Source organism: Astatotilapia calliptera, chromosome 18 (assembly GCF_900246225.1).
Source record: "Astatotilapia calliptera chromosome 18, fAstCal1.2, whole genome shotgun sequence".
NCBI classification, from domain to species: Eukaryota; Metazoa; Chordata; class Actinopteri; order Cichliformes; family Cichlidae; genus Astatotilapia; species Astatotilapia calliptera.
In genome coordinates this window covers 20,550,308-20,662,774 of record NC_039319.1, presented here as the reverse complement: position 1 = coordinate 20,662,774, position 112,467 = coordinate 20,550,308, and the positions used below count along the sequence as shown (strand labels likewise).

The 112,467-nt window shown below is 41.1% G+C and overlaps 14 protein-coding genes across 21 annotated transcripts; 5 read left to right on the top strand and 9 right to left on the bottom strand.

The window, feature by feature from the left end:
- Positions 1 to 12,609: 12,609 nt before the first annotated feature.
- On the bottom strand, positions 12,610 to 14,089 carry LOC113010950 (C-C motif chemokine 20-like). Its single transcript, XM_026150251.1, has 4 exons — positions 13,902 to 14,089; positions 13,677 to 13,785; positions 13,481 to 13,555; positions 12,610 to 13,392 (listed from the first exon to the last, which is right to left on the bottom strand). Exons 1-4 carry the CDS (start codon positions 13,966 to 13,968, stop codon positions 13,353 to 13,355), a joined length of 291 nt encoding a protein of 96 aa, XP_026006036.1. The 5' UTR covers positions 13,969 to 14,089; the 3' UTR covers positions 12,610 to 13,352.
- Positions 14,090 to 17,470: 3,381 nt separating this feature from the next.
- LOC113010968 (C-C motif chemokine 20-like) lies at positions 17,471 to 18,199 on the bottom strand. The gene is made up of 4 exons (XM_026150280.1): positions 18,065 to 18,199; positions 17,834 to 17,942; positions 17,662 to 17,736; positions 17,471 to 17,573 (listed from the first exon to the last, which is right to left on the bottom strand). The coding sequence occupies exons 1-4, from the start codon at positions 18,129 to 18,131 to the stop codon at positions 17,525 to 17,527; spliced, it is 300 nt and encodes a 99-aa protein (XP_026006065.1). The 5' UTR covers positions 18,132 to 18,199; the 3' UTR covers positions 17,471 to 17,524.
- Positions 18,200 to 20,859: 2,660 nt separating this feature from the next.
- On the bottom strand, positions 20,860 to 21,745 carry LOC113010967 (C-C motif chemokine 20-like). Its single transcript, XM_026150279.1, has 4 exons — positions 21,606 to 21,745; positions 21,410 to 21,518; positions 21,238 to 21,312; positions 20,860 to 21,149 (listed from the first exon to the last, which is right to left on the bottom strand). Exons 1-4 carry the CDS (start codon positions 21,670 to 21,672, stop codon positions 21,101 to 21,103), a joined length of 300 nt encoding a protein of 99 aa, XP_026006064.1. The 5' UTR covers positions 21,673 to 21,745; the 3' UTR covers positions 20,860 to 21,100.
- A 5,380-nt stretch (positions 21,746 to 27,125) lies between these two features.
- LOC113011061 (C-C motif chemokine 20-like) lies at positions 27,126 to 27,766 on the bottom strand. Its single transcript, XM_026150427.1, has 4 exons — positions 27,700 to 27,766; positions 27,467 to 27,575; positions 27,275 to 27,349; positions 27,126 to 27,186 (listed from the first exon to the last, which is right to left on the bottom strand). The coding sequence occupies exons 1-4, from the start codon at positions 27,764 to 27,766 to the stop codon at positions 27,126 to 27,128; spliced, it is 312 nt and encodes a 103-aa protein (XP_026006212.1).
- Positions 27,767 to 29,459: 1,693 nt separating this feature from the next.
- LOC113011060 (C-C motif chemokine 20-like) lies at positions 29,460 to 30,344 on the bottom strand. Its single transcript, XM_026150426.1, has 4 exons — positions 30,230 to 30,344; positions 30,029 to 30,137; positions 29,860 to 29,934; positions 29,460 to 29,772 (listed from the first exon to the last, which is right to left on the bottom strand). The coding sequence occupies exons 1-4, from the start codon at positions 30,297 to 30,299 to the stop codon at positions 29,733 to 29,735; spliced, it is 294 nt and encodes a 97-aa protein (XP_026006211.1). The 5' UTR covers positions 30,300 to 30,344; the 3' UTR covers positions 29,460 to 29,732.
- Positions 30,345 to 36,134: 5,790 nt separating this feature from the next.
- ccl20a.4 (chemokine (C-C motif) ligand 20a, duplicate 4) lies at positions 36,135 to 36,773 on the top strand. The gene is made up of 4 exons (XM_026149450.1): positions 36,135 to 36,240; positions 36,350 to 36,455; positions 36,556 to 36,636; positions 36,764 to 36,773. Exons 1-4 carry the CDS (start codon positions 36,174 to 36,176, stop codon positions 36,771 to 36,773), a joined length of 264 nt encoding a protein of 87 aa, XP_026005235.1. The 5' UTR covers positions 36,135 to 36,173.
- A 1,674-nt stretch (positions 36,774 to 38,447) lies between these two features.
- Positions 38,448 to 44,907, top strand: capn10 (calpain 10). 4 transcript variants are annotated; one of them, XM_026149445.1, is made up of 13 exons: positions 38,448 to 38,831; positions 39,088 to 39,258; positions 39,555 to 39,692; positions 39,819 to 40,015; positions 40,116 to 40,345; positions 40,423 to 40,564; positions 41,641 to 41,774; positions 41,901 to 42,157; positions 42,233 to 42,435; positions 42,518 to 42,773; positions 42,957 to 43,150; positions 43,237 to 43,282; positions 43,824 to 44,907. In XM_026149445.1, exons 2-13 carry the CDS (start codon positions 39,115 to 39,117, stop codon positions 43,851 to 43,853), a joined length of 1,971 nt encoding a protein of 656 aa, XP_026005230.1. In that variant the 5' UTR covers positions 38,448 to 38,831; positions 39,088 to 39,114; the 3' UTR covers positions 43,854 to 44,907. The 4 variants fall into 4 exon arrangements, with proteins under 4 accessions (XP_026005230.1, XP_026005226.1, XP_026005228.1 ...); XM_026149441.1 differs by having other exon boundaries at positions 38,450 to 38,831; positions 41,641 to 41,807; positions 43,824 to 44,901; XM_026149443.1 differs by having other exon boundaries at positions 38,450 to 38,831; positions 39,085 to 39,258; positions 41,641 to 41,807; positions 43,824 to 44,901.
- A 58-nt stretch (positions 44,908 to 44,965) lies between these two features.
- eif4e2 (eukaryotic translation initiation factor 4E family member 2) lies at positions 44,966 to 49,654 on the top strand. Of its 2 annotated transcripts, none has more exons than XM_026149448.1 (8): positions 44,966 to 45,160; positions 45,976 to 46,087; positions 46,407 to 46,541; positions 46,682 to 46,786; positions 46,871 to 47,023; positions 47,119 to 47,255; positions 48,419 to 48,496; positions 48,593 to 49,654. In XM_026149448.1, exons 1-7 carry the CDS (start codon positions 45,036 to 45,038, stop codon positions 48,465 to 48,467), a joined length of 816 nt encoding a protein of 271 aa, XP_026005233.1. In that variant the 5' UTR covers positions 44,966 to 45,035; the 3' UTR covers positions 48,468 to 48,496; positions 48,593 to 49,654. The 2 variants fall into 2 exon arrangements, with proteins under 2 accessions (XP_026005233.1, XP_026005234.1); XM_026149449.1 differs by having other exon boundaries at positions 47,119 to 47,259.
- Positions 49,655 to 49,713: 59 nt separating this feature from the next.
- Positions 49,714 to 57,617, bottom strand: LOC113010422 (phospholipid scramblase 1). 2 transcript variants are annotated; one of them, XM_026149446.1, is made up of 8 exons: positions 57,567 to 57,617; positions 56,192 to 56,510; positions 56,026 to 56,103; positions 55,740 to 55,932; positions 53,899 to 54,010; positions 53,707 to 53,806; positions 51,522 to 51,580; positions 49,714 to 49,831 (listed from the first exon to the last, which is right to left on the bottom strand). In XM_026149446.1, the coding sequence occupies exons 1-8, from the start codon at positions 57,567 to 57,569 to the stop codon at positions 49,805 to 49,807; spliced, it is 891 nt and encodes a 296-aa protein (XP_026005231.1). In that variant the 5' UTR covers positions 57,570 to 57,617; the 3' UTR covers positions 49,714 to 49,804. The 2 variants fall into 2 exon arrangements, with proteins under 2 accessions (XP_026005231.1, XP_026005232.1); XM_026149447.1 differs by lacking the exon at positions 51,522 to 51,580.
- A 330-nt stretch (positions 57,618 to 57,947) lies between these two features.
- On the bottom strand, positions 57,948 to 65,139 carry chrng (cholinergic receptor, nicotinic, gamma). Of its 2 annotated transcripts, XM_026149630.1 has the most exons (12): positions 64,945 to 65,139; positions 63,428 to 63,564; positions 63,111 to 63,155; positions 62,894 to 63,018; positions 61,928 to 62,083; positions 61,441 to 61,538; positions 61,115 to 61,315; positions 59,493 to 59,607; positions 59,303 to 59,417; positions 58,935 to 59,199; positions 58,681 to 58,814; positions 57,948 to 58,573 (listed from the first exon to the last, which is right to left on the bottom strand). In XM_026149630.1, the coding sequence occupies exons 1-12, from the start codon at positions 65,006 to 65,008 to the stop codon at positions 58,358 to 58,360; spliced, it is 1,671 nt and encodes a 556-aa protein (XP_026005415.1). In that variant the 5' UTR covers positions 65,009 to 65,139; the 3' UTR covers positions 57,948 to 58,357. The 2 variants fall into 2 exon arrangements, with proteins under 2 accessions (XP_026005415.1, XP_026005414.1); XM_026149629.1 differs by lacking the exon at positions 61,928 to 62,083 and having other exon boundaries at positions 64,945 to 65,079.
- A 1,094-nt stretch (positions 65,140 to 66,233) lies between these two features.
- Positions 66,234 to 72,522, bottom strand: prss56 (serine protease 56). Its single transcript, XM_026149860.1, has 14 exons — positions 71,730 to 72,522; positions 70,351 to 70,509; positions 69,976 to 70,230; positions 69,692 to 69,881; positions 69,481 to 69,589; positions 69,228 to 69,384; positions 68,991 to 69,133; positions 68,728 to 68,887; positions 68,375 to 68,563; positions 68,077 to 68,268; positions 67,808 to 68,004; positions 66,998 to 67,529; positions 66,805 to 66,911; positions 66,234 to 66,733 (listed from the first exon to the last, which is right to left on the bottom strand). Exons 1-14 carry the CDS (start codon positions 71,827 to 71,829, stop codon positions 66,560 to 66,562), a joined length of 2,664 nt encoding a protein of 887 aa, XP_026005645.1. The 5' UTR covers positions 71,830 to 72,522; the 3' UTR covers positions 66,234 to 66,559.
- Positions 72,523 to 79,763: 7,241 nt separating this feature from the next.
- vwa5b2 (von Willebrand factor A domain containing 5B2) lies at positions 79,764 to 93,968 on the top strand. Its single transcript, XM_026150062.1, has 23 exons — positions 79,764 to 79,873; positions 80,169 to 80,369; positions 81,793 to 81,960; positions 83,313 to 83,519; positions 84,253 to 84,478; positions 84,580 to 84,737; positions 84,986 to 85,117; positions 85,205 to 85,329; positions 85,421 to 85,597; positions 85,708 to 85,818; positions 86,436 to 86,638; positions 87,558 to 87,672; positions 88,036 to 88,221; positions 88,947 to 89,157; positions 89,240 to 89,565; positions 89,894 to 90,131; positions 90,218 to 90,559; positions 90,659 to 90,793; positions 91,256 to 91,384; positions 91,463 to 91,513; positions 91,857 to 91,965; positions 92,774 to 92,897; positions 93,187 to 93,968. The coding sequence occupies exons 3-23, from the start codon at positions 81,822 to 81,824 to the stop codon at positions 93,946 to 93,948; spliced, it is 4,206 nt and encodes a 1,401-aa protein (XP_026005847.1). The 5' UTR covers positions 79,764 to 79,873; positions 80,169 to 80,369; positions 81,793 to 81,821; the 3' UTR covers positions 93,949 to 93,968.
- A 371-nt stretch (positions 93,969 to 94,339) lies between these two features.
- On the bottom strand, positions 94,340 to 98,690 carry alg3 (ALG3 alpha-1,3- mannosyltransferase). Its single transcript, XM_026150059.1, has 9 exons — positions 98,386 to 98,690; positions 97,819 to 97,918; positions 97,587 to 97,734; positions 97,072 to 97,232; positions 96,780 to 96,900; positions 96,460 to 96,665; positions 96,029 to 96,105; positions 95,416 to 95,560; positions 94,340 to 95,326 (listed from the first exon to the last, which is right to left on the bottom strand). Exons 1-9 carry the CDS (start codon positions 98,615 to 98,617, stop codon positions 95,146 to 95,148), a joined length of 1,371 nt encoding a protein of 456 aa, XP_026005844.1. The 5' UTR covers positions 98,618 to 98,690; the 3' UTR covers positions 94,340 to 95,145.
- On the top strand, positions 98,656 to 104,615 carry mul2 (mitochondrial E3 ubiquitin protein ligase 2). Of its 2 annotated transcripts, none has more exons than XM_026150060.1 (6): positions 98,656 to 98,711; positions 100,049 to 100,200; positions 102,805 to 102,892; positions 103,018 to 103,138; positions 103,235 to 103,466; positions 103,582 to 104,615. In XM_026150060.1, exons 2-6 carry the CDS (start codon positions 100,084 to 100,086, stop codon positions 104,056 to 104,058), a joined length of 1,035 nt encoding a protein of 344 aa, XP_026005845.1. In that variant the 5' UTR covers positions 98,656 to 98,711; positions 100,049 to 100,083; the 3' UTR covers positions 104,059 to 104,615. The 2 variants fall into 2 exon arrangements, with proteins under 2 accessions (XP_026005845.1, XP_026005846.1); XM_026150061.1 differs by lacking the exon at positions 98,656 to 98,711 and adding an exon at positions 99,319 to 99,781.
- Positions 104,616 to 112,467: the final 7,852 nt, after the last annotated feature.

Genomic DNA, 112,467 nt, shown 5'->3' with positions numbered 1-112,467 from the left:
CTCAGCCGCAGATCACTGTTGTTCCTCCATTACACGGCATCTATTTCTCAACAGAGTCCGCAGAACAGTTCCAATTAAACATTATTGTTGCTTTAGTTCGTCTCTGTCGGTGGAAATGCAGCGATGGCACAGGGGATCATCATCAGCAACAGCAGCTGGGGTTCGCCGATTCGTTCATTCTGGCTCAAATTCAACTCCTGGATGACGAAAGTGTTGAGGATAGCACAGCTCAGTTCAGCTGCACTCATTCAGCACGACTGCCTTTTTTTAAATAGCAAAAAACTAGTTACATCTTGTATATTTTTATAAATCCGTCTCTGTCTAAGGATCCAAAACAGCCAATACAATACAATCTCACAACTCCTGTGAAGAAACCTTGCGGTATGTCCATGCATCTCAGCTAAATGGAAGTTTAGGCCTGAATGCGTTCATATCAACAGGATCCTGTGTGTGTTTGTTCTTCCCCTGTGTGTGTGTCTGATTGGGTAATGGGTAAATGGAAAGGCTAGGTAATGGAGACCCCTGCACCCTGCCTTAGGCATTGTGACATACTGCGTGTCTAGATGAGTGTATGACCTCTAACCTCTTGTCTAGCCAACGGCTCAGGTCCGCTTGGGTCAAGCCAGGTGGCTTTCAAAAGCCTACTGGCCCGTTCACAAGCAGATGACATTTAAACTCTTTGCACGTCGGCTGATCAGCAGCAACATTAAAGCCACTTGCCATAACATTGTGAACGCCCACCTTGTCTTGCACCAATATTGCACCTCTTGATGGGTGGGCCTCCAGGATTGTTGGACCTTTGTCGTGTTTCTCAAGCTGTTCCTGAGGAGTTTTTGCCGCATTGTGGTGGACGCCGCTGCTATCAGGGAATACCCTCGCTGTGGTAGGTACACTTGATCTACGACCATATTCGGAGGGGTTTGATATGCAGATCAACGCACATCTCAGAGGAACGAAACAGTCCAAAATAAGATCTACTTAATTCAGCCTTTTCCTTACTTCTTAAATTCAGCTCCCGAGAAATGGCCTTTCTCTCGCAGCAGCTCAAAATCCCAAATTAAGATCTTAAAATGCTCTTTTTCTTCTCTCTGCGCTGGCCGTTTGTTTATTTGAAATGACTAACCCAAGAAAAGAGTAAGAATCAATCACATATATATGATTGGACTGCACAATATCAGAAATCAGTCTCAGTGATCGAAATCGAGCCTTTGAGTCTCTGTGCATTTTATCTCCTGCTTTTCTTGTGTTTCTCCTGCTATTATCCAACTGGGCAGAATAATTGGTCTTAGCTTGATTTATTATTTTGCTCTTCTTATGGTTCTGAGAGGAGACAAAGACGAGAGGAGACAAAGAAAATGGTTGTCTGGCTTTGTGTTACAGGTAAATTTATAGAGTAGTAGTCGTGGGAAATGCTGATTATGGTGCTAAGAAAACAAGTTAAACATCTCTGGAATAATCAGATTTTACCCGTCCCATGCCTACATATTTTTTTTCCCCCAAACAGCCTGATTCTTCTTCTGCTTTTATCTTAAAGGGTCAAAGTGTAGTTGACCAATAAAGATATGAGAAACAACAGATTTAAAAATCCAGACGCAGATCGGCTAATCTGCTCGTTTTTCCCACGTCGTGGTTGCGGTGTTTAATCTCAAACTACCGTAAGACACAAACTAGCCTTGAACCTGTCGCTGCTGAGAGAAACAGCCCGTCTCCATTCTGTCACTACATGCTCTCTATTGTATCTCTGCACAAGAAACTCCCCATTGGAAATTTTGGAATCTTTCCCATTGTTCCTAAAGGAAAGGGGGGCTTTCATATGGAAGTGGGGAACGCCAGGAAATGACTGGCATTCTTTGTGGACAATTTGAAAATAAACTTGTGGGTCCTCACTTCTCTCTCAACAGCCAAGCACAAAACTAGAAATTAGAAGTGAGGGTCATGGTGTTAACAATTCCCTCTTTCTTGTGTTTGCTGCTGTAATTTGTCCCCAAATCTATATTTTCTTCTACTGGAGACGCGCCACCGCAGTTTCCGCTTTTTGTCGAGAGCTTTGCACCCTCTTCTTGACAGTTTCTTGAATGGACGCATTCTCTCTGTCTTTTTTTACTTTTCCTTTTCCTTCAGTATTTGTCCTTATTTTGCCTTATCTTCCCCCCGCCTGTCTTTAAACACAACCCCGCTGCTTGGGCTCTGCTTTATGAGGTGTGACAGTTGAAGTCTGGTTGCCGAGGCAGGCTGCGTGGACTGGAACGTAAAGCTTTGCATTCAGCCGGCTGCAGCCGGGTTTGTGGAGGACTTAAACTCACTTCACCCCTATACAGTACCTCGTATACAGGAACTGCCTTCATTATGCTGAGCTGGCATGAAAGTGCAGAACTGGAAGGAGGGGAGAGCGGGGAGAGGGAAAAAATAACACTTTAACCTCGGAGCTCGTAGTTGAACACATGCAGTTGCTACCTTTGAAGGGAAAAACTGAAAGAAGATTAAAAGCAGATGTTAATTGAATTAATTCATCACTTCAGCTGCACAAAGTTTAGCCTCTTTTTTTTCTTGTGTATTTTGGCTAAAAGTGTTCATAGCTCTCTCTCACTGCTTTGATTTAATACTAAACAGGCTTTCTCAGACGATCAGCCTCTCCACCCCACAGATTGACACTCACACCTTACCCTCCTCCTCAAACTCCTCTTGTTGTTTTTCCCACCGGGCCAGGGGTAGTTCCCAGGTATTTGACCAGTCTAGCGTAGCAGGGAGGCTGGTTGTTGTGTCCTCTGTGAGACAAAGGCAGCGTGCCTCAAGTATAGGGATGAAAGGAAACGGGGCTGTGCAGCCACTCATTTTTACAATGGGAAACCTCCTTAGCGAGGCTGTAGGGCAAATGACCACCTTCTCTCTTCCTTTTCTTTAACAAGCACCGAGGCTGAGAGCGTGTCTCTATCTTTTTTCTTTTTGTAGTAGGAGGAGCAGCGCCGCGTATATACCTATAGATGTGAGTTTGTGTGCGCGTGTAAAGGAGGAAGGGATATCCTTTGTCTCTGCGCAGAGTGCTTTTTGAGCTTTCGCTTCCTTACACCTGCTCAGCTGACAGATGGTGCTTCGCTGTTAAAAGATGAACCAGCAACCGAGGTTGAAATTGTTAAAAGATGGGTGGGGGAAATTTAAGGGAGATATCAGAAAAATAAATACGTATGCCATTTAAAAATGTTGCTGGATCCTCTCTTCAGTAAAAGGGGACACAGACATTGGGTGTTTTGCTTTCTTCAAAATTGAAGGAATTACCTTCAATTACCAGTAAGAAAAAAAAGAAAGAAATAAAAGCCACTTTTAAGATATTAAAAGCAACAAAATCTGTTCAACTTCACAGTGTTACATTTAAGGCTCGATAAGGGCTGTAGGACATTTTGGCGTCGGTGAGTCTAAAAACCTAAAAACATACAATATGATGTGAAAATGCCTTTAATTTTATGAGCAAATGATATATTTTTTCATTAAATCTTCTATATTGGTCCTCAGTGTAGTGTTGTCAGGAGGGGCGGGGGGTGGGAGCGGAAGCCGCAGGAGTCTTTTATGGCTCCAGGTCCAGAGACAACCTGTTCTCAGGCACTTCTCTCCTGGCACTTTTTTATGACATCATAAATTCCTCCATTTCCTCTGACCAGCCCTAGGTGGGTATAAAGGACGTACCTGGCCAGTAATTGTCTGTCTGGCCCTCTCATCTGTTGGATTCCTAATGCTGCTGGTGACCTCCTCCAGAGCCAGACTCTCAGACTGCCTCAGGATACAGAGATCTCTTAGATCTGCACCGTGGACCAATAAAAACTGTAGTTTATTTGTTGAGTGATCGAAAAAAAAGAGTGAGAGAGAAGAAGAAACAAAAAAGCTTGTTTCTAGTTCATTTAGATTAGCAACGAGAGTCAGCCTGGCACCCACATTATGGAGGCCTCTCTGCGTGCATGTGCTCTTCAGACCGTCAACATCAACCCACTCCCACTCTCAGACCTGTTGATACCTTTTGTTTGTTGAAATATGAGGACGAACAGCAGAAAAGAAGGGATTAGGGGAAGAAAGACAACGTTTTTTTTTTCTTTTTTTTGGAGGGAAGGGGGCCCAGAAACACTCAGCGCTCACATTAATCTGACGCTCAGCTCGGCTGGCCTCAGGGAGGCTCGAACAATACACACACCAGCATGACAACATTCCTGGAGGTTAAAAAGGTCAGGGGTCACCCAGTGACCCCACCCTGCCAATCAGTTCCAGGGCACTAACTCGGGGCCTTTGTTTTTGCTTTATGTCTTCGCACTTGTTGAACAGACTCTGAGCCTTATGTTACAATGTGCCCTTTGCTCTCTAATAGACTGGATTGGCACGGAGCACTTTTACGTTTGTTAAGTCAGTTTTGGCTTAGATAATAATCGTTTTTTTAAAAACAGGGAGGGGGCTGCGAAGAAGGAGAGCGTAGCAGTGTTTCATTGCTGCAGCTTCGGGGTTCAGAGGCTTAAATGCAAAACAGAACATGGAGAAAGAAAACACATTAGCCCGAGGCTGCAAAATGTGCACATTGACTTTAAAAAGCTTTGGCCAGGTTTGCTTGGCAGTATACTTTTTAATATTATGTCTGTAGCCTATGGCGCATACTATAACCCAGCCAGATGTTTGGCAAGCCCACATCTATATATGGGAGCAAAAGGAACCACGGCAAAGCAGCCAAGCTGTAATTATTGTCCATATTTTCAATTGATTTATGCCCATTTTATATAATCAGCCCTCCCGGGTCACTTATTAGTCCAACATAGGCAACGTCGATGCTCAAAGTTGTATTTTTCCTTCCTCATGGAAAATCCAGCTTCGTTTTTTTTCTTCTTCTTCTTCTTCTTCTTTTTTTTTTTTTTTGCAAACAGCACAGCAGACTTCAAATAAAGTCTGCGAGCCGTCATTAAAGTGGAGCGTATGCATGTGTAGGCATGGAGTGGCATGTGAGGCCCCTACGGGGAGACTGCAGGTCTGTTAGTCATTATGACTGAATGTACAGTATACACTGGAGTGGACACGCAGCTACATTAAAGCCTCACCCACGGCCACATTGGACCACCCCAGAGACACACCGCTGGCACTTCCTCTGCCCGCTTCCATCGCTCAGCCTCAAGGGAAGTGCGTTTAGGGATTTCCTGAGCAAACTCGGGGCAATTAATCGTGGGTTGATTAGGAAACTTTCTAGTGAAAATCCAATTAATTGTAAGAAAACATTGTACTCTTTTCCTTCTTTTTTGTGTTTGTTGTTCTGTGCATTGAAATAAACACCCTCCTGCGTTTTCTTGTCTTCTAGGTTTTCCCACCCGGCTCCGTGAAGATGATTTCAGTCAGGTATACTTCACCACAGCACTCACTTTCTTGCAAAAATATTCACAGTGCGTCACAGAAAGATGGCTATAAACCTCTTGAATTTTATCCTGCATGCCAAATCCGCTTATACAGTGGAGGAAGGAGACACCGCTCTCTATTAGTCTGCAGTTAGAAATGAAAGCCTATCTTGGCTGCAGCTGTGGAGGAGCTCCAAAGATGGGGACGTTTATTGTCAGGAACAAATAGAGGCCTTTTTATTTTGTCTAGCAGCTGACGCCTCTCCCCACCCACTCCTCCATAACCGCTTTTGTCAGTAATGTAGAGTGGCCTGCTCGGGCAAGAGCGAGAGACCATGAGAGTTTCAGAGTGGAAAGGGAAAAAAAAGAAAAAGAAGTGGAGTTAGCTGTTGATAGGCTCGGGGAGGAAAGGCACGGCTGTTTGCCATATGGCGCAATTATCAGCTATTTGAAATGATTATCACTCTCCATCAATACAGTGTTTAAATGTATATATCTGAGTGTGTGTGTGTGTGTGTGTGATTTGATCTCTGGTTTGTGCCCCCGGTGTAATGTTGAGATTCTGTGACCTGCAGCCTGGCCCCCCATTTAAACTGGGATAGCTATGATCTACCCACCTCTAACCCCAATCCCTCCTCCCTCTGTCACCCCCTCCTTCCCTAACACACACACACACACACACGCAAAGTCTACCAGCACAAAAGAAATATTCAGCTGTAGAGAGGGGGTCTCTCAGAGGGCGCGACATTGAACTGGGGGGGGGGGATTAAGTAGAAATGGCTGGCTGACACTGGGGTTGCCATGGCAAAGCCCCCTTTTTCTCCTCTCCCTTCGACCCTCCGCCTATTTTTCATTTTAGGTCTTATTGTGGGGGCGAGGTGTAAGTGTGTGTGTGTGTGTGTGTGTGACTGTGATGGAGTAGGGACAATCTAATTCGACATATGAATTTAGGCTCTTATCAGAAGCTGCCCTGCTTCACCCCGGGAGAAAAAGAGACCTCTGCTTCAGTCAGAAAGAAGAGAAACATCCGAACACGTGATGTTACAGACCTGCTATCTGCTGAGTATCATTAAATATTATGGTGCATTTTATTTAGCAGTTAATGTATTCCTGTCATTTAAAAAAAATAAAAAATGACTTGAACATCTTTGCATGTACACAGAGGAAAGCATCCCACGGCAGAATTCAGAGGCAGTAATTCAAAGACGCGGCGTACGCACGGGACAAAGAACCAAAAAACAAATTGTCTGTTTTATGACTGAATTACAGCGGCAGTAATATGGCGCATTACTCATCCGCTGCAGCCGGGGCGTTATCACGCTAGCCTCATGCTGGCCTCCCAGCAGCCCCAGCAGAGTAATGGATGCAGGTCGAGCTCGCGCGATGACATCAGCACCCTAAGCCGATGAAATGGGGCGATGAATGACCATAGATCAGCGTTTACCAACCTGACGTCAGCCCCTGCTCTGTGCAGCAGTGCACTGACACCGCCGGCAGTTGTTCCCTCAGATACTGGTCCGCTTCGGACAAAGGGAGCTCACAGCAGGACGTCAGTATTGTTCTCCGGACTCGGTGTCCATAAGACCTGTGCCAGGATTGAAGATGGTTAAGCAGAACTGCTCACAGGGTCTTTAAAGAGTAGAAATACAAGCATATGCTTATTATATTTTAGTAGAATTCAGCCTAATTACAGAAATCCATTTTCTCCCCAGTGCCCAGATATTTGTCTCTGAGATTTTATTTTATGCTTCCACCACAAAAAGACTGAAGATGAATGGAAGCACTACTTTGTAGTGAAGAAATGGCTCTAATGAACACCGCTGACAGAATGATATGTGGGTTATTTATAGAAGCTGGGACTTTGTTTCTGGAAAGATGGTTTCGGTATGTAACGTTTTGAATGTTTTTTTTCTCAATGCTGTGATCAAGAAAAACAAAAAAAGAAAACGGCATAAATCAAAGAGCTCAGACAGATCTCACAAAATCTATGCAAAAGAAGCCAAATTTATCCTCATGGCTACACACCACAGGAGGAAATGGAGAAAATGTTTGTCTGCGTGTGTGTTTTTCTTCTTCTTTTTTCATGTGTGTGAAATCAGTCTTTAAAGAGAAGACAGTGGGATATCAGCGCTAACAACTTTTTCTTCATCTGTGTTTCAGATGCTGTTACGAGCAATTTTCATCTGAAGATGAAAGACTTCGTGTTCCTCTGATTAATGAGGTGGTAGTAAAGCTCTAAAGCAGAGCCTCTCAGCTTATGCTCGAGCTTAAGTATGCTTCGTGATGCTTTTGTGTGTGTGTGTGTGTGTGTGTGTGTGTGTGTGTGTGTGTGTGTGTGTGTGTGTGTGTGTGTGTGTGCGGGGAACATAACCAGAACTGTCATTGCCCTGAGGACAGCGGACTCATTCTGCCACTGTCTTGTGTCGTTATGTCCTCTCGTTACGCAACCTGACCTCTGTGGTTCTGAGCATCGTCCCCGTCCCCCTGTCCCATGCCTGTCTGACTGGCTCTCCTCCCTCCTCTTCCTCCACACCCTGCCTCCCGTGTCAGCTCGGCTCACGGTCACAGCTGCCGTCCTTCCTCGCCTTGCTTGCCTCGGTGAACATTCAACGCTGTCGGTGAGTTTGGTATGGACACAAAAAACCATCGACCGTTGACTGTGCCCCGTGGTTCGCTCCGACGGCGTCAGGAACGAGCGAAGGAAGAAAAAAAAATGAACAAAGGGGCAAAGTGGCTGCATGAAAATCCGGTGACGAGAACAGACGCACACAGCCGCGCCGCACACAAAAGTGACACTCTGTTTCCACTGTACCCGAAGACCTAAGGTCACAATCAACATTCATTGCTGTCGCTGGGTTGGACTGTGTAGAAAAGCTCACTGAACAATGAGTGCAACTGTGGCCCAGATCTGCCTGACTCGCGTCTCAGCCAATCAGTCGGCCGGATGTGAGGCACTCTGATTATTTTATTTATATACTTCTTGTTTTTCACTTCTATTTTCTCCCTCCTTCCTCCCTCCCCGGTGCTGGGAGTCTTAAGGGGAAAGAGAAGGAGAGATAGAGACACAAATAGACTCCTGGCTGCTTGCTTGTCCTCATCCTCCTCTCCTCTAATTGATGGTTATGTGTGCAGCAAGGGGGAAGGAAGCGGAGTGAATGTGTAATCATTTGGAGTCTCTTCTCCTTTAGATGTTTCATCCCTCTCTTTTTTGTTTGTCTAATTATACACTGAGCTGAGTTAACTCTGCGTTAACTGTGCGCCTGTGCTGGCAAGAGAGACGGGCTGATGGAGAGGGAGGACAGGGAGAACAAAAACTCCAGAAAGCTTACAGCAGTAGATAAACGATTATCTAGTTTTCACTAGATTTTGCTCGATGTTCCCCCTCATGCAAACGTGCTGGGAGAAGGAAGGAAATTCCGGCTGTATAAAGTCGATTGTTTCCACCTTTCTCACCGAGGATGCCTCATTATCTGTGTTTGAGTTTCATGAGAGGTTTCCTGCCTGCCCCTGTTTGTTTGTGTGTGTGTGCGCTGGCTAAGATAGAGGACCTGTCTGGTGATCTCACGGTGCAATATGTCATTTTCCTTCTATGCTAAAGCCTGCTGTCTCATGGGGAGGGGGAAAAAAGCAGTCTATAACCTTGTCTTCCTTCGCAGTCTGGGACCGGCCACACCGCTGCCATTTCTCATTGTAGCCGCCTGCAACGACTTCTGTAATTCAAGTAAGGTGAACCCAAAGCTCACACATGTGATGTATGGGTGTAAGAATGTTTGTGTCACTGATTTGTCAATTAAACTAATAAAGTTGAATCAGTTCATTAGGCTGATGTGATTATTTACTGTTCGGATTAACTCGTGTTTCACGTAAGAACGATCTTTGTCATCTGTGTCATTTAGTCACCAAGTCCCATGTCCGTGTACCCCCGCCTCCCAAGTCTCTCTGTATTATTCATAGAAAAGCACTCTGTGCAGTGGTGCAGAAGAGTGGAGGTGATGTAATAGTGGCCGTGAGCGTGGCTTCGGACTGTCATTTGGGATGGATTCATGCGACAGGAGAAAACGCTCGGTTTGTTCAGCCTTGTTGGTGTCGCCAAAAGGCGCAGCTGATGGCAAGAGACGATAAATAAAAGTGTCATCACAGTTTTGTTGAAATTAAACTCGGAAAGTTATCCAAACCATAAAATGTATAAAGGGAACAGTGTGAAAGCCCACATCGTGTGAACCAGTGTGTAAGAAGCTGGGATGCTGAGAGACACGAGAAGAAACCTCGGGAACAGACTTGAGCTGGAAACAAATCCAAGTGTTATTGAAACGTTGTTTCACAGCACCTCAAAGTGACACTACCCCCATCTAGTGCTGAGCTGTACACACAGCCTCCCTCTAACGATGTGGAAATCATGTATCATTTATTTAGCATAGAGTAGCTGAGGGAAACTGACCAACCACAGCCGAGTATTTTGGTTAGCTTTAATTTTTAATTGATCTTGGGTTTTTTTTTTTGTTTGTTTTTTACAGAAGTGCATTCCTTGTCATTAATCTTTAAAATTTTAAATTGCTTTGGAGCATTACAGAAAAAAACAACAACATTAGAGTGTTACAGTTAAATCATTTCCAACCCTGGCTTTGGTTTGGTGTAATTAAAAGTGCTACATAAATTGGGAATTATCAATTTGTTGAGATAAATAATTTCTACATCACATTAGTATTGAGAAATTAATGTGCTCAAAAGCAGACAGCATATGTGTAATTTCAGTGGGCTAAACAAGCATACTTTGGATTGATTGTCAGGTAAATATGTTGTTATTTTCATTCTTCTTCTTATTATTATTATTGTCATTATTATAGTACTGTATAAAAGCCTTGAGCCAGCCGTCATGTTTTTACAGTTCTCTTTCATGGAACTAGACTAAAGTGGTCTCGCACTGTAGTTTTTTTCTTTGGACATCGGTTGCTTTTTCACTTCTGACCTTGTTCTATGAAGGATTCAAGCATAAAAAGGGCAACGAACTCCAGGGATGAACCAGTGTTGTGTCGGACAACTTGTTAAAGAACAAATGTTAAAAACGATCTTTACCCACTTTGTTATAAGATGCTTTCTTTAAAAGACTCTATGATAATGATGATAGTAAGTAGGGACGGGTACCGGTTCTGACATAAACGGTAGTAACCAGACCGAAAAGCAGCGCACATTTCGGTGCTTTTTTTTCCTGAGATGTCACTTTGGATTCTATAGCCAATCATTTTAGGTTTCCGAGGATAGTAGGCGGGCCCAGGTACGTACGTTCTTTTAGAGCAGAGCTACAGATTAAAAACGCCCAAGGCGAAGCGGTCAAAGTCTGGCTGTACTTCACAGCAAAAGATGCAAACTCAGCAGCCTGCAACAAGTGCTTTAAGGTGATACTGTGCAAAGGAGGTAACTCCTCGAATCTGTTGAAACACCTGGTGACGTATAGCATTTTGTTATACGCCGAGAAATGCTGCGAGACCTCACACCGGGCACATCTACTGCGGGTGTGGTGCCTGTTATTGGACCCAGAGTTAGCAACATCCCCCAAAAACACGAAGAGGAGAGTCCTGGCCCCTAGCCCTGCCAGTGTAGCAGAAATGATGACGGATGATGACGGCAGCAGCAGCCGTTCTTCTCTGCATGAGTAGCTTCATGTTGTTCGTGTGTAATTTACGTTGAGTACACTAACCAGTTATTACATTAATGCACGTAAGGTGAACTAGCAAACACCTTTGTAGTTACATGCAGCTGTGGTCTTGTTTGATGTCAGATACTCCCTGCACCCTGGCCAAAAAGGCTAAAATGACCAAAGAAAAAGTGGAAAACAGTTAAACATGAGAGGTTTTAGACAAAGTGTGTTTTTTCCATTGTTTAAGCACTGCTTCCAGCCAAGAGTGATGCCATAAATCCCCCATAGCTGCAGAAAAGGCTAACATTGTTATCTTTTTACAAAAAAAAACAGCTGAACATGAGAGGTTTGTGGACCAATTTTGTGTTCTCCATTCTTTAAGCACCGGTTTGAGCACCGTTTAAGCACCGGCACCGTTTCAAAAGTACCGGTTTGGTACTGGTATCGGATAAAACCTAAACGATACCCATCCCTAATAGTAAGTGGTGTTGGGAATTATGATCACAGATAAGTACTGTCAGATTTTGGCCTCCTCAGAGCCCAGACCAACAGAATAAAAGACGGCCAACATCCAAAGAAGAGCTTTGAATGTCCTTCAAGCCTGGAGAATTATTCCTGCAGACTACTTAGAGATTAAGAGAAAGCTCCATGAAGAGAGTTCAGCCAGTGTTGAAGAATAATGCCGGTCACACCAAATACTGACTTTCAAGCTCTTTAGAATTGTACATGTTGTAAAGACCCACCTTTTAGCACATCCCAGCACACCCACTCACTTCACCAGATACACCTTGTTTAGTTCTCTCACCTTTGATTGGGTGTGGTGCTTGTCCTTAATTGCACTCACCTGTCACACATAATATAAGGACTGCATTCACTTTTGGCTCACTCCTTCTTCACTCCCACACGGGGCGGCAGCAGAGGTGAGGTTCTGTTTGGGGTTTTTATTTTATGTATTGTTTAAGGTAATGAGTAACTTAAATCTCTGTTTTCTTTCAGCATTGGCAGTCCATGTGTGTCTTTCCTTCCTTCTTTGCTTTATTGATTTGAGAATAAAAGGAGAACCCTGTGAATGATTAGATGACTGCTTTATTCTTATTCTAATCGGATGAGCCCATGATGCTGATTACTTAAACCCTGAGCCTTCCTTCCTTCATAACAGTACATACTCTGTTTTTGATTTATATACTTTATATAGACTCTATTTCTATTTATGTCTGTACATGTTTCAATAAATCGTTGCATACATCTCTCACTTTTCTAGCTAATTTTAAAGAAATTAGGGTTTGCTCAAGACCTTTGCAGAATATTGAAAATGTGCTCCTGACAGCACTTTGCAGCTGTACAGTCCTTTTGTATTTCTTATTTTGTCTACTTAAAAATCTTTCCCTCATTGCCATATTACATTATTACCATTAAAAAGATAAATTGCTGTTCTTTAATATTTACTCCATGTCTTACCCACAGACGCTTACCACTGCAGCCAAGTTTATCGTAGTGAGTAAAACTTAACACTAAAACCAATCAAATTTTTAAAAAAAATCTAATTTTGATAACTCTGCTGCCTACAGGCTGTTTCTGAAGGAGCCTCGGTTCCTTGCATGCACAGAATCTAGCAAAATATAATTAAGATAAGACGAGAAATACTTTATTTATGCCAACAGCTGGGAAATGACTGTGTTTAAGCAGAAAATTAAATGGAAAATACAAAAAATGAAGATCTTCATAAATCAGAATATAATACAATAAGATTAAACACAAAATGAATGCAGGTAATGTGTAACGAGGTATTATACTAAGTCAAAGGTCAAACTAGCTTAACCACAGAAAAGCTACAGATTAAAATCAGGGCAGATTTCTCATCTAACTGTCAACAAAGAAATACCTGCTCTGCAACGTTCTTTAAAGAAACAGATCCCACATTGTCTTTCTGCTTATGTTACTGGAAATTCACCTATTAATGTTTAACGACTTCCTGGGTTTTTTATCACGTGGCACAGAACTTCCAGAAAACTTCTCACAGTGAGAACTTTCAGAGCTGGAATCTTTCAGCGTGAGAAGATAAACAAAGAACTAAGATAAAAGGAGGCATGCAGTGTCACGTGTTAATGTGGACAAATTCAACAGCACACAAGCAGAAGTGGTTTTAGACCTGAACAGGTACTCAATGTTTCCCTGAAACCACACAACCACTCATGGAACTGGTTACTCTTTCTCACCACAGCTTAATTCATGGACAACTCTTATATTTACAATGAATACAAACATTTAATATTACACAAGCTCTTAAAACTGAGTTGATATCTGCAGCATATTTGTCATTTGCAGCAGGCTCCATAAGACGCCGTTCACTATAAAACAGTGAGGAATCACAGGCTGCTGAGCTGGTGGATCCTCTGCGCTCTATTCCTAAAATGATGATAGATGGAGTTACTTCTCCTGCTGTTTATTAGAAAATCACAGTGTTTGCTCTTTATTCTGTTTCTAAAAATCTCACCTTATGCGATCGACACAGTTCATCACCCATCTCAGAGCTGGATTGGCGCATGCTTTCCCCTTCTTTGTGTAGAAACTACATTAAAACAAAGCAATATGTTAATATTTATACACCCACAGTAAACACTAATGTTGTGTCAAGTTTTTTTTTTTTAATTTTTAAAGCAGTTTGTTAAAGTAATTGTAATGATGCTCACATGATGGCATTGATGGGACACATCTCTGTGACAGTCTGGACTGAGTACCCCTCGATGGCTGAACATGGTAATCTGCCTGTCATGTACCTTCGACAGCAGTAACGATAAGCTGTGAAAGAAGGAAAGAAAACGTGTTAAATTAAAATATGTGTATGCTTATGTGTAAATGTGATTAAACAGACAAAAAATCAAAGAAAATAAGGCAAGAAGGAAACAAATACAAACCTGCTGATGTGTTTGCAGTCAGACAAACGGTAAGTGCGATCACCACCACAGCTCGGATTGGCAGCATGTCTTCTTCGTTTGTGTTGGCAGCAGTGACTCTGATGATGAAACTGTCTCGCCTTTTCAGGTGGAGTCAGAGAGGTTGTGCTGGTAAACCTGCTAATCACAGCAGCCTCATGTATACCTCAGCTCTAAACGCATCAACACATGTGACATCATCACAAAAAGTCCCAGCATTTTCCCGAGTTAAAGATAAAAAAAGAGGAAGCGGTGGAACAGGTGGAGCAGGTGGGAGTGGCTATAAATACAAACTACACTGTGTTAGTGTCTGCATACCTTTGTTTTGACTTTAGTAAGTATGCAAATATGTGTGCACATGTTTATTTCACAGATGATATCAGTAAAAAACAAACATTCATGATGACATATTTCCAAGCAGGTGAGGAAAAGATGGTGTTCTTGTTCCAGCAAAATTATTAAATGTTAAAAATTTAATATCAGTGCAAAAAAAGTGTTCTGTCTAACGGTTCTATATGCATGTATATCTACGATCATTTTTAGTTTTTTTCATTTCTATGTTTCAAACGTCTGTCCAGAAAAAGAATCCAAACTTTAAAATGATGAATGAATAAACAAAGCAACATATTATAAAGCTTAACACGCAGTATTTGGGAGGATGATGACTGGCATACCACTGGGACCACCATCACCTTCACCCTCCACATCTTCTCGAGCTCTTCTCTGAGCCCTTGGTATTTCTCGAGCTTCTCGTGTTCCTTCTTCCTGATATTGCTGTCATTTGGAACCACTACATCGATCACTACGGCCGTCTTCTTCTGTTAGCCACCACCATTTTGTCCGTCTGTATCTGGAAGTCCCACAGGATCTTAGCTCGGTCGTTGTCCATCACCCTTGGGGGCATCTCCCATTTTGACCTCGGGACTTCCAGGTTCTATCTATCTATCTATACATACACACAATTATAAATTTATATAAATGTTAAAGATATATATATATGCATACAAATATTGGGTCACATGTTAGGTTAACACTCCCTGACAAGACAAAAACTCCTGCAAAGCCAGCTCCTGCAACATGGGAAGTTTTATAAGGAGTGTCTTTGTGACTCACCAGGCAGTTAAAACAATTAAAACATAAAAGAGGCAAAAATAAAAACTAATACAGTGTGAGACATTCAGAAGCACATGGGGATTAAGTGTTTAAAGAGGATAAATTATCAACTAATGCAAAATTACAAATAAAAATGAAAATCTGTGGAGTTGGAGAGCTGGAAAAGGTCACGATGAACATGTAGCCGGTGTATCAGAGAAACTCAGGAGAGTTTTCGCCAAGCACAACATCCCAGTGTATTTCAGACCCAGCAACACACTCAGACAGAAACTGGTTCACCCGAAAGACAAAACACCAAAACACAAACTTAACAATGTGGTGTATGCTGTACAGTGCAGCGAGAAATGCCCAGACCTCTACATTGGACAGACCAAACAGCCACTTCACAAGCGCATGGCACAACACAGAAGAGCCACCTCCACGGGACAAGACTCCGCAGTCCATCTGCATCTTAAGGATAAAGGACACTCTTTCGAGGATGCCAATGTTCACATTTTGGACAGAGAGGGCAGATGGTTTGAAAGAGGAGTGAAAGAAGCCATCTATGTCCACTGTGAGCGACCATCTTTGAACAGAGGCGGGGGTTTACGACACCAACTCTCTGCCATCTATAATCCAGTTTTGAGATCCCTTCCCAGACGCCTTAACGCCCACTCACATCCTGGGCCATCTGACCTCAGGAAATCACATGATAGGGTGGGGTTAGGTTTCACAATGAGCTCACCCAAAACCAGGCTGATTGTGACCCACACCCATTTTCACACCTTGGCTCATGTGATTAGTTAGAGGATAATCAGGGGGTCCCTTTGTCCCTGTTTGGGGGGAAACTCCCACTGGGTTTAAATCTGGGACTCTCCACCATTTGACCTTAGAACTGAAGAAGCTTCTCGGATGAGAGATGAAACGTCTTCAAGCAACTCAAAGAAGTCCAGACGCTTTTCTTTGCAAGCTCCTTAGACTAGAGGTAGTAAACTATATTGCAGTTAATATATCTGATCAAACAAATACATAAATACATACAATGAAAAACTACTAGGAAAAAAAAGATAAGCATTTAAAACTATTACAAAGAAGTATAAAGCTAGAAGGCAACAAACAAAATGTCAAAACAGTTAAAGGAATAAAGAGACAGAAAAATCAAGGAGCCAAAGATTCAGGGACCACAATGAGATTTAAAAATAAAATTAATTAAATCAATTATACACAAAATGACCAGAAAAGACAACAAACTGCCATAAGAAACCATAAATTGGGTGATAAGAAGCCAGAAAATTGGAATAATAATATAGAAACATTTCCCAATAAAGCGATTATGAAACTGTAAATAATGATCAAGCAAAATGTGAAGTGACCATAAGAGCATAAGACATGCTGAACAGCCACGGTGTGTAGTGCAGAGTACCCGCAGTGGGTGGCAGTGCACAGCAGCACATGAAGGACTCGCCACATGACCGCTGTGCATCCATGCCATCTAAAAATCACTTTCACTCGCGTACCGATGTGGCCTAAAGCTACATTTGATTATCAAAGTGTTGTATAGCTGCTCAGAAAGTATCGCAGATGTTTCCAGGTAACAGGCCACATATAATAATGTTTCCGCTGCAGATGTAAGGTAAGATTCATATTAGCATCATAATATGGTAATACTATCCTAATACATTAAAACATTAACCCATATTACCTTATTGTTATGAGGTTACAACCACTTTAAAGTCAGTAAATAAAAATTCAAATGCACAGTTCTTACAATTTTATTGCTAGCAGTTTATCATATTGTCCTCGATATACTGCTGTACTAACTGGCATTGTTTTATTGGCATATGTTGTTTCTACATTTCCCACTATTCCCATTTTCTGGCCTCTTATCACCCAATTAGTCTAATATTGGTTTTTGTCAAACAATTGTGATTCATGATATGACCTTGATATTACTTTAGTAATTAGTAATAACGTCCTCTTTCTGTGTTATTACTGGGCTCCTTCCACCTCATTACCCCCACTATTGCATCATTATTACCAGCCTGTAGTAAAAAGTGCAACTAAACACCATCATCAGAGCTGATGACATCTTGTCTGCACAGAAATACCTGTTCTGATACATGCTTTAAATAAACAGCCTGTGACTTCCTCCTGCTGATGTCACAGGACTTTCATCTGCTATTGTTTAACAATTAGATTGCAGCACAGAACTTCCAAGCTGGAATTTTTCACTGTTACAAACTAGGAAACAAAATAAAAGGAGGAATGCAGCGCCACGTGTTAAATGTGAAAAAAACTCAACAGCACATAACGGGTAATAGTTTAGACTCATTTTATTTAAATGTATGTATAAAATCACAAAAACATATTCATAAATTACGCTTTTTTGCCACAACACTAGATGCAAAAACCAAAATCTGATATTTACAATGTATAAATTAATATTATACAAGCTCTTAGTTTGTTTTCTGTAGCTGGCGTCAGTGGTCTGTTTAAAAACCTCAGATGATCTTCTACATCTGCAGCTGTGAGCTGCGCTGGTGGATCCTCTGCGCTTTTTTCCTAAAATGATGATAGATGGAGTTACTTCTCTTGCTGTTTATTAGAAAATCAGAACACTTGCTCTTTATTCTGTTTCTAAAAATCTCACCTTATACGATTGATAGCGTCAATCACCCACTTCAGAGCTGGATTGGCGCATGCTTTCCCCTTCTTTGTGTGGAAACTACATTAAAATAAAGCAATATGTTGATATTTGCACACCCACAGTAAACACAAATTTCTTTCAAGCAGTTTGTTAAAGTAATTGTAATGATGCTCACATGATGGCATTGATGGGACACATCTCTGTGTCAGTCTGGACTGAGTACCCCTTGATGGCTGAATATGGTAATTTGCCTGTAATGTACCCTCGACAGCAGTGAGGATAAGCTGTGAAAGAAGGAAAGACCATTTGTTCATATAACAGAGGACAAAAAATAGTGCTTATGTGTAAATGTGATTAAACAGAAAAAAATTAAAGAAAATAAGACAAGAAGGAAAGAAATACGAACCTGCTGATGTGTTTGCAGTCAGACAAACGGTAAGTGTGATCACCACCACAGCTCGGATTGGCAGCATGTCTTCTTCGTTTGTGTTGGCAGCAGTGACTCTGATGATGAAACTGTCTCGCCTTTTCAGGTGGAGTCAGAGAGGTTGTGCTGGTGATGTGCTGATCACAGCAGCCTCATTTATACCTCAGCTCTTAGCGAACTAGAAAAATCTCAGCATTGAAAGTTAAAAATAAAAACAAAACAAAACAGGTGGAACATGTGGGAGGGACCTATAAATACACATGGATCCATGGATCTGCAGGCTTCTGAAATTGCACTGATTATGGAATGTTGTGATATTTATAGACCAAATATGTGCAGATGCTTACTATTTCACTGATAATATTAGTTTGAAAAAATTCCAGGTATGATTAAATGTCTGTTTCAAAACTATTTAAAGATTAAGTAGGCGAGATCACATTTTCCTTCTTATTCCAGGAAAATGACCGCAGATCCAGCAGCAACAAGCCATACAGCACCTGATGTAAAGTACTCAAAAAAAGACAAGCTTATGAAAAGCTCAAGTATGCCTGGGTAAATATACACTAATTTAAAGTTTTTGACTTAAAAGTAAGAAACTATATTAAACTCAATATATCTGATTTCATTTTTAGTCTTGCTGAAAACTTTTTAGTTGCATTTTTAAGAACAACACTAAACTACTGAGTTTTACATCAGCAAAGACAAAATTCTGATAAGTAAATGAGACTAAAGGACACAGTTTCTTAATAGTAAAAGTAATACTGACCCTCCAACCATCCAACCCATCATCAAACCAAACAGCTAACAATCCAGCCAGCCAAGCATGTGATAATTCATTCATAGAATGATTGGGATGCATTTCCAGTTCACTTTTTACCTGCAAAGATTATGGCTTTAACCAAACTAGTGTGGTTTACCTATTCAGAAGAAACAGTGTTTCAGCTAACCTTCTGCTGTGTCCTCTTCATTTTATTTATTCTACATTAAATAAATGTAGTTTTATCAGCTAAATGTTTGTAAAGGAAGGCTCCATGTGTTGCCACGGTGCAGTGGTTAGTACAGCAGCCAAACAGATGAAAAGTCCCAGGTCGCCAGCTGGGAGCAATACAAGCCAAGCCTCTGAGAATGGGGGAATACATACCACTGAAGCTACAAGTTTATTTTCAACCACACAGGAATATTGGAATTAGATGAACAAGAAAGTCCAGGTTGCTAGAATTCTTGACTAAATGAGGAGCTCTTTTTAAAGTCAGCAACAAAAGTCAAAAGCTGAGAATTTTCAGAAAGGCATTGCATCATGTTGTTCTGATATATCTTAAGGTTTGCCAATGTTTTCTTTTTTAGAGTGAAAAGCAAATCTTTTAATTTTGTGCATAAAGTTGACCTAGTAAATCTTTAGAAAAATGTTTGCACTGCCACAGTTTTTTCATTACTTTATTTTTGAGCCGGGTGTGTGTAATAGTGAACTTATAATGCATAGAATCCCTGCAGTGTGTCCCCTCAGTGTACCAGCAGCCCCACTTGATCATATCCACGTCACTGTGTTGTGATAAAGTGAGTAATTGTTAAAAAGTCAAACAGGATATCAGATGAAGCATGATTACCTTCTAAAAATGAATGTTATTCACATAATTTTGTGGTGCAATGTTAAATAATATTATTAAAGTGTAAAGCAACAATGTTAAAGTACTTGAGGGAGGAAATTTGCCCAAATTGAAACCGAGCTCCCTCGGCACACAGCTGCAGCAGCTTTCCTTTCTCCAAGTTTCATGAGTACATAATGTAGCTAGTCTGTGTTTTTAAATATAATGCAAAAGTGAAATGTACAGGAATGCAGCAAAGATGGTCACAGGAAGCTGAACCAGCCAAGCAGAGTGTGTAGGTGCAGCTCTGTCTGAGGACCTGGACTTCCCCTATTGTAGACTCCTCCCTGTTCTCTGGCAGCTCTGTGGTTCTGGCAAGGCCGCCGGAAAATTTCACCTGTCTTTGCCCGCAGGTAGGACTGTGGAAATGTCTCAGCAACTTCCTTGTTGGTTATCTGCCATTAATCAGGTGTTGTTGTCAAGGTCATGTGAATTAACATTTTCTGTTCGAAAGTACAGACAAGTTTTTTTTATGGTTTTTAATTGTAGAAAATTGACAGTCAATAAATCAGTGCATTCTTGAATGAGTGAGCAAAGAGTCTGTTACCATCAGCTCAACTGCCACCTGCTACCTGGCTAGACTTCCTTGGCTTCACTCCAGAATCATGTGACTGACAAAGACAAACTGAGGCGGATTATCACACCAGTTAATCATCACATTACTTCAAGTTTAAAGTTGAATGGGGTAAAGTTGAATGGCTTATATTGTTAAGCACTTTGTGCTATATAAATAAATTTGACCTTGACCTTGACCTATTAACACTAAAGTGGACAGAAAACAGGCAGTTATGCATTTTGCAGCTCTTATTTAAGCCTTCTAAGCCTTCCACTTCATCATAGCTGATGAAATACCTGCTCTACTACATGCTTTACATAAGCAGCTCCCACAACTTCCTCCTTTGAGAAGTTTCGTCAGTTATTGTTTAGCTGTTTTCTAGGTTTCATGTTATGACACAAATGTTTAGAGCTGGAACTCTGGAAAGATTAAAGGAGGAATGCAGTGTCACGTGTTTAGTGTGAAAAAATTCAACAGCGCATACGTGCTAATAGTTTTAGACCCACAAGAGGTACTCATTTTATTTCAATGTATGTATAAAACCACAAAAACAATTGCATAAATTACTCTTATTTAACACAACAGTACATGCACAAAACCAAAATGTTACAATTACAAAGTATAAATTAATATTATAGACCTCTTAAAACTGAGCTAATATGTCCATTGTATGACAACATCTTTCTTATTTACAGCAGGCTCCACATGATGGAGTTCACTGGACTATAAAACAGTTGCTGGATGCAAAGATCTCATAAAAAACTTGGTTTTCTGTAGCTGGCATCAGTGGTCTCTTTAAAAAGCTCCAATGATCTTCTATTTCTGCAGCTGTGAGCTGCGCTGGTGGATCTTCTGTGCTTTTTTCCTAAAATGATGATAGATGGAGTTACTTCTCTTGCTGTTTATTAGAAAATCAAAACATTTGCTCTTTATTCTGTTTCTAAAGATCTCACCTTATGCGATCAATAGCGTCAATCACCCACTTCAGAGCTGGATTGGCGCATGCTTTCCCCTTCTTTGTGTGGAAACTACATTAAAATAAAGCAATATGTTGATATTTGCACACCCACAGTGAACACTAGTTTCTTTAAAGCAGTTTGTTAAAGTAATTGTAATGATGCTCACATGATGGCATTGATGGGACACATCTCTGTGACAGTCTGGACTGAGTACCCCTTGATGGCTGAATATGGTAATTTGCCTCTCATGTACCTTCGACAGCAGTCAGGATAAGCTGTGAAAGAAGGAAAGACAATTTGTGACTAAACAAGAAACAAATCATAGAAAGGCAAGAAAGGACAAGAAAGCAACAAATACGAACCTGCTGATGTGTTTGCAGTCAGACAAACAGTAAGTGCGATCACCACCACAGCTCGGATTGGCAGCATGTCTTCTTCGTTTGTGTTGGCAGCAGTGACTCTGATGATGAAACTGTCTCGCCTTTTCAGGTGGAGTCAGAGAGGTTGTGCTGGTAAAACTGTTAATCTCAGCAGCCTCATTTATACCTCAGCTCTAAACGCATCAAGACATGTGACATCATCACAAAAAGTCCCAGCAGAGGCACAAGTAGGAGGGGCGTATGAATCCACATGGATCCACACAACGGCAGTGTTTGGAAACATTTGTTTTGATTATGGAAATTTATGGAACAACTTTTATTTAACACTTTTCCAGTCTTACAGTGTTTATGCACATACACACACCTGTCACAAAAAGGTAGTGTGATTACTTATTAACTGTGTAAAAACGTGTAACTTTTGGGAGGAATTGATTTCAAACCAGCTCAGTAGGAAGCAAGGAATTATAATTATGGGCAATTTAAAAGAAAAACATTGCATCATACATGTTAATTGTTGCATTAACACACCCTGACCGGACAAAGACTCCTGTAGAGGCAGCAGTGCAATGTGGGAAATTTTATAAGGCGTTGCTCCTTTTTGTGACTCTCAGCATTGACATCACAAAAGCGTCATTCTTAAATTAGGGAAATGTCACTGGTTTAAACATAGCTACAACCATTGATTTTTACTGGTCATAATCCAAAAGGCTGAGACAAAAATTCAATTATAAACCTGTCACTATTTTATTACCCAAGTGTGATATTTTATATATGGTATTTGTATTCAAATATCAGAATCAGAATCAGAATCAGAATACTTTATTGATCCCTGGGGGAAATTATTTTTTGTTACAGTGCTCCATTTTAAACCAACATTAAGACAAGACAGACAATACACTAACTAAGAATAGTACAATATATACATATATATACATACATACATACATAAGTCACTCAAGGACATACATACAAGGACACATTAGTGTCTGTTTTAATAAAACAAACAATGTGGTGTAAGATGTATCAGTGTTTCGCATATTTGTTCATAAAAAGAACATCTTTGTTTCTCCTTTGTGGTGTTTCCATCTTTATCTTTTGTTAGGAAAAAGAAGAAGGAACACGCTTGGGTTGCTCAGCCTCTGCTAAATACAACTGGAGAGCAAACAGAAGTATAGCCGAACTGTTTCATTCAAAGACACTGGAAGTATAAACTATTACACTTCCCACTGTTGCATATGTATTTTATTTATTCCCACTTAGATGGGAATGTGATTTGTGAGCCTTAACTGTGTTTAATGTTAAATTAAACAGTTACATTGTGTGGGAGTATGTGCTTAAGTTTCCTTTCAGCATATTTTTGAGCATTCAGTACCTTTGAGGTTTTACTGAAGAATATTCTGGACTTGACATTGTATTTTTCGCTGTTTTGGATTGTTGCAAAAAAAAAAAATGTACATTGATCAAGTAAAAGGATGTAACTCATCATTAGTAACTCATCAGTAACTCACCCCCGACCCAGAGTGGTAATTCCACCCTTTTCTGGCTGATGACTATGACCTCAGACTTGGAGGTGCTGATGAACCACATCATCTGCAAAAAGCAGATACGAGATTCTGAGAACAAAGTGGAAGCCTTTTGCCACTTGACTACTGCTATAAATTCTGTCCATAAAATTTATGATCAGAATCAGCCCTGATGGAGTCCAACACCCACCAGCAAACTTATTTGCCGGCTATGCAGACCAAGGTCTTGCAATAGAAGTATAAGGACTGATCGGCTCTTAGATGCCCCATACTCCCAGAGCAACTCCCACAGGACACTCTGTGGACACGGTCAAATGTGCTTTTGAGACTGAGATCACTACAATCACTCTAGATCTCTAATATTTATTCTATTCTTTATCATTGTATCATCATAAATACAAAAGATAATAAAAACTAAACTGAAACTAGCAAACCCACTCTGTCTGTGTGAGTGGGTTTGCTTCAGGCTTATCTTTTCCTGTGTTATGACAGATTTTTCTTACCATTGTGTAATTAACTGTTATTTCATATCTGCTACAGGTAGATTTTCTGAATGAGCCTTGCTTTCAAGCAAGGAAAGAGTTTTCATTGGTGGAGATTTGATAGACCAGTGTCCATAAAATTTTATGCTTTTTCCACATCAATGATGTCATCCTGGGCTATGGAACATATGTGTTTTCTATGTGCAGCCAAAAAGAAGAAGAAGAAGAAATAACTGTCTTATAGCAGCCGATTAAACAGAAAATACAAAAAGGTTTACACCGTAGTAATTCAAAATCTGGCACAACTAGGGGATTAAGTATAAAATGAATGCCGGTATTGTAACCCACACGGGAACAAAAGTATAGATGCACGCCTATTAAATGTTTTGGTAGCCTACACCAGGGGTGTCCAACTCCAGGCCTCAAGAGCCGGTGTCCTGCAGGTTTCAGATGTGTCCTTGATCCAACACGGTAGATTTAAATGGCTAAATTACCTCCTCAACATGTCTTGAAGTTCTCCAGGGGCCTGGTAATGAACTAATCATTTGATTCTGGTGTGTTGACCCAGGGTAGTATCTAAAACCTGCAGGACACCAGCCCTTGAGGCCTGGAGTTGGACACCAATGGCCTACACTTTTGATAGTAATCAAAAAATTTGTGGCCGAGTCAGTGCCAAGAAATTTCCAGCCAGAATGCCCGAAGCTCGTTAAAGGTGACCAAAAATGTTTGGTTAAGCTGCAGCTTACAGCAAGACTTATGCAAAGGCCGTATTTTTGATCCTGCATTGATTAGAAAAAATCCAAAATAATTTCAAACTGGGGAACCCAAGTCTTGTTTTTTAAAGTTAACAAAAATGTGTGCTGTACAATCCTTCCAGTAGAATTCAAATTGTGACTGTAATACCTGTTAAATAGAGAATTAAGAGTAAAGGAGGAAGGATACATCATTCAAACAGCACAACACAAAATGCATTTATAAAGATTTTCTCTTACACGCGCGCTGATACTGCATTGTTTACACCAGCAAACCAAAAGAGTCGCTGGCTGCTGGCGGCAAAGCTCACACAGAAAACAACATGACCCACAACACGATAACCAATATGTGTGCAACAGGTTGTATAAAAATGTAAGCGCACGTGTCAGCTGACATTCTAGAAACTAAACGATCATCTACAATTATCCCAACTCACTTGTCTTCATGGTGGGACTGTTTAACCTTTAAGAAAACATCATATCATGTTAACTGTAAACACAGAGAAAAATTTGCAAAGTAGAAAGTAATTTACGCTGTCACAATAAAAAGTGTGGTTTAAAAAACCACAACGAAACCTCCACAGCGAAAACCCAGCAAAAAAAGCATTTCCTTCTGAATTATAATGGACTAAACTGCAGTAAAATACAGGAACTTTAAATGTGTACATGAGCTTATATTTGGGTATTTTTTTGAAAGAACTTTAAAAAGACACATGTTAGCACAAGGTTTTTAAGGTGTTGTTCCTCTTTGTGAATCTCAACATGCACTTAAAATGTAAGATACCTAAAAATAACTAATACAGTGTGTGACATTTAGAAGCATATGGGGATAAGTGTTTGAAGAGGATCAGGTATTTCACCGAAGACCTTCGTGCTCTTGCTGAATGTGGGCGCTACACGTGGGTTGCTTTGAGGTTATACGAAGGTTTTAGGTCAAAGGGGCTTATTTTATACCGAAGACCGATGCAACAAAGGAAAAGCTGTGCATTTGAACCACTGAAATAGGTCACGATCCACGGACTATAAATGCAATTGCTTACTATAAACTTTCCACCAAAACCATCTCATGTCTTGGTTACATATTTCTCATTTCTGGTTATTACACATAAACTACCACAAGTGGCAAGCGGCTCTAGCTTGATACAGAAGAGGAAGTCCACACAAGTGTATTAGGTGTTGACTGACAAAAGACAAAGGTCAGTAAATCAGTGCATTTCTGCGTGAGTGAGCAAAGAGTCTGTATCCATCAGGTCAGGCGTCTACCCATTATAACAGCCAAGGCTGTCATGGTCCTCCCGTGCATCGCTGCCATTCTCTCTCTCCTTCTTTATCACTATGAGTGTGTGGATGTGTTTGTGCGTGTGTGCCTAACCATGCTTTGTCTTGCAAGGGTTTGATCCTTCCAGAATTCCCACCTTCCACTCGGGGACACCTGACACAATCAAGCTCACCTGTTTGTCATGTGCTGATCAACCTGCCACTACTTATACTGGGAGAGATCCTTTAGTCTGCGTCTGAGTGTTGAATTAACCATGTTATTGAAACCTGCTCCAGTCTGCAACTCTGCCGCTTGTGTTCCTCTACGATTATTCACCTGTCCCTCTCTTCTGTGGAGAAGTTATCCTGCTGAGAGAAATCTGTGCGAGAGCGAGGGGTGGAGAAAAATTTGTTCCTCTTCACGTGCGATTGGAGCTCAGACCTCATTAATGGATTTTCCTCTACAAAGGACCTTGTAAATCGAGACTGTATGATTCGCATTCATGAGCACTGCAAATAAACTCATTCAATTATGACAAAGTAACGTGATGGTTACACAAAGTAACACATTATTTGAGTTTGCTTTCATAGGTTATTAACATGGAGAGAAAACAGGGAGTTATGCATTCTGCAGCCCGGATTCCTGGTTATTGCATAGAAACTATCTCAGGTGTGTTTTTAAAAGACAGCAATTGACAGAATATTTACACAGTTACCTTCAAACACATGCTGGGGATGTAAGGTAAGTTTAATTTCATCGTCATAATATAATAAAACTTTTCTAATATATTAAAGCATCAACCAGTATTACCTTATTATTATGAGGTTACTACCACTTTAAATTTAGTATATAAAAATGTACATGCATAGTTATCACTATTTGATTCCTAGCAGTTATATATTCTTATTAATATATTACACTATATATTATAATATTTCTGATTTGCATTGCTTCACAGACATTATTACATCCAGTTTATGACCCCATATAACCCAATTAAATAAACTGCAATTTAATGTTATGCAGTTCAAACCATTATTGCTGTATTACTTAATTATTACATGAATGTTACTTTAATAATTAAGTGGTAGCTAATGACACCATGTCAACAGAAATACCGGTTCCTTCTTCAGCTCCCATGACTTCCTCCTGCTCATGTCACAGGACTCTCACCTGTCATTGTTTAACTATTAGCAGCACAGAACTTCCAAAGCTGGATGTTTTCACCACAGAAAACAACAGCACACAAGCAGATCGGGCACATGTGCTCGTTTTATTTCAGCATTTATATGAAACTATAAAATCCTATCTTACATTTACAAAGAATATAAAATTAAAATATTACACAAGCTTTTAAAACTGAGCTGATATTGCTGTTGTTTAACAACATATTTGTCATTTGCAGCAGGTTCCACGAGACGGACGTCAGTGGAAGATAAAAGAGTGAAGTGTTTCTTTAGCTGGCATCCACCGTGTGCGTAAAAAGCTCAGATGGTCTTCTTTTTCCGCCCCTGTGAGCTGTGCTGGTGGATTTTCAGTGCTTTATTCCTAAAACGATGATAGACGGAGTTACTTCTCTTGCTGTTTATTAGAAAATCAGAACACTTGCTCTTTATTCTGCTTCAAAAAATCTCACCTTATATGATCGACAGCATCAATCACCCACTTCAGAGCTGGATTGGCGCATGCTTTCCCCTTCTTTGTGTGGAAACTACATTAAAATAAAGCAATATGTAAATATTTTTACACCCACAGTAAACACTAATTTCGTCTCAAGTATTTTTTGATCTTTAAAGCAGTTTGTTAAAATAATTTTAAAGATGCTCACATGATGGCATTGATGGGACACATCTCTGTGTCAGTCTGGACTGAGTACCCCTTGATGATGGAGTCCTGTAACCTGCCTATCATGTACCTTCGACAGCAGTGACGATAAGCTGGGAAGAGTAAAATATAATATCTGTATCTGCCAGATCCCAGTAGTGGCAATGCTGATGTGTAAGCGTATGTGATTAAGGGAGAAAAGACAAAGAAACAAAAGAAACAAAGACAAGTACATACCAGCAAATGTGCTTGCAGGCAGACAAACAGTAAGTGCGATCACCACCACAGCTTTAATTGGCAGCATGTCTTCTGTGTTTGTGGTGGCAGCAGTGATGATGAAGCTATCTCACTGTATCTGGTGGCTCTTCAGGTTGAGTCAGTGAGGCTGTGCTGGTAATGTGCTGATCAAGCAGCTTCATAAATACTTCAGCTCAGCCCAGAGCAGAAGAAGCTACATCATGAAAAAATCCTGCCACTTTCCCCAGTGAAACAAAGAGGAACTGCTTGGATCATTGTTGGATCAAAACAATGGTAGCGTTTGCAATCATTGGTATGATTATGGAATGACAGCATTGTTCAAATTTTACAGTAAAGTTCAGAAAATCTCCTGTGTAACTGTTTTTAACTGTTTTTCTATTTCTGTGTTCTGTATATCATCATATTGGTGTGTTTGTACTGTACAGCACTGATGTTATTATGTTTGAGCAATTCAGTTTAAGTGAATAGTCCATTTTTTTCAAGGCTATTTCTACTCAACGTTCATCCTATGAAGCGTTCCTCATGTTCTAAAAGATCAAATCCAGAGTACTTGTTGGTCTGACCCGAGTCAAACTTAAGTTGGCATAAAAAAATCCTCTGTTTATGGCCTCTCTCGACATAAACAGATGTGTCCAAATTTTAATTATGGCTTCAAAACATGCCTTGTTTCTGTGATAACAGGCCATCAGGAGACATAAAATGATAAAAAGAATGTGGGATTATAGATGTGAGCAGATTCTTCAGTGGAGAGAAAAGCAAAGCGGAGAAAATGAGAGATACCGATTTAATTGTACCGCTTCCTCTGACTGATAGGGGACTGCGGCAGGTGTTTTTAACGGGTCTTTTTGTTTTGATCTGTGATACTAACGACATTAACGGTGTCTGCTTTCGACTCAGTCTGCTCTTTTACTTGTTGGATGAATGTGTAAAACGCTTGACTATGGCATCATAAGACTTTAAAAAATACAGAAATAACAGAAATAACATTGTCTGCATATCAATAAGAGAGAGTTTGGGGTTTTGTTTGTTTGGGGATTTTTTGGCACTTTGTTTCCATTTTTTGAGACTGTGTGACTGTCAGTCCATGTATTTCTTATTATATCTATCTTATTTTATCATGATAAATGGAGAGCATAATAAAATATATCATCTGTAATATGCCCTTATCTCATATCTGCTACATGTAGATTGCTTTTTTCTGAGTGAACCTTGCTTCCAAGCAAGGAAAGTTTGTTTTTTTTATTTGGCGGAGACGTGATGGATGAATGCCCATCGAATTCTGTGCTTTTATATCGACTTAGACTATGGGAAATTTGTGTAAATTACTTTAAAAATGTCCATTTGTGGTGCCGTGTGGCCAAAAAAATGTGGATGCCTTGTTTAAACATTTAAATCACCGCATTTACAATAAGTTAGAATTCTGCATTCTCAGTTTGTGATAATGTAATTAGAATATGATGAGAAATACTTTCTTTATCACAAAAGTTGGGAAGCTACTGTGTTACAGCAGCTGATTAAATAGAAAAAATACAAAAAAGTGATGCAATCAAAGTGTGATGGAAAAAGGAGATAAATATATATACATATAGTCAAAGTTAAAATTATTTCTGGTGTACACAGCCTAACGATAAAAAATTAAACAGCACACAAGAACAAGTTGTTTTAGACTTGGAACAGGTACTCATTTTATTTGAATGATTAGATGAAACTACAAAACCATTAATAAAACAAATGACTCTTTTTATAAATTATTTTATAAACATATAAAAGCAAAAAATAAGATTTACAAAGACGATAAAGACATAATATGATACAAGCTCTTACAACTGAGCTGAGATATGCATTGCTGAACACCACATTCGCCATTTACAGCAGGCTCTTCAAGCTGGAGTTAACTGGATTTAAAAACAGTGATGCATTGCTGGTTGCTGGCTGCAGGCTGCAGAGCTCACATAGAAAACAGTCTGCTGTAGCTGGCATCCTTAAAAAGCTCAGACGATCCTCTATTTCTGCTACAGTGAGTTGTTCTGGTGGATCTTCTGCGCTTTATTCCTAAAATGATGATAGATGGAGTTACTTCTCTTGCTGTTTGTTTCAAATCAGAACATTTGTTCATTATTTTCTTTCTAAAAATCTCACCTTAAACGATCAACAGCGTCCATCACCCACTTCAGAGCTGGATTGGCGCATGCTTTCCCCTTCTTTGTGTGGAAACTGCATTAAAACAAAGCAATATGTAAATATTTATACACCCACGGTAATCATTGAAGCTGTCTTTAACCTTTAAAATGATTTTAGTGACGCTCACATGATGGCATCAATGGGACACATCTCCTTAATAGTCTGGACTGAGTACCCCTTAATTTCAAGATCTCGTAATCGGCCTGTCATATATCTTCGACAGCAGTAACGATAGCCTGTGAAAAAGGAAAGAAAATACATAATAATAAATAATAGTAATAAATAATTAAAATTAAAGATGAAAAACAGAAAGGCAGCAAGTACATACCGTCAGAACTGTTCGCAGTCAGACAAATAGTGAGTGCGATCACCATCGCCATGGCTTTGATTGTCACCATGTCTTTGTTTCAGTTGACAACAGTGATTCTGATGATAAAGTTGTCTCGCCTATCTTCAAGTGGAGTGAAAGGGGGTGCACTGTTGAGGAGCTTCATTTATACCTCAGCTCTGACCACATCAGTGGTGCTAGACTGTCACGAAAACCCCCCTAATTTTTTTTATTTATAGAACCCAAAATTCTGTCCAACCAAGAGTGGAAACGTTTAAATGGTAAAACCTTACATAAAACCACTACAAGGAAAAAAAAACCCCTTCTAATTAAAAAGTACTTTCTATAAAATAAGCGATCAATTAAACTTGTTACAACTTTGCTTGTATTTAGGGTAGGGCACAATAATTATGCATCATATTATATATTGTATTTATACAAAGAAATTTGTAAAGTACAAAATTATTAAAACTGTCACGTAAAAAAGAGTGTGGTTAAAAAGTATTGCTCGCTGAACTGAATTGAAATAAAAGCAAAATACAGAAGCTTTTTGAAAAAGCTCTTTATATTATTCAGTGCTCATTGTGTCATATGTTGGCCAAATATAAACTAGAAGTTGTAATTATAGGAAAACTGAAAAGAGACATATTAGGTCACACATGTTAGACATGTGACCAGTGTGACCTGCATCAACACACCCTGATAAGACAGAGCCAGCCGTGCAACATGGGACGTTTTATAAAGCGTCATTCCTCTTTGTGACTCTTGACATAAACTTAAAAGAGACATAAAAATAATTATATATATATATTTATAGATAGATATAAAGTATGTGACATTTAGATACAAGTGGAGATAAGAGTTTAAAGAGGATGAAAGCTTCACTGAAGACCTCCGTGCTCTGACTTCACGTGGGCCGCTACAAGTGGGTTGCTTTGAGGTTGGATGTTCTTTTCTAGGTCAGAGGAACTTATTTTATACCCAAGACCCATGCAACAACGGTAAAGCTTTGCATCTGGAGCACTGAAATAGGTCATGATGCACTTATTGTAAGTGTAATTGCTTATCATGAAGTTTCCAACAAAACCACATCACCGAGTTCCTGCAGTTCGCAATCTCATAGTCAAACATCATTGAAAACTATATATCTATCTTTCTAATGCTTTTACTTTACTTATAATATTCTCAATAATGATATCGTTAGATAAGATATATTCATCACCCCCAAAAGAGGAGATTACTGCGTTACTTACAGAAGCCAAAACATTAAAAATAATATTATTAAAATTCAATAAAATAAATGTGATATCACAATAGAAAATGGATGGGGAAACTGAAATAAAAATCAATAAAACAAACTCATTTAAACAGAAAATACAGAAAAGTAAATATATTTTTGATTTTTCAAGACCATCTTAATTCAACAAAATTCGGTGAGAGAGTTTGCTGTCAGTGTAAATGTCCCTCCTGTTCCCCAGATGAAAGAGTCCCTCGAATAAGATAAGATGAGCTGAGATGAGACAACATAAGATAAGAAGAGATGAGACTGAGATGAGAAGAGAAGAGATAACATAACATAACATTACATAAGATGAGATGAGATAAGATAAACTGTTTAATTAAACAGAAAATACAGAAATGTGACAGCCATACAGAATTATACAGAATGGGACTTTGCTTTATTATTAAACTGTACAGCTAGCACTGTATCTTGTTGAATCCATTCCATGACAAATTAACGCACTTCTGAATGCAAAAGTGGATCCAAACCGGTACTACAAAAGAGAACAGTGCGATGTCTGTCACAGCAGGAGATGATCAAGTGTAACTAATGACATTGTTTGCTTTCTAACCATATTCGAGTAAGACATGGCAATACATCAACAGTAAAGACTTTGAAATTAGAAAACAAGCACTGAGAACTTTCAGTGAAGGTCAACAGCTAAGATGAAAACAGCTTGCGGTTATACTTACAGATAGAAGCCCATGTCTTGTGCACATGGGCTTCTGATGTTATCTGTCTAGCAGTAACATCAACAGGATGTTTAGTACATCATGCTCCATCTTGTCGATTAGATTTAACTTATTTACAGTGATGACCTAGCTGGATATTGTACAGTAGACTAGCAAAATTACTTTAGAAATATTATGACAGAACATCTTCTAAAATTTGCAGCATTATTATTATTTTTTTTGGGGGGGGGGGGGGGGGGGGGGTTGTATTGCATTGTTACATTACAAAGCCAACCGAATCACATCCTCTGCAAAAAAACAAAAAAATTGAGATCAGGAATGATCTTCGGCCTCTTCAACAGTTGCATAGGGAGTGAATGGTTTGTAGCAAAGGGCCACACACCACATACCACCGAAGCACACACAAACCGAACCACATGTAGTCTGGTTGGGCAAAACTCCCACGCACCTTCAAATATCTTTGGTAGGATAAAGAGTTGGTCCACTGTTGCACGACCAGGACGAAACCTGCATTGTTCCTCCTGTATCTGAAGTTCAACCACAGAGTCACTTTCTTTTTCAGTACCCTGGCATAGACCTTCCCAGGGAAACCGTGGAGTGTGACCCCTCTGTATTTTGAGCATACCTTCTAGTCCCCCTTCTTAAAGATGAGAACCAATCCAGTCTGCCAATCCAGAGGCACCGCCCCAGATCTCTATGCGATGTTGCAGAGGTGTATCAACTAACGGCCCTACAGTATCCAGAGCCTTCAGGAACTCAAGGCAAACCATGTCCACCCCAAGGGTCCTGCTACCAAAGAGATGTCTAACTGCCTCAGTGACCTCGCCAAACTCCAAGAAAATGGGGATGGAGGAGGGGACTTTTGTACCACGCAGTAGTGGAGTACAACATACAGTTCTGGCTACGTGATTAAATGTTTTAACACAAGTTGAATAACAAACATACAGGGCTGGACTGGGACAAAAAATCGACCCGGGCATTTTGACTAGAGACCGGCCCACCAGGTATTATAGGAAAAACCATAAAGCCTTTGAATGAAAACAAACGCTGTTGTCACAGTGATGTACACTGTCTTGTTGGTATATATGCATCAGTCTAATAAACTTAAACCTACACCATCCTCCCTATTCTGGTATTCTAAACAGTACCCGAAAGTAGACTGCTTGGTGTTAACCTCCTGAACTGTCTACAACACATGGTGAAAACCTGAAATTAAGACAGAGAAGACTAGAGGTGAGACATGATCATTACTGATTACTGATGACAGATTTAGATATATTTTCATAAACCATTCATTTGCCACATCAATAAACAGCATGGCAGGGCAAAATATTTTTTCTAACATGGCAACCTTTAAAAAGTGAAAGGAGATAAAAAGACAGGTGAGAAAGAATAAAACTTAATTGACTTTTTGATGGCATTTTACACACAGTACTGATACAGTATCTAGAAAATGTGGGAAAATACTGGCATCATATACAGTACTTAGCTACTTCTGAAGAAATTATGATGGGACCCTAAAAAAAATGCTATGTACAATAATGGATTTCTATACATTTTACATCAGATGAAAACGTTTGTTGTAAGATTCAGATAATTATTTGGTAAAAGCGAGACATTTTAAATGAGAAAAAGAAAGAAAAGTATTTCCTTGTGCACACCTCTCCCTGTTAATGCCCTACCTGGGCCCCAGGCAAAACTTTGCTAGATCCACCCCTGTACAGTTACCAGTTGTCAGCTACATAAAAAGATGATACAGCCATCATTGGATGCGTATCAGACGGGAATGATCAGGAATACAGGGGGGTCATCAGTGACTTTGTTGGCTGGTGTGAGACCAATGTACTCCAAATCAACGCCAGCATGACAAAGGAGATGATCATAGACTTCAGGAGGAAGTCACCCCCTACAACACCGGTGAACATCCAAGGGAAAGACATTGAGATAGTGGACTCTTATAAGTACCTGGGTGTTCACCTCAACAATAAACTGGACTGGACTACAAATACAGACGTCCTGTATAAGAAGGGCCAGAGTCGACTCCACCTGCTGAGGAGACTGAGGTCCTTCGGAGTCTGCAGGACTCTGTTAGGGACATTCTATGACACTGTGGTAGCATCTGCCCTTTTCTATGCAGTGTCCTGCTGGGGGAGTGGATGCACGGACAGGGACAGGAGCAGGATTGACAAACTGGTGCGGAGGTCTAGCTCCGTGCTGGGATGTCCCCTGGAGTCTGTGGAGGTGGTTGGTGAGGGGAAGATGTTAGTAAAGCTGACATCCATCATGAACAACCCACATCACCCACTGCATGAGTATGTGAGGAGGAGCGCTTTCGCAGATCATTCATCCCAACAGCAGTTAGACTCTATAACTCCTCAATCACGATGTCATAAGTCACAGGACACTGTGAACATCCACGGTCACCACTTCATGCATAATGGACCTTCCATGTGTATGGACATGTGCAGGTATATATGTATGTATATGTATACATATGTATATTTAGTGTGTACATATGTGTGTGTACATGTCTACAAATAGGGATAGTAGTGGTACAATAGCTACATCAAGCTATATAGTTTATGTCTTCCATATTTCCAACCATATCCATAATCGCATACTGTGTGTGCTACCATTGTATATAGTGTATTATCTTACTTTTTTTCATCGATTGTACTTATTTGTATTTTTGTATTTCCTTCTGATATCTGTACCTGAGCTGAGGTGACTCAAAAATTTCCCCGTTGTGGGATCAATAAAGTCTTATCTTATCTTAGAAAAGGATCCTGGTGTTATTTGTCTCTCAGAAACAGTTCATAACTTCCCTTCAACTCATTCATGTCACCTAAAAGGTAAACCTGTTTCTCCATCACCTGTTCAGCTCTGATGATTCAGTAAGGACATCTCCTGGTTTCACCTTCATGTTTCCCTCTCACCAGATAACCAAACCGACATCATGACCAGCTTTTACAGGTGTGGCTCCAGCAAACATCAGCTGATACTAGAAATTAATATTAAATAAATTCAGCTTTGTGTCTTTTTCATTGTAGCTGAAGTCCGGGACAAATTGTGCTCCTTTTCAGCTCAACACCAAACGCATAATATTTTCTCTGAATACGAGAGGATTCCGTTTTTTACGGGACGTTTGATAACTCTAATAACTAACCTTTATAAATAAAATAAGATAAAACAAGTTCAACATCATTAACATCACAGCACCCGCCCAGCTGTATATAAACTCCGCCATGCTAGCTAGTAGGCAGTACTACTTATTGTAACTGACTGTAAAAAGTCAGCATAACGAAAATAAACTCCACCTAAACTTGGTTTATATCTGAGCCAGATAGACTGCAGGTCATAACTTCTTACCTGAAGATCAGTTCACCGCCTCGGGTCTCTGCTCCTCCTGCCTTTCCCTCATCCACCTGCCAGTGTGTTGCACCTGCTGACCTCCACCACTTGCTAATGTTACTGAATCTGTGGAAGCTCCGCAATAGCCACCACCAAACAACTGAGTTATTTTTACACATCTCCCAGCATCTGGCCAATCCACCACCTTTCATTGTTTATACCGTTACGGGAAAAAAACGAAAAACAAAACAAAACAAACCATTGGCCCATAAAAATGAAAAATCACCAGTCCAGCTATGCAAACATATGCTAATTATTATTACATAGCAACTTTTAAAAGATGTTACATGTTCATATTATTTTTTTTAAACTCTTACTATCATGAAAGTAAACAATTTTGCATAATGTACACAGAGGAGGGGGTTTCGGTGGTTGAAAAAAAGACGAGTCACATTTCCCGTTTGACTCAGACAGGGTTTTCCACCTCCCTGACCTCTCGTGGGACATTTCCATCTCACACAGTATTTAAACTTCTCTGCCACAGCCGGTTACAATCATTTCATCACTGACTCCCTGGGAATCCTGATCAGAAAACTGATTCACTGCTGATTTACTGAGGATGGCAAAGTTCGCCGTGCGTGTCTCGGTACTGCTGGTGTTGCTGCTGGTGGCACTGGATGAAAGCAGTGAGTATGGCTTCAGCGATTATTCACTGAGACGTTATTATAATGTTTTTTGTCATATTGTCATGTAAAATGCTGTTTTCACTGAAATGTCTCATTCTTTCCTTCAAAGGTTCCAATAAATATTGCTGCACACGGTACCAGCAAAACCCTGTCTCAGTAAAAAGGCTGAAAAGCTACACAGTCCAAGATGACAACTGCAAACTCAAGGCAATAATGTAAGTGGGGAAAATATCGTAACTGCATCTAAAACACATAATCCACACTGACTGCCAGCTCTGCTGTGATACTAATGTCTGAACTTTTTTTAAACATCAGTTTCAAGACTGTGAAAAACAGACATATCTGTGCCAATCCTGAAGACGAGTGGGTGAAAATTGCTATTCAGTTACTGCCACGGTAAGATCAATTCCTTACCCTATCAGTAGCTATCAAACACAAGAAGAAGAAAAAAAAAACCTGTTTCAAGATTATTCTTGTGTTTCTGATTTCTAATCCTTTCCTCTTTTTTTTTCTTTTTAAACAGAAAACACTGAGGACAACATTCACGAAGCTCACTTGAGTGCATCAGTTTACAGACTAGTTCTGTAAAAGTTAAATAGTATTGTATTTTATATTTTATGTTGTTTTTTATATTGTTTATACTTCATTTGTATAACATGATTCAAAGCTAATAAATACAGTATATTTTTTTAAAAATATATCAATAATTGCATCCGTTGCTTTTTATTGACCTCATGAAAAAACATCACTATTCTGCATCACTATTTAGCAGTAAAGCTGACTGACACAGCATGAGTACGCGTTTACAGAAAAGAAAAGAAATCCATTTTACAAACAGAAGGGAGTATCAGAAAACAGTAAAAGGTTAAAAGTGAGAAACTAACTTTTTTAAAAAGCACTTGAGTACAGTAATGGAGTAAACATAAACAAGAATTTCAATTTATGAGATAGAAGTAAGACAGAGACTTAAAAGAATAAAAATGTGGAAGTAGGACAATACTAAAAGCAACAATAGATATAAATACAGCAAAAACTAATTACAAGAGACACAATAAAGATGCATAATACAACCAAAGTGTAAAGTACAAAAGGACCGCATTTCAAACAAATGTTAAAGAAAGCCAAAGGTTTGGTCACAAAGGGGTGCAGGATGACTAGTATAGACAAAAATGATGCCAGATGTCCTCATGAACTGTGTATGAAGGTAAAACAAAAATGTAAAATGACTAATGAGTGACGTGAGACAGACAGACAACCACAAGTAGGTGTCTTTCTCCTTCCTAGGAGTGTGGCACGTCCTGCATGCCCACAGCCAGGCACTCAAACTAAAAAAAGAAATGAAGAAATTTATTACAGCACCCACACAGTCCACACACTGCAGATCCCCATCAGATTAAAAAAAAGGCAAATTCATAACCTACAGATTTCTACAAAATCATCAATTTACACAGAGAAGGTGGTATTCTGCATTTACTACTTCTACATTTACAGTGAGGGAAATAATTATTTGAGCTCCTGCTGATTTTATAAGTTTGAGCACTTACAGAAAACGAACAGTGTAATTTTAATGGTAGTTTCAGTTTAACAGAGTGCGACAGAATATCAACCAAAAATCGAAAAACAACCAAACAAATAAAAGTTATAAAAATATTTGTACGCTGCTGAGTCAAAGAAGTATTTGATCCCTAAGCAAAACACGATTTAGTATTTGGTGGAGAAACCCTTGTTGGCAAGACGTTTCTCTCGTAGTCAGTCACCAGGTTTGCACACATCTCAGGAGGGATTTTGGCTCACTCCTCCTTACATAAACCCTTTAGATTTCTTGGTTGTCTCACAAAACTTCAGCACCCTGCACAGATTTTCTGCAGGACTGAGATCTGGAGAGTTGCCATCCCAGTCCATGACCTCCATGTGCTTTTTTCCTTTGTTTTCTTGGTGGTATGTTTGGGTTGCTGTCATGCTGGAATGACCCATCTTCAGTGTTGTGGCTGAGGAAAGGAGGTTTGAGACTGACTGAATGTCACATAGCACACAGCCAGTCACTGGGAGCCACAATTCTGGCCGCTTTGCAGAGAATAAACTATTATTTACATTATTTCCCTCAATGACAGCAAAAAATAATTATATAATTTTTTCTGTAATCACTTGGTAAAACCTTTACCTAATTCATAATGTATTTTAGTAAATCTCAACAAAAACATTCTACACTTTTAGAGTTTTTCCCCCGCTTTAAGCTGGATGTATCCATGGAATCTGAAACACGGTGTTCCTGCAGTTCAGAGATCCCAGCAGTGGGCGGCAGTGGCCGCAGCACAGGAAGGATTCACTGCATCACCGGAAGACCCCGTGTCTGTTTTATTTTCACCATCACGCTATGTCTGCTGTCGATATAACTTTTACTCATCGCTAAATATGTCACACTGAGAGAAAACCGCTGTGGTTATGGATTTGAAACCACGATAAGATGAAGCGATATGGAGATGCTAGCGTACCTGCTGTGTGTGTCTGTGCTGTGCAAGCTAGCTCGAGCTAACGATGCTATTATACACAATGACAGCTACGTGGCGAAATGAGCTTAAAAGAGGAGCAAGGTAAGATAAATACACACATGCTGTTTCTGACATTATGTTTCCAACATCTCTTTGTATATTCATGTTAGTATGTCATTGGTATTGAGTGAGTGAAAGCTAAAACGTGAAGGTGAATATGCCGTAAAAGTCAGTGATGCTCTGTAACGGCAGCTTCCGCTCAGATCCGTGCAGACTTCACGAATGCATAATGTAGTTAAGGTGTAATGCAAGTGTTATATGTAGGTACATGCAGTGAAGGTGGCCTTTGGTCCAGCAGGTTTCCAGGCTGAAAGCAGCAGGAGCCATGAAAGAAGAGGGCAGGGACGAGTGCGGAGGTCCAGCTCTGTATGAGGACCCGGACTTCCGCTGTGTGGACGCCTCCCTGTTCTCTGGCAGCTCCACGCCTCTGGCCAGACTGCAGGGAGACATCACCTGGCTACGGCCCCAAGTAAGCCTGTCTAGTGGAAATGCCCAGAAAATTCCTTATTGGTTATCTTTCCATTGATCGGGTGTTGTTATTGATAAGATCCTGCCACATAGGGCTTGACATTTGTGGCCTATTAGCTTGTGCCGCCTCACAAGATGAGGGGATTTCCTTTTTCTGGTGGTTGACCTGATTATGAAGGACTCTCAAAGTTACTGCTCTGTATCTCACAAAAATAAATATGTGCAATTAAATTAACCTGCTCTGCTGTTTCCAGCCATATCACTGTCTCAGTCCCAATTATTATTTCCATTTCACATGTCAAGGAGATCTGCCCGTCACCAGCTCTCTTCCCAAGCAGCATCAGCCTGGGGCATGCAAAGCAAGGCCTGTTAGGAGACTGCTGGTTCCTCTGTGCGTGCACCTTCCTGCTCAAGAACAAACAGCTTTTAAACAAGGTAACACAGGCTGGTTGTCTCATCAGTTTGATTTTGTGAGCCCCAGCACTGGTTTTGTTCTAAATGTGGAGAATGTTCATCGTGTGTTTCCTGTTGTCACTCGCATTGTCGTTGGATCCTGTGTAGGTTCTGCCTGAAGATCAGCCACAGTGGGGTGACAGCAGGTACAGAGGCTGCTTTCATTTTTGCTTTTGGCAGCAGGGACACTGGACAGAGGTGACCATTGACGACCGCCTGCCCTGCATTAATTCATCTCTTTGCTTCTCACGCTGCCACTCCCCCACTGCCTTTTGGGTTGCCCTGTTGGAGAAGGCCTATGCCAAGTCAGTTGATTCCTTGAGATTAACATGTATTTTTCAAACAAGACCTAATCATGAGGAAAAGTTTGAAACCCCCCTTTCCTTTCCCTTTCATCTTCTGCAGGCTTCGTGGTTCATACGAGCGACTGTGGGCAGGTCAGGTGTCCGAGGCCCTGGTGGACTTGACAGGTGGTCTAGCTGAGCGATGGAGCCTGGGTGACTTTGGCTCGGAGGAGGAGCAGCAAACAGCACAGGACAGTGACCAAGTCAGAAAGAGAAGGCTGGACCTGAACCTTCTGGACCCTGTGAAGGATGACTGTGTGCTCAGCTGCTCCACTCACAGCACGCCCGGAGGTCAGAAAAGTGTCTGCTCACAGATAATACAGTGAGTGATGCTGTGCCACATCACTTGCTGGCCTTCTCTATTTCAGGACTCACTGAGCTGGATCAGTACCACGCTCTGACTGTCATGGAGTGGCTGGATGTGAAGAAGGTGTCAGGGGGTGAAGTACGGCTGCTAAGGATCAGAAATCCTTGGGGAAGACGCTACTGGGGAGGAGCCTGGGTATGGAGGTGTGTGTCAGACTTGTCTATTGTGGAGTATATCTGACACCCAGATGTGTGGAGTTGAAAGTTGTTAAACCAGATGCTTCAAATTACAGATTACAAATGTTCTTAAGATTAAAGCTTTTTGAGTGCTCAGAAAAGTACTATACAAGAACCAGTCCATTTACCTTTTATTTACCTAATATTCTCAATAGCAGTACCTTGGCCTCCAGTAACACTGTGATGAATCTCATGGTCATTTTTGATCAGGAAATGTCCTGTAGTGTCCATATTAAACAAATGAAGGAGCACTATCGTGAATTTGTGTGATATGTCTAGTTCACACATTCAGTACTTCTAGGCTGGACTACTGTAATTCATTATTGTCAGATTGTTCCAAAAACTGTGTATTTGGACATTGATTTAAATTTTTAAAGTTAAATCATTCACAAAAAAGAAAGCAAAACAAGACAGCTGATCTGTTAGCTACTAGTTGATGCCATCACTCTACAGATCCACAGCCACACAGGAGCATATTCACATAGTTAGGTTCTGGTGACAGCTCTTAAAGGTAGAGTTCTGCTGATATTTGGTGATTTAAAAGTCAGATATTCCAATATATAAACCAATGTTGTTGTTTTTTTCGTGTTTAGTTATTTCTTTACTCATTTATGTCCGACTCTGCTTGGATCAGCTGCTTTATTGTGTTTGGAGTGTTCCTAACAGGGAAGTTGCAGAGTGCCATCTTGTGGACAAACTGTGCAACATCAACACAGCAGCGCATCTTCTATATCTTTTAGTTTTGGTTGATAGATTGGCAACTAGCTCATATCAACCTGTCAATAAATAAATTGGCCGGGCTCTACTCAAAGGTTACTCAATTTATAAAGTGATTCATTAGATTTGACAGCACTGGCTTTAAGATTTCAGACTTTAGTCGCAGCCATTAGGTGTAACTGATGTCTGTCTGAAGTTGTGATTTTATCTCACTAAAGTCACAGTTATTATACGGAATTTGGAGTGCATTTCTGGAATTCACACCTACATCAACAAATTTGTAAATGTGGGAAAATCCAGATGTTTCTTTGCCTCTCTCTCTGCAGAGGTGCAGGTTGGGATTCTGTTGCCCCTGATTGTGCTTCGGAGCTACAAGCCAGGGTGGCAGAGGGTGAATTCTGGTTGGACGAGGCTGAATTTATGTCCCAGTTTGATGACGTCACAGTGGGCTATCCCATCAGTGAGGAAGGACACTTGAAGAGCATTTATACTGGTGTTGCCTTATTTTGTTAAAGAGGTTTTTGTTGTTTCAGATGTTACTTTCTTGGTGCCCTTGTTTTAACCTGATGCCTCTCTGCTCCGGCAGGAAACCTGCTGACACACGGTCATCAGCTGGCTGGTCGCTGGGTAAAAGGGCACTCTGCTGGCGGTAGCCGAAACTGCGGCAGCTACGGCAGCAACCCCAAGTTTTGGCTTAAAGTGTGCGAAAGAGGAGAGGTGGTGGTGTCTCTGTTGCAGTGCCGGAAATGGAGAAACACAGAGAAATATGCACAAACCCCAGTCGAGGACAGCAACAATACAAAGCACCAGCATTACCAGGCCATCGCGCTGCACTTGTGGAAGGTTTGTTCTCTCATTTAGTGTTGACATGCGCTCGTGTGGCTTTCCATCGCTTTACTGAAAGTATGTTTGCACTAGGTGGAAAAGAAGCGTTTCAATCTGAGCCGGATGTTGAACAGACCTCCTCGCGCTTCTACTCACTGCCATACCTACGAGAGAGAGGTGGTTCTCCACGGGCAGCTGGAGCCCGGATTCTACCTTCTCATCCCCAGCACCTACCAGCCAGGAGCCGAGGCCTGCTTTCTCATCAGGGTCTTTTCCTTCTCTTCCATCTCCCTCAGGTAAAATTATTAAGTTTTTCACGAAGTTATTTAATGTTTCTGATTTTATTTGCGCCATTAAAACAATTAATCTCATCCTCAGTGCCATGAAAAGCCCAGCACCCCCACTGCCTTTAACAGCAGACAGTGAGTGGGAGACCAGCTACTTCCACGGCTCGTGGGTTGAGGGAAAGACAGCCGGAGGAAGCAGGAACTTCCTGTCTCACTGGCAGAACCCCTTCTTCCCTTTTACAGTTTCTGATGATCCAGCAGTGACATCAGGAGTTAACGTCAGGGTTACCCTGCACCAGAGCCGGCCTGATACGGATCTGCACCCTATTGGCTTCCACATTTATAAGGTCAGTAAAATACAAAGTCAGAGCATTAGTGTTAGCTTAGATTATGTGACATCCGTCCTTCTGCAGTTCAGTCTATACACTAGGATAGAGTTCACATCGCCTCTGAATAGCTTAACATTATTTTGCTTCTCTTTATCCGGTACTGCTTTAAGTCGAAATATCTGCTTTTAACAACATAACTAGGTAGTAGAAGGACAATCTGAGCAGATGATATCCAGGGATGAGGATCCTGTGGCCAGCTGTGTCCCTCACTGTTACATGCAGGACGTCAGTCTGGCCTGTTCACTTCCTCCGGGGGCTTACTCCATAGTGCCGTCCACTTATCAGCCCGACTGCTCTGCAGGCTTCACTCTGAGCCTCGCTCGCAGAATACAAAGGTTAGCTCTGTCATCAAGCAGATGTTTTTTTTAATAGGTAACAAGTTCTTGTCGCTAATGATGGTGGATCTGTGTGTGTCTTTCAGGAAAGTAGTGAAAAGCCAGGAAAGGCTCGGGAAAGCCGTTCAGGAGGTTAGTGAATTTGAATTATGCATTGTATTATGTAACACGAGGAATTCATTAGGTGGAACCAAAGGATTTAGTGTCTGGGTGAATGTGCAATATTGTCCCAATCCTCTCCATCCTTTTCTGTGTTATGAACTTGAATAATGGCCAGAAATGTAGTTACCGACGAACATTATGACATCACGGCGATGTTGACCTTTGACTATTTTAATTGTTTGATGTCATTACTTCTCCATTTTTTCCTATTAGACTTTTGTGATAATTTTCTTAGAATTGACATGAATTCTTGCAATGTAAGCTTTTTGTAAAATAAGGGTGACCTTTAACCACCAAATTCTAATCATTTGTCCCGATGTTCAGGTAAGTGTTTGTGCCAATTATGAAGGCCTGACAACTCGCACTGGAACACACGCTAGTACAATTACGACTTGTTAGCATGCCGCATATTTGCGTGACTTAATGCGTAGTTAACTGTTTAATGATTGTGGTCAGAAGATGGCAGCACTCAATAATCCCTCTGTCTTGTCTGCCTCTGTCTGGACGGCAGGTTTCTCACGTCTCTGTGATGCAGAGCTAGATCTCTGGGACCGTTGCTGCTCCACTAACATCGACTTACCTCCATTTGCCTCTTGGCCCGTGATGAAAGAACCAGCCAGGCCACAGATATCGCGTGTGTGTTTGTGTGAGCATACATGTACACGCTCCCTGTGGATGAGAAGGCAAGCAGGCTTAGTGGGAATCCCAAAAAAAAGCCTTTATCCTGAACCGCCAAGGCTCTGGGTTGATGGGCAGCTACATGCTTGTCAGCGATTAGGACATCAGAGGTTGTCGGTGGGCTGGGCTGCTAATGAAGTATGACGGGACTGGCTGGTGTAAACAAACAGCCGCCACTGAAGAAGGCCGCCGCTGCTCTTGCTCATTCACTCACTGGTGCGCCTGCCGGCCCAGAACAAAGGGCCCTCTCATGAAGGTCCTCGTGGAGGCACAGGGGGCGAGGGGATGGTCTGCAGAAGCAGCGCCAACCGAACCACACCACACCGTGATATACCACCCCGGAGCTTTCCTGCTGTCCCTCACCCCCAAACACTCTGCTTTTTATCTGGCTTTAATTGTTTGTTTCCAATACACAAACACAGGGGTTTTCATGGTCTTGTAGCCACTAAGCTTCCATAATAATGCCTGAACCGATTTGGACCAAAAGAAGTCCCAACTCCATCCTCACCCTCCAGCTCCCTTTGTTTTTGTTTTTTTTTTTGCCTCCCCCGCCCCTCTTCAAAACTTGGTCCACAGCTCTGCTTGGACCTGAGCACAGCTACTGTTTGAAGGTGCCGCGAGAACAGATTACAAGCAGAGGAATGGAAAGCGATGAAACGAGGGTTGCAGCGTATCAGAGGAATTCGATTGCTGTGATTAAGCCACCCGTGTTGTTCTGAGGCTGTTCTTGTGTGACAGTGTGTGTCGGCCTGCACATACATCTGCGCTGAAGACACAGGGTTTCTGTTTATTCAACAGAGTCATCAGACTCTGAAAAACTACAATTAACAGATCACAGTGGTACTAATGTGCATTTATTATATCTTAAAGTTCTGAAATGTGGAGAATAAAATAAAATTATTGGGACTTTTGCTTCATGTATGCATATTTCTTAATTACTTATTTATTTTAATGCACATTTCAATTAAGTATAAATGAGCACATGCTTGATAGTAAAGATGTGGCTCACCTTTGACCTTTTCGTGCTCATCACTAAGATCGATACATGGCATGCGCGTCCACTAAACCGCTGCTGTGCGCGTCGCCGTCACTTGCTGCGGGATTCAGGAGGCTGTGGTCGGACTCCGAAAAGACTCCTATCTACAAAATAATGAACAACAAATTTGACGCGTGAGTATTTAAAACATTTCGCTGAATATCCAGAGAGCGGTCTCGTCGGTCGCTACTGTGAACTCACTGGGGAGGGTAACGTAAGCTGACCGTGGTTTGCGTGTGTGAGAGGTGTGTCAGCTTTATTATATGTTTTTGCATGAATTCTGTGAGTTAATAAAAGAACAGGAGTGCGAGGGCAACACCTACACGCGCTTTTAAAAAGAAAGGGAGCAATACCTGTGAGTAAATGGTGCTTTTTGATGAAGAATTTCAGTGTTGTTAGCTGTTAGCTTGGCCTGGAGGAAGGCGGATAGGCCTCGAATCCTCGGTGTGGTAGTTAACTGAGAGGCGGGGAGAGGCGCGTAGAGGCCGGTCACAAATTAGACTCGCGTGGCCAATAAATGCAGGAAACTGGAGAGACACTGTTACAGGCAGAGAGCTCTTATTAATAGTGACCGTAGTTTAAGATTAGCACAGAGCGCATGTTTGCAGGCCACAACTTTAAAATGCATCAGTTGCAGGTTTATTGGGTTAAGTTGCCCTAAATGAATACAGCAGCCATACTGCAAATCTTCTATTCGTCGAGGATATAGTTTGTGTTAATTTTTTTTCTTGTATTTCTGATGTGTTGACCAGGATGAGGGCACAACTGAATAATTTAGATACTGGTTGCTGTAAGACGGTATAACGCCAACAGACTGGGTAACAAAATGACAAAAGATTTGATTTAAAACACTCTGTAAAAGGAGTTAAAATGAAAAGGGCTGTTACCTGACAACAGGTGTAAAGTCCCTTTTGATTTCAAATATTGATTGCATTTCCCTCGATTGTAGTCTGAAAGACGATGACAGCGGAGACCACGACCAGGACCAAGGCTCACCGAAAGACGGTGAGAAGGAAAAAAACGAAGATGAAGAGAAGGAGCAGAACACTTCCAAGAAAAAAGTGAGGCCGCTAAAGTCTTACACAGATGTATGTGCAGATTGTGCTACTATTTGTTGAACAAAGGTACAGTTTCTTTAGTTTTGGCTTGTTTGTTAAACTATAAAATTTTGAACATCTGGAAATGAATTAAACAGTAAATATAATTTTTGAAGAACCTCTTAAATTAAAGCAAAAAGTCTGCACTTTAATCACATGTTAATTATTAGATTTAAAATCCGCTTTGGTGGTGTACAGAGGCAAAATGACAAATTATAGCTCTGAGTCTGTATAAAGTTAATATGTCAATGAGCTGTACAAGTTACTCTCTCATTTCCGGCAGATGGTGGTGCCAGGAGCAGGAGAACACCCTCTCCAGTACAATTACACCTTTTGGTACTCCAGACGCACCCCAGGGAGACCAGCCAGCACTCAGAGCTACGAACAGAACATCAAACAAATTGGCAGCTTTGCTTCGGTCCGTCGCTCCTCATCACATCTTTATATGGCTTAAAACAGGAGCCAGTGCACTTTTCCTTTTGTTTATGTGCCCATGCAGAGCTGCACACTCCACATATTGACTTGTTTTCCACTAATTATTACAATTGTCCATCCCAGGTGGAGCAATTTTGGCGTTTCTATAGTCACATGATCCGACCTGGCGATCTGACAGGTCATAGTGACTTCCACCTCTTCAAAGAAGGCATTAAACCCATGTGGGAGGTAAACACACTGGCTGATATCCTCTATTTGCTCTGGTTGTTTGGTTATGCGTGAAAGGCCTGATCTGAAATTGTGTATGTTTAGGATGATGCTAATAAGATGGGTGGGAAGTGGATCATTCGTCTGAGAAAAGGCCTGGCGTCTCGATGCTGGGAAAACCTGATCCTGGCTATGCTCGGAGAACAGTTCATGGTAGGAGAGGAAATCTGTGGGGCTGTGGTGTCAGTACGTTTCCAGGTATTGCCAAAAGCAGACACACTCGGTTGCACATGGTCACTAACTGCCTGACCTAACGCTCACACATGCCTCCTCTTCATGCTGCTTCTCGCCAGGAGGACATCATCTCCATCTGGAACAAAACAGCCAGTGACCAGGGGACCACCGCCCGCATCAGAGACACCCTGCGCAGAGTCCTCAACCTGCCCCCCAACACCATCATGGAGTACAAGACACACACAGACAGCATTAAGTATGTATGTCTTCTCCTTTTTTTATTTTCTTCTCCAGCTTTCCTTTCTCTTCAGCTCATTCCATAAACCTGCATGCTCACACACATTTTCCAACCAAAGAGGCAACGAGAGAGTACACTTACATGTTGCCTTTTTAATGGCTTGTTTTTAACATGCTCAGGTGATAAGATGATGGTTTTCTGTAAGTTAGATTTTTATTTTGACAGTATGTTTGGATTTTAAGGGAGAAATAACAAACACAATTATCAAAATGTTTTATTTTATTGTTTGAAGTATTATTCCAAATTGAAATGTATAACTGTACACACAACCACATATCTTGTGCACGTCTATATACTAATATAATTTTACAAACTCCCATATTTTTCTATTAGTTCATTAGAGAGTGAAACAAATGCCCATTTAACTGATTATAATGGTTTTCCATTGCAGTCTTAACCTTGAGTCAGTATTTCTTCAGTATACAAGAACTCAGTTCTGCCTTTTGTTCCCATTTTCATGCTTTTCAAAATCCAAGTGGGGAAAAAAACAACTAGTTCTGTGTCCATGTTTGTCCTTTGTAGCTTTGAATGTGAATGCCTAGTATGATGGCTTTCAAGTCCTTTTACACAATCTCTATATCCTCATGTAGATGTTGTTGCTCCATTTTTTTTTTTTTTCGCTTGGCGCTTGATATTAATGAGATGGGGGTGTTCTTGACACACGTTGTTAAAAACTTCTGTTTATAATGGCCAGCCTGTCCAAAGAAAGGATAAAAAGCTAAAAGACCAACTTCTTCTGCACGAAGGCACAGAAAAGATGCACAGGGATTATTTTGAGCTCTGAATCGTGCAAAGCTTCTCTAGTAAAGTCTAGAAATACCAGTATGGAGCTAAGAATAATAAGTCCCATTCATTCTAACATGGCCTGTATAAATCTTTATAATATTGAAATGACCTCTGTTAGTATATTTCTTTATTTTGGCAGCTTTAGCTCATAAAGCTAAGCCTAAATTTTTTATTTTCATCATTAGTTTTTGGTAACTGTGAATACAACTATTTTTTTCCCCATCTAAAGCTCTCATTCAGTTAACTGATGGGCTTACGATTCTTCAAGGAAAATAATTATTTCTTTATGCTTTTTACTGCGAATTATAATTTACTGCATCCTCCTCTGTTTGCAGAGCATGGGAAGACTTCCATGGTCTGGTGAATGCTAGCGGAGGACGTTAGCCCCCCGTCACCGAGATGCTCAGCGAAGAGTAAGAACTCCTGCTGTGGGATTTCACATGAACAACAACACAACCTGTGTGATGTAGTTAGACTCTACTGATGTGGTCTCTGTTTGCGGTGTGCAGGTGTGTGCATACGGGATGTGTTGGGGGAAGCCGAGTCCAGAGAAGGGCAGCTCTGCGTGGATTGGCACTGCGTAATGCGAAGACAGAGCAAAAGTCGGGGACCGAGGCCAGGAGACCGTTGGGTCTTTGTGTCAAATTGGAAATGAACAGAAAAGCCTTTCAACAGAACACTGAAACAGGTCTATGAAAGAGGTGATTTTAATCAACTGGAAGAGGAAATTACAGTTTTGTTTCTTTTTTTTTTCTTTTTTTCTTTTTTAGTAATGCAAGTTGTAACATCTTTTAACCAGTGAGTGACTGGTGTGGGCTGTTCTGGTCACGAACGCTCGACAAAGTGTGCTTTAAATACAACAGAATCAGTTGTACTCTATATGATTTTATTGCTTAACGTGACATTTCACCTGCTGTTAAAATAGGTGTGCTAATCAGTTTTATTGGGACTCAAACAGGGTTATTATAACACAGTGCCGTATTATAACTACAATTCCTCTGGTCATTTTGGACTAGAACAAATATTAATGTTTAAATGCAATCCACATCAAAGATCACTTAATACGATTTTTAAAAAGTTGTATCCCAAAGGATGAGGATCCTGTGTTGGGCAGGTTTCTATAACCGGCATCTTTAGAATGAACTGCCAAGCTGCCTAAATCACTGTGCCTGGCCTCAAGCCCGACCTGAACCAGGTTTCCCTTCCCTGCCTTCTCCTTTCTTTACCCCACCTTTTAAAGGAAGGGCTCTGCTTTAATGTTAAAGGTGTATAGGAGTCCTGAAACACTGATATTCACTCCTTTTCCATTTTGTAGTCCACGAAAGAAAACGGGGCCCAGGGTCTGTTACAGTTTTTATCCTGGGGAGCTTTTTTGTTTTTTGTTTTTTTGTTTTTTTTAATATGTTAAGAAAGAGCCTACAGTTTGTTGAAAAACTGTAATGCTGCCCTTATTTGTTATTGTGATGATGGATGCAGGTGTGTGTGTGAGTGTGTGGAAAGCGAGGAAACACTGTTGGATGTACACCTGATGGATTATAGCAATAAATGGTAAATATGCATCTGCTGCTAAAGATGGTTTAGTGCCATTTTTCTTTTATAAACGCTGGAACTGAAGCTGTGGAGTTTGCAAGAAGCCGAGATTCCTCTTTATCCGCTCTTCTTTCTTCCCAGACCGGGAAGCTTGGGTGCCCGTTGGTCTGTAAATCATGTGATGATGCTGGTCAGCTCATTTCAAAAAACATATGATTCTGCAGAGAAATCATTCAGACAGGTTAGAAACAGTGTTAGTTTTTCCATCCATCCATTCGCTTCCGCTTATCCTTTTCAGGGTCGTGGGGGGGCGCTGGAGCCTATCCCAGCTGTCATAGGGCGAGAGGCGGGGTACGCTCTGGACAGGTCGCCAGTCTGTCACAGGGCCAACACACAGGGACAGACAACCATTCGTACTCACATTCACACCTAGTGACAATTTGAATTATCCAATTAACCTATCCCCACAAGCTGCGTGTCTTTGGATGGTGGGAGGAAGCCAGAGTACCCGGAGAGAACCCACGCAAACACGGGGAGAACATGCAAACTCCACAAGGAAAGACCCCGGCCTGATGTTGGAATTGAACTCAGGACCTTCTTGCTGTGCGGCCACAGTGCTAACCACTGTGCTACGTGTTAGTTTTTCTTTGTATTAAAATGTCTTCTTTATGTATGCTTTTTATGTTTTTTAGAGAAAGAAAGCAAGTGTGCAACGGGGGGGGAGAAGAACGGTCTGAACACTTTTTGGCTCAAAGTAATAATTTACTCCTTAAAGAATCTTTACATAAGCAGATTTTTGATGCTTGCGATTGATACCCGAGGAAGATCCCACACATCAAAATGTTGCTTTTGTTACATGTAAACATGTTGGTTGTTTGCATGTAACATCAATATAAATTATGATCTCCAGTTGTAATGCAAGTTCCAATTAAACCAAATCGTGATAGGCTCCTTACGAGCCAATACATCAAATATTATATTCTAATATTACAGTGCACCCATCTGGGATCATCTTAATATAGTGTCCTGATTTTTATACTGAACCGCTGATTTCCAGTTAGTATACAATGATCCCAAGGCAGGGATGTCAAACATACAACCTGGGGGCCAGATTGGCCCTACCAAAGGATCCAATCCGGACCAAAAGCATTTAGGAAAATTAAAAAGAAAAAAACATCAAATAAGGAGGGCATGAACTTAAAATATGTTTAATAATTACTCAGTCAAACTAGAGTGAAAATAGGAGAAACCTCCTTGCAACTTAAAAAACAAAAATCAAAAACCTTTATCAAAGCATTTAAAAAAAATAAAATAAAAATTAAAGGTATTTGTAATGACCAGCTGCTTACCAAGAGATGGAGCGTGTCAGTGATCATGAGACGATTGCCAAGATTGCCGGGTGGGAAGGAACTTGTCTTCTAGACATATTGCATCTTATTGCCAATTTGACCTCCATTCAGTCACAGAGTATGCAGATTCTGTCTTATTGTGGTTTTATTGATGTATTAATGCACAAAAGTCATTTTGAAGACAGCAGCTGACTGCAAGTGGTTGCAGACCTGGTCCTTGTCTTCAAAGCAACCACCAGTACAGATGGACCAATGATACTGTTAGCTAAATGTACTTTTATATTAATATGATTAACAGTTGAAATCATTACCTAAAATTACAAATATATAAGTTATTCACTAAAATTATAGAATGAAATTAAAATTGTTAGCTGCTGTTTGAAGTAAGTATGAATGAACAGATAAAACTGTTGCTGAATGTTTATTCATAAGTAAGCTAATTTATTCATAACACATACTTGCAACTAAGTCTTCAAAGTCTGAGGTAGAAACTTTGGGAAAGGTATAATTATATTGTGTATGACAGAACATCTTCCCACTGACGGACACACGTGCTTACCAACAGGAAAGTGGCTGCCAGGAGAAGGAGTTTGGTGTGTGACTCCATACTGAGTGGAACTAGAAGATGAAAATAGAATACATACAGTTGTACTAAAGCCGTGATTAAATAATAAACTATGTTTGTGACTTTGGTATACTTAGAAATGTTAAAGAAGTCTGATACTAGCCAGAGAGATGCAGTTAATGTTTGGCAATTATCTTTTTCTTTTTAAAAAAAAAACAATCTAGTGGTGTTAGTTGATGTCCCTGTAAATATCATGGAACAGTCTTTTTTTCCATTTATTTTTTATAAATTAAAAGCATTCACTGGTGACTTTATTAGGTACACCTGTTTGGCTGCTTGTTAACACAAATCTGACCAGCTAATCACTAGAGGTGGGAATCACCATACATCCCACAATACGATATTATCACAACACTTAACCCACGATACGATATTATCACAACACTTAACGCACAATATGATACGATATTATTGCAATTTTAAAAAAAAATATTTTTAAATATATTCAGATTCTGTACATACAGGTAAACTTTATCAATATTCATTTTATCTAATATCAAAGTCTCACACTCAGTCTCTCATTTCAGTCAGTTTTATTGTTGACAAACTGAACGGTTTGTATTACAGTCTAGTCCAACTTAACTGAATGCAACCATCTGGTACAATTATAGCTATTCTGAACTATGAAATTTATGAAAACTATGCAGCCCCTTCAGCAACTGAAGAATTTGAAAGTAAATTAAAACAAAATATAATTTTACATTAAATAAAGTTTTAAACTTAATTAAAATAAAACGTGTCTTAAATTAAAATAAGTAAACTGTCATGTTTATTGCTGCCAAAAACAAGTTAAACACATTTGGACAGTGAAGTAATGTCAGGATTCTGGCTCAGAAAAAGGATCAACATGCTCTGAAGTCAGAGCATGTTCCATTCCACAAACTTTTTTTGTAACAAAATATCGATTTCTGCTGTCCCTGTATCGATACATTATTAGCAAACAAAATATCACGATACTACACAGTATCGATTTTTTTCCCCACCCCTACTAATCACATGCCAGCAGCTCGAAGCTTTTAGGCATGTGGTTGTGATGAAGACGATCCACTGACGTTAAAGTTAAAAGTGCCTTGTTGATGCAAGATGTCAGAGGAGAATGAGCAGATTGCTTCAAGCTGACAGGAAGGCAGCACAAAGTCAAATAATACTAACTTTATTATTAAAGTTATATAGCACTTTTCTAAACAGAGTTGCAGCCAACGTATGCAGAAGACAGTGTCTGAATGCACAATACATCAGGCATGCTCTTGCATACCTAGCAGAGCTACAGCAGACCACACTGGGTGCCACTCCTGTCAGCTATGAACAAGAAGTGCATTGAGGTGACTGTTGTTGAGGTTTGGTGCTATGAATAAAACTGAATGTTGTTGATTTCTGCTGCAACATTCAGTTGTTTCAGAATTTAAAATGAACAGTGTGGAGTCATCGATCCATCTTGCCTTGTATAAATGGTTCAGGCTCCTGGTGGTGTAATGGTGTGCCAAATATTTTCTTGGCACTCTTTGGACTTAGTAAAAACAGCATTTAAACACCACAGCCTACCTGAGTATTGTTTCTGACTGCGTCCATCCCTTTATAAGCACAGTGTACACATCTTCTGATGGCACCATGTCTGAAAGTGCAAACTGTTTGTTTTGTTTTTAATGTGACAGTGAGCTCACTGTGCTCCAATGGCCTCCAGTCACCAGGCCTCAATGTAATGGAGTAACTTTGGGATGTGATGGAAAAGGAGATTCACATCATGAATGTGCAGCCAAAACTTCTGTTCCAACTGTGTGATACTGTCATGTCATGATAGACCAAAGTCTCTGAGGGGTGTTTGCAGCAACTTGTCGAGTCTCTGGCACAAAGACTTAAAGCACCTCTGAAGGCAAAATATACTGCAGTTTAGTACTAGCGAGGTGTACCTAATAAGGTATCCGGTGAGTGTGCTTTATTATATTGGTCTGTTGTTTTTCTTTCAGTCATGTTTCTTATCTGTTCAGTAAATAAAAGTATCAGATCTGAAGAGGTCGATTAAAGTAAACTTGGTCCGAAACTAAACTTTGGGAAAGGTAAATGTTCTCTGGCATCCTGTCAAAGACAAATTAGGAATGTAATTTACTGAGGTAGAACTCACCCTCCAGCCCAAAGTATTCATGGTCCATGTTGTGTTCTTCGTTGAAGCCAGGCCATTTCTTCCATATCGTGCCTATTTCCTCACCAATGTTGGAGACAATCTAGTGTATAATTTAAAACTGCATGAAAGCACTACTGCAATGTTACACTTTTCAGTCACACATATACTTTTATGAGTTATAAATATTCCTACCTGGAATTGTTGGTTGGAGAAGCAACGGCATGGACAGCAGGAGCCCTGGATTCTGATGGTAGACACCCCTCCTGAAGCGCAGACCTCCAGGAGGGGCGTAAACATGCTCCACCTGAAAAGATGGTCACCAACACACAGCAACTCAGTAACCGTGCACTAAGCCTCCTGGCAAAGAGACTGGCCAGTGCTTCACACAGAGGCGCAGCCCAGTCTTGATGGTTGGATGATTGCATTTTCAGCTGTCATGATTCTGCAGCACCAAAGCAATTGTTTGCTCGATGTCAGAAGAGTTCAATTTGGGACATGCTTTATTAGAGCACAACTGAGAGAATATTTATACCAAGTCGAACTCTGGTCACTGAAACCTCTGCCAGGCCAGTCCTAATTGGGCACAACTTCACCGACTGTCGCTTCTGGAAAACTCTAAATTTGACACACAAAGACACCCCCGCTAACCCTGGAGTCAGATTTAGGCCAGATGAAGAAGGAAGTATTTTGGGTTGACGACAGAAGAGCCGTGAGCCTGCCATGCCATTGGCCAACATTCCCATTAGGAAGGATGTCGCATTCCTTCCCCTACGAGCCCACGCCAGCTCTGTTGGTGTGTTTTTGGTGTGCAGACAGCTGTGCTGTGCATTAACCATCCCAGGTTTATATTACACTCAGCCTGTTCAGAACAGGAAAGGCCCCGACTGCTATTTACAGACAGGCCTGAGCATCTAGGCCAGTGTGGTCCCAGGCCTTGAATGACATGGAAAAAGGCTCACATGCGAAGTGTTTAGTCTGACAGTATAAAATGCTACTGGTGTTTGTTCACCCAAATTAAAAGTGTAAAATTATAGTAATAATAATAAGAAAAAAAATATACTATGTGAATGTTATTCTTCAAACTCAAATGATCCACAAAACAACCATTTTGTCCAGACTAGTTCCTTACTTCTAGGCTGGACTGCTGTAACCCATTATTATCAGATTCTTCTAAAAGTTCCCTGAAAGACTGTCTTTTTGACAGTACCTAGGTCCTGTCAAAATGATGACAGGACCTAGGTACTGACAGGGACTAGAAAGAGAAAGCATATTTCTCCCATACTGGTTTCTCTTCATTGGCTCCCTGTTAAATTCTGAATCAAATTTAAAATCTTTCTGATCACATACAAGATCTTGAATAATCAGGCCCCCTTTTATCTGAAAGACATCATAGTACCATATAACCCCAATAGAGCAGATTGAGGTTTAAAATGTTCCTTTCTAATCAACTTATAGTTAGGGCTGGACTCTGAGCCAGGTTCTCCCAGAGGTTTCTCCCTTTTAAGAGAGAGCTTTTCCTTCCCTGTGTCGCCAACTGCTTGCTCACAAGGGGGTCATCTGCTCGTTAGGGTTTCTTTCTAATATTGTTGGGTCTTTACCCTACAATGTAAAGTGCTTTGAGGTGACTGTTGTTGTAAATTGGCAATATAAATAAAACTGAAATGAATGAGTGCAGACTAAAGACTTCTGTGGACTCCTTCAGACATAATTATATTTATGTTTATAATTTTTGTTAACCCATTAACCAAAGGCCAGTAGTTTGTAAAATTCAGTTCATTAGATTTCTCAGAGAAGCTAAAGAGGCTCATGTATGAAGTATGTCTCCTTAATATAAATCTTCACCACTAACTTTACCTACTTACCTACAGTACCTACCTATATATTCACTCTCATTATAACAACAGAAGTGAGTTATATAAGCCTAAGTGTGGCTTGATCACATGTAGTTTAGAACTACTGAGCAACATAAGGAAACAAACTCATCAGCGTTTAGTAGGAACATATATACACCAAGGAATGAACAAGTTTCCTACCTCTGATGTACGGTGCCAATGAGATGGTTTTGAGGTGTGTACGCTCTCATCTCCATCAGGCAGCAGCCGAGGCAACAGGCGTCCACCCTAAGGGGCCTTTCAAAATAAAAGACCTGACTGCCCTCACTGTCAAAGCCTTTCAGGGTGTAGGCCCGAGCTGGACCACAGCACTGCAGACACACACAGGAGCTCTCTAAGAGGAGGGAGAAGAGAACAAATGCTGAGAATATGCTGAAAAACATCAGTAGTTATAAGAGTAAGACACGTGGTGGAACGGGACAAATACCTTCCACAGCCACAAATGACTGTGACCTGTTGCCTTCTGTAGTGATGTTATAGATCCTCCTAGAAACACACTGAGGACCTGCAGTCAGGATGTGGTATTTTCTTAACGCACACACATCTAAACAAGAGTCCTGTTTTATGTAAAAGAAAAAAGTAGTCCTCCTCACCTTGCAGCTCTGGCTTGGCAGTGATATGAATCTCACTAGCAGTTTCCAGCACAGACATAAAGCATGATCTCACTGCACTACCAGTCTTCTTCACCGGTGGCTGAATCAAGCCATTCTCAGCAGTCTGGCCCAAAAGCTGCTCTTCAGATTCCAGGTCAGGAGGCATTTGGTGGGATTTGGGTGGAGTGCTTTGAGTCTGGCACTCACAAGAGGGTCCACAGCGGTTGTGAAAAGCCCTGAAGACCATGTGAATGTGCTTCTCTCGCTCAAGTCGTCCAAAGGGAAGAGGCTGATTCATCACGGCTGACATGGTCTCAAACTGAAAAATGAATCATACCGAAACCTTAAAGAAAACATTTGAAGGATGGATGCTTTAACTCATACCCAGTCTATAGGCTGCAAGCAAGTTACTTAAATAAAGTATAGTAGGTGCTTAAAGAAGAAAATCCACACACATCTTTCATTATTTACAAACCAAATTCCCCCAAAAGTTGTGAAAGTGTGTAAAATGTAAATAAAAACAGAACATGGCAGCAACATGTATTAAAAAAGCTGTGAGCAGGGCCATGTTTACCCTGTGTAGCATCCCCCCTTCTTTTAATAACAGCCGGTAGACATCTGGGTACTGAGAAGACCACCTGCTGCACTTTTAGAAAAGCTACGATCATATCTGCTCAGCACTGCTGGATCTTTGTCATATTTTTGTTTAATGGTGCAATTAACCTAATTAGTTGTAAAATGTTCCTCCAGCTGTTTCCTTTGAGTACCACTTACTTTCCCAGCCTTTTGCCCACCCCAATTTTCGGAGCCATTTTCTCAGTTTAAACGTTTGATATGTTTTCATTGTTCTATTGTTAAGAAAATGTAGGTTTATCAGATTTTCAAACAATTGCATCACAACTTTTTGGAGCTGGTGTTGTGCCTTAAATACTAAATATTAATCTGACAAAATGATAAAACATCCACTAAAACGGTCTCAAAATCATAGCAAATAGATCTTTATCATGTAAGCTTGTAATTTAAAATTTAATAAATTTTTATGTTGTGATCAAAAGTTTGATAGGGGAAAAAAGGAGCTTTCCTTCTCCTGTACTGTGTTTCTTGGCAGTTCCCTGGTATCAATATTAACATCCTCCTTGCAATAGCTTAATACTTTTTCACATTCAGATCACACGTTAATATTCCTGTCTCACCCAGCCTGCAACTGCGAGTAGCAGCTCACAGCATCAAACCGAAGCTCCCTTGTATAAACATTGATAGCTCAAGAGTTTCTATACTGGCTAAGATCTTCCTGGAGCCTTTACTTATCATGTATTTCCAATAAGAGATTAGAAAGAAAGAAAACAGCACAAAAGAGCATCACAGGCCTGCTTACCATCAGTGTTCACCCTCCACAGACTCGGATCATCTAAGTGTTACGAGCAAGAAACCAGGCGAGCCTTCATGAGTTATCATTATCTGGAGGGACTAAGCCTTCTTACCCCCCGTGTGTTTGTGTGGCTATTCACATAGCAGTGTTTGGCTTTGTGAGTGTTTTCGGACTTCAGCTCCATCTCAAAACGACTCTGTTTCCATCCCAACCAGCCGGATCTGCCTTTTGTTGGGGTAGAAAGGCACCACTCAGTCATGTAATTGAAATGCTTCCAGAGGAGGGGGGCTGTGCAGGATATTTGTGCTTCAGTGGCAGGTTTGGGAGTGGAGGGGTGGGGGCGGAAACTTTCCACTGGCCTCAAAAATGACTCAGTCACAAAAATCATACAATTAAAATGCTTTTATTGATAAAAAGAAAGATTCTCGTACAACGAATGAAATCTGTGGTCGACACCATGTCTCGTGGCTTGTGCCCATAGTTTTGTTAAAAATGAACAGCACTTAGAGCAAACACTGAGATGTAAGTAAGGAGACCATCTTCTACAGCATTAAATGCAACACAAACAATCTCAGCAGCCAGGACAGCTGATACAGTATGCATTCACACAATGGTGCAGTGGATTGTACTTGCTTCTGTGATCGTCCGCAGCCCCACAGCAGGCACCTGTGCAGAAAACACATACAGCTGCATCTTCTCCATTCTTTGTATCATAGTCATTAGTGAAAGATCACTAATGAAGGCTGTCAGATTCTCACTCTGGCTAAAGTGATAACATCAAACATTTTCTCCCTGGTTCACCCTAAGGCGTTTGTTTCCATTCCTGCTACAGCAGTAATGTTGTGTAGTGGAGGGAGATACTTCTTTGGATCCCCAGGAAAAGGTGTAGAGGGCGGCTGGTTGAAGTGGCCCATCAAGAAGATGCCAACAGTGCCGATAAAAAACACCAACACCATGACAATAAAGCAGACCCTGTCGATGACACGGGCAACCAGGAACCATTCTTCATTTTCCTGCGGTTGAGTGAGATGATACATTGCTATTAGCTCTGGCATTCCCAACTAAGACCTCATCTAAATGTCCATTGCAAATGTGCAAAGAGTAAAATGGTTAAGCATACACTCTGGAAGTCATTCTGCTGTCTTGCAGTCTCAGCGATGTGTTTGCAGGAGACCACACACTGCTTCAGCTCTGGACTGGCCTTTGCTAGACTATTAACAAGGTGCTGTGCTGTACCCCCCTCCAGCCCATCATCTGGAGTCATATATTCACAAAAAGCCATATATTTACGTGTTATATTTATGCATTTCAAAGGATAACCTAAACTGTCAAAAGTTTTACAAGAATGTGTAACAAACTCTTTCAAATACTTACGTAGCTTCTCCAGCACTGATTTCATCAATCCATTTCTCCCTCTGAGTTTGTCAAACATGAGCTCAGACCGAGCTGTTTTCATTACGTATTCCTCCGCCTTAGTGATGACAGTGATAGAGCTGCGGCGACGGCAGGGAACCAGGTGGACACCATTCCTGCCTGCAGACACAGTTTCACCATTTCTCATTTCTGATGCATGGCCGGCGTTTGGTGTCCAGGGTTGCATCTGCATCCTAAGTAGGCGAGGCAGGATGTTTAGGAAGATCTGAGGGTGACACGGTGTTTAAGATGAAATCACAGCTAAATAGACGTGTTCCCTTCATTGAGCAGCTTTAAAAGATATTCAAATGATTCAGACACAGCCTCACCTTCCGGACTTTGTCTGCCATTTTGTGAGTGTTTGGGGTTCTCAGGGATACGTTGAGGACTACGACACTGTTTATCACTACCATGGTGGTCACCGACATCACAAACATCAGATACCTGCGGTCAAATGTTCGTATCATTTTCAACACAAACCTAAAACTCTGAGCTGAAATCTGAAAATCAGCCGCTTACTTTCCAATAAGAGGCACCGCTTGAGAAGTCTCTGGAACCTTCTTAGCAATGAGGAAGAGGAACACAGTCTGGCCCAGAAGAGTCACAATAGACATGGTGCACTTCTGACCACCAGCTGTAAAACCAAAACCAGCACTCAGTCAGGGTGGTGCAGTTTTGACCTAATGTATGCATCAACGGCTAGATCGTCACTGTATTTCTATGATCATAGGTCAAAGTATGAATAAAATCCTGACTCACTGTCTACGTACATCAACAGGCACAACATTATGACAGGTAAAGTGAATAACACTAATTATGTCTTCATCATGGCACCTGTTAGTGGATGGGCTATATTAGGGACCAAGTAAACTTTTTGTCTTCAAAGTTGAGGTTAGAAGCAGGAAAAATGTGCAAGCATGAGGATTTGAGCAAGTTTGACAAGGGCCAAATTGTGATGGCTAAACGACTGGGTCAGAGCATCTCATATTTTGCAGCTCTTATGAGTTGTTACTGGTCTGCAGACCAAATGTGGTCCAGGGAAGAAACAGTGGTGAACCAGCAACAAGGTCATAGGCAGCCAAGGCTCACTGACACATGGGCAGCAAAGGCTGGCTCGTGGGGTCCAATCCAGCAGACGAGCTCCTGTAGTTCAAACTGCAGAAGAAGTTCATGCTGGTTCTGATAGAAAAGTGTTAGAATGCACAGTCCATTGTAGCTTGTTGCATATGGGGCTTCAGACCTACATATTCACTCCAAAATTCCTTACAGTTCAATTCAAATACATTTTATTTATATTGCAATTACAACAACAGTCGCCTCAATGTGCTTTAATTGTAAAGACCCTGCAATTATACAAAGAAAACCCCAACAATCAGACAACGCCCTATGAGCAAGCACTTGGTGCCAGTGGGAAGGCAAAACTCCCTTTTAAAAGGAAGAAGCATTGCATAGCTGCATGATGCCCCCAGTCTAATGGGCATGTGCACGTCAGAACTGGATCACAGAGCAATAGAAAAAGGTGGCCATGTGTGATGAATCACTTTTTCTTTTACATCACGTGGACGGCCGGGTGTGTGTGCATCACTTACCTGGGAAACACCTGGCACCAAGATGCAGTATGGGAAGAAGGTGAACTGGTGGAGGCAGTGTTATGCTTTGAGCAATGTTCTGCTGGGAAACCTTGGGTCCTGCCATCCATGTGGATGTTACTTTGACATATACCACCTATGTAAAGATTGTTGCAGACCATGAAAAAGCTTTCATGGAAACAGTATCCCCTGATGGCTGTGGCCTCGTTCAGCAGGATAGTGCTTCCTGACACAAATGTTTCAGGAATACTTTGAGGAGCACAAGAACAGGTTTGAGGTGTTGACTTGGCCTCCAAATTCCCCAGATCTCAGTCCAGTCGAGGATCTGCAGGATGTACTGGACAAACAAGTCCAATTCATGGAGGCCCTGCCATGAAACATTTTAGGACTAAAGGATCTGTTGCTAACATCTTGGTGCCAGATACCAGAGCACACCTTCAGGGCTCTAGTGGAGTCCAGCAAAAGATGGACCACCACAGTACTAGGCAGATAGTCATGATGTTATGCCTGATGGGTTTATGATCACACTTTACACAAAGTAAGAAGAAGAACCTTTGGCAGGTAAGTAGTAGACTAGCAGGCCGAGGGAGGAGAAGAGGACACAGGGAGCAATAATGTTAATGATGTAGAAGACAGGCTTCCTCTGAATGATAAGAAAGAAGACCAGCTCCTGATACTCCAGGTCATCTTTGGTGTACTGAGTGTTGATCACCTTCTTGGCTGGTCTGTGTCTGATAATCCATTCTCCATTCTCTAAAAAACACAAAATAAAAGTCTTTAATAGTCTTTTATCACAAGAAAAAAAGTTTCTTCTTCTTTATATGAACCAATGGATGTCTTTATTGTGTTCACTAATTTCAAATCTATTCTTCAAATACCTGTAAAGGCCTCTGGGTCGATATCCACCCACTCTAATGTGACGTCATCTTCTTTTGTGAGAACCAGCTCGATCTCATTGGCGCTGTAAGTCTGCGAGCTGAACACATGGCACAGAACATGCGGTCAGAGTCGACCAGTCAACACCTTCAAGAGCAAGAAGGTAACATGACTGAAGGAAGCTGATTGCTGTTGATTTAGACACTCTGGATTCTTTTTACATGTCATGCCTTTAATTAAATTTTATTTATATAAGAAGAAATTACATAAAGGGTTGACCCTATAATAATACAGAGAAAACCCCAGCAATGAGAAAACCCCCGATGAGCAAGCACTTGGTGACAGTTCGAAGGCAAAACTCCCTTTTAACAAAATACCTCCGGCAGCACCAGGCTGGGGGAGGGACAACCATCTCCCTTGACCGGTTGGGGGTGACAGACTTGTGATTGCTTGCGTTTTGTACAGATCAAGTCCCATCTGATCTCTTACCGGAAGACCATGGTGCAGTTCTGCCAGTCGAAGGGAAAATAGTTCACAGTGATGGCACAGGCGCTGTGGTAAATAGCAGGAGGCAGCCAGTACACACAGCCATCAGGAGACACCAGTGCATTGCAGTAAAGAGCTACCTCAAAATGTCCATCAATGCTACGGACCAGAAGGAAGATGAGAAAGATGGTGTATGGTTTATCTGCAGTTAATTGCATACATTCGTGCACGCATGCACACATCAGGCCTCATTCATGATTTCACACGTACAGGCTTGTAGATTTATCTTAGATAAGAGAAACTTTACCTGGAAACAAATACATCTGTCATCATAATGTGATAATATGTGTTTTTAAATGATTGCAATAGTATTAAAAACGAAATCTGCCTCTAACAGTGTGAGAGTGCAGAACCTGAAAGCGCTATCTGAAGTTCACTCATGACTTCTTTTACCTAAACTCTGCCCTTTGCTTCCATTTTTGCACCACTGTGCTTCTCCTCGGCGAGCACAGAGGAAAGGAGATTTTAGAAACACGATGTAATGTTTACCTTTCACTAGGGTTGGTGCAGCTCAAAGAAAACAGAACCGAAGTTTTGTTTAAAAAAAAGGCAGCTACATCTTTGGTGAATGCTTTCTTCGCCTCCCACATGTTGTTTGGTTTACTTTCAAAGTACTTTAGGTGCATTTACAAGGCTTTAAGCAGACTGGTTAGTCCAGAGAAACCTGATTTAACCCACAGGTCTCCTGAATAAACAAATATCAGAATCAACTATGATTTGATGGGTGATTGTATGAATGCATTTTTAATGTTCCCATTTATCCTGAAAATGAATTTATTGTTAATTAATATTTTAGAATGCTTCAACTAACAGCCCAAAAAAGTCCTCAGAGACGTATCATGATGGCTGCCTAACCATTAAAACTCATATCTCAATGGAAAATTCATATCTGAAGGTGGATTCACTCACTTGTTCTCCAGTACAATGTCAGGCAACCAGATGCTTTTGGAGGGGACACGCAGACTAGAGGTGATGTTCCCATACAGAGCTGACCTGGGTGACTGGTCCCATCTCAGCCTGTAGTCGCACCATTGCTACACACAGAAACACTGCAGGTTTGACTTCTTTTCGAATGCATAAACTGGGTATTTTTGAAAGAAGCTAAAAAAGGACCTCCAAAAGTTACCATTTCGATCCAGACGTTGGTGGTCAGGGCCTCCTCCTTTTCATTCTGAGGACACAGTTTGGTAAACATTGCAACCATAGACAATAACCCTCTGAGGTCATTATAGATGATAACCCAACTCTAACCCTAGCCTGTCCTACGTTTTGAAGACGAAAATCTTACATTTTTGATGTGTGTCAGTTAGACTTTGCTCATGGCTTGGGAGAATAATTTAATAAAAATAAAAATGATGTATCCTGATTGTCTAATGTGAGAATTAGGGTTTTGGTCAGGGTCATCACTGGCTAATCATACGCACCAGGACAAGCTCTACTCACCAGAGAGATGAGGTTGGTGAGCGTCATCTTGATGGAGACTTTAGTGATGTCTCCACTCTTCTCCATGGGCCGAACGTTCTTGTTGTAGCCCTTCATCAAATCCTTAAACAGCTCCCTTTCAAGGTTGGCTGCCGAGGCTGCGCACAAGAACATGAACAGCCACGACAAAGCAGGTTGATTTAAAGGGTCGATCTGCGCATTTTTATAGCAGGTAAAATAGCCAGACAATCCAAAAAGCTGTGGGAATCAGCAAATAAAGATAGTAAGTTGTAAAAGATTTGAATTCGACTGATCTTCTGGTCAAGATCTTCTCAGGCACGTCCAGATGTCTTCCAGTACATCTGATTTTATTTTTGTAACTTGTTAGAGACACAAATGCAAGGGGACACAATGGAACTTCTATGAAGTGAAGCAGATGTAGCATCCGTGCTGAAATAAGTCCAGAAGTCTTGTGTAGAGATTTTTATGTTTATGTGATGATGCCCGCAGCTTTTCGATCGTATCTCTTGCATTGTCTGCTCGTCATAAGGAATATTTGCTCCATAGTTGCATCAGCTCTACTGTGACGTTTGAGATTACAACATGGTTACCGCGGTTTCGATTTGTGGCAAAATTATTAACAAACAGCCTGCTTTAAAAACTGGATGAAAGAAGTTAGTATATAGGAGGTATGGGCATTTGATTAAAAATGCTATTGAGCTGCATGATGGGAAATGTAGGCTTCAGAACTTATTAAGCCAGAAGATTAGGTATCTCTACTTACTTCTTTCATCTCCCCAACATTATGGAAGCCTAACAAAAAAACTGCTGAAGTGCACGGGTAAAAACAGTCTCTCGTGAATGTTTTGACAAAGTTTAATTTCCCAGAGAAACTTTGTCGTAATAATCAAATGATCAATGAAGAGACAACTACATTATAAAAATATTTGTTTTGTAAAAACCACCAGCGCACAAAAGATTATTTCAGTTTACTAACAAACTGGAAAAATAACAAAAAACAAAAAAAGTTATTAAAAACAATTTCAAACTGTCTTATGGAGGAAAGCTTTTAATTGTCCTTTGGTGCCCGAGAAAACAAAGTAGTAATGACTATTAAAATGTATATTTCAAATATTCAATAATTTTTTAAAAATGTAGTTACCAGACTAATAGTCGACTGTGAAAGAGAACACATGTATAGTATCAGCATAACAAAATGAGTGGGACTGTGTGCACTGACAAATGTATATTAGATCTTTTAGATAGAACAGATGTTTTGAGATTTACCAGTGAAAATGCCAACAACACATGGTCTGTACAGTCTGGTGATCAGTGCTTTTCAGTGTACTGCACTTTGTTTGAATGCAAACACAGTGAGAATTAGTGAAAATAATAGACTGCTAAAAAAAAAAGCATATTGTTTCTAAGCAACACTCAGCAGCATCTTTGGTCTTCAAAAACAACAGCATGCAAATCACAGCAACAAGAAACCCAAACTGCTTCCCTCAAACTGTGCAGTGGCTCCTTAGTGTTCCTACCTGTGGCACAAAACACCAACACTCCAATAAAGAGTGGCAGAGTGCACGGAGCTCCAAAGTCCATCAGCGTGTCTTTGTGCAGTGCTGTCCCAGACAAACCCTCAACCACTAATGTGACACGCACGGACTCGGGCACCCGTGTGTGCTTCCCACCAGAGGTCGAAGCTCGGGTTGACGGGAAGGCTGAAGGTTGGGGGTTGGTGACTGGGTGATTGTTAGGGTAAAATCCAAAAGTGGATTTCCAGCACGGCATAGCCAGCTGTCACACAGACACACACCCATAGTTTGAGCATTGTACTCTGTCCATGGCTGCCCTCCAGTGTTAAACATGTCGCATTATAATTCTGTTCGGTGCACCTGTCTATTGTTGCTCAGTTACATGAACGCAATTCTCTGTAATGAACTCAAAGCACACTCGGCCCAGCACTGATATCTAAAACTCTCAGTTTTATAGTCTCAGTTAAATCTATTCTTTACAACAGAGGGATTAGACAGATCTGGTGTTAAAGAGAGAAAGAGCACAACAAGCCAGAAACTAAAAAAAACTGACAAACAGCAGAGAAGACAACAGGTGGGAAGTCTTGTCCATTTACAGCACAGCGTCTGTGATGAGTGGCCAGGCCCTGGATGCCAGCACATTTGTGTCCTGTCATGACTTGTGTGTGTGTACGTGCATGTTTGTCACAAAAATACACACACTTAAGCACGCAGGTCAAAAGCAGGAGTTAATGTGATGTAACAGAGGTATGTATCTGTGTTTACTCAGCTGTCTTGCCCCTGTATGTTCCTTTTCTGGGAAATTACCTGTCTGTGATCACAACGTTAAGTACCGGCTTAATTCAACCGATTGTTTAAAGACTCAAATACAGGATTAGAGAAGCAAAAGTCAACACAAAGCAATAATGGGGGCCTGTTTGCTGCTCAAAGAGTGCCACTTCCTTTAAACTTGCCAGTTGTGGATAATGACAGACAATAAGAGACTCTAGAGGGTGGTGTATTTCTGGATCCTGTTAAAATTACCCATCTTAAGAAGAGAAATCACGGAGGTTCTTGTCATCACAGTAACAGCTGCTGCACTGACCGTAAAGCTCTGCTCAAAGGGTGAAACCAATGAATGTGGGGTCACAAAGACGGGAAGATCAGAAGCTGCATTACTGCTAACTCAATCTTTCCTTACAATAAACACAGCATCCCATAACATTAATAACTTTTTTATTTATAGACCTTAATTTTTGTTTTGTTTTTTTACAAAAATACAAATACTTTTCTCTATACAAATAAATATTACAAGAATAAACATTACATAATATATATAGCACGTATGTGCTTTACAAGAGGCTCAACCTTTGTAAAAGACAATATGAATAACTTATCATTTTTGTTCGGGTTCATACGTTAGACAAGGCTGCGTCTACAACCACATACAAAAGCTTGTGGTGTGACCGGTGGTCAGTAAGTGGGTTGATACATTCATGTTTTTCGTTTAGAGTCAGGAAACAGCAGAGGCAAGAAGTAAAGTCTGTGCGCGCTTTCAACGCATCTGTCTGTTAAAAGCTTCTCAGTTGACTTGGAGAGGCTTTCTGCCATCATCTCTCCTTTTTAGCGTTGGCAGCAGTTACGACTTGAGAGCCTCCAGTGCCAAAGCGATGATCCTCGGCACGCTGCGGTAGAAAGAATCGTTTTCTAGGCCCACAAGACTGTAGAAGGTCAAAGGTCGTCCTCCAACTACAGCTCTGACCCGCGCTTGGTAAAGTCCTCGGTCATTCTTGGAGCCCAGATCAACTAACACCTGAAGAAAGGAGAGAGCTCATTAAAAGGCTGTTTCAAAAAGAATATTGCATGCATCTTACTGGGACTTACCTCCTGGAAGTTCATGTGGAGATTCTTGCTCGGGATGTTTAACACCCAGCTGTAAGAGTCTCTGACTTGGCTGACTTTCTGTGAAGACTCTCTCACTCCAGGACAAACTACAGGGGGGAAACAAACACACTTGAGCACATGCATTTTGGAATATATGTAATGAAACTTGTCTGAATAAAGATGTGGCACACACTTTTCATGTTGGCGCCGGTCGTTTGCCTCCTGTGAACAAGGCTCCTGTATTTTCTGTGAAGAATTAAAGGCTTGACAGCAGCCTGTCTGAGGTCAGCGGTCCCTGTGGGCGCGCTCTCAGTGACTGGCTGGAGAACAGTTGTTGACTCTGTGCTGTCTCCATTCTCAGAAAATGTCAAATCCTCTGACGCGCCTCTCCGTTTTTCATTAGCAGTAGCTTCTTCACTAAATGAGCTTTCACTCTGCGATCCTGCTTCTGTGGCAATCCTACTTTGTGCCTTTAAATTCTTAACATCATTTATGAACGCTGTCAGAAGTGACCAAGGCTTCTGTGATACCCAGGAAGACGAGGGTGGGTGGGTGTGGTCCGGCGCTCCAGTGGATGGAGTAAAGACAGACGGAGACTCCTCCTGAAGGTAGACTGTGTCCAAGTGCAGGATGGGAGGAGCAGCTCTGGAGTCCAGTTTGGAACGCAGAGCTGAGATGATGGATTGATATTCTCCCTCGAGCTGCTGCAGAAAGGAGTCCTGTGTCTGGAGACATTAAAAATAGATTTTGATGTTCAGATTAAGCTGAAATTAAAACATACGGAAACAAAGTGAAGCCGTAGCTGAAAGAAACTCACATTAACCCTCCCTAGGTTTGATTTTCATTGTTTTATCTTACTGGGATTTGTTTTGTGCTGTAATTAACCACAGTTTACTTTGTACACATGCAGTTATTCATTAAATTAAACACATATACAATTCAAATTGTCGTCTGTGTAAGATAAACCATGCATCACTTTATTCTTGAGCATTAAACAGCGCACCTGCAAGAAAAGGTTGTCCTCCTGCTTCCTGATTTTGGAGGAGATATCTGTGTCAGGGTTTTGTTCATCCACATCATCGGCCATGCTTCTCAGATATTTCTCCCAGTCATCCACCAACGCCCCGACGTCTGTGAATAAGGCTGGGGGAACTGGAGAAGGGCCTTCCTCTGCTGGCACCACAGCACCACCTAGCTGTTCTGCAAGTAATAAAACACCTGTTACAGCAGCAAGCAGCAAAACATGACAGGCATCCTCTGTCAGTCATGTACCTTCAATCTGTTTAAGACTGTGGCTCAGGCCTAGGTCCCGCCTCTCTCTGGTGTGAGTGAAAGCTGTGCTGTAGATATGCTCCACAAGCTGAGGCAGAGTCTGGGTGAAGAAAGTCAAGTCCACTTTGTCCCTGATGTAGTCCTCGGCCCTCTGGAGCAAGTCCAGCAGGGTCTGCAAGAATGAGTGCAACTCTAGATGATGGAGAGAGAATGAAAGATCAGAAAACTCAGCGCAAACAGTATATCAGGTATTTGTTGTACATTCATGAAGCCAGGCATTTCAAATAAAAGTACTCACGGCATTTCTTGAAGCGGGTGAGGCATTTGTCCTCGGCCAGTCGGCTGCAAGCGCTGGCAGACTGACCAGAAGGACAGGTCAGTTTATAGAAGCGACACAGAGAGCTGAACTCTGACCTCTGTTCTTCTTCTGTCATTTCAGTTGTCTTTAGAAGCTCTGGACATGTAGGCTCACGGCTCCCAAATGACTCTAAAAAGAAGAAGTAGAAGTGATGATTTCATGATGAAGTGCAGTATGTCAGTATTACGGAGTAGCCACTGATAATACTTTTCAAATTACTCAGATGAGTTTACTTTTACGGTAAAGCGAGGTTATGTCAGATTACTTTATATTGATATAAATACACAACTTACTTTGTATCTCTGCCTGAATCCAGTCAGAGAAGGCAGACACCCGCGTATAAACGCCGGGCTTGCCTTTCTCTCCACAGCCGTCTCCCCAGGATGTGATGCCATGGAGCTGAAATCGACCAGATATTCGGTCCTGGTAGATCAGGGGGCCGCCAGAATCTCCCTGCAGGTGATAGTTTATGGTTTGCAATGAATTAAAGTGGTGCCACTTCAGTAACTGATAAAGATAATTCAAAAAGAAAACCCAGAAATTCTAATGTGCCCACCTGACAAGAGTCTATGCCTCCAGAAAGATAACCAGCACAAAGCATAGTGTTGGTGACCAGTTCTTTGCCAAGAGCACTCTTACAGGTGCTTTGAGGCAGCAGGGGCACCTTGGCCTCCATCACCACATCAGCAGATGGGCCATCTGTGGACAAAAATACACCATTATTGATTTGGTAGGATACAAAAATAAGTTGAGGCTAGCATGACACAGTGTGTCTATAGGATACTGAACTCACCTTCATAGAGGGAGCCCCAGCCTGCCACCAGACACGGGCTGCCAGTGGGGGGCTCCATACCAGAAGGAAGACACACTGGGGTGACGTGTTGAGACAGGACCACTGGAGAAGTCAGCTCCACCAGTGCTATATCATTGTTAAATGTCTTTGGGTTGAACTGCAGAGACGTGACAGACCTGTTATTGCCCCTGATCAATAAATCGGTGATTAATTAAAATACTAAAAGCTATGATCCCGCACGTTGGATTTTTACCTTCGGATGGGGGATGACGCGATTCACTTTGAGAACCTGTTCATCAGGGTCAGTCTTGGTGATGTCGAACTCACCTACGACAGCTGTCCAGTAGCTCTCGCTACGGCTGCTGCAGAGGTCAAAAGACAGTTTTAACAAATGCTAAATGCTGTGAATTTGACTACTATCTCATCTGTCTTTGCAAAGAAAATAGTCACACATGCACACTAACCCAGCAAAACAATGTGCGGCAGTGACCACCCAGGAGCTGTCCACCAGAACCCCTCCACACATCAAGGCACCATCCAGCTGCAGGTTAACCAGCCAGGGCCAGCTGCCTGGAGGTGCAGGAGAGCCGCCCACAATCCTGGAGCGAGGCTGCGTAACATTTTGCACTGTGGCTGACCTCTGACCGCACACTGCTGCTGGGACAGAGAACAGGCATCGCTGGTGAAAAACGATGCAAAGCAATTAAATCTAATGCCTCTGCGTGTGTAAAAAGATGTCTCCGCTCACCCTGTGCGTGCGTCTGCATAGCCGGTTCCAGGTTCTGCATTGTGTTGAGCAGGCTGCACTGGAGGACGCGAGCGCTGCAGCTCTCCCCCATGACCCTGATGCAGCTCTCCGTGTCCGCCTCACCAGGTGGGCAGCGATGCTGATAGTACGCACAGGCCTGACTCAGAGCCCAGCTCCTCTCCGCCTCACCTTGAAGCTTCTGGGCCTTACTGATGACCTCACAGCTAGGCTCTGATAGAGCATTGGAAGAAGACGCTGTTGACAAGAAGGGGACATCTAAGACACACCAAGATATAGCGGTGGTGGAGCGGTGACTCGATGTGACTAAAAGGTGATCAGGATTGAACAGGCAAGTAAGCATGATGTTGCACTCACAGCAGGACCCTGACAGCTGTCCGCAGTTCTGAAACAGACAGGGAACACAACCCCGGCAGCTGGCTTCAGCCCGGCTTCTCTCAGACGTTGCACGCTCAAGAGTGGATAGAGCACTGGCCATGGCTGCTTCCAGCACAACAGTGCCCCGATCAGACAGAGCTGCAGGAAGGACAGGAAGAAAAAGAAAAGAAGAGAAAGGAAAGGTGCAAGAAAAGAGAAGAAAATACAGATGAGCAACATAAATCAGCCAAGCCGATGTGCAATGACATACGCTGATATTTGCCTCCAAGGTCCAGAACTGCACTGGGATGAATTCCAAACTCAATCAGTTCTACTGTGAGATTTTATTTCCTGAACACATATGCAGAGACTTGTTTGCATTATTATCAATAAAATGACCCAATTTTTGTTTTGAGGAGAAGTTTGTGGCAGTGATTTTAAAAAGAAGGACATCTAGGTCATCATAAGGAAGACAGTCATTTGCTGTGGGAACACAGTGTATGTAAGCATTAACATGAATTGGTGCAGCTTTCTGGTATGTGTGTGAGTAGCCCCCTTTTTTCTCATGCTGCTCTTTGAGCTCATTGGCAGCATTTTGGGGAAGCTAGCTCACGCTCAGCGCCCTGGTGAGTCTTCTACAGACACACTTCAATCGGGCCGCCGACCCTGCTGCCCCCCTCTGTGCCGCAAAACATCACAGGATACGCCAGTAACAACAACAATACTGATTGAAGATTTAATTAGAAGGCCAAGGCTGAGCGGGCAGAGGCTGGTGGGCAGGGACGGGCCCTAAGGGCACAGGCTGGCAGCCCCGGGGCCGTTGGGACCCATAGTCCCTTGTTCCAATCACACTGCCATCACCAGTCACTTGCATGAAGGCTCTGCTGTACTCAGCACCTCAACCAGAGAAGGCCAGAGGCCCCTCAACACTGTGCTCTACTGTAGGATTTAAAGGTCACACAGCACTAATAAAATTAATTTAAACAACTGTTTGCTGCTTCAAACAGGTCCTGAAGAGTAGTGCTGAAATTGGTCAGTACTCATTATTTACATTTGTGCTCTTTACAATGTGTTGTTTTCAAGCATTGAAGTTAAAAATCCATGAAAGCAAAACTTTAGATTTTTTTATTAGATGTGTACATGTGCCAAACTGAAGGTGAATCTCACTCAGACTAGCAATATCCCCAGATGTTTCTTCTTGTGTTTGACTCACTGAGAGGTATTAATGCTTTAAGCATTACTATTTGTTTTCTGCAAGAGACACATTTGCTACTGAAGACATCTGACATAAGCTCTCCTAAATATAGTCACAGATAGCTACAGCTGTGACCACTCTTAACACAAACTGCCATCAATGAGAAATGATGGGTCAGTTTTACCTTTAAGAGCACTCTGGGGCATCCTGTAGACCTCTCTTCCTGTTGGGGCTCCCAGCAAGCAGTCCAGCCCCATAAGCAGCAGTGACACCAGCAGCGGCATGCTGTCAGAGCATCAGACCTCCACTCCACAGTGGCAAGAAGCAGGCAGGCAAGAGACACACAGAACGACTGAAGAGGATGCAGATGAGCTGGAGATGAGTCTGCAGTGTTTCCAGGTCCTTGTTGTCTGGCAGCTCTATGCATTCACTAACTGTCTCCCTCCTCCTGACTCTCTGGGCTCTTTCCCAAACTGTGGTGCAGGGCATCTGTCTGTAAGTTTACTTAGAGGAACAATAGATGCCTGGAGTAGTCCCTGGTATATATAGAGCCCTCAGGGGACCACAAGCAAGAGGGAGGGGGTAGAGGATAGGAAAGAGAGGGAGAGGGAGGGAGAAATGCTCCCATGGCCAATACACAAACAGATGAATTCATTAAGACTGTGACAGCAAATCGGGCGCAACTTGCCAAGGCTGGACATTACAAAGAGGCTTGGTTCTATGAAAGAAGACCGAGTGAGGGAGCGAGAGAGATACAGAGGAGGGGGGGAAGAAGAGCGATTGGCTGGGCTTTGAGGAAGGGGGTGTTGTCTGAATTAATGCGATAGAAAGAGGGAGAAAGTTATACAGTTAAGGATAGTAAATGATGCAGAGTATAAGCATCTAAACCAAAGAGTCATAGTATTGCAGGAGGAAGCAGGAAACAGAGGGAGGCTGAGTGTGAGAGAGCAGGAGCGAGGGAGAGGGAAGTGTCTGCCATTGCCCATGCCCCTCAAAGAGGGCATTGTCCCAGGCGTCCCTCTGAGGATGGCCACATCAAAGCCGTCCTCCGGGCATCACTTGGATGCCGCCTCCATTGATCACTTACAGTCTTTTATCCCCCCCATTAAAATATTGTCAGTTCACATCACTTTTGTCTTTCTCTGCTGAACTTTGCTTTTGTTACATAAAGATACAGTAAAAGACTGCTCAGGAACATGATGTATTTTTTAAAGAAAAAGAGAAATCCTTGATTAAGACCACAACTTGAATTATGTTGTAGATTATGGTGATATTCTCACCCGCCAAAACAATAGGGGCACGTTAAAAGTCAGAACAATTTCCTACTAGGTCAAGGTCAAGGTCAGATTTATTTATATAGCACATTTCTACTACATAGACATGTTACATTATAAACTTTTTTAAAATGAATATTTATAGGTTTTTGAGAAAATGCCACACAGGGCAAGCAATAAGATTTTGTGAAATGTAAGGGATAAAACTACGGAAGAGGATTAGGGCCACTGGAAAAAAATCTGAGAAAAAAGTCAGAATTCTGACTTTAATCTCAGAATTCAGGAAAAGAAAAGAAAAAAAAGAAGACGTGCCCACTTTTTTTCCCCTAATCCTCTTCAGTATAAAACTGTTATGTAAAAATATTAGATGAATAAATCAACAAGACTATGCCCCCTATTAAAAAAAACAAGGTTAATGCAGCATAAAGGCAGTGGTTAAGTGACGTCATTAGTTGCAGTTGTACAATGTAGACTCAGGAGCATAAACAATAAATGCTAAGTGTCGCTAAGTGATATCTAAAGATGAGAACAATCATTTTAAGGCTATTCCAGCTGTTAAAATCTGGAAAAAAACAGCTTTACTGTTTCATCTGATGTAGGCATAGTCCCAAATCCCTGTAGTGGAGCTAACATGCTCACTAATTTAATCTATTTTTAAGCTGGATCTGTTCTACTTTTAACTTACACTTTATGTTTAGAAATAAATAATCAGCTTACCATTTATCAGTTGTGGTTAGAAAACTGCTTCAACCATTTATCCATAACTACTGGCTTGAGTTAAACCATTTGTCTACTAATTGTTGTTACTACGCTAATCAATTTAACAGCTAGCTGTTAAGCTAGTTTAAACACTTGTAGCAGTTTCCATCCCATCAACAATTTCAACTGATTGCCACACTTTAAGTGGGCTGTTTCAGCTGTTTCTATAACTTCTTTTGACCATTACCGATCATTTTAAATCAGATATGTATTTATTTTCGTGGTCAGTGTTTTCTTTTTGTCATTTATTTATTTATTAACCATTTAGCTCAAATCTGTTAAGGTCCACTGATTGAGCTAATTTCTCACCCAACTCCAGCTACTGCACATGTACCACCTGAGTTGCCTGCTTTAACTTCTGGTTGTGAATGAGGCTTTTCCAGCCTTAGGTGCCACCAGTGACTATACAGCTGACTACCCAGCCATTAGGCCAGAGTACTTAAGGCCACAGAGAGGCGAGCTCCAGTACTAGAGCGCCTTTGTGTTGCAGCTTGTGAGCTGTGTGTGTGTTTTGGCAAGGAGGGTGTTTTGGCAATTTTCAACTGTTTTGACTTACTCTTTTGATCAGCTTCTAGGTTTTGTTGGGCTTTTCTTCTTTTGATCGTGATAGCAGCTTTTGTTTGATTACTTAGTAAGAAAAATGTATTTAATTGGCTAATTTACCCTCATGTCTCCTTTTTCAAACTGAACAAGTTGTGTTGCTTTCCCCCCATTACCTTAGCTTCCTGGGGTATAACAACCAACTTTAGTAGTTTTTAAGAGTGATTATATTGAATAAAAACAAAATTCAACATGTTCTGACAACATGGAGCCACAGTCTAGATGGACGGACAAAGTGGTCTCTGCTGACAAACCCAAAGGAGGAGTACAAATTGGAGTCAACTCTGAGCCAACTAACCGGCTGAACGATAAAAAGAGCGGCTGCCCAATCTAGCAGAGCATTATCAAAGAGGGCCGTCCACTGCTGCCACAACCCAGCCCTGACAGTTCACACTGACAGCATTATATACTATGTGTTAGTGTGTGACTGTGTGTTTATGTTTCAAAGCTTCTGCTTACGTAAGTTCAAACACTGGAAAACCGCAAACAGTCAAATATGAAAACACGAGACTTTAAAAACCACTCTGAGTTAAACAAACTGCGCTAATTGCACTTCTTCTTTTTCAAGCTTTGCTTAGACATTTGTTAATGTGCATATGTTTTGTGGTACTCATTGTGCTCCAGCCCCCTGTATGCACTCGTGCGGCATGATGAGATCAGAGAGCAGGTTCGGGAGGAGCAGAGCGGGACTGAACAAACGGGCGGCACTCTTTCATCCCTTCCCCATTTGCTGTTGATGTCCTTTGATTAATTTGCCTTTTGATGAATCTTCCTTCATCTATCTACCAAACATGGAGCGCTCTCTTTTTTCCCCCTGCCAACTTCTACATCTGTGATGTTCTGTTCTCCAACGGTTCCTTTGACACATTTCAGGATCTTCAGTTTAAGGCAAAGGTTTTGTCATTCTGCTTGTTGTTATTGGGATCTATGAGTGTGAAAGAAGAAAGAAAGAAAGAAGCTTTGCAGGACTCTGTGTAGTCATGTGAGAAACTAAGCACACCCCAGCTTCATGAGCAACTTGAAGCAATCATTCACTGTGTATCTATCAGTCTCTCACATGGTTGTGTAGAAATTTTTCCCACTGTGCCTTTCAGTGTTGCTTCTTTTCATTGAGCTTTACAGACATTCACCTATGTACAGATCTCCAGTATTTCAATCAGGCTGAGGCCTGATTTGCTGCTGTGCATGGGATCATTGTCCTTTGTATTTTAATTTGGGCCAACCTTTAGCTCTCAGACAGAACGCCTCACATTTGACTCTAGAATCTTTTAGTTTAACACTGTAAAGTGCTGTGGCTGCAAAATAAGCCCAAATCAACATCCCTCCACTACTGTGCTTGACAGCTGATGTGATTTGTGCTGGTACGCAGTATTTGATTTCTTTTCCAAATGTGGCACTGTGCACCATGACCAAACATCTTCACTTTGATCTCATCTATCCATAAGACATTTTTTTTTTCTCTTTAGGAGGCTTTCTGCTGACAATCCTTCCAAACAAGCTTGTTCAGTCTTTTTCTAACTGCTGTCATGAACTTTAACATTTAACGTGCTAACTGAGGCATGTAGAGTCTGAGATACGGCTCATGTTTTGCAGTTTCTCTGAACACTGCATGGGTGAATATGCTGAGATGTCCACTCCTGGAAAAACTGGCGACTCTCTTGAATGTTTTCCATTTGTGAATACTATTTCTCACTATAGAATTATGGCCTTCGGATGGCTTGGAAATGGCCTTATAACCCTTCCTATTTAAGATCAATAATGAAGTATTTCCTACTCAGTGTTGTGTTAGCACACACTTGAATATTTTAGACCAGCAAACTGCCTCTGCTTTTATAGAGGTGGTCACCTAAGCTGATGAACAGTGAATCAAGAGCATTTGACTAGCAGCTCTGGGCTTTAATTAAATTAATTAAATTAAATTAAAACTGCAGCACTCAACCAGACAGTGGACGGAAATTTCACTTTTCTGTGACGCAATAAAGACTGGATTTAAACAGTATTTTTAAAACTGCTTTTTATTATTATCACATAACAAACAAAATTAAGATCAGATTGTGGTCTAGTGAATAAATGACTACTTTAAGATTGTTAGCTTCCCCAGGTTTCAGGACAGATCAGTGTAGCTGGTATAGTTTTAGGACCTGCTGGCATTTAAGGTTATTCAGTGGTCTACATCTGTCTCAGGCCTTCAGTGAAGCACTGACTAAAATATATTTCTCTGCAATCGATATTAAAAGCACCACACTCCTCAGGAGAGTAATGTTTTATTGAGGAAATATGAGAGGTCTGTTAGAAGCAGCAAGGAATATACTAGCTTCTCTGCAGAAATTCACATGGATGCACATCATCTGCTGAACAGTTCACAAATGATTTACTGAGGGGTTCACAGGCTTTTCTGTGGTTGGCTGCTTGAGCAGGTTACATTGAGAAAACGCACAATGCACAGCACAGCACAAACTCACACTACAATGCGACATTAACAACAATCGTGTTGAAAAACTCCCAGGTATTGTGTTCAGTTATGAAACCATTCCCCCCCCCCCATTGTCTCGGGCCGAAAACAATTGAAATCTAGGTCAGTGGGGTACGCAAGGGAGAAGAGGTTCCCAACATTTCAGCACAGACAGACACTTGAACCTCATGACAATAGTCAAGCAGAAGCAGCTCGTCTGCACAGGCCTGTCATTGTTAGACATGTTGTTAATTAGATCTATTATGACCTCAACAATCACATTAACTGCCATTAAGTTCACATTAACCACCAACTGTTCGATAATGAAATCTCCAATTTACGTAAATGGAGTGAGAATGATGACATGGCTGATTAAGTTTATGTGGAAACATAGCTCAGATCATCTTTCCTGATAATAATTCAACCACGCACCCATGATCTTCTCATAAAATATTGCATTTTTAGGGAAATAGATGGAGTTGTTAAAAGAGTGGCACGGAGATATAAAACTGTGCTTAGCTATGGTTTGAAATTGGATACTCTGAATCTGTATCTTTGACCTTGGAGCCACATGTGAGGGGTGAAAAGCTTTTTCTTTCAGTCACCCTTTGCTAAATGCTTTGAAACTACTTAGCATCTTCTGGTTCATGTACCTGCAGGGAACGGGCAGTCTGTCTCTAAAATGTGTATTTCTCTGTGCTGCGTGCTTTGGGCTCCTGATCACTGAAATAAGGCCACAGTTTGTTGCATCAAAAACGAAAAAAGACTAGCAGCCAGCTGAAAAAGGAGACAGGCTGCAAGAAGAGAATCCACAAGCAGCAGCTTTGTAAAGACTGACATCTAGTGTCACAGCAGTGAAACCTCCTGTTTTAATAGCTCTGCAGTTCAGTCTGGTAGAGTATTTACCCTCTGCTAAGATCCAGTTCAATTTATAATCTTCAGTTTTTATATAACAGAAACCGAAAAAACAAAACTACTTATATAAGATCGTGTTAGATATTTAAAGCCTGTAAGTGACTGTGTTCCTTAGACTATATTGATAAAAATAATAAAGTAAGAAACTGCTTTTGCTTTGAATTGTTAATACAAAGTTACTTAACTGGCCAATGTCATTATTCTTATTTTAAGCTTCTTCAAAGAAATCCATCTTTACTTCTACAGCTAACTAGCTTAAGCTGTTAGCTTGTATGCTTTCCTCCAGCTTCGGCATCTTTGGACTCTGCAAAGCTTTCAGCTTCTTCTGATCCAACACTTTAGGCTGGATTAATTTCTGTTGTTTTAGATCTGCTGTATTAATAAAATGGAGTTAGCCTGACAGTTAATATGAATCGGTTATTATATGCAGACATTTAATACTTCACGTTTTTCCATTTCAATAAAATAATTCTTTTCAGTTTAGGTGTACTCAATATATTATTTGAATGGCTGAATATAGTCTATATCGGTCAGCTAAAGGAGCAACTAGAATCATCGCAGCTAAGTAGCTAAGCTAGCCTAGCTAATAAGCTAGCTAGCTGTAGAAACATCATAGGGATTTTTTAATTACTGTTTGGTTGCTCAAGTGTGATCATTTATTTAAAATGCAACATATTAATAACATTTTTACATTTACATTTTCACACAATTACAGTTATACTGGATTTAAAGGCACAGGGAAGAAAGGTTAGCCAGATCACCCCATGCTCTCTCCCTATACCTGCCTTTGTGTTTCTGTTGTACAATTCACAAGCAAAAAAAAAGAGTTTTAGCAATGTACTCGTATTCATCATAAATAAATCCAAATATGGCATTTTAATATGTGCTTATTGGATGCACCATTTAATTAATTTAATGATAAAGAATGATGCAATATAAAAAACAGACAGTATTGTACAGTGTCTCATGTCTTCCCATGAACATCAAAAACAAACAGAGTGCTCTTCAGGTGAACTATCAGGAGATGGTACTCTACTATGCTGACCTTACCTGCTTCCTTTCTCTTTGTATGTATCTGCTTTTCTGTCTCATACACACACACACACACACACACACACACACACACACACACACACACACACACACACACACACACACACACACACACACACACACTTACACCTGTACCACATTGAACTGCCAAAAAGTAGTGGATAAAACTAAGCAAATAAACAAATAATCAATAAAACGAATACAGTTACTTGTCTTGCAAAATGTTCTATCTATATATCTGCTTACATATATGACATTAAGTTTAGCAGTGACAGAAATGTTTTCATTTTTTAAGTTTCTTTAATCAGCATTTTTTTTTGTGACGCTCTGCCAGGCCTTTTCTGCAGCTGTTTTTTGCTGCTTGTTAGTGAGTCTCTCTGCTTACAGTTTCGCAAACAGTAAAAGACGTACAAGCTTTAAGATTGTTACATTTCTTTGCTTAAAGAAGCCCCTGGTTCAGTTTGTCACTATCCCCCTGTGTTGTGTGGCGCCACACTATCACTTTTGCAGCAGTTGACTGAATCTGATCAGCGATTAATGCCCTAAATTTAGTTTCATGAATATTAGAATTTGCATCATTAGTGAACATTAGTGACCCAGTTCCATTTGCAGTCATTCTTTCCCTCTGCACACTCTTCCCATTATTTTTAGTTAAAGTTCATCCATTTTCACCTGGCAGTTCAATCAGGCCTTTCTGTTCTTGAGTTACAGGTTTGCATCCTGAACTAAAACCTCTTTACATTCATGAAGGCGCCTCTCATACTTATATAACAATGAGCTTAATTTGCATAGCTAGAGTTTCTGTCAAATTCAAAACTCCAGAACTTTTACTGCTTTCACTGTCTAACTAGATATGAACCCAACTGTGATGCTCTTTTAACACATTTTTAATACTTTTTAAAATTCTGTAAAATTTATATTTCAAACCATGGTCTCAGATGACAGATTGAATTAATTTTTTAATTCTTTGCAGTGTTAGACCCACTGAAATGTAGACTGGAGGACAAAAACCTGTTCCTTCCTTGGTGTCACCTCCCCATGCCTACTGCTGCTTCTGACTGACCTGTTGGGAGAGGCAGAACACATCACCCCCCCCCCCCCCCCCCCTTCTCTCCCTAGCCAAACCATTAGCCATGAATTATGGTGCTGCTACCATCACGGCCAATTGTCTGGATGAAAAGCAGGCTCTGCCTCACTTACCGATCTGAGCTTTTGCCTCAACATCAGGTTCCCGATCATAGTTTCCGATCATCCCCTTGGCTCAGGTCAAAGCAGGTAAGCAAATGACATTTCACATAACAGGAAATGTGGGTTCGTGTGGAGATGCATGCTGGTGATTGATAGCAGCAGTGAGACCTGTTGTTAATCTGAAAGAGTCATTTTAATGCGTTGCCAGGCAATGAAAACACATTTGTACAGACTTTATGTAGCTACAGTAGATGCATGAACGGGCCAAATAATCAGTTGTACATGAAGATGTTTTTATCAGCTATTAGCTTTGTACCATATTTGTTGTTCATTAATGAATATGCATTTGTGACAGTGCTTTGTGACTTGACTTTCTTTATAGGGCAACTGCTGGATTTATGGACAGAGGCAAGGAGAGACAGAAGGAGGGAGCGAGAGAGACAGAGAGGGAGGGAGGGAGAGCAGAAAGCAGTATCTGTTAACAGGAAAACTCCTAACGTATCACTTGGGAAACCCGCAAGCAGATGTGGTGGCGGAGTGATGCAGGGACTGGACAGAGAGGCAAATTAGCAGACACAGCACAGTAAGTGTTCCTGGACGATTATTTTGCTTGTTATCTGGGGATTGTAACTGTCATGAGGAGACTGCAGTGTTGCCCAGAGCCAATTCGCAACCACCTCTGCTACTGCAAACACCGGACTGCTTGATTAAGTCTTGGCAAACAAACACAGGATCATCACTTTCTAAGATTTCAGTCTACTTTTAATGCATACAGTTTGAATAGTGGGTGCCATGACAACTTTTCATGCACCTGAATATGTTACAGGATATGTTGCAGTATTTGTTTTCATATTTCATATATATATAAATATATATATATATATACATACTTGTTTCAGGAACAACTCTTGAAGGTTAATATGTACATGCATACATAATTTTCATCTTTATTCTACAATATGTATTATATGCATGCACACATGCACACACTTACTGTGTAAAGATGTCATTATCTGTGTCTTACTTTTTTTGTCAGCAATAAACCTAAACAGATCTTCTATCAAGATTATTCATTAGCTTTGTCAGAGATCTTGTTCTGAATAGCCCAAAGAGGGCCGCTGTTGTACTTTTCCTTTCACGTGTGTTCTAGCAGTATTACTTTGCCCTACTTTGACAAACCAGGCATTTATTTGCTTGTTATGCACTGAGAGCACAGTAGCCAGATGGAGGCTGTTGATCTTGTTAGAAAGGTAGATGTGAAAAGACCATTACCTTGAACACAGCAAACACACACACACACACACACACACACACACAGATGCACGCACACAAATGCACCCATGTGTGCATACTCAAACACACGTACATACACACACACAGAGTTTAGTTCACCCTACCACTCACTAAGTAAGCTATACATAGGTTTCAGCACCTGTTGCACTTACAGTTATGAAGTGATCAGTCATGAAGACTTATTGAGTACAGTTTTAATTACATACATGAAAATTAGGACATATCTTAACAAGTTTTAATACTGTATTATTTCTTCCTGCAGTTAGAAAAGACTGAAGTAAGTATGGCACTGCAGTTTTAAGAACATGTGGCTTTGCATAGAGATTAGCAGCTAATTGCAAATGCTAGGCATGATGCATAATGGAGCAAGTGCTGACCTGCAGTGTTAATGATTAACCAAGCCTGTTATACTCCAGCTATCACAGTTGGTTGCTACGAGCTTGAGGAGACACGATAGGATGTTAGATGGCCAATAACTGATATGCCTGCACATATAAACAAGAAATATATGGCCTACGTTGTGTATACACATAAAATTGGGAACTTATCTGTTTTTGTTTAGTGTTAATTTGAGCAGCAAAAATCAGGTCTGGTTTACAAGGATCATTGTAATTGTGCTCTGAATAGAAAATGAGAGAATTTAAATGCACACTCACATGTTCCCCTTCCTGTCTGTGCTGGCCATTTGTGTACCTGTGTTTTGATCCAACCAGCAGGGCAGAGGCTTAATTTTACAGAAAAGATGGTGGGGCTGAGAAACCGCTCTACATGGAAACCACTGCTACTCAAAGCCTCCTGCATCAAATCTTGTGCTAATGGTTGCTCCATGGGCATCACTGCGCACCTTACCTATGCCAACGCTGACATAGAATCTGTAGAAGGTGAGTACTAACTGCCAAGTTTAGTGTAGCTAAACTGTGATATTATAATATACCACGAGACACAAGAAAAAGAGTTTTTGAGTGCAAAGGATAATGATAATCCCAGATTAAAATTGGGAGTGGGACAAGACTTGGCCCGTGAGGAACACCAGATACTTTGAAGTAAAGATGAAGAGTAAAAATCAACAAATCTCTTTCATGTTTATTTGTACTTTATCATTATCAAAGACATCTAAAACCAACATGACCAAAACTGGCCATTCGATGAAATAAACAAGCAAACATACAATAGTAGTATGTCTATTAATTTTCTGTATATTCAGAATAACTGACAAGTTTTTTACTTCCTTTAATAATCAGGAGCCCCTGTATGAATGTTCCAGAAGACTAAACATAGTATTTGCTTTGCCCCTATTAAATTTGTTCAAAAAGCTGCCACTGTCTTACACATTATATGCCATGAAGGCAGCGCAGCAGGAGCTGATGGCACAAAACAACTTTAAGTCTTCTCCCTAAGTTTTCCTTGAAGTGTTTACTTTATTAAAAGCCCTTGATGCTCGCCTCTGTCAGTGCGCCCCAGGGTGGCTGTGGCTACAATGTAGCTTGCCATCACCAGTGTGTGAATGGGTGGATGACTGGATATGTAAAGCGCTTTGGGGTCCTTAGGGACTAGTAAAGCGCTATATAAATACAGGCCATTTACCATTTACCATTTATTCAAGTAAGATTTTCTGCTTATCTTCTACTTAATGAATACCTTACAGCCAGTCAAAGTGATGCACAAAAGACCTAACTTACCAAGTAAGAAGAAGAAAAGACCTATAGCCCTGACTCTAACTTAACAGTATAGCCAGATTTATTACAATAAGTGAGGAAATTAAAAAAAAACAAATGTGTTTGTTGGATTCATTCCTTTACGACAGAGTAAACTTAGCACAAAATGTAAGGTAAAAAGCAAAGCAATTGTTGTTTATTTTACTGCTGAAAAATATCTTTCAGTGAAAAAATATCTTGTTCTTTGAAGGAAATTTGGTTAAGGAAAGCTGGGAGAAAGACACGCAGTGACCAATCTCAAGGGTAGATTTGAACCCAGGCTCTTCCATAAACCCTACAACAGCTCAGTCACCTATTCAACCCAGCGAGCTAAACTAGTATCCTGACAAAAGAAACGTATTAAGGTTTTCCATATTATGTCTTACCTAAGAAGAGAACTTAAGGTATGCAACTGGCTCCAGATCCCCCGATCTTAGAAATATCTACTGTACTTATTTTACTTATGAACATTTCTTTAGCAAAAGCCTGTTTCAGTTTTATGTGTCTTAGCAGCTTGTGTGTCTGTAACCTTCATCCAGGTGTGTTCATATACCCTCTCGGTGAAAAGGAGGTTGTGGTGGGCTTTGAAGCCGTGATCGCAGGCCGGTTGGTTGGGGTCCAGATCCAAAGCCGAGGAAAGTTAAAGGACTGCTGTTTGGATTGCTGCCCTGGAGTTGGTCTTGAAGGGAATGGCCTGGAGTGGGGCTGCTGTGGGAGCCCCAGTCTAGACATGCAATGCACCAACGGTGAGGGGGAGGATGGAAGAATGCCGTGAAGGCAAAAATATTATGTTGAAGTTGTTACATTTTTCTCTGATACAATTTCAGAATTGTAAGGAATAAACATTAGAGTTATACCAGCTTGCATTTAAATATATATAATATTATAAATGATATATATATAATATTATTTATGGATACTGCTGCAGACATGATTCATTGCTTCTCTCCTTGCAGACAGTCTAGCGCAGACATAGAGAGGGCTATCTGAAAAAGCCATCTTTACACTTGTGAAATGCATATATTTAGTTTGAAAAGCCCTTGATACTGATGCTGATGCTGCATGACACTAAAGCAATAAAATCGGCTTTTAGCTTATAATAAAAATGTTTTATATAACTGCAAAACATTTGTGTACTGATGCTGCAGTAATAATGTGGCTTCAGTACGGTAAGTCCGTTCTGTGTCAGATGAGGAAGGCCATCTGATCTGGATCCCTGCCTAATGTTGTAACGGCATTCACTTAGTAGAAACATATCTACTTAACTGCAGACCACAGAACAGTTTATTTAATTCAGCTGATGGTGATGGATTATTCTGAGTAAATACCAGCAATTAATGTGTGTTTGTGTGCTAGGTTTTCAATCATGTGCTCTTTTCACATTCATCTACATGTATTTTCATATTTATTAATGATGTCGCAGACAGTCTTGAAAATTTAACATAAGGTTCTAACACAACATTGTATTTTGGGCTTTAGGACATCTGATCCTGGATGAGGACCTGGAGAGAACCACTTTCATCGTGGGCACCGGAGTCATTGGCCCCATGGATATAGTGTCGATCATCATAAGCACGACACTAGAACTTCCCACATTAGAAAACGGAGCCATTCGGATCGTCTACCCCACACTCCTTACCCCGCTTGTCACTGGGAAAATGACTCCAAGCAAGAGTGAAAGTGGAGGGAAGTCTGATGAAACTGGGTATTTATCAGACGTGGACTCCTGATTTTTTCCCCCCACTTCTTTCATATTATTTTCCTAAAAAACTTCCCATTGTGCGCCTTTTTTTCTTGTTTTTGTAGGGCGACCAGTTGTTTTGGTGCCACCTCAGGAAAACAAGATCGGATCGTGCACTCTCAGCAGCAGTGTGCGCACGCCATCTTCACCAGCCCAGCTGTCAACCTGGCACCTTATGAGCTGAACTTCCAGCTGCTGGTCAGAGGGGCCTGTCTGCTGGCTGGTACTGCCTGTCTCCTCAAATAAGGCTGATTCAGTGGTTTTCATCTCAACCATTATGAAATATGAGAACAGCAGGCAATCTCATTACTGAATAAAATGAATAGCTTCATAGGCGATCTCAGTCCAAACACAGCCAGACGATGAAACAGATTTAATCTTCACTAGTGTGTGCTGTAAAGAAAAATTAACTCATTCAAAACATTGTAATATGTTTACTGATTTTCATTTTTTGCCTCTCTTTATTGATAGGACTGGAGAGCCCTACTCACGCTCTGAGGGCAGATGCAGATCCAAGTGCCCAAAGTGCCTCTGCCACCTACATCACCTTGGCACAGGAGCATCCCTATGACAGACACATAGAGATTATTTTGCACCTCAGCGGTGAGCGATGACAAAGTGGTTTGGGAAGGTCTGAACTTTTCATTGCTGTGATTTTCTTTTTATTCTGACTTTTAAACCCTTCCTCAGAACCTCACAGCCCCTTGGTCATCTTAGAGAGAGGCAGGCTCTCCTTCAGCCAATATGAACAGCAAATCTGCTCCCGTCGAGATTTCATCCGATGCACCCGCAAGGATTCAGAACCTGAAAGAAAGGTTTGTTCGTTTTTTCCTGCTGTCAAGCATTTAAATACACCTTTCTCAAGACGTTAAGCTTTCATTGCTGATTTTCCTTCTTCGCCTGCAGCTGGAGTTTGTCAGGAAGCGATACCACAAAGACATTCTGTGCAGCCCTGTGTTGATGCTCAATTTCTGCCCCGACTTGCTGCGTGAACCTCTGGAAGTGCACAAAGCCACCAGGGAGCTGCTGTTTCTCATTGATCGCAGTGGCAGCATGAGTGGCGCCAACATCCAGCGTGTGAAAGTGAGCAGTAGTCAAAAGCATGCAAATAAAACATGAAGTTCAGATTTGAGAATGTATATATATGTATATGACTCTGGCTCCATCCTGTATATGCTTTCTTATTCTGACAGGAAGCCATGGTGGTGGCACTCAAGAGTCTACCTTCTGGCACAATGCTCAACATTGTGGGATTTGGTACCACCATCAAGCCCCTGTTCACCTCCAGCAAGCTTTGCACTGATGTCAGTATTACCTAATGAGCTTTGCCCCTGAATTGGGTATTTTTAAAAGATTTTCAGTGTTTTTCATGATATCTGTGAATCCCTTCCAGTAAACGAGAACACACGGAGCATTTGGATGATGTTTTTCTGAACACAAAATGTCATTCAGTCGTTCAGGACTATCTGTTCTGTTTTCTACTCTCTAATCAGGCAATAGGTCAGTTCTTGGGTTGCCTTAGTAGCAGAGTATCAGGTTTTATCCAGACCCGGGGCTGCAAGCACAAACAGTCTTTCCACATTCTCCTCGCCATATGGTGGCCTTTCATGCATTTTCACTTAGGCAGGACGTGTCCCTCCATCTCCTGCACTGACAGCTATGTTTATCCACCATGTGAACTGAGGTCATTTTAAGGCAGGTGCTAATGTGTGTTTGTTTGTGCTGTCTTTATTAGAGAAGGGTTGATTTAATTTGTTGCTTCCCTCACAGGCTAATTAGTGCATCTGATAACAAACAGTAAATTTATCCTGGCAACATGTTTGCACAGGCGCTGCGGTTCGACAGGAGTTGTTTGCTTCTCCCTCCTTTACTCAGGATCTGATTGCATCCCCACTTTAATCACTTGTGTGTTTGCGTGCAGGTCACACTAACTCGGGCCTACGAGTACGTCCAGAGGATGAGAGCTGACATGCGAGGCACCAACCTGCTGGGGGCGCTCTTCTGGGTCTATCAACAGCCCATGCAGCGCTCGTACCCTCGCCAGGTCTTTATTATTACAGATGGATCCATCAGCAATGTAGCTAGAGTGCTGGAGCTAGTACGCAGAAACGCGTGTGCTGGCAGGTATGGATATTATGTGCGAAGGAGGGTACAGAGGGAGCAGCTAGTTATCTATCATGACAGACAGATAAAACTGACAATAGTTGCAACAGCTGGTTAATAAAAATGCAATATTAAATAAACCATTAAATCAGTGAGGTTAGGAAGCAGGAGATAAGTAAAGGAGAGTGAATGGAGGCAGAACCAGGTGAATGACATGACAGAGACAGTATATGGGGGAGGACAGCAAGAGAAACAGAGCGTGGACCCAAGCAAACAGTGATCATAAAGACCTGAGAGCAAATCTCTGTGGAAGAAAGACAAGAAAGGCTTGAAGTATTTTTCAGCCCCGCCCAGTAATCCCGTTAAGTGCTCTCCTCTGCAGTAAGAGTCACGCCCCTCTGGTTTTCCCCAGATGCAGAATGACTTCATTTATGCCTTATTAGTATTCGCCTGTCGGACTGACTTTCTCCACTGTAATTTTTCGCTGTCCTTTAGCAAACTAGGAACACGTTTGTTCGTTTCTTTATTCTTATGGAAAACATCTAATTCTGCCCAGTGTAAATTAGATTGCCATCTCACTGCAGTCTGCACCTGAGAAGGTGTTGTACATCATTTTGAGCTTCTGTTTCCATATTTACCCAGCCAGACTGCTGCTCAAGAACTCAGCCTTTTTCAATTATTCCGTCCCCTGAGCCATTTAAACTCTTAGCTAGCCAAATGGCTGGTGATCTCCACCAGTGTCTGTTTGATGACTCTACATTTTCTATTTGTAAGCGACATAGAAGCAACATTTTAGGTTATTTTCAGGCTACTTCAATAGACATAAAAAATAAACTGTTATAACACAAACAGTGAAAATCATCCACAATTTAATATCATAATTAAATTTTCTCTTGTGACGTGATAAAAATGTAATGTACACACTGTATCACCTTTGCAGATGCTTTGGCTTAGGCCTTGGTCCACGAGCCTGCAGGAGACTCCTGCAGGGCGTTGCCAAACTGACAGGAGGGACTACAGAGTTCTTGGATGATGAGGAGAGACTCCAGCCCAAGGTCAGCAGCGCTGCAGCACTGCCACCTATTGGAGTGAAAAGAATTGCAAATTAATTAAAAGCAAAGTCTTGAAAGAATACATATGTAAACCTTGGGGCATTACATTAGCATTTCAGCATAGAGAAAAGCAACTAGCAGTCGTAAAGTGTAATAACTACTCAAGCATTTAAGTATAATTTAGAGTTATTTTACTTTAGTATTTTCATAGTATGGCTTTTATAGTTAGTTTAACAACTGTTAGCCATTGAAGATATACATGTATAAGTTTAAGTTTACCAATTTTTTAGCTTATGACAAATCACGGAAAAAGTGTTTTTTTAATTAGTTTGATACGTTTACTTCTTCTCCCCATTTCTGCAACAGTTAATCAAGCCCCTGAAGAAGGCCTTTGAACCTGTTCTGACTGACGTACGGATCGACTGGTATCTGCCAGAAAACATGGAGGCTCTTCTTACACCCAATGAAATTCCTCCACTCTACCCCGGGAACCGCCTCATAGGATACTGCACGCTTTACGACATGACCAGTTTCAAAGCAAAAAAGGCAGAGGTATTACTCTGTGTGCATTACCATGTAAAATATTAAGTCAGCACTTATTTGTTTATGTTGCTTCAAGTGAGTCAAATGTTATTGTATTTTTACAGTGTTCTTGAGCAAGAGTTCTCCAGGGTTTCTGAAACTCTTGCAGAGTTTATCTTTGGACATTTGCTGATTTTTCGCTCGTTGTTAGTCCAGTCCTTGTAGCTGACCAACTTTAGAGCTATAACTGACCTATGAATCATTCAATCATAAATAACACACCAAACTAAATGGATGAACCAGTCTTGTGTCTCCACATAACAGACAATTTAGCAAAGAACAAATGTTAAATTGTATCTTTAGGCACTTTGTTCCCATTCCTTTAGTTGAATCTATGACAAATGTCAAAGATAACACAGTTTGGCAGGGATAAAGTATTATTTTTGCACCTGGAAACCTATTCCTGAAGATTACTTAGAGAACCTATGAGAACGCTGCCAAAGACAGTTCAGGCTATGTTGGAGAAAAAAAGATCGTCATACCAAATATTGACTTTGTAGAATTCTAATGAGTTTCAAACTCTTTCTTTTTGCTTTATAAGCTGTATTTTTGTACATGTATATTTTAATACATTGCTGAAGCCATTTCCAGTTTTTCTACCAAAATATGCAGAAGTGAGGGTTGGCCCCATATTTTTGCACAGTACTGTACCATTTTTTTAAATGTAATCTTTGCATTTTATTTTTTTGCTTCAGGAACAGAGCTACAAAGATTTACTTCGTGGTTCTACGGGTTCAGTTTTTGGCCAGTCGAACGATGAGCTTTCACCTCCTCCTGCCTCTGAGCTCATGCCTGTGGTGACATGTGCAGATGGCACTGAGTTGGAGGAAGCACTGAGGGAAATTTCTAGAGAGATATCCTCTGAGTTCTCCTGTGCCAAAGACACAGACACAGGCACCAGTCCAGGTTGGTCACTCATCACGAACATTTGCATTTGCCAGCACACTTTAAACCACAGTGGCTAACAACAGGCTTTTGTCCACTATAGGTGTGGAGTTGGACTGGTCCAGCGATGTGAGGAAGAGGATCCAGGAGAGCTCTTACATTCAGGAGCAGTACATCCTCACTCGCTGCTCACTCAGCAGTGAACGAAGTCTACAAACGCAGTCCCACTCTCACATACATGCCTCAAATTCTGACGGGGGCTTTCTCTCCAGCTGTCACTGCTCTGGTCCAGTGCTCGATACAGGGTCTCTGCCCCAAGGCCTCGAGAAGATGCCCCCTCCAGAACAGAGATCATCCCTGTCTCGCTGGGCAGACTCATCATGGCAGCAAGACCTTTCAGTCAAATCCCCAGACAGCGGGACCAAAAAAGTAAGACTAAAGACTGACAGACTTTTTTTTGGGAATTTAGTAAGTAATTGGGAACACACAGACAAAACAAGACATGAAAATATAACAACTATATATAACTATAAACTTCTATCTTTCCTTTGGAAGAAAGATCATATAAATTAAAAAGACTGCTTATTTGAGTCATGCACAGCTGAAGCACACAGTCAGTATATCACAGGAGGTTGCTGCAAAGTTATTCTTGCAACATGGCAAATACATTTCAATCTAATGACCTTAACATACTGCAGAGAAAAGCAAAATGATACCCAAACCTACTTCTCTTTGCTTGTCCCCCTTTTACAACCAGAACGGGTGTCTGGATGGAGCTGAGGAGTCTCGTAGGAGACAAAAAGCACTAGCACGTTCAACGATGGCAGCGCGAAGTTTTTCGTCCCCCCAGGGTGAATTAGAGATGCATCGGCTGAGAAGGGCTCTGGAGAGGGTCTCCTTTGACCAAACACTGGGAGGGAAGCTGGAAGAAAGTGACGCGGAGACACAGCCAACACCACGAGGGACAGCGTCCCACAGAAGCCTCACCGACTCCAGTAAGTTTCACTGCAAAGAAAATAGGATCATATTTATTTATTCAGTCCCGTAAAATTTCTATCCTATTTTTCGCTCTGCCCCTTAGATGGACTCTTGTTTCCCGCCTCCCCTCTGGACTGGGACAGTTTCACAGATCCAGAGTATCTCTTCGCTGCTGTCCCGCCTGACAGTCCTCCCCCAGGCCAGTGCCGTTCCCTTATTCATGGTGTCCTGAGTGGCAGGCCTGTGTCCTGGGAGGTCACTGTAGACCTGGGGCACCTCTGGACCCCTGAGAGTCAGGACATTGAAGTAAGTGGGGTATATGGAAGGGGAGGTGAAGAAGGAAGAGGAGGGAAATCGTGCCAGGAGATCATTCACCAACTGACCGCTCGCTCAGTTATAAGAGACTTTGAGAAAATGGCAGAGAAAGAGAGCGACATTGGACATGGTGGGCGGTTTACCGGTTGCTTTTTCCTACTGATTAATGTGCCGTTATCTCCAAACTACTGTGCATCTCTTACTATTCCTCTGTTTGATGGCTTCTTAGGCTCAGCGAAGCGATATCGTACAAAGGCTATCCAGACAAGTAAGCACTGTAACATCATCTGTATGTACACAGCCTTCACCACCACTGACAACAATCCCAACAAAGGCTTGGCTGACATGGATGTGCAAACCACAGGTGTGCCACCCACCAACACACATACACAGAATAAACTCTCAGCTCAACTTTCATCCACGAAGTTTTGTTTACTTGTCAATGATAATAAGATATCTGTAAAGAACAATCCTGATCTTCTCATTGGTGTTATGAGGAATCAAGCATTAGAATTTGTCTTCTCTTTGAAGCCTGGTTTTATGTGTATGCAAGTTTAGAGCATGCAGCTTGAAAGACTTTGGCAGTAACAGGTCTGTATAATTCTGTATTTGTGTCTGATCCCCCTGACCTTGATTTGGATAATGGAGGGATGGACGGACAGACGGAAGGAAAATCAATAGCTCTTCTGAATTCTCTAACTTAAGGAAAACAGTGCTAAGTGAATTACAGAAGCACCATTTTAAATGTTATTTTTATTTATTGTTGGATTCAGTTGATATTTTTAAGGGTCCACATTGTGTTCTGTTTATTTGTGTGTGTCTGCAGGGCTACATTTGGGAAACAGGCAGGCTTTTCAGTCAGGAATTCGTAGGCAGAGGACTTATTCTGTAGGTCTGGGCAGACGGCACACCACTGGAGACAGTGCAGAGGTGGAAGACACCTGGAACTCTACAGGTAAGAACGACCGAATGATGCCAGCACCCATTTCTGTTATCAAGACTTTAGGTCATCAACAATCTTTGTATCTCTCAGACAGAGATGACACTCCTGCCTCACCCTGTAGTGTAACATCCTGGGACTCTAGTAAGTACTGCTGTCCGTTCGCTCAGGGAAAACTCTGGTGAAGAGAAAGCTGTGGTGAGAAGGAGAAAAAGGAGGACCCCTCTCCCCCGACTCCATTACACACACAACTTGTGAAGAAGCTCTTAAAGGATCAGTTCATCTAAATAAATCTTCCTTAACTTTATTGGTATCCAATCGCACAGACATATTTGCTTTTATTCATTTAGTTCCAGATCCATGTAAAATACCTCTGATCAGTTTTGTTTAATCTGGATGAGCTGAGCCTTTAAGCACAATCAGAAAACACCACTTTTATCACTGAGCTGATAAAACAATACAATTTAATGTTTTAATGTCATCCCAGGTGTAGGGGGCAGCTCCTACTACACTACAGCCATGGCAACAGGCACCCCGAGCACTCGCTCACAGCGATCTATAGAGAGCAAGTCAATGGAGAGCTTCTTTGGCACCAGGTAAGACTTTCATATTAAACTCTTTTAACAGTTTGTGTGAGACTGACAAAGATGCAATAAAATAAACAGCATGAAAGGACTAAAAGGCGCTAAAAACTCCTAAGAAGTAAGACACGAAAACAAATACTGTAGTTACTTGAAAAGCTCCTACTTTAAAGTTGTTCATGTATACACTCCGGTTTGTGCACATGTTACTTAAATGTAAGAAATGAGCCACAGCATCACCACTCTGTTTACCCACATCTGTAAATGTCCTGAGAGTGAATGATGGGCCATTTACTGAAGTGTAGGAGTTAATAAATATGTGAAAACAACTCGGCCCTGGAACTCATACAGCACAGACTGTAGGTTCTAACCGTGATTGATGCAGTGAATGTTGTTCAGGTCAGGGTTCATCTTTTCACGCAGGCATATGGCTGTTCACTGCAGCTGCACGCTAATTCAAACCCAACAACCCTTACACGTGACATGTCTTTAGCGACTCCCATCACAACAAAGGTTTCTAACTGCAAATTGTCAAAAGTTGTTGCAAAACTCACTGTTGTAGTGAATTCTGATGTAGATTATACGGAAGTATTCATAGGATTTCTTTTTTGCGAGGCTCCTGTTAAATCTGACACTCTGAATCCATGTAATTTGTCTTTTGTTTAGTTAGCGGTAGTGTTCTCACTGAAACAGCAGTGTTATAATGACATGCAGACCACAAGGGTGTACGCACAACTCCCACATCTCCACTGGCAAATTGCACTCTCTTTAAATGTTAATTTTTTTTTTTTTAGCGTACCTGTTTTGTTTTTTTTAATTCCAGGTTCCCGCTGGGCAGGCTCAGGTCCTCCATTTCATCAGGAAAGCAGGTGCCTGTCAAGTCCCACTGCTTATCTGCCGAGACTGAGAAACATCCTGAAAGTGAAGCTCCAGACTACCTGCCCCTGGTGAGCTGTGCCAACATGGAAAACAGTGAAGTGCTAAAGTTGTGTCCACTTTATTTGTTTACCCAGCACACAATACATACCATCAGCTCCCAAATTCATTCTGCAAACTCCTGGAGTCAGTCAACATTTAAAGGCAGAAGAACTTTGGAAAGTTAAACCACGTGCTATGACAAATAGTGTGCAAAAGAGAAACACTGCCACGTTAAAGGCAAAGTGCATTTGCAGCATTGTAATACTGTGCACTCATCTTCAAGTGTGCTCATTACCCATGTCTGTTATGACTCCTCAGGTTCGTCTGCAGCTGGCATCAGGAGCTTTTCTTCTGACTGAGATCTACTCTGACTGTGTCCAGATTCCTCTGGACCGCCTTAAAAGAGCATCGCCATACAGTCTCCACCGCCGTAGTCTCAGCCCAGCCTTACGCTGCACATCTCCCAGTGCTCCATCCTTGTCCACTAGTGCCAAACCTCCTGGTGCTCCCTCTGGTCACCACGTTACCTTCTCTCCTTCCGCTTGCTCCTTTGTCAGACCAGCCATTCCACCTTTCCACCACACTCCAGATGATACTCCCCTAATTTTGGAATCGAGGCTTCGCCGAAGATACCTCTCTGAACAAGACCCTGTCACCTCTCCCACTGACCTCCCCAGCTCTGAAGAGGGTTCTTTGGAGTTATCCATCAGCCCCTTTCAGAACCAGAACCTCGGCCAAGCAGACAGTGGCCGTGGGTCAGAGACAGATATATATGAAGGCTCTACACCTGAGCAAGCTTACCTCCAAGGGAGCAGCCAGTTGGCTCAAGAGGATCTGGAGGGCTCAACTTGGGCCACAGCTGTGGCCCTAGCGTGGCTAGAGCACCGGTGTGCCGGCTACTTTATGGAGTGGGAACTGGTAGCAGCAAAAGCAGACTCATGGCTGCGCTGTCAGAAGCTGCCCGAGGGACTGGACATGGCAGGGCTTAAGGGAGCAGCCAGACAGCTGTTCCTGCTGCTGCGCCACTGGGATGAGAACATTCAGCTGAACATGCTGTGTTATAACCCAAATAATATGTGAGACAATCGTCTCAGAGGAAACCAAGCCAACTCTGATTGTTAGCATTCTCACCATTTCCCAACGATAGTGACTCTAAATGCCTTTACATGGAAAAATCGTGTTTTATTAACTTAGGCAGTGCCAAGTTCATTCTAATACTACATGCCATAGACCAGGGGGCCTTTTATGATCAGTGTGCTTTATGCAATCACAAATATGCCTTTATCATCTAAATGGGCTTTTTGTAGTCTAGCTTTTAGTTTGCAGCCAGTATAATATACTACTATACCAAATATGTAATCACAGTTACTGTAAAATGAAGATTTTGATTATCAAGATGATTATTTGATAAATTAAACAAAGATGAGCTTTAAACAGTGAAATGATTGTTGGTAAAAATAATAAAAAACACTAAAATTCAACCATTTGTTGTATTGTGTAACAATGAAGACCACACGGGTTTAGTAGAATCCATTTGCCGTTTTTCAGTCTACTGCATGTTTCTCACATTAAATCCATCTATGAGTGCGGCCACTCACAACAGAGGATGACAAGTTACAGAAATCAGACAAACAGACTGATTGTCCACAGCTGACTTTTACACATTTGTGTAAAAATACAAAAAAACATCCCCTTCGATAGAGAATACTTATGTTTCATAACTGTGGCAGAGGAAATGCCACAAGCTTACGCTTGCTATGCAGTTATTTTAAAGCTTGGCGTTCAAGTTCTTATGCACATTATTGACACTTTCAATATACGATCATCCTGAGCACCAGTAAATAAAAACTTGAGATGATATCAGCCTACATGACTAGACCAGAGGAATTATGGACTGAGTGTAGTTGTACCACAGTAAGTGGGAATAGAGCTCATGTAATCAATTCTTTCCACACAGCATAACATCCATGACATTCTCATAGCCTCCACTCTTCTTATTTTCTATCTAAAACTAAATCTGAGAATTCTTATTTTCTCTTCTTATCTCTGCAACTGCATATTATTCCATCGTGTGGGCATCAGTCTGCACACACATGACGCATCCTTCACTTTAAGCAGTGAGAAGCTTTAAATGGCTCCTTTAATTCACTTATAAACAGTCTACCACAGCGACCGCCCTTTGCACTGGTGCTGTCAGGATCAAAGACAGGAGGATGGAGCGGGCTTGTCATCAGCTGATTCAGCCGAATAATACTTCTGGTCCGATCAGGCCGGGGCTCAGTGGCGTTTGTCCTTTACAGCTTTCTGCTCTTGTGTTTCTGCTGCAGCTGAAAGCAAAGGTGGAGCTAGCCAGAGACATAACAGGATGATGAGGTGACAGACGTGAAGGGCAGCTGAGCTGCTGTTAGTAGAGGGATAGGTGTTCCACGAAAGCTCGATCAGACCCAGGATCAGGACCCTGCATGCAAAAATAAAACAGTTTTTCATTAAGATGTGGCAGAGTGTTCAGGGAGGTGCTATGCTTCAGGACTTGTGATTCTGTCTCACCTGAGCAGATGGGCCAGCTTCTTGACACCTCCACTCCACAGCAGGTAAGGCAGCGAGTGGAAGTACCAGACGTAAAACTGGTAGTGCAATGAGCGACTGAAGCACATGCCAATGAAGTTACAGGTGAACAGAATCAGCACAATCTGTGATTTTCAGATAAGGACAAAAAAAAGGCATGTCTGGAAGATCATATGAAAAAATCTGCTAAGCATTGTTTTACCATGTCCTGTGTCCTGTAAAGAGAATGTTAGAGCAAAGCTAATTTAGGTGCTCATTTGTCACCAGGTTTCCCACAACAAGTAGCACCACAAGTTTTTTTGTTTTTGCAGAGTTTTGGAAGAGAAAACCTTCTTTTCCTGTGACTCTATGTCTGTCTCCTCTTGAATACAGTGGAACTTTAAGCGCTAAGTTTTTGGTTCTCTGTCCAGAAATCTTGACCCAGTTACTCAAAATAATTAAGATCCACAAATCTTGCTGAGAAGAGTTTTCTGTATGATTTTTTTCATTCTGTCAACAAGGCCTGCAGATTCATATTAACATCTAACAACAGACTTACTTAAAAATATATTTCACATTAAAGACAGGAGTAGATTGAAATGGAACAAAAGGATATGATCCACAGTGCTTTTCTGAGCTGGGATTTTCCTCTTGCCTGGTTCCTTTAGAAGTTCAAAGATGCTTTCTCCTGGTCTGGTGCCACAGACAGAATATGGTTATTTGCTATTTTAGAGATCTAGGAGGTACGTGTGTATTAGTAAAACATAAAAAGGTTTCCGCTGCTGACTGATGAGAACCCTGAAATACCAACAACCATTTAGTGCTGTTACTAGAAATCAATTGCATTTCCTTGTGGCCTAAATATCTCTGCAGAGTATAAAGTAGTGACAATCCTGCTGAAATCGCCTTCCATTTTTTCATGACACCTGTCATGCATTGTCATAATGATGTGGTTTTGATCAGTATGTTATCATGCAAAGCATTTATAAATGTAAAAAGAAAACAGTGTTCCCAGTGTATCCCTGGCACATTCAAAGTCTATCTCACCTCTTCCAGCGGCGGAAGGCAAAGAGCAGCAGGGTGAGCAGATGAGCGGCCAGCAGGAGTAAGTGGAAGTAGCGATTCAAAAAGAGCCATTCTGGCAGGAAGCGCCAGTTGACCGTCCACTTGAACATGAACTGGCGGCCAAGATCAAAGGCACGGCTCATGTAACCAACGGGATTCTCTAGGAGGAAAGGGAGCCCCAACACAACCTGCCACATAAGATAAAGAAAGAGATGATGTTAGCAAAATACAGTCATTTGCTAAAATTTACTGTGGACAGAGTACTACAGTCAAGCTGTACCTGTTTTAATGTGTATATTTACCTGTATGCCTGCACACAGCGATAACTTGGGGATCGTCTTCATTAGACCAAACTCTGACAGGAGGAGGAAAAGTAATCCAGGGGCAAAGAGAAGCACGTTCATTTTCACAGATACTGCTAAACTGTCAGAAAGAGGAAAAGATTGAGTTGTAATTTCATCTTGCTACTCTCAGGAAAAATTAACAATGACAATGTAGAAGGTATGTAACACATTACAGATGTACAGGTGCCACTTGTTGATTTAGGGGAAGCCAATAAATGAGTATCCGCTTTAAAGAAGAGTGCACACTTGCCTGTAGAGGCCACAGCCCAGAGTCCAGTATCCATCTATGAAGAGATTGACAGCTGCAAACAGCAGCATCATGGCCACTGGGTCATTAAAGAGACGGAGCACAAAGATGGAGTGGATCCGATAGGATGCACAGCACACGAAGAAGAACACATAGGGAGGAACCTGGAGAAAAAAAAGAAGGAGATTTAATTATTTGTGAGATTAATTATTAGAAGAAACGCTAAAGAGATTAATTCTGCAAGTGGCTCAGAAAAAGAAGAGCTGCAAGTAGAGGAAAAGGGAGGTCTCAGTATTTTTGTGGTTCTGGACCTGGAACCCAGAGCCAGATATGCAACAGAAAACTAATGAATTAATGTGTGAGAATATTCTGAAAATAACATTAAATTTTGTTTCTGTAGGGTATAAAAGTTGAATTCCACACAAGGACACGCCCATGTTTCAATGAGCGTTTTAGCAAAATGACATGCTGCTTAATATATAGGGTTCCTGGCACATTAGTATTAACATTAGGCTCACCTTTTTGGTGCGATAGTATATTCTGAAGACAAGCAGCAGTGTGAGGAGGTAGAAAAAAGCAAAAATGTACTGGCCCAGACGGATGTTCACCCCATGGCCGGTAATGTAGTAGAGAGCTGTGAAGATGTAGACGAACCCAGCTGGGTACCTACAACAACAGTGTTCCAAATTATCTAGGAGACCTGCACTGAAAAGCGTGGTATGGAGAGAACTACATCATTTTGAAACTCACACCAAAGGGCCTGTGTCCCCTTTCAGCTGGGTGTAGTCATAGGTGCCATTGATAACTCCTTCCACTTCATCCATGTATGCTTTCCAGTCGATCTCAGTGTCTGCAGTACATAATAATATTAATAATAACGATGATGTGGATGTGAATATCTTGATGCATGCTCAATAGTCATGCTCAGTGATGACGATAGGTTCTGGAAAAGACAACTCAACCAGAACAAACAATCAATTTAAGAAGGAGAAAATATTATTGGTATTTTTCTGTTGCAGTTCCGTCTTGTATGTGGACGTGTAAAAAGTGAGCAGTTACTTTGCCTTTAGAAGTTTACTTCTTGTATTTACTATTGAAACAGCTACCTTTGGTTGTATATAGTCTTAAAAGTAATGGACGTTATTTGACGTTGGGAGAGAGTAAACCATTGTATTTGGTCATGCAGTGACAGTAAATTCCCTTTGACAGGTGGCAGGCAAAGCTAATACTTTTCTGACGCTAGCTACTTAGCCTTCAGCCGCGTTCAGATAAACGTCAAAATACAATAGCGTGCTAACTAGTCGACCAGCTACTTACATGCTACTTTCTGTATGACCCACACATTGATGCCGATCTCCAGGAACCACAAAACTGAAACCACCAGCAAGGTGTATTCCGTCTTGAACAAGAGCAAATACTTGTCCTGCCAAAGCGTATGGAGTTTCCCCCACAGCGGGGACGGGGAAACGGGAGACTTTCTCCGCACACTTCCAACTCCTGCCATGTCCGCGGCGTAGCGACGTGTACGCGGAGGCCGTAACTGACGCATGCGCCCAGACTTCGTCACGTGACAACTCTGTCACCGCACGTCAGATACACGGTGCTGCAGAGTGAATACTGGGAAGGTTTCGTTTCCTTTACAGGTATAAAAAACAAACTTATTATTAGTTCTAATTCTTGTTGAAATATATGTGTTTTATAAACTTCTAAGTGTTTCTTATATGACTGTTTAAAAAAAATCTTTAGAGGTCACTGGAGCCATGTCAACGTTAGCTGGCTAGCAGCTAACTTTGTTGTAGGGAAAACGATCAGGAGAATAACAGCATGTAAACATGTTTTAAAAGGCACAGCAAAGAAATGAAACTTCAGACAGTGGAAATACATTTTATTCAAGCTTTCCATCAAATAACGTGTGACTGCAGCTTGTTGAAGTTTTGATTTTAATGTCAGAGTGATCAAGAACAGCTAAGTGTCCAAAATCATTTTCCTTCATATTATGGAGTCACATTTGTTTGTTTGCTTTTCCCATTTTTATTTGTTCTCCAACTTTTTCTAACTCTTACCTTAATAAGCTGGTTTGTCTTTTCTGTCATATTCTATTATATTTTTGAGCTCCTGAGTCACTTTGCTGTACGCTGCATCTTGATGTTTTTGCTGCTGGACTCCAGAAATAAATTTCACAGAGAAATTGTTGGAATAAATATGTCCTGTGCCTTTGATCAGACCAGAGAGAAATTTAGCAGTCTCATTGGCATCATTTTAAAATTCAATCGAAGCAGTTATGCAGCTGTTAATAATTTGTTGTTTCTTATGGTATTTCAACATAACCTCGTTTGTGCGTGGTGGCATTTTGTTGTGTTTGATTTTTGTATTATAATGTGTGTATGTATGATATAGATTGTGTATGCCATTGGGATGGGCATTGCTAACCAGCTTGGGCTATGAATGTTGTGGTATATTGCCTGGTTTATGTAACACACTTCGTCCTATGTAAAAATATGTAGAGGAAGCACACAGTAAAGATGCACAGATGTAGTAAAGGTGGACATGCACAGGGCTCATGTAACAGATATGGATCTAGGGAGGTAGCTAATCTGCTGTGGTAACCCCTAAAGGGAGAAGCTGAAAAACGAGGAAGACTACCTGTTGCTAGCTTTTTATCAACATTAATCCCATATTTTTATTTTGCAGTGTGAAAACAAAAGACATGCTGGTGAGTCTGTATTAGAAGAAAAATAATGTTCCTCTTTATCACAAAAGGCTGCAGTTCAAAATGTATGGCAGATAATTAACACTGTACATAGTTAGAGAGGCAATATTATCAGTTCCTTTGTTATGTCCCACACGTACCTCAAATCAGCCAGTAATCACTGCCACATCGTGTAGGCACATCAAAGCATGTCACAACATAGCCATGAGCCCCGCAGCTGTGGGTTTACAGACAGGTGATTCTTCTTCTTCTTCTTTTGTGTTTGTGCAGGTGCTCTTGGAGCCGTTACAGGAGACACGGGGCCAATGGAAGGATTCTTCGTGACAATTTCAGAGGCAGCGTGTCTTGGAGTGAGCCTTGCTCTCTCAGGCTTCTCCTTCTACCTATATAAGAAGAGCCGAACAACAATAGACAAACTCAACGTGAGTTGTTAATTTTGTGTAATTAGCTTTATTGGAAGACTAAACCTCTAAGAAGCTTCTACTTCAAACCCCTCATTAGAGATTACAGCTCATATGTTTTTGATGGAAGAGTTAAGGTCCCTTCTCAGATGTTAGTAATTTTTTCAGAGATGTGAACAATTAATCTGGGTAGAGAAATAACACAACAGGATTTGGAGTAGTTTAAATGTATAAGGTGAGCCATATATCACAGTAACATTTAGTTTATCTTCACCATATTGCAATAGACACTGTAAAAACAAACTTGCATCGCTGTTATAAAGCTGTAGGTGAGAACAGTGAGCACATCTGTGGCTATATTGCACTAAAAAGTTAAGATGGAGAATTTGGACAAAAATGCAAAAAATTGACATTCTGAGAATAAAAACAAAATGTCAAGAATAAAACTGAAATAGTATTTTGAAGGAAAAAAAAAATCAAACTTGGAAGTGTTGGCTCCATTTGTGCAAGAAGAAATAGTGGCAATGGACAGATGCAAGGGGGTGTTGTATCAGAAGATCAGGCTGCAACTGACATTTCACAGATGAAGGTGTAAGATACAGTTGGGCAAAGTATTTAGTCAGCCACCGATTGTGCAAGTTCCCCCACCTAAAATGATGACAGAGGTCAGTAATTTGCACCAGAGGTACACTTCAACTGTGAGAGACAGAATGTGAAAAAAAAAAATCCATGAATCCACATGGTAGGATTTGTAAAGAATTTATTCATAAATCAGGGTGGAAAATAAGTATTTGGTCAATAACAAAAATACAACTCAATACTTTGTAACATAACCTTTGTTGGCAATAACAGAGGTCAAACGTTTACTATAGGTCTTTACCAGGTTTGCACACACAGTAGCTGGTATTTTGGCCCATTCCTTCATGCAGATCTTCTCGAGAGCAGTGATGTTTTGGGGCTGTTGCCGAGCAACACGGACTTTCAACTCCCGCCACAGATTTTCTATGGGGTTGAGGTCTGGAGACTGGCTAGGCCACTCCAGGACCTTCAAATGCTTCTTACGGAGCCACTCCTTTGTTGCCCGGGCGGTGTGTTTTGGATCATTGTCATGTTGGAAGACCCAGCCTCGTTTCATCTTCAAAGTTCTCACTGATGGAAGGAGGTTTTGGCTCAAAATCTCACGATACATGGCCCCATTCATTCTGTCCTTAACACGGATCAGTCGTCCTGTCCCCTTGGCAGAAAAACAGCCCCATAGCATGATGTTTCCACCCCCATGCTTCACAGTAGGTATGGTGTTCTTGGGATGCAACTCAGTATTCTTCTTCCTCCAAACACGACGAGTTGAGTTTATACCAAAAAGTTCTACTTTGGTTTCATCTAACCACATGACATTCTCCCAATCCTCTGCTGTATCATCCATGTGCTCTCTGGCAAACTTCAGACGGGCCTGGACATGCACTGGCTTCAGCAGCGGAACACGTCTGGCACTGCGGGATTTGATTCCCTGCCGTTGTAGTGTGTTACTGATGGTGACCTTTGTTACTTTGGTCCCAGCTCTCTGCAGGTCATTCACCAGGTCCCCCCGTGTGGTTCTGGGATCTTTGCTCACCGTTCTCATGATCATTTTGACCCCACGGGATGAGATCTTGCGTGGAGCCCCAGATCGAGGGAGATTATCAGTGGTCTTGTATGTCTTCCATTTTCTGATGATTGCTCCCACAGTTGATTTTTTCACACCAAGCTGCTTGCCTATTGTAGATTCACTCTTCCCAGTCTGGTGCAGGTCTACAATACTTTTCCTGGTGTCCTTCGAAAGCTCTTTGGTCTTGGCCATGGCGGAGTTTGGAGTCTGACTGTTTGAGGCTGTGGACAGGTGTCTTTTATACAGATGATGAGTTCAAACAGGTGCCATTCATACAGGTAACGAGTGGGGGACAGAAAAGCTTCTTACAGAAGACGTTACAGGTCTGTGAGAGCCAGAGATTTTCCTTGTTTGAGGTGACCAAATACTTATTTTCCACCCTGATTTACGAATAAATTCTTTACAAATCCTACCATGTGAATTCATGGATTTTTTTTTCACATTCTGTCTCTCACAGTTGAAGTGTACCTCTGGTGCAAATTACTGACCTCTGTCATCATTTTAAGTGGGGGAACTTGCACAATCGGTGGCTGACTAAATACTTTTTTGCCCCACTGTATTTAAAGAATGACCATTTCGTGTAAAGTTTTATTCTGTACTTCTGAAACCCGTCATCCTTTTTATTCAGTTTTTAGCTGTTTATGTTGTGCACTTTTAGTCTTTCTGTGTTTCTTGATTACATCCTGATTGTTCTTTTAGCTCATGCCATTTGCATCTGTCTTGATGTAAATCCATGAGGATCTTTTAGGGACATATCTTTTCTTTTTCTCAAACTAAACTGGTTCTTTTGAAAGATTTACTATTACAACCAGTCATTTATAGAATTAATAGCAACACTGTGATTGCTAGCACTGCACAGAAAAGTACCCATTTACAGCCAGCTGATTAACACACACCAAAGACATAAAACCACTGGGAAAGCAAATGCATGACTTATTAATTAGTCAGTCTTATTTAATGTGTGTGCTCCATGTTTCCAGAATGCTCCACGGTTACCCATAGATAAAAAACTCAAGGACCTCTTGAAAGTTACTCCAGGAGCGTGTCTACAGTATGTCGTCATTGAAGGTAATCAGTCTTTTATTTGTTTTTGATAAGGAGTAGTACATTTATTTATTTTTTTAATCTGAAAACTTGTATACCGGCCTGCCTCTCATTCCCTGTTACTGTATGTGTGCTTGTATACATTTTAGGTGGTGTAAAACCAGCTGGAAAGCCTCTCATTAGTTGGCACAACATAGAAAATGTTGGTGTGCTGCGTAGATTCATGGTGAAAGAACACAGGCTGTTGTGGAATGGATTTTTACGTACATGGTGAGAACATCATCAGATCAAGCTGAAGTTCCAGTACATCTAACTTTTTCTACTTATTATCAGATATGCAAACTGTTTCTCACGTTACCTTTGCAGGACAGATAATGAACGACTCTTGCACGAAAACGTAGAGGCGGTGCCCTTTTTATTAGTGGGACTGGATAATACCGAAATCAGAGTCTTGTCGCCTTTACAGGCCGCTGGGCTGGACATGGAGGTCACATATGAGAAATTTCACCAGGTCAGTCACAGTTTGGGTGACCTCATGGGACAGTACTTTACTGGGGAGAAGCCAAAAGGTCAACTGGAGATCGAGGAAATGCTCAAAGTAAGTCATTCTATTCAAACTTGAATGAATTAGTGTTCACTTCATAAAGCCCAATTTGTTGTTAATATTAAAAATATATTCTTATTGATAAGTGCCACACCTTTTTTTTTTCAAGGTGGGGACAAATCTTACAGGTGTAGGCGAGTTGAATCTGGACACAGATGGCACTCTGAGTCTCCGACCCCCTTCTAACGGTTCACAGTACTTCCTGACCCCAGCGGACTTCGACACCCTGCAAGGGGAGAATGAAGACATTGCTTTTTGGTGGAAAGTGTTGGCCATTACTTCTGCTTTGGCAGGGGCAGCAATCATTTTCTGGGCCGGGTTACGCTACTACCGCCACCTTAAGGATCTCAGGGAGCAGGAACGGGAAAGAAGGGAATTTAACAGACTGCAAATTAATGTACCAGACCAGGACAACCTTCAAGACGTGGCCATGTGTGTTATTTGCCTCAGTCAGCCCCGTAACTGTGTCCTGTTGGACTGTGGACACGTGTGCTGCTGCCACACCTGCTACCAGGCTCTGCCACAGCAATATTGCCCTATTTGTAGACAGAGGATTGTAAGAGTGCTACCTCTATATCAAGTCTGACGTATTTGTGGAATCGGGTCACTTCAGTAGAAGCTTCACGTCTAAATTGCTTAACTTATTAAATTCAAAATTAAATGTGAGTCATGTTGTGAAAACATTTTGTCCATAATAGAGATTTGTTGTGGGAAATATGGGGATATAAAGCAAGTCAAAAAAATGTGTAAACTTGTGCAATACAAATGTTTGTTTTGCTCAGTGCTCATGTGCCTTATTTTACCATTTTCTGCCGAGTGATGGTACTTTAAAGTAAATAGAGTGATTATTTTATAGTGCTTTCCTACCCTACCTGAGCACTCAAAGCACTTTACACAACTTCTCTCATTCACTGGTTCAAGCACTTTTTTGCTGTGATTTTTCTACGTAGGTTCTTTCTCCCTAACAGTTACAGTGATTCGTACTCTGATGGATGAATCAGAGGAACTTGGGGTTAGTATCTTGCTCGGGGATATTTGGCATGCAGACTGGAGCAGAGTTCAGACAGTTTAATTTCCATTCTTGTTTGTATCGGAAATTTACTGAAACCCAAATAAATCTAATGTCGAGAAGTTTTACCCTTAGAGTGTATTTAAGTGTATTTAACACATATTTTAGAATCCGTAGTGTCACTTTTAATGTGTGCATGCACACTCACACCCAGTTTATTATGTATTATGTTTGTTTGACTTCTCCTTAATGCAAATATCTTATCAGCTGATCACATGACAGACACTCAATGCATTTAGATGTTGTTAAGGTTCAAAATTGAGGAAGGAGAGTACAAACCACCCTTGGTCCAGAAGCTCTTGGTCCAACAATGATTTTTAATGAACACACACGTGTGGGAAGACAACTCTGTACGCAGACAGCAATTGATCTTCAACTTACTCAAAGCATACACAGATTTTTATACTGTCAGGGCTTAAATTTAATGACGCCCCTTTAACGTCACAGATACATTTTATACATAGATCAGATCAACACCACAATGACTTTTAAGACAGAACATCATCTTCTATTTTCATGGCCGGCACTTCCTTTCTACCTTTCAGTTCCTCTTTCTTGCCGAGACGACAAGGACGGTTCCTCTTTTACCGAGACACTTTCGCAGTTCCACCCAGACATGACGAACCTCTTTCCTATAAATAATTCTAACTCATGTGTGTGTGTTGACCTCACTCAGCCTCTATGTCACCTCTTCACCTACTAACTGTCTGTGTCTCGTCCTCAAATGCTCTTTCTCAATTCACCTGTTGCACTTCTGACCTTTCACCAGGACAGAGGCTCACTGAGACTATGTGTATGTCTTCTACTAAATAAATGTTCTAATCAAAAACCTCTAATGAAACCTTAATATAAAATAACCTGATATAAGTGTTTTGTAAGCATGTATTGCAATTATCCTTCTATGTTCTAGTTTTCCCTCAACATGGATCATCTGAACAGTCACGTCAGTGAAGCTTTAAACCTTTTAAAGAACCTGAACATCAACTCAAATAAGCACAGATATGCATTGTGTATAAAATAGTTATAACTGCATCTGGAATACAAGGTTAACATCATCATAAACATCTTAAGGCCTTCTTAAAGCTATCTGTTACATTGTTAAAGCAATGATCATACTGCAGATTATATTATTAATGCAATGGTACTGATGATAATTATTTAACAATAGCAGTAAAATAATTTCCCTGCTCCACAATGTTCATACATGGCCGTACTGCTTGGAGCTGATAGGAAGGCCAAAGTAACTTGTAAAACAACTCCTTAGAACCAAATTATACAGAAGCGCATCTGAATGGACACATCCAACCTTGAAGCAGATGGGCTACAGCAGCAGAAAACCACACTGGGTGCATATTCTATGAACAAATAACAAGGAAGCAGGAAACAACCAAAGCAGGACAAGAGAAGGAAAAAGACTTAATCTGATGAGTTGTGATTTTTGCTGCGACATTCAGATGGTAGGGTCAGAATTTGGTGTAAACAACATGAAAGCGTGGATCCACCCTGCCTTATATCAGCTACTCAGGCTCCTGCTGATGCTATAATTGTGTGGGGAATATAAATCTGCAGCACCTGCAGGATGCTCTCATATCATTAGACCAAAATCTCTAAGGAATGTTTCCAGCACCGTGTTGAATCTATGCCATGTAGAATTAAAGTAGCTCTGAAGGCTAAAGGGGATCCAAGTCAGTGCTCCAGGAAAACTAAGAGTTATTCCCCTGGAGGCTTCGGTCAACCACATGCTGAATTAAGCCTCCTACAGGAGTTTCCCATTACATATTTCCACTTGATCAAGTCGACTGATTCAAAGCTCTGGGACACACGGGATTAAGCTCAAGTATGTACAGATCGCATCATCTTATATAAGGTCAAGGTCAAGGGTTAGGTAACTTTATTTATACCCAAAGACAAGGTAAATTTGCTTTACAGAAAAATGACAGCATTTGGCATCCCTTTAAAAAAAAAAAAACACACACACACACACACACACACACACATACCTAGTAAATATATAAAGCTCACTTCTTCTAAAAGAAACGGGGCTAAACTGTCAGCGAACTGTTTGTAAAACTCGGCAGTAAGGCCGTCAGTTCCAGGTGATTTGTTAATCTTTAGATGTTTTATAGCATCTGCAACCTCAATCAAAGAAATCGATCTGTCGCAAAGCTGACTATCCTCCTCATTCAGCTGAGTAATTTTGTCTAAAGAATAAAAAAAAAGTCAGACAAGCTTCAGGGCAATAACTAGAAGAATAAAGTTTGCAATAAAAGTTTGAACAATATTTTGCTATGGTATCCTTATCATTAGAAATTGTCCCATTAATATTTAGTTGTAGGATGGAGTTGGTGTTAGATTGATGCTTTTCAAGTCTGAAAAAATAGGCTGAATTCTGCTCTCCTTCTTCGAGCCATTTCCTGCGAGACCGAATAAATGCTCCGTCAGCTTTGCGTTTGTAAATCTCATCTAACTTATGCTGCAGGTCAACCAGTTTTATCTTATCAGATTCCCTGAGGGTACCTATTGGTTTGGAAGTAAGGCATGTGATCTTTTGTATCACTTGCGTCTCATCAGATCTTCTTTTTTTTGCTAAATCACTGCTATATTTTCTAAAGAATTTTCCAATTTCATATTTCAAAAGTTCCCAGTTACTACAAAATGTATTATCTGTGAGAGCTTTACTCCAATAAAGTTTAATGAATCTCTGAACTTCACAAATCACTTCTTTATGCTCAAGAATGGTACTATTTAACTTCCAGTAAGAGGTTTTAGTGATTAGGGAGGATGACAATGGGATTGATAAGCTAACCATTTTGTGGTCTGAGAGTGGTGTAGGATAAATATCAGTTTTAACTTTTTCTAAATCTTTTGAAATAAGCCAAAAATCAATACGTGAGTGTCTGGTTTGAGTCTTATTGCACCATGTATAAGCTATCTGAGACGAATGAGAATCCCTCCAAGAATCGACTAAGTTGAATCTTTGTGCAAACAGTCTTATGAATGAGTTAGAGTCTGAACTTCTAGAAGGCCATCTGTCCAAATAGCTGTTAAACACTGTATTAAAGTCTCCACCAAAAATAATAAAAGAATTGGGATATTTAGATAACCAGCGCAGTAGGCGCTCCTCCAACCTATCAAAATATAGTTTATTCTCCCTCTGACAGTTAAAACCATACACATTGACTAAAATATAGATAGAGTGTGCAGCCTCAACTATTAGAAAAATGTAATGACCATCTTTATCTATGTCAGAATTCAAGATTTTACCATTAAATCTTCCTTTAAGTATGCAGACACCAGCAGCATGCTCTGTACCATGGGACATCCACAGATCATCTCCCCATTGAGATCTCCAAAATATTTTTTCTTGTTCTGTTGAGTGAGACTCTTGTATAAAACAGAAATCTGAATTGAACTGCTTGCAAAACAAAAAAATAGCCTTACGTTTAACATTGTTTCTTAAACCTCTTGCATTTAAAGAAATAACAGACAAAGACATAATGATAGTAACAAAAATTAAAAGTGACAAATAAGAAAAAGCTTAGACCAAGTAAATGAAGAACAGTTGAATTGGGAACCTGGTCACTTAAGAGAGTCCTATATAAGATGAGAACTGCAACCCCTGAGTAAGGAAATTGGGAACTTGAATAATAATAGGAATACAATAGCCTAAAACAATAAAACCAATGTGGTAAAAAATAAATAAATAAAATAAATAAATGCTTCACATATGAGCATTGAAAGGGAGCTTAATATAAATTTTTTTGCTCCATTTAAATAACTAATTATTCAAAAAAAGAATAAAAAAAAACACAAACAAAATAAAATAAAAAGAAGCTTATCCAGCTTGCTCATAACATTTTCAGCAAAAATATTGCAGCCAAACTGAAGACCAATAAACTTATAACAAATAAACTGCATCAGTTTAACTCTGATCGTTTTATGAGTCCAACAACAAAAACGAACGAACAAAAAAAGAACGGCAGTGAAACCAAGTTAATCTTAAGATACTTCAGTTTTCACCTCAAAATACCTTGGATCAAGTTATGGGGTGGAAAAATCTCTTTTCCCTCCACAAATGCACGACCTCCTACAAAGAACGCCAGCTTGTTTTCTTTGCGTCTGTTTCTTCGGGCGCGGTCGTCAGGGGACAGATCCTCAGCCAGCTTTAGGTTGTTACCTTTCAGGTAGGTGGACTTCTTAGCAGCGCGCCAGACAGCATCGCGGTAGATCCTGGATGTAAACTGAATGATGATTCCCCTGGGTTGGTTGTTGTTGGACTTCTTGGGACCGATGCGGTGGACGGTGTCAACGACGTCGGGGAATTTATCTTGCATCTCCGGTAGGACTGATCTACAGACTTTGATTACCTCCTGCCGCACGTCCTGCTTGTCCCTCTCGGCCAGACAGTAGAGCTTCAGATTCCAACGGCGTGAATAGCTTTCCAGGTGAGAGATGCGCTTTTCCTGTGCTTCAGCGATTGCTTTATATTTTTCGAGCTGTGCCTCAACACTGACAACTCTGCTCTTCATATCATTTAACTCAGCACAGACAGCATCAAATGACTCCTTAACAGCTGTGATATGTTCAGTGTTCTCTTGGACAGCTTTTTTCATCTCGGAGATGGCTATGGAGTTGTCACTCACCATTTTTTCAAGAGTGTCCGACCTCGAGTTAATCAACATGGTAAGTGATGAGAGCTGGGAGAGAACCGTAGATGTCTCCGTATCCGCAATTTTTCTTAGCTTACCAGCGGGAGAGGCGCATGGAGTGATAGGGAGAGGGGGAAACTCTTCTTCCATCCGTGAATACTGAAGCGGTTCGGAAACTGCCTCCAAATAGTCGTGCATGGAGTCGATGAGAGTATTTTTAGTGTCGGCGGGCATCTCAGTAGCGAGAGAAGACTGAGCAGCTTGGCTAACATTAGCAAGCTTGCTAACGGAGCCGCTGTTAGCATGCAACTTCTTAGAATCGGTCTTTCTCTTCTCGGGTTTGCTCATTTTGGTTCACAAATGGATACCAAAATGAGAAGTAAAGGATGACTATTGCGTAGGCGTAAATAAAGTCTCTGTTCACTGTGTGTAATATATATTTTAAAAAAAAGGCCAGGTTCGCAGGTATGGAACGCCAGGACTGCCATAATGAATGAATTAAATACACCATTAAATAATTAATTAAATGTGTCAATAATTAATTAAAATTGGAATTAATTAATTAAATAAATAGTTCTGACACATGTAATTAATTAATTATTGACACATTTAATTAATTATTTATGTATTTCACATTTTAATTAATTATTGACACATTTAATTAATTATTGACACATTTAATTAATTATTTAATGATATATTTATTTATTTCATTTTGGCAGTCCTGGCGCCTGGCTCTCATCATGAAATAATTTTATCTGTCAGCCTCACCCATCAAACTCAGGGGGCGGGGTTAACGCTGCCCATGCAGCTTCTCTAACATTTGATTGGTTGCCGTGCAAAGTAAGTCAAAACAGGTCGATCCTAGATAATCGATTGCTTGTGTAGACTTGGGGCAGCCAGGTATCCCAGAATGCAGATCAAATCACAGGCAGCAATGGTGGTGTAGTTTTAAAATACCTCGTTTTTCTGTCACCAGCTACACTTTTAACAGTGTTTTAGCTGCGAATGTCGCGCCGTATGTCTGGTCAGGTTGTCAACATAGAACATGTTTGCAAAAGTGCTCAGATGTTTTCTGAGATTTCACTAGCTCTGCTAACAATTAGCATGCAGAGTGCACCGAGGGGGTTACGTTAACCGGTTTGTTTACATATTCCACTCTCCGTGTTCCACATGTTGCATTCGCGATTCTCATTTTCACCGAACGATCGTCTCTTTCCGCCTGGTCTTGTGTCTCTGTGCTTCTGTAACATAAAGAACGAGCTGACATTTTTCTCACAAAACCAGCGATCAGCTCAACAGACCCTCAGTTTACCTGCATGCATCCTCCTCCTCATCTGTCAGCTGTTTAACACCTGCTGCTAATTCAAGAAACACGCCTACGTTACCTGGTGATAGTCACAGTTTAACTGGGCAGCCGGTACTCGATATAACGCAATGTCAGCGCATTTTTCTGCACAAGATAAGTAAATATAGGGTTTTTTCCCAAGCGCAGAGCTGCTGGAGCTTGTTTCCTTACAGAGCACTTTATAGGCGAACAGCTTCATCAGCAGCTGATATCCAATCACCGGCACACAGCTTTGAAATCTCAGCTGAGTTTTAGCTCTCAGTGGTTAAACGCTGGACTTCATTCACTCAGGTTCTGTCTGTCGGGTCACGTTTATGTCGCTGTTTTATTTACAACTGAGCAAATCGGTTTGGCTGAGGTTAAAGTTACGTTTCATAACTGCATAGTTTCACAGACGTTTAATGGTTCACTGGCACATGTGTTAGACTGAACTATCATCTAAATATCATCTGTTTTTTAATAGTTATTCAACTGTATTCTAAGCACCAGCTGTCTGTTAGAATGTGATTTTTTTCTCTGTCTGTTGGCAGAGGTATAAAAATGCGCAGGAAAATCTGACGTGCATGGCGAACTTCACCGATGATATTTAGGGAGGAATAAACACACATCAAACATAAATGAACCATTTGTCTGTCTCCATAATTGAGAGCATTTTCTCTTCTTATGTCAACACTCTCTCTCTCTCTCTTTTTTTTTTTTTTTGCTTTTTCGGTCATGTTATGTTTACCTGTCAAAGGCTTGTTACAAACTATGAAACACATCGTGCAGACTTCTGGATGTTAGAAGAAAACTAATACTGCTCATGAATGAGACTAAAGGCAGGAAGGTGTCCTTTAAAACTAAACATGTTAATAGGACCTCCCTATTTATATCATAGTTTATGATATAGCACGTGTATTTCAGTAATAGCCTGCTGATTTCAGTGTAGTGGTGAACAGTCGCACAGCTCACATAGGCGTTATCTGTGATGCTCCTTAACTATAATTTATCCAAGTTAACTTCAGTTAACCATTCAGACAGTTCTTTTGCAATGAAAAACATAAACACCCATGCTGCCGGTAGGTTTTCTCAGTGACAGCTGTTAACATTATAGCTGCTTATGCAGTAACCATGGTAACCACGGACTCTGAGCGGCTGGATCGACGGAGGTCAGACAACAATTTTACATGTATGATCTTAAAACAGGACACAGCCACTATACGTGCTGGCCTCATATCAAATGTGAAGGCAGACTGAGTCTATGTTTGACGTTTGTTTATATCTAATCTTCCTTTTCAAACATTTAAACAGCAGCGAGTCTGCAGCTGAGGGAACACAAACTCAAATTGTCGGAACAGGTTTGCTCGTTTCTTGGATTCATTTGGTGATTTATTAAATGTATAACTGTTATTCTAATCTGCTGCTGAGTCTCTTACACTTTTCTTTATGCTGTATATTTTCACGTCTCTGGAATAGTTGGCAGTTAGATAGTCAGCTGGGAAACTTTGTGTTAACTCATGGAGCTGAGGATATCGTGGATATCGTGGATATGCTGACCTCGCTGCGTGGTGTACAGAGCGAGGTCAGCGTGATTAATATTCACAATAAAAATATTAGCCGAACATCATGAAGTCTGTATGTGTTTCATAGTGTCGAACAACCTTTGTACAGTTAAAGCCAGCAGTTACTACATGACAGAAACACCAACGTTATCTCTTTTACGCGTTTATACACAGGTCACGCTGATTACTGAACAAAAACCCAAAGATCAGATGTTAAACAGATTTATTTGCTCTCTCTCCTCCTTAAACATGTTTTTAATGTTAGTTATAATTCAGAATTGGCGACTGAAACACGTAGGACACATAAGAACATCAGGAAATAAAACACCGATAAATATAACCTCAGTAAAAGAAGTCAGCGGGGGTTACTACAGCTGTGTACCGGGGC

What these genes read in the sequence shown, in the direction of transcription:
- LOC113010950 (XM_026150251.1), bottom strand. Translation starts at nt 13,968, where the DNA reads ATGCTGCCAATCCGAGCTGTGGTGGTGATCGCACTTACCGTTTGTCTG. An exon ending in GACTGCAAACACATCAGCAG is followed by an intron (nt 13,786 to 13,901) that starts GTTTGTATTTGT and finishes CTTCTTTCACAG; the next exon opens with CTTATCGTTACTGCTGTCGA. An exon ending in AACTGTGTCGATCGCATAAG is followed by an intron (nt 13,393 to 13,480) that starts GTGAGATTTTTA and finishes TCATCATTTTAG; the next exon opens with GAATAGAGCGCAGAGGATCC.
- LOC113010968 (XM_026150280.1), bottom strand. Translation starts at nt 18,131, where the DNA reads ATGCTGCCAATCCGAGCTGTGGTGGTGATCACACTTACCGTTTGTCTG. An exon ending in GACTGCAAACACATCAGCAG is followed by an intron (nt 17,943 to 18,064) that starts GTTCGTATTTCT and finishes CTTCTTTCACAG; the next exon opens with CTTATCCTCACTGCTGTCGA. An exon ending in GACGCTATCAATCGTATAAG is followed by an intron (nt 17,574 to 17,661) that starts GTGAGATTTTTA and finishes TCATCATTTTAG; the next exon opens with GAAAAAAGCGCAGAGGATCC.
- LOC113010967 (XM_026150279.1), bottom strand. Translation starts at nt 21,672, where the DNA reads ATGCTGCCAATCCGAGCTGTGGTGGTGATCGCACTTACTGTTTGTCTG. An exon ending in TGTCCCATCAATGCCATCAT is followed by an intron (nt 21,313 to 21,409) that starts GTGAGCATCATT and finishes ATTTTAATGTAG; the next exon opens with TTTCCACACAAAGAAGGGGA. An exon ending in GACGCTATTGATCGCATAAG is followed by an intron (nt 21,150 to 21,237) that starts GTGAGATCTTTA and finishes TCATCATTTTAG; the next exon opens with GAAAAAAGCACAGAAGATCC.
- LOC113011061 (XM_026150427.1), bottom strand. Translation starts at nt 27,766, where the DNA reads ATGCTGCCAATTAAAGCTGTGGTGGTGATCGCACTTACTGTTTGTCTG. An exon ending in GCCTGCAAGCACATTTGCTG is followed by an intron (nt 27,576 to 27,699) that starts GTATGTACTTGT and finishes TACTCTTCCCAG; the next exon opens with CTTATCGTCACTGCTGTCGA. An exon ending in TGTCCCATCAATGCCATCAT is followed by an intron (nt 27,350 to 27,466) that starts GTGAGCATCTTT and finishes ATTTTAATGTAG; the next exon opens with TTTCCACACAAAGAAGGGGA.
- LOC113011060 (XM_026150426.1), bottom strand. Translation starts at nt 30,299, where the DNA reads ATGGTGACAATCAAAGCCATGGCGATGGTGATCGCACTCACTATTTGT. An exon ending in GACTGCGAACAGTTCTGACG is followed by an intron (nt 30,138 to 30,229) that starts GTATGTACTTGC and finishes CCTTTTTCACAG; the next exon opens with GCTATCGTTACTGCTGTCGA. An exon ending in GACGCTGTTGATCGTTTAAG is followed by an intron (nt 29,773 to 29,859) that starts GTGAGATTTTTA and finishes TCATCATTTTAG; the next exon opens with GAATAAAGCGCAGAAGATCC.
- ccl20a.4 (XM_026149450.1), top strand. Translation starts at nt 36,174, where the DNA reads ATGGCAAAGTTCGCCGTGCGTGTCTCGGTACTGCTGGTGTTGCTGCTG. An exon ending in GGTGGCACTGGATGAAAGCA is followed by an intron (nt 36,241 to 36,349) that starts GTGAGTATGGCT and finishes TTTCCTTCAAAG; the next exon opens with GTTCCAATAAATATTGCTGC. An exon ending in TGCAAACTCAAGGCAATAAT is followed by an intron (nt 36,456 to 36,555) that starts GTAAGTGGGGAA and finishes TTTAAACATCAG; the next exon opens with TTTCAAGACTGTGAAAAACA.
- capn10 (XM_026149441.1), top strand. Translation starts at nt 39,115, where the DNA reads ATGAAAGAAGAGGGCAGGGACGAGTGCGGAGGTCCAGCTCTGTATGAG. An exon ending in TCACCTGGCTACGGCCCCAA is followed by an intron (nt 39,259 to 39,554) that starts GTAAGCCTGTCT and finishes TCCATTTCACAT; the next exon opens with GTCAAGGAGATCTGCCCGTC. An exon ending in GGAGGAGCCTGGGTATGGAG is followed by an intron (nt 40,565 to 41,640) that starts GTGTGTGTCAGA and finishes CTCTCTCTGCAG; the next exon opens with AGGTGCAGGTTGGGATTCTG.
- eif4e2 (XM_026149448.1), top strand. Translation starts at nt 45,036, where the DNA reads ATGGCATGCGCGTCCACTAAACCGCTGCTGTGCGCGTCGCCGTCACTT. An exon ending in AGAACACTTCCAAGAAAAAA is followed by an intron (nt 46,088 to 46,406) that starts GTGAGGCCGCTA and finishes CATTTCCGGCAG; the next exon opens with ATGGTGGTGCCAGGAGCAGG. An exon ending in TGGTGTCAGTACGTTTCCAG is followed by an intron (nt 47,024 to 47,118) that starts GTATTGCCAAAA and finishes GCTTCTCGCCAG; the next exon opens with GAGGACATCATCTCCATCTG.
- LOC113010422 (XM_026149446.1), bottom strand. An exon ending in TCTCCAACCAACAATTCCAG is followed by an intron (nt 53,807 to 53,898) that starts GTAGGAATATTT and finishes ATTATACACTAG; the next exon opens with ATTGTCTCCAACATTGGTGA. An exon ending in TGGCAGCCACTTTCCTGTTG is followed by an intron (nt 49,832 to 51,521) that starts GTAAGCACGTGT and finishes ATTTCTCTGCAG; the next exon opens with AATCATATGTTTTTTGAAAT.
- chrng (XM_026149630.1), bottom strand. Translation starts at nt 65,008, where the DNA reads ATGGACTTTGGAGCTCCGTGCACTCTGCCACTCTTTATTGGAGTGTTG. An exon ending in CCAACGTCTGGATCGAAATG is followed by an intron (nt 63,019 to 63,110) that starts GTAACTTTTGGA and finishes TTCTGTGTGTAG; the next exon opens with CAATGGTGCGACTACAGGCT. An exon ending in GACATTGTACTGGAGAACAA is followed by an intron (nt 62,084 to 62,893) that starts GTGAGTGAATCC and finishes TCTGGTCCGTAG; the next exon opens with CATTGATGGACATTTTGAGG.
- prss56 (XM_026149860.1), bottom strand. Translation starts at nt 71,829, where the DNA reads ATGCCGCTGCTGGTGTCACTGCTGCTTATGGGGCTGGACTGCTTGCTG. An exon ending in TATGCAGACGCACGCACAGG is followed by an intron (nt 69,882 to 69,975) that starts GTGAGCGGAGAC and finishes CTGTCCCAGCAG; the next exon opens with CAGTGTGCGGTCAGAGGTCA. An exon ending in TCCACATGAACTTCCAGGAG is followed by an intron (nt 66,734 to 66,804) that starts GTAAGTCCCAGT and finishes TCCTTTCTTCAG; the next exon opens with GTGTTAGTTGATCTGGGCTC.
- vwa5b2 (XM_026150062.1), top strand. Translation starts at nt 81,822, where the DNA reads ATGGTGGGGCTGAGAAACCGCTCTACATGGAAACCACTGCTACTCAAA. An exon ending in TGACATAGAATCTGTAGAAG is followed by an intron (nt 81,961 to 83,312) that starts GTGAGTACTAAC and finishes ACCTTCATCCAG; the next exon opens with GTGTGTTCATATACCCTCTC. An exon ending in AGGGGCCTGTCTGCTGGCTG is followed by an intron (nt 84,738 to 84,985) that starts GTACTGCCTGTC and finishes CTTTATTGATAG; the next exon opens with GACTGGAGAGCCCTACTCAC.
- alg3 (XM_026150059.1), bottom strand. Translation starts at nt 98,617, where the DNA reads ATGCGTCAGTTACGGCCTCCGCGTACACGTCGCTACGCCGCGGACATG. An exon ending in GGGGACACAGGCCCTTTGGT is followed by an intron (nt 97,735 to 97,818) that starts GTGAGTTTCAAA and finishes CTGTTGTTGTAG; the next exon opens with GTACCCAGCTGGGTTCGTCT. An exon ending in GCCTTCCGCCGCTGGAAGAG is followed by an intron (nt 96,106 to 96,459) that starts GTGAGATAGACT and finishes CTGTGGCACCAG; the next exon opens with ACCAGGAGAAAGCATCTTTG.
- mul2 (XM_026150060.1), top strand. Translation starts at nt 100,084, where the DNA reads ATGGAAGGATTCTTCGTGACAATTTCAGAGGCAGCGTGTCTTGGAGTG. An exon ending in ACAGTATGTCGTCATTGAAG is followed by an intron (nt 102,893 to 103,017) that starts GTAATCAGTCTT and finishes TATACATTTTAG; the next exon opens with GTGGTGTAAAACCAGCTGGA. An exon ending in AATGGATTTTTACGTACATG is followed by an intron (nt 103,139 to 103,234) that starts GTGAGAACATCA and finishes TTACCTTTGCAG; the next exon opens with GACAGATAATGAACGACTCT.